This window comes from Esox lucius, chromosome 22 (assembly GCF_011004845.1).
Source record: "Esox lucius isolate fEsoLuc1 chromosome 22, fEsoLuc1.pri, whole genome shotgun sequence".
NCBI classification, from domain to species: Eukaryota; Metazoa; Chordata; class Actinopteri; order Esociformes; family Esocidae; genus Esox; species Esox lucius.
The window spans coordinates 7,225-151,403 of record NC_047590.1 but is presented as its reverse complement, the minus strand read 5'-3'; positions in this window follow the sequence as shown (position 1 = coordinate 151,403).

Below are 144,179 nucleotides of genomic sequence, written 5' to 3'. Positions count from 1 at the left end.
CCAGCATCCTTGACCGGCACCAGTGGATTAGATGGTTACTTGTAAATCTGTATAACCCTTTAGTGTCTCTGTTGATTATCCAGACATTGTGTCTCCTCAGGAGTTCTGATCGATAAAATTACCATCACACTGCTTTCTTAACTTAGCTCACCAAGAGAGTTCAGTTGACTCAACAATGTCCAATTGGCTACAACATTGCCAGAAATCTACTTTGAGACATTCTCTCTGACTGATAGGATCCATCCATGTCCAATTGTATTTTCACTCTCAAAAGTGTTTTTTTAGAACATGGCCGGTACTAGTTTTTAAGATTTTTAGAAGCTTGCTAGCTAGGGTTTTTGAGATTGCTTCTGATTGTCGAAAATCATGATGAAATTGCTATTTAATTCTAAATAGTGTGATTTGCTTACGACCAGGAAATGTACATGACCGATTTCTATCAGAAATGCTCATATGTGTCATGCAAGGAAATTCAGCATTTTGATGTCACATGTTCCTACCATAATATATAGAGGTAAATGAAATTTAGCAGTGAAATTTACCTTGGCCGTTGTTGTCCTTTGCTCTGGCCGTGATGCCCTGAAAATCATTGTACACCCTATGGCCACCATGACCTTTGTGCCCCTGCTACTGTCAAAATCATGCAGTCAGCAGTTTGTTTGTAAGTTTGTTTGTAGTTTGAAACTGAGAACAACCACAAGAACGGACTACATGCAGAGGAAAAAAAAAAAGGTGAGTCTGGAGGTATGTGACCCAATCTTCCAGTAGGGTCAACTAGACAGCAGCAGTGTGAACAGACCATAGCCTGGGTGGTATGATATTCTGTGCTTTACTCTGGCATCATATTGTAGATGCCTTGCATGGAGGGAAGATGGCAGCCAATGACACATTTCGCAGACTTCAACACCCTCTGGAGTGACTTGCGGTCCGCAGCAAAGCAGCTGCCATAATGCAGGCAATAATGCAGCCTGAGAGGATGCTTTCAATAGTGCACCTGTAGAAGTTGGTGAGAGTTCTTTCAGACATGCCAAACTTACCAGTCACCTCAGAAGGTAAAGTCATTTTTGGTCAGTTTCCACTTCCTAGTCTGCTTGCCTGGACCAAGTCTTTGATGAACACACCAATTAACTTGAATTTGGAGACTCTCCACTTCAGCTCCATCGATATGTATGGGGGCATGACCCCCCCCCCCCCCCGCCACTTCCTGAAGGCCACAATCATCTCCTTAGTCATGCAGACATTGAGAGAGAAGTTGTTGTCCTGGCACCATGTAGCCAAGTTCTTTACCAAATAGTATTTGTTGGAGATGAAACCCAGGATGGTTGTGTTCTCTAAAAATGTAAGGATGATACTGGAGCTGTGTGTGGTCACGCAGTCATGCATAAAGAAGGAGTACAGGAGGGGACTGAGTACGCAGCCCTGTGGGAACTCCAGTGCTCAAGGTCAGTGCAGAGGAGGTGAGGTTGCACAGTCTCACCACCTGGGGTCTGCCCGTCAAGAAGTCCTGCATCCAGTTGCAGAAGGAGTCCCAGGGTCCTGAGCTTAGAAACAAGTTTAGCAGGCACAATGGTTTTGAATGCAGAGCTGTAGTCCATTAACAGCATGGTCGTACGTTTTTCCAGGTGGGAGAGTGTGTCGTCAGGGCGATGGCATTGTCCGTAAATCTGTTGGCGGTTATGCAAATTGAAAGGGGTCTAAAGGGTCAGGAAGGGTGGAGCAGAAGTGGGTTCTGACCAGCCACTCAAAGCACTTTATGATGGTGGAGGTCAGTGCTACAGGGCGGTAGTCATTCACTTCATGATGGTGGAGGTCAGTGCTACAGGGTGGTAGTCATTCACTTCATGATGGTGGAGGTCAGTGCTACAGGGTGGTAGTCATTCACTTCATGATGGTGGAGGTCAGTGCTACAGGGTGGTAGTCATTCACTTCATGATGGTGGAGGTCAGTGTTACAGGGCGGTAGTCATTCACTTCATGATGGTGGAGGTCAGTGTTACAGGGTGGTAGTCATTCACTTCATGATGGTGGAGGTCAGTGCTACAGGGTGGTAGTCATTCACTACATGATGGTGGAGGTCAGTGCTACAGGGTGGTAGTCATTCACTTCATGATGGTGGAGGTCAGTGCTACAGGGTGGTAGTCATTCACTACATGATGGTGGAGGTCAGTGCTACAGGGTGGTAGTCATTCACTTCATGATGGTGGAGGTCAGTGCTACAGGGTGGAAGTCATTCACTTCATGATGGTGGAGGTCAGTGCTACAGGGTGGTAGTCATTCACTTCATGATGGTGGAGGTCAGTGCTACAGGGTGGTAGTCATTCACTTCATGATGGTGGAGGTCAGTGCTAGAGGGTGGTAGTCATTCACTTCATGATGGTGGAGGTCAGTGCTACAGGGTGGTAGTCATTCACTTCATGATGGTGGAGGTCAGTGTTACAGGGCGGTAGTCATTCAGGCAGGTGATGGATTCAGAGTAACGTGACCAGGTGTGTAGGGTGTTTTTGTTATGTGTTTCTGGATCTGTCTGTAGCACATGCTGTGTGTGTGTGTGTATTTATTAACAATTGCTTATGATTGATGGGTAAAGTGCGTGCATATATTCAATACTGGAGGTATAGTGCAAAAAGTCACATTGTTAATCCACTCATTTGACAGCCTTCTTTTGAAAGTCTTATGGTCTGAGTGTAGAAGTTTTAAAATGTTATAATAGTTGCAGTATAGAGAAAAGTCTATGGTTTGGGTAAGATGGGATCTGTTTACAAAGATCCACTAACCCTAACTCTCACTGTTAGTGCCAACGGGAACTTATGAATTATGTTGACAGTTATGTCATTATCCCCTGTAGAGATTTTAAGATGAACATTGCTAGCCAAACTGATATTTACAGTATGTTAGGGAAAATATTATCTGACTGAATAAAAAGTATTTCCATAAAGTCCCTAAACGATACTTTGGAGAACCTTTGTTGGCGGTCGTCCCTAACCCTGATGATGAAATAAAACTCCTGGAGGGAACTCTTCTACTTGATTTAGAGACTGGTTATGTCTCCCCAAAAGACATTTAATCTCTTCTTGTGTGTCCTAAATAAAACCCTATTTTCTATATACTATAGTGCACTATCAGGCCTATACAGCTGCCATTTATCCATCTTCTGTGTCTACTCCTCTTCCCTATGGAGTTATCTACAGATCTAGTGACATCCCAGGTTTTATCAAAGGGTTTACTGAACATTTATGTACTGTTGTCAACTGAGACTCTGAGGAAACAGCAGCCATCCCTCCTGAAGGACCATATCAAAGCCAGTCATCATTGGGTTCTAGACTGAGACCCAAATAACACCCTCTGGTTGTAGTGCACTAAATGTAGGATGCCATTTGGGTCTGCATTACAAACTTCAGGCTGAATCAGAAGGGAACACTTCAACAAGCTGATGGTGAAATGTCAAATTGATTTAAAGTGTTTTCCATCAATATTGAAAGAACATTCAGCAGCACATTTTATATGTTCCAATATCACGGGATTGTTACTATGATGATGATGATGATGATGAATGTTATTATTGTCAATATTTTATTTTTATTTTTTATTCAGCTATCTATCCTTGTGATCCCAATGAAAGCAGTCAGCTATTTATCCCTGTGATCTCAATGATATTACTCTGGTGTCTATCCCTGTGATCTCAATGATATTACTCTGGTGTCTATTTATCCCTGTGATCTCAATGATATTACTCTGGTGTCTATCCCTGTGATCTCAATGATATTACTCTGGTGTCTATCCCTGTGATCTCAGTGGTATTACTCTGGTGTCTATCCCTGTGATCGCAATGATATTACTCTGGTGTCTATCCCTGTGACCCCAAAGAAAGCAGTCAGCTTTCTATCCCTATGATCCTGAATGTAAGATGTCAGCTATCTATCCCTGTGATCCTGAATGTAAGATGTCAGCTATCTATCCCTGTGATCCTGAATGTAAGATGTCAGCTATCTATCCCTGTGATCCTGAATGTAAGATGTCAGCTATCTATCCCTGTGATCCTGAATGTAAGATGTCAGCTATCTATCCCTGTGATCCTGAATGTAAGATGTCAGCTATCTATCCCTGTGATCCTGAATGTAAGATGTCAGCTATCTATCCCTGTGATCCTGAATGTAAGATGTCAGCTATCTATCCCTGTGATCCCAATGAAAAAGGTTTCAGTTATCTATCCCTGTGATTACTGTCATTCCTGTCCCTCCCTCTCCCTCCCTCCCCCACCCCCCCTTCATTCCTCTCCCTCCCTCCCTCCATCCCTCCCTCCCCCACTCCTCCCTCCCTCCTTCCTCTCTCTATTCTTCTACCTCCCCCACTCCTCCCTCCACCCCCATTCATTCCTTTCCCTCCCCCACTCCAGTCTACATTCCTCTACCTCCTTTCCTTTCTCTCTCTCTCATCCACTCCTCTCTCCCATCTTCTGCCTCCCTCCATTACTGTGCCTCCCACACTCCTGCATTCCTTCCTCTGCCTCCCTCCTTCAATCCTTCCGCCCCCCACTCCTCTCTCCCTTCCTTTGCCTCCATCCTGACTCCTCTCTTCCTTTCTCTGGCTCCTTCCCTAAATTCTCCCTCCTTCCTCCCCCTCTTTCCTACTTCCTCCCTCCCTTCCTCTCCCTTCACCACCTTTCTACCTCCCCCACTCCAACATTCTTTCTCTCCCTACATTGAAAAATAGAAATCAATGGTTTCTTCTTTTCCCAAGGGTTTCCACAGTTACACTTCACTGACCTCAAAGCCCCGTAGTGACAATCATTCTATTGAAATGGACTTGACAAACATTTGAACATAATTTTTATTCTAACATAACTGTTAGCCATACAGGCTTTTTACAGCCTTACAGCAGCAAGAACCTACCCATCATGTCAACATCATGACAATCTTATGGCATTGCTTAAGTATCTGTGGAGCATCTATGTAGGCCTTATAAAGCCTTTATGAAGGCTGACTCAAGCAACCTGCCAAGCATGACAGGAGATGTATTTCACAGTGGACCTAACTGCCTGGTCAAATCTTTGGCTACAGTCCTGTTTAGTGTCATCTTGCATAAAAGTTGTCACTATAAGGGATAGAGATTCAGGGGACATTTGGAACTTTTATTTGCTATTCAATACCCTGGAAAAGCAGGCCATTGCAGAGCTGTTCCTTCAGATAGTAGTTTAGACTGAAGCAAGAGCCATAACAAATACAGAGATATGCATCTCAAATGTTCCCCTATTTACTTGGCAGTGCACTACCTTTGACCAGATTTCTATTAGCTATGTGATCACAGTGGAACAGGTGTCAGTTCTCTCTCCCTTTGAATACAATGAAACAGGTGTCAGTTATCTCTCCCTGTGATCACAATGGAACAGGTGTCTGTTATCTCTCCCTGTGATCACAATGGAACAGATGTCAGTTCTCTCTCCCTTTGATCACAATGGAACAGGTGTCAGTTACATTTCTAAAGTATGATCACTTGGTAGGATTCATATGTGATCCTACAGCTCAGTGCTCTGACCAATGGCAGTTTGTTTCACGTTCATAGACAAAAATAGATCAAGTTGCAACAGCATTAATAATACATGGTAATATTAGCTAATAATTGGATGTTGGAATAAGGAATGTTGTTAGTCGATTATTGACAGTGATGTTATGCATAGATTGATTCACTCAAAACACATTTGCTTAAGTTAAATTAAATTAAATTGTTTGTTTGAACTATGGTGGCTTGGGCATCTGTTCCGGATGCCTCCTGAACGCCTTCCCGGGAAGGTGTTCCGGGCCGTCCCACCGGGAGGAGACCCCAGGGAAGACCTAGGACACGCTGGAGGGACTATGTCTCCCGGCTGGCCTGGGAACGCCTCAGTGTCCCCCTGGAAGAGCTGGAGGAACTGTCTAGGGAGAGGGAAGTCTGGGCATCTCTGCTTATACTGCCGGCCCCGGATAAGCGGAAGAAGATGGATGGATGGATGGATGGATGTTTGAACTATATTCATTGTTTGCAGATAAGGGTCTGGCATGCTCTGGATGTTAGTGAAACACATTAATGAAATGACAAAGTTATTTTTACTAAATGAATAGAGAGGGGACAGATGGACTGAAGCAAGAGAACAAATTCATTGTAGGGAAATGCATAGTTGAACAAGCATCTGATGCACTGATGACAGGCCCATTGCATGCTAACTATGCACAAGGAAGTATTAGCAGCACTTGGTGAGATGTGATGGTCTCAACTTCAGTTTTCTTTTGGTACTTGGGATTCTTCAGATATTGTTAAAGAGATAACAGCTAGCCAGGCCGTGGTTGACTTTAAACATAAAAAAAAAATCTAGTGAGGCTGTGCGACTACGAAAGAAACATCTAGGCAGTTAGAAAAATTCATTCATTTTTACCTAGGCCATTTATATATGGAAATAGCCACTAGCCAGGCATTTAAAAAAAGAGAGTAACATCTAACTAGACAGTTTGAAAACGACATAACCCCTAGCCAGGCCACCTGAAAATTGGTTGTTTGAATCTGAGAAACACCAATAGCTAGTCGGAAAATAGAATAAACTTTAACTTTTTTTTCCAAGGCAAGAACAGAGACACACCAACAACAATTTAAATGAATTATATTGTTCATCAATTTCAAATAATGCAGATTTATTGAATGTCCCCCTTAAATGTTAATTTAAATATGCATGATACACATAATTAGTATGCATACTTGCTCACATAGTTAGGGAATTCATACATTTTAACAAAAGTTTTGTCTGTTAGGCTGCAGCTCCACCTTATGATTCAATTAAAACTGAATCAAATAAACTGAAATCCACTTTACATTTAATTCTGCCTCCTAGTTTTTTTCCCAAATGCTAAAACTGTATCTATGAACAATAAACTGAGAACCAGACTTTGTCCATGAACAATACACTGAGAACGAGACTGTACCTAACACTAACCCTAAACTATACATGATATCTAAGGCCCAAAAGCTAGCCTTTGTAAACATGGCTGCCGAAAACAAACTTACATGTTTAAAGAAATGTCCGGTCATGAAGAACAATAGAGATGTTTTATATACTAACCCTAACCCCAACCCCCCCAGCCCTAACCCTAACCCCCCAGCTCTAACCCTAAACCTGGTGGGGAAAAATATATTTCTTAAATAGCAAGTATTGCTGAATTGGTTTTAAATCCCCCATAAAAACATAAATTATGTTTTTTTCTATTGTCTGGAAACAATTTACATCTGAAATTAAATTTGTGAGAAACATTTTGCTGTTAAATATATTGTTTCATTGTGTGAGAAGTCGAGGTGCTAAAACAATCTGGTGTTTTTTTTAGATTCAAGAAAATGTAGCACACATTCAGGAAATGTGTTAGCAGTTAAAAAACTTTAAGAACCTGGATTCAACAGTTATTTGACCATGTTCCTGCCTCAGCCTTCTAACCACAGCTGTGTGTTTTGTTAAGGTTTATTGGTCGTGCATCAGGAGCAGAGTAGCAGAGGACAGCAGAGAATATCTTCCAGCAAGAAGGCATCAAGCGTGAAAAAAATAATTGGCTTTTTATACATGCATCTCACTGCTGTAGCAGAGCAGGGCAGCTTCACAAACAACCCGAGATGTGCCCTAAATGTTCTCAGGCCTCTCACGGTTTTTCATTGTCTGAGTTGTGCACTTAAATATTTCCTGTCTTGTGTATTTATTAGTCATTTCAGCAATTGTCACCATTAGGCTTCATAAGGTATTACAAAAAACATTTAGATACAACCAACATAGCTTTCTACAGTACCTGTCTGTATGTGTACATGCTTGTGTGTCTTCCTACTTGGTTGTCTTTTCTACTTTTTCATACCTTTTGACTATAGGCCTTTTTGAATAAATATTTTTAATTGGTGAGGTAGAGATATCCAAGCCTGTGATGGAGCATGACTGTGCTGTACAGGCTACAGCTTAAAACCACTTCACCTCGTCACACCTTGTGAGAATCTTCTAGATGTCAACAAATATACCCCAGTGACAGTCTGGTTGGAGTATGCAGCTATTTTCCTTCTCATCCTTCCATTCCCTTCTGTGTCCAATCGCAGCACCATCTGGCTCTGAACTACGGCCTTATCCCAGAGCTCCAGTCTTGCCTTCTCTTAATGTCTCTGTCCTAAAAATGGTTGACACAAAGGGCTTTTGATGAATAAAAGGATCCTTTGGTCAACTCCCTTGGATTCCACAGCCTCTGTCTGTAAAGCCAGATACGAATGCAGAGCAATTCTGAGCTGAATGTAATGCCTGCCAGTGCTGCTGGTTGTCACTTTGCAACAACATCCTAATATGCGATAAATTCATGACATTTATTTTTATTTTTTGTTTATTTGGTCAACAAATAAGAACAGAGGTCAAGAATCCTTAATTCAATCAATCAAATGTATTTATAAAGCCCTTTTTACAACAGCAGTTGTCACAAAGTGCTTTACAGAGACACCTGGCCTTAAACCCCAAGGAGCAAACAACAGTAGTGATGGATTTCATTGGCTAGGAAAAACTCCCTAAGAAGGTCGAATTTTAGGAAGAAACCTAGAGAGGACCCAGGCTCCTGTCCTAGCGTCCTTACACTGGCTGCCTGTTAGGGTTAGGGCTGATTTTAAGGTTTTACTCTTAACCTATGAATCAATACATGGACTTGCTCCTACTTACCTTGCTGAAATGATCCAGCCATACATACCTACACGTATGTATGGCTGGATCTCACCCGGCACAGCCAGAAGAGGACTGGTCACCCCGCTGAGCCTGGGTCCTCTCTAGGTTTCTTCCTAAAATTCGACCTTCTTAGGGAGTTTTTCCTAGCCACTGAAATTCAACACTACTGTTGTTTGCTCCTTGGGGTTTAAGGCCTGGTGTCTCTGTAAAGCACTTTGTGACAACTGCTGTTGTAAAAAGGGCTTTATAAATACATTTGATTGATTGATTTCTAAATATGACTCAAAGCAAAATGCCCTAACCTTACTTGGTAAGATGTAGGCTATACCCACCTGTAGAAAATGTCATTAAATAATATTAATCCATTGTTGTTATGATTGGTAGTTGGGAATAAATCAGCTGTTCAATTACCTTAATGCTAAACTCCTTTCTATTAAAGATAACGCGTGGAAAGTAGAATAAAATTTGGTAATTTTATTTTAAGGGCTGAGTTGTTGTTGGTTACAGTATAGTGATGGCACTGTGTGAATTCAGTACTATATACCAGAGGTGGGGGACTCGAGTCACAATTTTCAGGACTTGTGACTTGCTTGATTAAAGTATGGAAATGACTTGACTTTGACTTGAGAACAAGTTACTTGAGACTTGACTTGAAGTGTAAGACTCGACAATGACTTGAACTTAAAATAAACAAACAGCAATAAAATTATTTTATATGTTGTGACATCAGCACCACTAATCAGTGTTTAACGCTGCACAATTCAAACCGCGCCAAGTATGGCAGACAGTAACGTTAGTCGAGCTCCACAAATAGTATCGTTTGGATACAAGGACTTTGAACTGGACCGTGTGAATAAAAAAAGATTTGCCAGATGCAAAATATGCAACAACCTCAAATTTCATTCGTCATTTTAAGAACCACAAGGAAAGGTAAGAAAGTAATCCCTTTATATTCAGTTTCACTAAGATCTATAACGATTAAGTTACTAATGTAATGAATTAATCTTTTCTGTTTGTCATAATTTGGCCTTGGTTGCATATTATGTTTTTTTTTTTTTTCTTGTTAGAAATGTGACCATTATCATTACTGAATACGTCTGGTAAATAGATGTAAGGGAATTTGACTATAACAGTGGCATAGCCTGAATTTTAATGTTGATGGGCATTTTAAAATGAGCGGGCATGTATATTATTACACGTAGGCTATAATGTCTGTATTAAATGTGCGCATTTTCAAGTGTTTGTGGACTGCGTGTGGAAACTAAAAAGCATTGTGCTTACACCATAACAGTTAACTTTACTGCAAGAAAGGCTAACATGGAGGCGCCGATGTGATTACTAGCACCTAAACATTTCGAAGAGGTTTTTTTTTTTACTCATACAGACAAGAATAATTACAGCGTAATTACATATTAGGCAGTTTTTCAGTCACAATCATTTGTTTATAAGGTTGTTATTATTAGCCCTTATTACATGGATTGGCTGAATTCCAGTGCAGAATGCGTGTTATTTCTTGATAACAGACCGATGCCATGAAAAACAGCGCGTTGCTATAGACGCAGCAGGATTCTAACCAGAGACGGAACAGACTATTTTCTTTAGAGGAAGCAATACAATAGTTTTTAAATCAATAAATTCCTTATGAAATCAATATTTTGTGTCAAATTATTGATTTATTTGGTAAGTAGCCATGTAATAAGCGGGATAAGGTTTAGCAAGGCAGTTGTTATAGCGAATACAACCCCTTCAGGCTGATTCAAGATCCCTCCGCTTCGTCCCCCCAAATTGTCCCGCGGAGGGACAATTTGTCCCCCCCAAATTGTCGAGCTTTGCACCGAGTGCACATCAGAAACAGAGGAAAGTGTGTGTGTGTGACTTGAAACTTATAAGGACTCGACTTGACTTGCTTAGGGTGAACCCTTGACTTGACTTGCTTGATTTATCTGAACTGTGACTTCAGACTTGACTCGAGACTTGATGGTTAAGACTTGAGACTTGCTTGGACTTGACCATGTGTGACTTGTCCCCATCTCTGCTATATACTAATGCCCTTCTATTAATATATTATGTTGAATGAAAACCTTGCAAAAATACCTTTGGCTAATACACTTCTATAAATTCATTAATGGAAAGGATTTATGTTTCTCTTTAACCTACCAAACACAATCTGAAGCAGTCGTGTATTGAATTATTATAATAGTATAGTGAACTCCAAAAGCATTTGGACAGGGACGTTTTGTTGTTTTGGGATTTTTTTCCAGACTCCTATCTTTAATTTGAAGGTATTTACATCCATTTTGGATTAACCGTTCAGATATTCCAGCATGTTTTAACTATAGTCTCTGCTTCTTATGTTTTTCACATGAAAGATGAAGGCAGGTGACGACAACTGGTCACTCAGTAGTAGGTTATTGTCACTACAAACTAATTTAAGGTGAAAATAAATGTCCATACCAGTGGTGGCCAACCGAACTCCCCTGACCCCTGAACTACTGGGAACTTCAGTTCTAGACCAGCAATAATGAACTCATTAGGTTTGTTAAGTTAAATCAAATGTGTTATTCCAGGGCTGAAACCCTGAACACCATGCAGACCTACAGCATGTAGGCCTGCTCCTGTATTAATAGGTTTATAAATTCTGATGTTTACAAGTATTTCATAGACAAGACCTGCTGTCATTTGCACTCATAGTTCATGGCATATGCAGTTGTGCTCAAAAGTTGGATACCCTTGGAAAATTGGTAATATTTGTACCATTTGTAAAGAGAACATGAGTGAGCAGGCAAACATATTTTTTTTTATTTCTTCTGGGATTCATATTCATCTGTAGGTTATAATAGAATGGCACAATCATAAAACAAAACATGGCAACAAAGAAAAACAATAAACTGACCCCTGTGCAAAAGTCTGCAAACCCATAGTTCTTAATACTGTTGATTGCCCCTTTTAGCATCAATGACAGCATGCAGTCTTTTGTAATAGTTGTCTATTAGGCCCAAAATTCTTGCAGGTGGTGTAGCTGCCCATTCGACTTGACAAAATGCCTCCAGGTCATGCAATGTCTTTGGTCGTCTTGCATGAACCGCATGTTTGAGATCTCTCTAGAGTGGTCAGCACTGCCAATGCACTTCAGGCCCTTGACTTTCTGGCCCAGACCAGCTACTACCAATGGTATCATGCCTTGTGACGTCAATATGCCCTGAGTCACTGAGATCCTCAAGAAACAAACACTTGACCCCTCTGATGTCAAAAAACGACAGACTGCTAACACTTCTTTCCTTTCCAATACTCTCCAGTGTGATTTCTCTAACAAATGGTCCTGTTTTCCTCATGTAGAACAATCTTCTCAATCCTAAATAAAAACAGTTTTACTGGGGCTGTTCAGACTGCTTAATTCCCTCTGTTCTCATCCACCTTGACCTGAACCATCAGATCATACAATCCAACATCTCAGATTTCCACTTCCAGGGGACATGGAGAGAATGTTCCTAAAATCTTCACCATCTCCTCTTCAAGATCAGTTTACAAGACAGTCTCAGTTCAAAAGACGGACAACATCTTTCAAGGTTCGGCACAGGTTACCACAAAGCAGAACAGGTTCTCAGGTAGCTCTAGGTTTGATCTAAACCGGTGAAGCTAAATTCTGACCTCTTATACATTAATCCAAGGAGTCGACAAATGAATGCTACAGAATAATTTAATACATAAAGAGAATATACAATTGCATTAAATATGTCAAAGATAGCAGTTAGGAGGCACGAAGAGAGACCTGTAAAAACCGAAAGTGCCCTTTCTATGACTAGATAACTATAATTACCAACGTGATTTGGGGGATGTTTTATGTTTGAGAGCGATTTTAATGACCCACTATATACAATCTCTGCCTACCTTGGCACCACCTGGTGGTATCTGTTTATATCTACCAATCCTGTACAACTAATGAATTACATTGGTCTAGGACACAGAAACAGTGTGACGTGTGTAAATAAAAGCAGTAACATAGTGTTCACATGACGTAACATTGTATAAGGCGCATACATAATTAGAAATCATTAAATGTGAATTGTGAAAATTTCTCAGTGGCTTGAAATAAAACAACACAACAGGCCCAGTACCTTGCACTGGAGTACACTCAATAAAATCAGAGGGTTTTTAAAAGCTGTCCAAAAATGCTAAAACATTAAATAGAAATAACTAAAACCCAGGATAAAACTCTGGAGTAAGCAGGAACCACTTCAAGTAACTTGAATACCAAGGGCATCCACTTCACCGTAGAGTACATTTGAAAGCAAGACTACATGGCAGTTTAAAGCTTGTACCTTTTGATGATCCATTACATAAGAGGGATTGGACAAGTCAAGGTCCTCAATGAGAAAGCACAGTGATTAAATGGGGGCCTTTGTTTTTAACCCCTGGATTTCTAAACCTTTTTATTAAATGTTCGGATTGTAATAACTAGCATTTCAAGGGCAATAATGAATAAATATGGGGATAGTGGAAATTATTTTTTACACAACCCTAACCCTATAGAGTTTAAACTGCCTGAGAAATGGCAAGTATTGACAACTTATTCCTGGGGAGTAAGTATTTCCTAATTGCTTATGCCTCAAAAGTATACAAATTGGCTATTATTCCCAACTAACTTTGCTTTTGTGACCAGAACAGTGATATTTAGAAATATACCTTCAGTTTTCTAAATTAATTGGATGTTTATATTTCCCACATGGGTCCTGTTTTAGTAATAGGGAGGTTAAATCTTGATACATTTCAGAAAATCTACCTTTTTCATCAGAGTAATTAAAACAAGCTAATAAAGTCTCCTTCAATATGTTCAAATTCAGTTGTTATGTATATTGGTTGCTTTTGTAAGCTTTTGCATACAGACCTTCTCCAGATCCTTCAGGTTTCGGGCTGTCGCTGGGCAATACAGACTTTCAGCTCCCTCCAAAGATTTTCTATTGGGTTTGCCCCAAAGAATGATGTTTCCACCTCCATGCTTCACGGTTGGGATAGTGTTCTTGGGGTTGTACTCATGATTCTTCTTCCTCCAAACATGGGGAGTGGAGTTTTGACCAAAAAGCTATATTTTTGTCTCATCAGACCACATGACCTTCTCCCATTCCTCCTCTGGATCATCCAGATTGTCATTGGCAAACTTCAGACGGGCCTGGACATGCGCTGGTTTGAGCAGGGGGACCTTGCATGCGCTGCAGGATTTTAATCCATGACGGCATAGTGTGTTTTATGAATGGTTTTCTTTGAGACTGTGGTCCCAGCTCTCTTCAGGTCATTGACCGGGTCCTGCCGTGTAGTTCTGGGCTGATCCCTCACCTTCCTCATGATCATTGATGCCCCACGAGGTGAGATCTTGCATGGAGCCCCAGACTGAGGGAAATTGACCGTCATCTTGAACTTCTTCCATTTCCGAATAATTGCACGAACAGTTGTTGCCTTCTCACCAAGCTGCTTGCCTATTGTCCTGTAACCCATCCCAGCCTTGTGCAGGTCTACAGTTTTATCCCTGATGTCCTTACACAGCTCTCTGGTCTTGGCCATTATGGAGAGGTTGGAGTATGTTTGATTGAGTGTGTGGACAGGTGTCTTATATAAAGGTAACGAGTTCAAACAGGTGCAGTGAATACAGGTAATGAGGGGAGAACTGGAGGGCTTCTTAAAGAAAAACTAACAGGTCTGTGAGAGCCGGAATTCTTACTGGTTGGTAGGTGATCAAATACTTATGTCATGCAATAAAATGCTAATTAATTATGTAAAAATCATATAATGTGATTTTCTGGATTTTGGTTTTAGATTCCGTCTCTCACATTTGAAGTGTACCTGTGATAAAACAACAAAGTTGCTGGAACCAAGGATGTAGATTTGGTTTCATCATTGGGGGGGTTTAAAGTTGTGTGCTGCCTGTTTTTTTTTTCATGTGTATTGTTATTGGATCATCTTTCTTTCTTTCTATATGCTTTAACTGATTACAAAATCAACATATACAAATATGAAAGAGACAAAATTTAGACATTTATTTTAAGATTTTTACATTCCATTTTAATGCATTTAATTTTTTTAAAGGGAAACACATGGGCTCTTGAACAACTGTAAACATTAAATGTAGATACACCACTTGCTCAAAGGCACAGAACAGTGATTATGATTACACAGTTTAAATGAAAGCTCCAAATATCTGCTTGCGTCTCTCACAACCAACAACAAATTCTTGGCACACCAACTTGTTGTCTAAGAGGTCCAACTTGTCTTGGTGGACATGACAAACTGCCACATGATTCTGTCTCTTTTGTGACATACTTGAGCGTAGCCAAGTTTTTAACCTTCTTAGGGCGCTAAAGCTCCTTTCTGCTTCAGAAGATGACTCTGGTACAACCAAAAGCATTACTGACATTAAGACAAATATTTTTTGTATTACAAGTTTTTAGAAAATATATGTTTAAATATGCTAATTGGGTATTATTTCATTAAATATGTGCAAATGTGCATACATTTCCAGAAGAGAAATCTGAACATTGGATAAAGCCAGATTCAAAATTCTTGTTTCATTTTGTTGACATATTACAGAGGGTTTTTACAGAGGGAATTTTGGATCTCTCTTTTTATCACTACATTAATTCGAAAAAACTGCCAACAGCCATAAAAAATCTATTTTTGCCCCTCTTTTAGGTACAAAATGTTGTATAAATCAGAATGTGAATGATATATAAACAAACCCCTGTGTAAAAACCTTGAGAATAAGGATAGGAATACACATGGAAAATTTGGTGAATGTAAGTGCTGCTGAAGTGGAGATTTCTGGCTCAGAGTATGAGAAAAAACCCATTTTGAGAAAACAGCCTTTAAAGATTTGTATTGTAAAAATGCATACTTTTTTGTGGAAAAAACTATTTACAAACATAATATCTTATAAAATCATTAGCAATCAACAATACAAACCATCTAAAAAAACTTCAACACTTATAACACAGCATTTATAGCCTTTAACTGAACAGAATAGCGAAAAGAAAAGGCAAAAACACACTCCGAGCATGTCACGTGATGCGTCTGAACGAATCACGTTGTCAGAAATTGACATCAGCCAATGAGAGCCGCTTTTAGAGTAAAATGCCCAATTTTAATTTGACGATTGCTTGCTGATAAAAAGGAAATTAGCATATTTAGACCCGACAGCACTCACCATGAGAGAGAGACCTTTCCAGTGATATATGATATGACAGGGTACAAACAGCGATCGCGCGGAGCAGCAAGTTGATTTAGAACGACAACTTTTGATGAATTTAGGCGAAATCAAGAGACTCAAATAGACTAGAAATGTAGTAAAATAAAGACCTAATGTGTATTTTTGACTTTTTTTACACCACAAGTCTGAAAGAAGTCATGTTATTGAAGACAAATAGCCCCCATAGAGCCCCAAATCTCAACATTGACCAGTGAAAAAAACAATGTTTTTGCCTGCCGTGTCTCGCCTTAAGTACAGAAACCGCCAGTAAATCGTTCATTCATCCAATTCGTTAAAAAGTCAGATTAATTTAGGAAGAAAACAAACACCGATGTGAATACTTTTGTCATTGATAATTACAGACACTATTGAAAAATGAACTAGCAAAACAGACGGCTGATTTGATAACTTGTTATACTGATAAGTGAGCTATAAGTTAAATACATTGAAATGGAGATTAGCTAGCTAAAATATATCTGGTTTCACTGGTGTGTACTTAGCTATTACACAATATTCTCATACCTCATTCTCAGTACATGGTTGTTGTTTTTTTACATCCCTCTCTGACCAGCAATAAATAAAGTCCGCTGTGCAGCGCTTCTCTTCATTTTTTAACGTTACCCGTCGTCGTGACTCGTGTGCTCTCCACTCGCGTTGTTTTGGAAAAAGTGCGCATTGGGCGTTACCAATCGGTTCAATGGAGGGGAGTATTTTAATTTTTTTTTTTCCTATTTGATTATGACAAACTCATATTTGAGTAGGAACAATTATTGTTACAAAATATATGAATTCTTCATACTTTTCATTTGATCTACTGTAATTCTCATGTCGAAATATTGGGGGGTTTGTAACTGATGGATTTGAATATTGAGGGGGTTACCTCCCCCCCATCCCCCCCATCCCCCCCATAAACTACGCCCCTGGCTGGAACCCTTTTATGTTTGTACATTTTATTATTATTATTATTATTATTCTCCAGGGCCATTTTCAGAGGTCCATAGCTCGATCCCCTCTGGTTCAAAACGCTCCAAACTTTGCCTGATTGTAGACCATACTCCTCATGGTGGTGCTGTAGCACTCAGTCAAAAATTGAAAAAGTGAAGCTCAGATCTCATGATCCGAATGTCGTAGAGACATGCAATCAAGTTCCAGATATACCCCTTCTTATGCTGACCAAAAAAGTATCTTGGGTCTTTCAAATTCGCCCCTTGGATTTTCGTTCATTTTAAATTTGGTGAAAAACACGTTAACGACATCTCCTCCGTGACCGCTGAACGGATTTGCATGCTGTTTGGTGTGAAGGACCTTTGAACCATTATCTTTAAAAGTTATATAAAGAAAATTTATATCTCAAATAGTACGGCCGAAATCTGCGAATGAAATTGAGCTGGGCGGGTCTATGACTTTAGACGTCCATTAATCCCAAATGGAACATCAAACAGCTATGAAACGAAACATACTAGTACATGTGAAGGTTTCACAGAAAAGGTCCCATACAGAAATACCTCTTGGGGGCGCTATAAACATAACCGATGTTTCTCACGATTTTGCCGTTGATAAAAACACACTTAAATGAAATTTTCTCCGAAACAGCTGAATGGATTTGGATAACAATTGGTGTAAAGGACGACAGGACCATTGTCTTTATGTTATATTATTGTAAATGTTTCTGGTGTTTTTTCAAAATATGCATCTGTGTGCTATTTCGGGTATTATAGATCACAGCCCGATGAGACTATTCAGTGTGCCAGCCGGCCCTGTGGTGTAGTGGGGACATCCCGGTCCTTCAATATTGTGCCCCCAGTTCGATTCCCTTCTCAGACATTCTCCCAACTATATATATCCCCTCTGTAATACCATGATTCTCATATGTTTAGGAAAGTAATTCTTTTACGTGACCCTTATTTACTGTTATTGTTTTCCAAAGACACAAATCAGCCATGAAGTGATTGGAGTCATTGTTTTCGTTATACCTAAAGGATTATTAGGAACACCATACTAATACTGTGTTTGACCCCCTTTTGCCTTCAGAACTGCCTTAATTCTACGTGGCATTGATTCAACAAGGTGCTGAAAGCTTTCTTTAGAAATATTGGCCCATATTGATAGGATAGCATCTTGCAGTTGATGGAGATTTGTGGGATGCACATCCAGGGCACGAAGCTCCCGTTCCACCACATCCCAAAGATGCTCTATTGCAGAGGTGTCAAACCGGTTCCACGGAGGGCCGAGTGTCTGCAGGTTTTTGCTCTCTCCTTGTACTTGATTGGTTAATTAGGTCACTGATTGGTTAGTTTCTACCCTCACCTGGTTGTGTAGGTATGAACTAGGAACCAATTTATAGGAAAAACCAAAAACCTGCAGACACTCGGCCCTTTGTGGAACCGGTTTGACACCTGTGCTCTATTGGGTTGAGATCTGGTGACTGTGGGGGCCATTTCAGTACAGTGAACTCATTGTCATGTTCAAGAAACCAATTTGAAATTATTCGAGCTTTGTGACAAGGTGCATTATCCTGCTGGAAGTAGTCATCAGAGGATGGGTACATGGTGGTCATAAAGGGATGGACATGGTCAGAAACAATGCTCAGGTAGGGCGTGGCATTTAAACCATTCCCAATTGGCACTAAGGGGACTAAAGTGTGCCAAGAAAACATCCCCCACACCATTACACCACCACCACCAGCCTGCACAGTGGTAACACAGCATGATGGATCCATGTTGTCATTCTTTTTACGCCAAATTCTGACTCTACCATCTGAATGTCTCAACAGAAATCGAGACAGGCAACATTCTTCCAGTCTTCAACTGTCCTATTTTGGTGAGCTCGTGCAAATTCTAGCCTCTTTTCCTATTTGTAGAGGAGATGAGTGGTACCCGGTGGGGTCTTCTGCTGTTGTAGCCCATCCGCCTCAAGGTTGTGCATGTTGTGGCTTCACAAATGCTTCGCTGCATACCTCGGTTGTAACGAGTGGTTATTTCAGTCAAAGTTGCTCTTCTATCAGCTTGAATCAGTCGGCCCATTCTCCTCTTACCTCTAGCATCAACAAGGCATTTTCGCCCACAGGACTGCCGCATACTGGATATTTTTCCCTTTTCACACCATTCGTTGTAAACCCTAGAAACGGTTGTGCGTGACAATCCCAGTAACTGAGCAGATTGTGAAATACTCAGACCGGCCCGTCTGGCACCAACAACCATGCCACGCTCAAAATTGCTTAAATCACCTTTCTTTCCCATTCTGACATTCAGTTTGGAGTTCAGGAGATTGTCTTGACCAGGACCACACCCCTAAATGCATTGAAGCAACTGCCATGTGATTGGTTGATTAGATAATTGCATTAATGAGAAATTGAACAGGTGTTCCTAATAATCCTTTAGGTGAGTGTATAGCTATTAGCTATATAGTCTTTGTGCAAGACTACTCTTAAGTTCCGTTAAGAAATGTTATTTTGCCCACATCATTTCAGCAACATTTTTATGGCTGAAGTAAAAGTTGCATTCTGCTGTTTCAATAGTGTAATGATTAAAGACAGTCTGCCCATTGGAAAACCAGGGATTGAAACCTGCCAGTGACAACAATATTCATCCCTCCTAATCGGCTGAACTAGGATTGCCTGGTTCCTTTTCTGGTTTCAAGGTCTTTTTGTTTTGTTTTGATTTCCTCTCCATTGATTGGACACCCTGACTACTAGCGGCATTGGGCATTTTTAAATAGCAAAACATTTCTCTTGTGAGAGCATGCAGTGAGATGCTTCCTATGCCCCGCTTGGCCCCCTGAAACACTGCTCGCAGCTTTAATTGTTATCTATCTCTGCTATAAGTTCCTTTATCTAATTTATTTTAGTGTCCTTTGCCAGATATACTTTTGTTCTTCATAGCCAAGTATTTTATTGTGTACATCTAAAGTGCATTTGCCAGTGTCCCATACCATTTAAGGATCAGCTTTACACATGTTATCAAGAAAGTTGGTTATAAATTCTCTTGTTTAGGTAATAAACTTGTCATGTACAGGCTTTGATTAAATTCCAGTATCCCGTCCCCTTGGAAATTCAGTGGGATTAACATGGATACCAATCAAATTAATAGGTGGCTAGTTAGCTATATGATGGTAGAAATATTTCGCTGTTTTTAGGATTTTTAAATGGTAATCATGTGTAAATCTTGGTCTAGCTAGCTAGGTAAATGTTTGATGGATCAGAATCAGAACTAAGAAACATTAATATTTTTAAGGTTAGCTGCATGACCATTCCGTTTGCTTGTGTCTTTCAAGGAGAAATTTTTGCTTTAGCAAAAGCTGTTTTTGCCAGAATGAGTAAGCGGAACCGGCCAAGAAGAGTGAATGTCGCTCACTCACTCACTGTCTGCCAGTCTGATGAAACCAGAATTTTTCTAAACGTTGACAATTTAGAGATACTACCAAAGACATACAGTCACCTCCCATAGGGTCCCAAACTTTAGGGATAAAGAGAGAAACTCTGCAGCACAGATCAACCAAGCCTGGATCATGTTAGTCAGCCTGTGTACTTTCCAGTGTCCGTATCTGTCAAGGAATCAAGGACCTCATTTCGTCCGTATCTGTCAAGGAATCAAGGACCTCATTTCGTCAGTATCTGTCAAGGAATCATGGACCGTTTTCAATATACCCTTGGCTCTTAACATCAGACTGTTCCTGCATAATTTTGTGTATTCAATTTTCATTTGAGGCATTTGTAGATTTTTCCAGAAGGATTGCCTGCTTCAATTAATTGTCATTTAGAGGCATCAATATTTGCATTTGGATCAACAATTATTAGACTCACAATCTGTTGTAGCAATGCACTGTTAGAAATGTTCTTCTGGGTTTTTTCTGTTGTTCAGAATTTGGCAAAATTCTTATTACAGTTACTTAATGTATTCACATAGTACCTTTCCTTTCCTAACATGTTTTTGCATGCATTTCATGTAAGTCCAAGATATAATCTGTTTTTCTAGCCCTTTTGCATGTCACATTTATTTAATGAATAACATCAGATATTTGACAATAAAACAAGGGGTTTGATCTATTCTTCCATAGTGTGTTCATATGAATATATAGGGCATCTGCTACAGTTGTACCTGTTCCACCTCTGAATGGCAGAAATGCAGTCAAGGTCACTTTGGTAAAGATCTGGTAAAAAAGCTTGTTTACCAAAATATGTAAAAGTTATAGGCTGATAACCAAATGCATCCTTTTAGCTATTGCCTATTCCCTAAACCCTATTATCTACACCCTGTTCCCAACACCTTATTCCCTATGCCCTACACAAAGCATTACATTTTAAAAGGGGCCATAGGGAATAGTACTGCCATATACAGTAGGATGCAGAAATTATACAATGCACCTGCCTTGAAAGTAGTATTGGAGCTGAAATTAATACAGTCTTTACCTACGAAAGGTTAAATTCTTCAAAAATGTCCAACTGACTTTTTAACGCTAGAACCACCAAGTACCTATGCCAACTGGCTTTGGAGTTTGTAATAAATTTTAAAAAAGCCGCTTTGAAAGCTACACATGCTTCCTTTCATGACTTTTCTTAAATAGGCATATATTATATTGTTAATTCTAAACTCATACCATGAAAAATATTTAGAGAATATTTAGCTTTTCTTTACTGCATTTTACAATTTAATCCAGCAAAAGCACACGCCACTTGATACCCAGGCAGCCGCTAATGGTACCTAGGCACTAATCAGCCCTTACTGAATGCATGACGTCAGTGAATGAATTGGCGATACTCCCAGATAAATTATCAGGGCCCAGTTTCCCAATACCGTGGAATTTATGAAGGTTTAACGATGCACGTAGCCTTAAGATAGACTTTGTTACCTATGCCTGCTCCCTAAAGTATCATAAGTCTTACATTACGGCAATTTGGGATGAAATTAGGCAATCTTTGGGGTTTGGAATGGAATTAGGCCATGAATACCTTTTGAAATATAGCCTATTGCATGTTGATAGAGCTTGATTACTAATCTGTGGCATCAATAGGAAAATGTAAAACTCGAAGAAGTACTGACATTTTGGGTGGACAAAACTGTGATATCCAACCAATGGGGTGGACTTCAGGCAATCATATCTACAGAAATTGATCACATGACATCCAATTGTCAGTTCCTCGGGGAGCTATATACACTGAACAAAATTATAAATGCAACACTTTGGTTTTTGCCCCCATTTATCATGAGCTAAACCCAAAGATCTAAGACTTTCTCTCATCTCATCCAGCAGGGGACACCAAACTTCCCTTTCCCGAGCCACATTTGCCAGCTCTGACTGGGGGATCCTGAGGCGTTCCCAGGCCAGTGTCGAAATATAATCTCTCCACCTAGTCCTGGGCCTACCCCGAGGTCTCCTCCCAGCTGGACGTGCCTGGAACATCCTTACCAGATGCCCGAACCACCTCAACTGGCTCCTTTCGATGCAAAGGAGCAGCGGCTAAGGGAGAAGCCAGCCACCCTTCTGAGGAAAACCCATTTCAGCCGCTTGTACTCGCGATTTTGTTCTTTCGATCATGACCCAGCCTTCATGACCATAGGTGAGGGTAGGAACGAAAATTGACCGGTATATCGAGAGCTTTGCCTTCCGGCTCAACTCCCTTTTCATCACAACGGTGCGGTAAAGCAAATGCAATACCGCCCCCGCTGCTCCGATTCTCCGCTGCAACCCATCCCCACCCCGACTACGCCTCGATATCCTGTCCATAAAAGTTACAAACAGGATTGGTGACAAAGCGCAGCCATGGCGGAGGCCAACCCCCACCTGGAACGAGTTTGACTTACTACCGAGAACCCGAACACAGCTCTCACTTTGGACAGACAGGGATTGGATAGCCCTCTTATTGTGGCCAGCCTAAGGCACACCTGTGCAATAATCATGCTGTCTAATCAGCATCTTGATATGCCACACCTGTGAGGTGAAAGGATTATCTCAGCAAAGGAGAAGTGCTCACTAACACAGATTTAGACAGATTTGTGAACAATATTTGAGAGAAATGGGCCTTTTGTGTACATAAAGTCTTAGATCTTTGAGTTCAGCTCATGATAAATGGGGGCTAAAACAAAAGTGTTGCGTTTATAATTTTGTTCAGTGTAGAATATTTATTACTTAAGTCACATAGCAATCAACACCTAATTGGTTAACTGGGAGTATAAAGCATAGTGGGGAAAAATCCATTCTAAAAATGTAACGCAAGAGAAAACAAGCATTCAGAGCTGAAGAAATAAATGTTTAAAGTGCACCAGCACCTATCCATCAAAGACAGTACCAGTATGATGCAGGTTTCAGACTCGTGAACGGTTAATTTTGATCACTTTTTTGTAATTGTTTCTTTTTATACGTTCTATTGCCTTAATAATAACTGTGATCACTCCTTGCATGTTGAGAGAGGTGCTATTTCACAAAAAACGTGAAGTGACTGCTACGATGGACTAATTAGTGGTCCAGAACACCCGCTAATTAACAAGTGACGTTACATGCCACTTAAGTAACAATGCTTTCAGGAAACGCACCAATAAGATAACCAGGCACTTACATGCATCTTACGGTGATTATAGTGCTTTGGGAAACCAGGCCCTGAGGCTTGGTTGAATTTGAATGAACTTACAAATGAAATACTAATGATTTCTTTGACCATTCAACAAATTAGTTTGGCTATTATTTGTATTGTATTGTATACTACAAACAATATAGCCTACTTGAAAATTCAACAAATCCATCACACTTTACTGTTTTTCAGTAGGAGAGATACAAAATATCAAACATCCTATAATGTGTATGAATTTGTGTTGATTATTTTACCAAAGATTCAGCGTCTTATGTGATTCATCAAACGTATTACTCAAACTAATTATTAGCGATATGAAATACACACGATAGTCTTGACTATTCAACAAATTAATTATTATTGGAACACAATACAAATAATATTCTCAACAATTCAACAAATGTTTTGGTTATTAGGAAATTAACAAAATATCAAACATGGCCTAATGTCTCTCTATGAATTTGTTTGATTATTTTAATGCTTTTTCTTCAACTTTTTACATAATTCATCAAATGTATTACACTGAATAATTATTTATAAAAAACTAATTATAAACGATTTCCTTTACAATTCAAGAAATGAATTGCTGTTGAAACATAATACAAATGATATTCTCAACAATACAACAAACATATTTGTCTAGGCAGGACACAACGTGCCGAGCTAATGAACATCCTTTTAATTGTAAAAACAGAAAACAACAAACGGCGCAGTACAGACAATAAACTGACGCTCAGCAAAACATACCACTAACTCAAACAATGACCAACAACCAAGGCACCAACAGGGCAACTTAAATAGGATCCCCAATCAGAACCAATACAGAGCAGCTGTCTTTGATTGGGGATAATTGAACAGTAGTGCACATGGATATGCCCAGAGGCATATCTGCAGTCAGACCCTGACTATGGATTCCAGGCACATAGAGATGCCTAGAGGTACCCCAGCCAGGACCTGACAGTATTACACATTATTTTTCATTAGGGGAGAAACAAAATATCAAACAACCCATCATCTGTCTAGAAATGATATGGATTAGTCTGGTCTGGTTAATATAAATGTGGTGTAGGCTACTTTTTATTTAGAAAATTCTGTAGCCTGAGTTTAAATAATAGCTTTTCATATTTTAATGATTAGAACTTGAATGAACAACCACATTCTTGTATTCTTCAAATATATTTTTTAAATAAAAAACAATTTCTGTAATTAATTATTTTTATATATTGTTTACAATATTTACTCTATTGTTTGATTATGACACAGTAGATGAACTGATGCTGTGGCTTTCTCTTGACGCTGCGAAGGAAAATGTGTATGCTAATAGGGACGATTTGTATGCTAATGACGCCAAAAAGCGTTCGGCGCTGGTGGATACTGGGGGTCTGAAAGGCTTGGCGGTATTAATGTTAAATACCTGGTTTCGTATAAACATAGCTTCCTTGGCATTTAGGAGTAGTTAAACATATCATAACTTGAAACATCTAACATCTCCCTACGTCCTCTGTCTTCAGTGAGCTGCTACACATAACAAGCTGTGTAGAGCTGCATGCTCTTTTTGCCCAACAGTTTACATCTGGAGTGCATCTTCTGCTGATAAATAATCAATATCACAGACTTAGGATGTATTTGCTTAAAATAGATTAACCCTATAATTAGCATAATTACTACATTTTTCAAATTGTACTAAGGTTTTAAAGTTTTAAGGCAAAATAACAACATGTTGTTAGGGAAATGTACACAAAACCAAACTCATACTGTCAGCTAACAGAGGGCTAAATATGGAGAGTCTGCTGATGGGGTCCAGAAGTTTTTCTGATAACAAGATACTGTATCTTGCACAACGTATGGGTATAAGGAGCAAAGGAAAAGGTATAACTTGAAATCTTAGAAGGTGCATGGGTTTTATGAGATTACATTTCTAGAAACAGGTTGTTAGAAAATGTAATCTCAACCCTAACCCTTGGCCTCAACCCTGGAACCCTGGAATCTACCCTGGAATATTGACCTTGACCTTTTGCCTTGGATCCTGGCCTTGGCCATGGGTCTTTAGCCTGTACTCAAAATGCAAACCATTTGGTTCTAACTACAATATACAGTACTGTGCAAAAGTCTTAGGCACCTGAATGTCAAACACAGGGCATTTATTTTGGTAGTAAGTATATTACTAAAAAAAACATTAATATATATTTTCTTTTTACAAATAAAAACCCTTTTTATCCAAATTAATGACTTTAGTTCGACTTTCAGGTGCCTGAGACTTTTGCACAGTACTGTATGTTCCATTGAAGTTCTGTGTTGTGAGCTGGTTTGCGTGTGTGTGCATAAAACCCCAGCAAATGCAGATCTTTATTCATATTATTACAGCATTGGAAACCCTTTCTCACCCTCACGTACACCCAGCAGGTCACAGCGCCACCACTATGCAAATGTTCTGTGCTCTCTCAGAATATCTAATTAATGAACATCCAATTAAAATCAGAGACTTAGAAACCTGTTAAGACTCACAGTGCATGTTAATATTGTGATTGTTGACTAGAATAAAATGTAATGATATGAGAACCAAGTTGTTGCAAGATTTTGATGATGGTGTATAGTAGATTGTGATGCATGCTACTACTAGGTACGGTAGCAAAAAAAAAATGTATGAATGAAAGAGAAGTGAAAGTGTGGACAGTCAGTTTTTTTAATTGGCTATTTACATCGATAATCTTTTAAATGTGTAGGAATTACTGCCCTTTTTATTCATTGTCTTCCCATTTTACGGGACCAAAGGTTTATGGAATGAGTTTAAATATAGCTAAAATTGTTATACTGCAAAAGTCTGATACTATAAGGGCAATAAAATACCTTAAGCACCAAACAATATAACAAGGTATTTAGTTGAATTTCTCTGAACGTAACAAATGTGGCCTAATTGTATGGTAAATATAATTGAATGGAAATTTCTCAAAGCCTTCCCTAGTGCCGAATAAATTGATTAATTCACCATTTGCTTATTGTAAAATAATGATGGGGCAGAAGAGATAATCATTATTAGTATTTTCAGAGTTGTGTTAACTTGTTTAATTTTGCTGACCAACAGACTATTACAGAAAGCAACATGATAACCACTACCCTTCCAGATTTGGATTTATTTGGAAAATACCCTCCCTATTAATACTGTAAAAATATGTTGACTTTGGTAGGGTATGGGCATACAGCCTACCCCTTTGTTGTTGTTAAATGACCACTTAAAATTACAGACGTAATTTCAGTTTAACTCATGGCTACAATTTAAAGGCATCTCTTTTAAGCATCTTCAGCCTCTTCTTAAAAAAACAAATCTTGACAACTCTGTTTTTAATAACTAAAGGCCAATTTTCAAGCTGCCCTTCTCATACAACATTTTAGAGAAAGTTGTACCAAAGCATCTTTTACAGGTGGTGGAACACAATCTTATTTTTGAGAAATTCCAGTCAGGCTTTCGTCAGAAACACTGAAACTGCTCTTATTAAGTTACAAATGAGTTGTTGAATGCTGACTCTGGAGAATGTTCAACTTGTTGTTACTGGATCTTAGTGCAGCTTTCGACACTATACACCCCAACATTTTAAATGACAGACTTAGAAATTGGGTCGGGATCTCTGGGATTGCACTTGATTGGTTCAATTCATATCTGTCAAATACAGCATTTGTAGTGTCCATTAACAATTATGTCTTCCTCTGTACCTGTCATATGTGGTGTTCCACAGGGTTCCATTTAAGGGCCAATCCTGTTTTCTCTGTATATGTGACAGAATTTGGGAAACTGGTTGTCACAAAATTTGAGTTTTGCTTTTTATTGCATTTTATAAAGGACTAGATTCAGAGCTTTGAAATTGTATAAAAAACAATACTATTTGATAAAGTTGATAATCTGCTATACTTTGTTCTGAGAAAATAGGCTTGAATGATTCACACTTTCCAGAGAGCTGGTCTTTGTTTACGCCCATTCAGCGTAGTTCACACCCTCTTAGGCCTTAACCCCACCCAGCTATTTAAGTATTCAAATGGGGACACTCTGACCTTGTGCTAAACTGGTCTGGTTCTCAGATAGCAATGAGTCAGCGGACCAGCGGCGGTCCTCCAGAGGCAGTAGAAGCGTCAGAATGTCTCAATCGCATTTGCTGGCTTTTTAAAAGCGGCAGCCGCCTTCCTACTGCCTTTGTTCCGCGGCCGGCCCGCGGCCCACCGCAGTTATACCGAAGGCGGACGTTCCGCGGACCGTCGGAGGCAAACGCTATTTTCAAGCGATCTGCCGCTTGTATATATACATATAATTTAATATTTATAGCATGCAGTTTATCAAGAATAATGACTGATCAAACCAGACCAATTTCCATTTGGCGTTTTAATTCCACATTTCAAAGTACAGTAACTGTCATTGAAACAACATGTCAGATCACTGAAATATAAATAACAGAAAGAAAAAAAATATATACACACACACACTACAGAACATGCAGGTTTCCAATAAAAATGTTGTTAAACAAAACTGCCTTACAAGCAAATTATAACACTATAACACAATAATTGTTAATAATATAAAGAGGTCAGCTCTGGGATGAAAATAATTACCAGTAAACAAGTAGTGAGGATAGTTGGTACCAAAGAATGTGCAGGATACCAAATAAATAGAGGTATAACATCACATTTTCAAGCCATTTCTAACAATAGGATAAGTGTTAATAATTTAGAGTAAAGCTCTGGAGTAGAATAGACCATTATCATGGCATTGCTGACCTGGGGCACAAGATTTACACCGTGCTGCAATAAGATCTGTGTCTCTTGTATCTGTGATTAACAAAACTTGACACACACATATATATATATAAATACTGAGGTAAAAACAGTAGTAGAACAGACCATTATAACTGCAATGCTGACCTGTGGCACAAAGATTTACAAGCTATATTTAACAATAGAATAACCGTTAAGCACTGTGACAGAATGAAAAAAGCAGTAAGTAGAATATTTGGTACCAGGTAATGTGCAATATCAAGTATCAGAGGTATGAAATAGGATTTCCAAGCTATTTTTAATAGAACAGTTAAGCACACTGATGGAATGAAAGTATAATTTTAGTACAAGTAAAGCACACTGATGGAATATTTGGTACAAGTAAAATGTGCAATATCAAGTAACAGGTATGAAATAGGATTTACAAACTATAATAAAATTGTTAAGCACTGACGGAATGAGGTAAGCCAATACTCAAGTTAAAATACAAAAAAAAATAAAAATTCCACAGTGAACAGTGTGGGTTGGGTGAGTGTAGTCTGCCACTTCTGGCTTCTTGATGTTACTGACTGCAGGATAAAGAAAGTGTTCCAGTTGTCAGTGATGCTGGGGTGTCAGTAGTCAGCCTAGGTTTAAGGGGTCGGCTGTGGGTCCCTGTCAGCTGTGCAACGCCCTTTTCCGCCTTCACAACTAAAGGCACTATTTTCAATATTGTTAAAACACTGGATATTAAGACATAGGCATAGAATATACCTTCATAGCTGAAAACTTCATGCTGTACACGAGATGCCAGGGGAGTCCAAGGGCCAATAACAAAGCAATGACTTTCTCCAATTGATAATCATTGAAGTAAAAATATGTTTGAAGTTATTGCATACATTTAATGAATTGGACTTAAATGTAACACTTAGTTTAACGCAAGGTATTACATACCTCCAGCGTTTTCACCCATATGCGGCCAGGGCAAATTGGCTGCTGCGGGTGTAAAGCTTAGTACTTGACGAGCTGGGGGAACAAATATAACAGTTTTAATTTCACTGCAGAGATTGCATATTCAGTAATGAAACAATAATTGAACTGTGCAAAGCTAATGGAATGTACAACACACCTTGACACCTTTCATCCAGAAAGTAAAATGCCCTAATGAAAAACAGATTATGGATAAATGGATTCCTAATCTTAAATAGAAGCAATAGTTTCCAAGACAAAAAACATCACAAATAACATCACTTACATGTACTCAAACTCTTGGCTCTGTGAAGTGGAGTCTGGATTACTGGGGAGAAACCTGTTTCTGAGAAAGAGGGAACAGAAATTTGAAAATCTAACAAAGGGTATAGTTTAGTGGCAGGATCACAAATTAAGCATCACAGCAATAAATTCTACATACCAGCTCTGAAGTCTACAGATGGCTCAACTTTTTCCTGGTTTTCTGGAATCGATGCAACTTCTGGAGCATGGGGCAGCACTGAAACCTCGTTACCGGGAACAATGTTTTCAAATCTCAAAAGAGGTTGTCGAAACGACAGCACTGCTGGTGCATCTGGAAGACTAGACTCCATGTCATCAGAAGAGGCCTGGGATCTGTACTTGGAATTTGAGATTCTCTTTCGCTTTCCCTTCTTGTCAACGTCCGTCGTTTAAATGCTGGAACCTGTTTGGAAGCATACCAAATATCTCATCGCCTCTTGCCAAGATTCTAGATCAAGGAATAATTAATGAAAGAGTCAGTTATGCACCATAAACAGAACGCCATTCCATGTTGATGTTCATTAACATGAGGATTTACTTGGTCAAAGTCAGGAATAACAGCAAGTAGAGCATTGTTTGCAGCTGCAATGTTCTGTTTGTCCCTCTCAACTTCTTTCAATATTATTTTCCTTTTGGCCCAGTAACTAGACATTGTGACTAACAATGCATTTACCTTTAAAGACAAAACGATTGTCCAACAGTAGGTCTCTTGGGTGAAGATAACCGGTTATGCTCTGGTCAAGGTATCTGCAAAAAAACAGTGAAATTTTTACAAATAAAATATATTCATTGAGTGTAGTGATTCAAGTGAACACAATTGTCCTCAAACATAAAAAGTACAGCAGTTCAGAGAATTAGAAATCACAATCGCCTTAAATCCAGTACAGTAGCAACACAGCACAAAACTTGCTAGCCACAATGTGTACTGTAACAAAGGCAAAACAGCATGTGCTAGCTAACACTTGATAGCCACTCTAGCTACTGGACAAGCAGCAAACTTGTTCAGGCAACAAAATCATTTAAACAACCTAAATACATCGTTATTTTTGTAAGAAAACACCTAAAGTTAAACTTAGTCTTTCTAGAGACTAGCTAGAAAAGCTTTGGCTACCTACTGTAGCTAGTTACATTTCTACATGTACTAGCAACATTGCGTAAACAAGGCTACTTTAGCTTGACTAGTTAGGCAAGAACAAAGATTACTACAGAGTTTTAATATATAAAGTAAAAACAATGTAAACATAACATTGCGTTACACAAAAAGGAAACATGTACTTTCTTAAATGATGGTAGTCTATTACTTTGCTAGCTAGCAAACTGCAGGCTGTAGTAACTCGCGATTGAGCGACAAACTGATTCGAATGTGTGTCCAAACCAACATGGCTGGTCGATTTTGAGAGTAGCCTTATATTTCAAAGCGGCTTGCCGCCAGACGGTCCTTTAGACCGAAGCAATCACCAGAGAAAATGAAGCGATTTTGCTGATCGCCGGGGGCATCTCGCAAGAAATGGGAGTGACGTATTCGGCGGCAAACGTTTCATCCCTGCCAGCCGGATGCACCTATAGCCGACAGCTTAGGGCCGGCGGCAAAAAGAAGCTGTGCGGATATTTTTTGCTATCTGGGTTGATCTTTAATTCAATTAAATAAAATTAAAGTTTAAAGTTCTTCACATGGACTTGATACATCACGTATAAACGATACAGTGAACGGTAGAGTAGCTTAGCAGCAGGAATTCATTAAATACAGTAGCAGCAATATAAGTGTAGATAGTTTGATCACAGGTGGACAGGCACTGAGCCATTATTGGGTTATAGATTAGGAATAATCACACACACCTGAATGAATGACCGGTCAATCAGATAGTTTATTATCATGCTAAGTGACTTGTTCACATTTGTGAAGACTATGCAAACTTAATAGCTAAGCATAATCACACACAAGCTAGAAATCAGGAAATGTTAGCCAGCTGGTAAGTTAATGTTGTTACATAGCTAGCTAACGTTAACAGTAACGTCAGTAGCTATAGCTAGATAACTAGCAATACAAATAATTTGGACAACTTTTTGAAAGGGAATCATCTGTAGCTATATAGCAAATGTTACACTTACCAATATACATGTAGGAATGTTTCACAGCAGACTGAAACAATTATATATCCTCTGATTACATACAAAGTCCTTTGTTGTTTGCGTTTAGTCTGTTGAGATTGTTTACAACGCGTCTTTTTCTACTGTTCACACTCAAGGCGTTCTATACTCCAATAAACTATGCATCTTTCATAGTCGCTATCATAACTGCCATGATGGTCCTTTTCCTTTAAATGTATTCTGTAGACAGTTGTTTTATACAAGAGGAGCTAACATATTCTCTCCACCATTGGCACTGTAATTAAATGCCTCAATGTTGCCTGAATGTTTTGAACAGTATCAAAGTCTGGGATTTCCTCATCATCGTCTGATTCATCTTCTGAGTCATGGCATCATTGTACTCCAGAAAGGACTACCTCACAATTTCATTGATAACACCAGCAAAATTCAGGGCAGCAATGTGATTCACAGCTGTAGCAATGGGATCACAGTTGTCCATTTTTGATCCCGGGATCACAAAGATTTATTGACCAAGCAGTCATATTATGACAAAAGCTGTTTACATGATAGACCAATCAGAACTCAGCATGTCCAGCCACTTCATTATCTCAGCCAATGGAAGGAAAAGTCCGGTATTTTCCGCAGGTTAAATGAGGGTTTTAGTTTTAGATTTTATTCACATTTACACTTCGCTTACTAGTTTAAGTCAAGTCACATTAAAGTTCACATCTCCAAGAAGGCATTTCTGCAAAAAAGACAAAATGTCCCAGAACATGTTTTTCTTTTTATAAACGGCTCTCCTGAAAAGTAGTTACATGCGACATAAGCCCAGTTTCCCAAATTGTGTCACATATGCTTCCATTAGGTAGTATAATTTGACAGCATGACATGTCTTTTCATTGTTATGCAGATGATACTCAATTGTATTTGTCAGTTAAGCTACATTATTTGAGCAAGTTGTGCATAATTGCCTTGAAGACATTACAAACTGGATGTCCAAATATTTTCTTCTGATCAAACCAAAGTTTTAATTATTGTATTTCAATAGAAATTTGTTTTGCTCTATGATTTCTAGCAAAACATATTGTGCCTGCGGCCAGATATCTGGGAGTTTTATTTGATCCAGACATACAATTTGAAAATATCACCAAAAACGGGTGCAATCATGCTTATACCAACTTATAAACATTGCCAAAATAAGATTGGTTTTATCTTTTGAGGACACATAACATTTTACCTGCTTTAATTTCATCTCACCTAAACTACTGTAATTCTTTGATTACATGCCTCAACAAAAAGTTCCTAAGTAAATTCCAAGATGTACGGAATTCAGCTGCCAGACTTCTTACTAAATCAAGGTGTAGTGTTGGCAGCTTTACATTGGTTACCAGTTCGGTTCAGCGTAGATTTAAAAATTCACTTTTAAGGTCTGGCACCTGATTACATTAGTGACATGCTCAACCCATACTGCATTGTTATGCCTCTCAGATCAGCTGAAAAAGAACTTCTGGCTGTTCCAAAGTGTAGACTGAAAACTAAAGGAAACCAGGAATTTGCTATACGGGCCCCAAGACTCAGGAACAGCTTACCAAAGAATGTCAGAGATGCTACATCTGACATAAAAACTAATTATTATAACATGGCTATTATGAATATTTTATCATTGCGATTTTATATTTTGTTTATTATTTTTACTTCCTTTACTTTTTTCCTTTACTTTTTTACTTCCACACCCTTTTATAGACAGACACTTTGTTCATTCACACATCACTTAGTCCAGCACATGTCTCATTTAGTCCTGTTTCATGTGAGTGTGTATTGTGGGGGTGTTTTGTTTGGTGTTGTCTAGTCAATTGTTTGCTCTTTGCTATTTAGTCCATGTTTAACCTGTGTGGTTTGTTTGTCCCGGTGTTCCTGGGTAAAGTTTATTTATTTGTATTTTATTTTTTTATTTTTTGCAAGTCGCCCTTGAACAATTATTCTTTTATTTTTCTAATTTAGATTTTTAGATGTATCTAATTTTTGGTCATCCACTTCAGCGGCCTTGCTCAGTCTAGTAGGGCTTTCTTTATTGTTCTTAATGTACCAGATAGTTCATTTTGAAGTGTTTTGGCTGTTTCTTATTCAGATTATTCAGATTCATCTGCACTAACACTTTTGTCCTTGTGTTGTCAGAAGCGTAGAATCAAGATGAACTATTGACTGCTCTCTTGATCATAGAATCAAGACAAACCATTGACAGCTCTCTTGATCATGCACTAATAATGCAAATGTTCTACATAACCCTAAGTACCATGGATGACCGATGTTGTAGCTCTCATATCACTAAGCAGTTGGGTATGTGGAAGTTATAGTTCCACATTGTGATCGATTGACCACACTTGAGCTGCAAGCACCTGACCTGCCACAATGTCTGCCATCCTTGCCTGTCCTTACTCATCCTCACCCAAGCCAAACTGCACCACACTCCTTTGGCCTCCTGAGTGTGGTCTGTATGTTGCAATGAGGAAAATCATATCTTGACAGCACTCACCTTTTAGGAAAATCATTTTTTTTATTTCCACATTGTTTAAAGAGAAGATAAATGAAACCATGTAATATTCAGATTGATTCAGGGAGAAACTATTTTCAATTTTGTTTATTTTGTCACCTCTGTCTGGTTGGTGTTTGTCTGGATGCACATAATGGTGAAAACACATCCTACCCCACCTGCTCATTAATCAGAAAAGTGGTGCAGATGGCTGTCTTTGACAGAAAAAAACAGCAAGCTATCAACTCTATGCTGCTAATTAATCCTCCTAGTCTTTGAATAACACTGCAAACACATAAATTAACCTCCCATTAAAGGAGAAAGAGTCAAATAACTTTGCACAGTATCGAAATAATTGCATTATGCACTGAATAATAATGTCTACAAGGGTCGAAGATGCAAAATGCTTATGAGTCAGAAGACAGCCAGTAGCCGGCCATCTGATGATCTTTTGTTTCATACGTTATGTTGTTTAATTTGTTGGTCGTTTTTCTGATGTTTCCTGAGATGTTATGTATAAGGGTATATTTAAATTGCTTCAGATGCAAGTAATGAAACATCAAATACCTATTCACATTCAATGAAGGGTAGCAAAGAAGGCAGGGGGACTGATTGAGCTGTGAGCGCAGAGTGGAAAGCACAGGAATTGGTCAAATACTTTTTGGAAAGATGGGAGACTAGACCAGAAGTCTTTATTTAGCAACTGTGTGAAATAATGACAAACTGAATGTTTGGTTGTCTGTCCTGGCTGGAGCACTATCACTGCTTCTTGAATCTGACTCTTCAAAGCTTCATGTAAATTCCAGGCAATACTCGCCAGGCATTGGCAATCATCAGGTGTTTAGGGTATCCTACTACAATGCACATTATGTTGTAAAATCAATAAATGTTTATCCAATAGTTATTAGTATCGAAGAACTGATGATGCTGGGTAGCTGAGGTTTTTCCTAGCTCTGTGATGTGACACGAAGATGTGATGTGACACATTTTCAAATTCATTTTCAATTCATAATGGTTATAAAGGAGATATTGAATTAACTCACAATTTAGCAGGTGTGACACATGAGCCTGGGTCAGTCTCCTGCTACCGCTAGGGGGTGTATGGAGGAATTAGGACCTTGGATAGTGCACACTGTGGAGCAAGGGTGGCCTGTGGAGCAAGGGTGGCCTGTGGAGTGAGGGTGGCCTGTGGTGTGAGGGTGGCCTGTGGAATGAGGGTGGCCTGTGGAGGGAGTGTGGCCAGTGGAGTGAGGGTGGCCAGTGGAGTGAGAGTGGCCTGTGGAATGAGGGTGGCCTGTGGAATGAGGGTGGCCTGTGGAGGGAGTGTGGCCAGTGGAGTGAGGGTGGCCAGTGGAGTGAAGGTTACCTGTGGAGTGAGGGTGGCCAGTGGAGTGAAAGTGGCCTGTGGTGTGAGGGTGGTCAGTGGAGTGAGAGTGGCCTGTGGAGTGAGGGTGGCCAGTGGAGTGAGGGTGGCCTGTGGAGTGAGGGTGGCCAGTGGAGTGAGGGTGGCCAGTGGAGTGAAGGTTACTTGTGGAGTGAGGGTGGCCAGTGGAGTGAAAGTGGCCTGTGGTGTGAGGGTGGCCTGTGGAGTGAGGGAGGTCAGTGGAAGTGCGGTGTAGGACATTCCAGAGGCAGCCCGTCTGGGCAGTGCTGCCCTCACACACCTACCTCTCATGAGGGATGATTCGAAAGAAATGAATGAATGTCTGTCTGTTCTTTTTCCTGTGTTTCTCTTCCAATCAATCAAGCAGTTGTCACAAAATGCTTTTACAAAACAACCAGTCTAAAATCCCAAAGATCAAACAACAACAAGTTTGATGCACAGTGGCTTGGAAAAGCTCCCTAAAAACCTTCAGAAGAACCAGGCTCTAAGGGGTGGCCAGTGTGCTTCTGACTGGAATGGCAGCCGAAATGGTCAGGAATTGTCAGCTACTTGATCTGCAACACAACCGGGGGGACTTTGGACAGGGAGTCAATACAGCCTGGTAGTCCTGGGGTGTGGTCTAGGGGCTCATGTCTTCCCAAGTGTTAAATAGAGAGGACACAAGGAACATTTAGAAAGAACATTCCTTAGATTTCTCATAAGGATTTGCAAAGGAGGAGAACTGACCCTACTCCCAGCACAATAATATAGCAGCCTAAAACCTTGGGGCTGAGACAGGGGGGTCCAGTGACGCTGTGGCACTATTTAAGAGTAAACCTGGACAGGGCCCAACAGGCAGGAAGTCAATCAATCAAATGTATTTATAAAGCCCTTTTTACATCAGCAGTTGTCACAAAGTGCTTTTACAAAACATGTGGCCTTAAACCCCAAGGAGCAAACAACAGAAGTGTTGAATTTCAGTGGCTAGGAAAAACTCCCTAAGAAGGCTGAAATTTAAGAAGGAACCTAGAGAGGACCCAGGCTCAGAGGAGTGACCAGTCCTCTTCCGCGGGTGAACATATTAAGAGTACAAATTGTAATAATTAATGAATGCATTGTGGGCTGAGTCCAGAGTCTATTTAAACTTAGTCCAGGTCGGAAGTATGACCAGATGGACAAAGACAGGGTCAAAAAACAGGGGAGGGGGAGGTGTCAGCTATTTGATCTGCAACACAACCAGGAGGACTTTGGACGGGGACAGCAACGGGTCTTTCAAGCCAGGTACTCCTCAGGTGTGGGCCAGGACTTCATGTCCTCCTAATTTTAAAACGGCGGGAGACAGGGGAAATTTGGAAAACGCATTCCTTATATCTACAAGGATTTATAGTGGAGAAGGAGAACTGACACTTCTGCCCCAGCACAATAATATAGCAGCATAAGACTTTGGGGCTGAGACAGGGGGGTCCGGTGACACTGTGGTCCTATCTGGGGAAGGCCCCGGACAGGGCCCAACAGGCAGGAAATCAATCCACCCACATTGCCAAGCATCCACCAAAGGGACACCTACCAACCGCAACCACCCTGAATGAGGGCAGAGTATTACCAGGAGAGTACAGCCCAATTGCACAAGTGCGCAACAGAGAGACGACAACGACAACAACAACAACAACAACAACAACAACAAGCCAGTGACTCCACCCCCGAATGGCATTGGATGGAGGGCATCCCAATGGCGATGAGACGATGAGTGATGAGCCAGGGTGGACAGTTTCAAGCCTTTCTGGTCACCTTCACCCCCATGGGCCAGGCTACTCCTAATTATAGACCATGCTGTAGAGATGAGTCTTTAATAGACACTTAAAAGTTTGCACTGAGTTTGCATTTCTAACTTTAATTGGCAAATCATTACACAGAAGTGTAGCTTTATGAGAGAAGGCCCTGCCTCCGGCTGTTTGTTTAGAAATTCTAGGTACAATTAAAAGGCCTACATCTTGCGATCTAAGGTTACGTGTAGGTATGTATGGCTGGATCATTTCAGGGAGGTAAGTAGGAGCAAGTCTATGTATTGATTTATTTTAAAAATCAGCCCTAACCCTAACTGGCAGCCAGTGTAAAGAGGCTAGTACTGGAGTAATGTGTACTTTTTTTGTTGTAGTTAGGATTCTAGCAGCCATGTGCAGCACTAATTGAAGTTTATTTATTGATTTGTCAGGGTAACCGGAAAGAAGAGCATTGCAGTAATCTAATTTAGAAGTAACAAAAGCATGGATTAGTTTTTCTGCATCAGTTCTTGATAGAAAGTTTCAGATTTTTGCAATGTTTATATAAGCAACTCTTGAGACATTTTATATGTTCATCAAAGGAAGAGGTCAGGGTCAAGGGGTAACGTTGAGGTTTCTTACTGTTTTTTGAAATACGACCATACAGATATCGAGGTTCACAGTGAGATCTGCTAACAAAGCTCTTTGTTTCTTGGGTGCTAAAACGAGCATTTCTGTTTTTCTTGAGTTTAAAAGCAAGAAGTTCTCTGTCATCCACTTCCTAATATCCGAAACGCATGCTTGCAAAGTAGCTAATTTAGGGGCTTCTCCATGCTTCATTGAAATTGTGATGGCAATTTCTAAAGTCCAAACGATTTACTAAAATGGTGGGTAAAACAGAGGAAAACTCAAATGCACAATAAACAGTTTATTCTTGCAAGGAGAGAATACACAGGTTACAAAGTAACAATGAATAATCTCTAAAGTAACACAGGACAAGCATCATCATTTAAAGGAGGAAAAAGGAGTGTGGTAAGATGTGTGTCAATAAAACACATTCACATGGTTAACCTTTTCAACCTTTTAGGAGCCACAATGTCTGGACACCCAAGGATAGACCCAAAAAGTGTTATACAGATTTACTAATTTACGAGTATCTAATCCACTGGTGCCGGTCTAGGATGCCCCCTTAGACAAATACCAGATCCCCCTTTAACTACATTACTTATCTAAACATGGGGACTCAGTCCTTCAATCACTAAGTATACATCAGTTTAAGAAATTTCCCTGACAATCCGCCCTATATCATGAAATGTCATGTAATACTAACATGCAACGTTTAACCAATCAGACCATTTACATCTATTCATTAAGCTTCAGACTACTTCAAACAATGCTCTTGAACAACATGATCTTTTATGATATCATCATCCCAGTAATTTGGGAACTGGAACATCTCTGAAACATTGGAATCTTCATTTACATGCTTCTGGACCATTACCTGTGTTGCAAACTTAGAAACACATATTTTTATTAAACAAGACAAAAATATACCACAAACAAACAAAAAGGCAATAGCGGCTAAGGCAGTAGTCAATAACTTGTATATTGTCATCCCCCAGGGACCAAGTATAGAGGAAAGTCCTGAGAATGGTCCTGAGAATGGGTCCCACCCATGAACTGTATGAAGCTCTTCTATTCCTTTATTAGTTTCTTGGACTAAATTAATTACCTTTTGTGATGCATCTGAAATGTATGTACAACATTTGGATCCCACCACCTTACAGACACCGCCCTGGGAAGCCAAAATCATATCTAGGGCCATTCTATTCTGCAGAGCAACTGAACGGGTTTCACTCAGCTCCGTGCCTATTGCCGCAATTGTGTCAGTTGTCAAATTCATGTGTTTCTCCAACACTGCGGACAGGGCCGTTATCTCTGTGAGGTGTATGTGCCATATCCTGGGATCAGTACACTGAATATATGTTGAGTTCTAGTAAGTGTTCGCTTATGGCAAAATTGGGACTGATATAAGGCTGCCATTTCCCTGTGATCTGCTCGCCTAATCAAAGGGACCAAGTACGCCATATAGCATACTCCACCCACGTCTCTAGGAATGCAACTGTATGCTTTCCCTCCACAGACTATTTAGACCTGCTCCAGCAAAGCCCCTAGAGTCGTGAAGTTGGTTTGAGTTGTGGTGGAGCAATCACTTTGTCCTAAACTCTGTGTGGCTCCTGAAGCACCTTTAATACAGAGTGAGACATTATGCAATTCATAAACAGGTATTGGTGACCAAATCTGGGCACAATCAAGCAACCTGAGATTCTCAGTATAGCTGGAGCAGAACAATTATGTAAATTGATGGTCATTGAATCTAAATTCATGTATCTCTCCCATGGGATATAGTTAACCACCGCATCAATACGAATAGAGAAACCCGAGGGTAAGGGATTACAGGTCATACCTGATCTGACTTCATCCTCCTCAGTGCGACAGTCTGTCTGCACCAGGATCATTTGCATCCTTACAATGAAGCCACGTGCTCCTACTCGCTCGGTGTAGGTTAGCCTAAATAATTTGGTTATATTCACCCCCACAGGACGACGGTGATTGTTAAATTCTACTATCACCATATCGACCAAATCTAAGTTAGCCCCACCCAGCTGGTCAGGAATGGTTGTCGGGGTATAACAGTCCTTATCTGGCGGCGTCATTTGTGCTGCCACCTCGGTCCAACCATGTGCCTGCCAGTCTGCTACTGAAAATGGGATAGGGGTTAACATAGGTGAACGTGAAGATGTAGGTATGTGTTGACAGATCCAGCAATCAGTCATGTTCTTGTGCTTTGCATAGTCAACCATTATCCTAAGGGCTATGTTGTCTGGCTCTAACAGTGCTCTCCTTACTCTACTTGGTTCGGGACGACGTGGTGCAGGAGTAGGAACTAGAGTAGTATGTGCAACTGTTAAGGGACATATCATAGCGGGTCTACCTTTAGGGTAGTCAGGTGATCTGCAAGGGGTGTCATCCTCATCGGTACTGAAACACCAGTAATCCTGGATTACTCCTAGAGGTTTGGAAATGTTAACAGTACAATAATCATCATCATAACATCTCCACCTATTCACATGGTTGGGCAAATAGTATGAGGAGAACATAGTGTTCCCTCCTGTATTCAGGTGAATCCAATACACCTTATTATCCTATAACACTGGGCTTGTCAGTACATAGCAATCCCCATCCGGGGGGCAGTTCATCATGTCACAAGAGAATAACCTAGTCCGTTGAAAATCAGGCCCTATCTGTCGTTCTGACCTTTTCTTATGGTGTACAAATGTCTCTTTCCTTGCTTCATTAGGTGTCATATTTACAATATGTCCATGATCATCACAGTGCGGTTTGGAAATCCACATTATCGGTATGATGATGATAATACTCAAAATCAGCAGGCACCTGATGGTGCATCTCATTCCCCCAGACCTCCTGAAGGGGTTCCATGGTCCTGGTCTCTCTGGCTCCATGGTCGCATGACGTGTTGGAGTTGTTAGTTACTAGCACCACAACCCACGCCGCCCTTAGGTAACTTCAATTTACCTATTCTTTCGCCGTATCTTCAGCAACCTTGACAGCAGACTGAGTGACCAGTTGAACTGGGTATGGGCCCAACCAGCGTGGCTTGCTCCAGTGCTTTCTCTTGCAGTCCTTGATGACTACCCAATCCCCAGGCTCGATGTCATGCAGCGGGCCGTCAATGGGAGTTGGTAGAGCAGCTTTCACACTCCTGTGGATGTTGTTCAGAACCTTTGACAGATTAGTGCAGTAAGTTAACATTGTATCATTCACATGTTCTGTGGTGAGGTCTGTGTGAGTAGGGGCACCTAGGCCTGTGTTCATTGGTCTTCCGGTGATGACCTCATGAGGGGAGAGGCCTGTTTTCACCCTGGGCCTTCCTCTCATGTATGTAAGCACAAGGGGGAGTACTTTAACCCAGTTCAACCCTGTCTCTTCACCCAACTTTGAGAGTTTCATTTTAATGGTTCCCTTTTCTCTTTCCACTGCCCTTCCACTCTGCGGGTGGTAGGCACAGTGAGTCTTTAGATCAACTCCTAGGTACTCAGACATCTTCTGAATAGCTCCGTTCACAAAATGTGATCCATTGTCACTTGACAGTTTCTTAGGAATACCCCATCTGGGTATGATTTCAGTCAATAATGCCTTAGCAACCACTGTTGCATCAGCCTTCCCAGCCGGGAAAGCCTCAACCCATTTAGAAAACATATCAACAAACACAACACAGTATTTCTTTCCCTCGCAGGGGTTCAACTCAATGAAATCCATCATTACATGGTCAAAAGGGCCATCAGGGGTAGGGTGGCTGGACTGGGGAACTGCTTGTTCCCGCCCTATATTAAACCTCAAACACACTAGGCATTTTGAACAAAAATGTTGAGCATAATTTGTAAAGCCCTGTGTGTACCAATACTTATTTACAATATTCACCATCCCCCCTTTTGAAGCGTGATCTTTTCCATGAGAGAGCACCGCATAGAAATGAAACAGACATTTTGGTAAGCAGGGGTTACCATTAGGACTGATCCAAACAGTATCCACATAGGATGCCCCTGCTTTCTTCCAAGTGGTCCTCTCTTTAGGCGAAGCCTGAGATTGCGCTTCAGCAAGATCAGAGAGGGAAACTGTGTGGGTCAGATGGGTCATCTGCAAAGCAGAATAAGGGGGGGCCTGAGCAGCAGGTTTAGCAGCTGCATCTGCCCTGCGATTTCCAAGAGAAACAACATCTCTGCCTGTAGTATGGGCCTCACATTTACAAATGGCCACTTCCTTAGGTAACAAAACAGCTTCCAAAAGGTTACGAATGAGGTGGCCATGTTGAATCCGTGCACCAGAAGAAGTAATAACCCCCTCATTTTCCACAATGTACCAAAGTCATGTACAACACCAAAAGCATATCTACTGTCAGTGTAAATGGTAACACTGTGACCCTCAGCAAGGATGGACTAGTCTTGTGTTCCAACAAAATAGAGGCAACAGAGTGAGGAACTTGTAGCTCAAGTGGGTGATAACACACCAGAGGCCGAGACCGCAAAACAGCATCTGCTGCCGCTGCCACAGCCTTCAGACAGTAGGGAAGGCCTTGTGCTACAGCATCCAGTTTAGAACAAAAGTATGCAATTGGCCTCAATTTATCACCATGTTTCTGCATTAAGACTGAGGACATATAACCATTCTTTTCACAAACTGCTTGAATAAACTTCTTCTTAGGATCAGGGAGCCCTAAAGTGGGAGAGGTAGCCAAGGCCTGTTTTAAGGACCTAAAAGAAGCATCTCCCTCGGGATCCACACTACCCTATCATGTGACGCGAGCTTCTGGCCGTGGGCCATGTCCTGTAAGGGCTGTACCAAACGAGCATATTCAGGAACCCATTGTCTACAGAAACCTGTCATGCCCAGAAAAGACAGAAGTTGAGTTTTAGTGAGAGGTTTTGGGATGCCAACAATGGCTTCTATTCTGTCTGCACTGAGACTTTTACCCTCTGGTGTCAGTTTATGGCCCAGAAAAATAATGTCCTTCTGGACTAGCTGTAGCTTATTCAAACTGGCTTCATGACCTTGCGAGGCCAAGTACTGTAACAACAGCACAGTGTCCTTTTCACAGGTGTCCTTATCTGGGGAACAGACAAGAAGATCATCAACGTATTGAATAAGGGTGCTGCACAAAAACTCTCTGAAGACCAGTATACATATTCACCCGTCAAAAAATCACTTTTACCATCTCCAAACCACACCTTCTCTTTCATCATTACCATTTCTACTTCAACTATATTTGGTTTATATTGGTCAAGCATCTGGAGGAAATCACGATTAAATTCCTCTCCACCTTCTTTTTCCGGGTTGGGCAGCGAACCGGCTACGTCTTTCAGGTCGGCAGGAGACCATGGGCGGTAGAGGAAAATAGTTGGGGGCGTGTTGCCTTCACCTCCTGCGGCCGGAATCGCAAGTTCTACCATCGAGAAATGACCTTCAGGCTTCCCGGATGTCGTGACCCTCCTGGTCCTCCCAGCAATTGGGGATGTCGCACCAAGGTCGGCCACGAGCGAAGGATAAAACTTCCGGGCAGGAGGGGGACTATTTTGAGACAGCTTCGGTGGCATTTCCGGCTGTGATTCAGGAACAGCTGCAGACTTTCGCACAGTGTTATAAGGAGGAGGTCGGCGAGGGCAGTCCAGGTCCACATCCACTGTAGTAGGAGAAGCCAGAACACATTGATCAGTAGTCCCTACACTACTCTGCCTAAATCTTTTATCAGTCTCTTCTTTCCATATACCATAAGTTTTCCAATCTACTTTTCGTTTACCTTTCTGTATTTTTTAACTTTGCAACTTTATCAAATAGACATCTTTAATTGTTTTGTTCACCTGAATCAGGTTGGAGAAATAAGCTGATCAAGCAGATGTGAGTTAATTTTCGGTATTGTACTGTACTGTCTATCCAGGCTAGTCTGAATACTTCCAACTTGGTGGAGCGCCACATTCGCTCCAATTTTCTGGAGGTTTGCTTGAGTGCTTTAGTATTGTCTGTGTACCACGGAGCAAATTTACTGTTGCGTATTTCTTTAGTTTTTATTGTTGCAATCATTTCTATTTTGCAGTGTTGAATTTAGATCCTCGATTTGATCGTTTGCGGATTTATTTACTCTGTCGTTAATGAGCGAACTTGTAAGAATACCAAGAAATCTATTTGTTGTCCGAGAATTTATATTACGGCTTTTGAAAGTCATTGTTTACGGAGCAAGTGGATTTCTTGTTTTAATGGATAATGTAATAAGACAGTGATCCGATATTCCAGGATTTTGGGGGGAAATTATTAGATTTACAATATCTATTTCTCGTGACAGGACTAAATCTAAGGTGTGATTGTGGCAATGTGTTGGACCTGAGACATTGGATAAAACCCATTGCGTCAATTATGTCTTCAAAGGCTTTTTGAAGAGGATGATTGGACTTTTCCATATGTATATTGTAATCGCCAAAAATGTGAATATTATCTGCCATGACTACAAGGTTAGACAAGAATTCTGGAAACTCATTGAGGAACATTGTGTATGGCCCGGGGGGCCTGTGAATAGTAGCTATGTAAAACAATTTATCAACCTGGTTAACTTTCATGAGTAAAACATCAAAAGAATGAAAACCAGTGATGAGTTTGAGAGTAAATGTATATTTACTGTCATAAATATTAGCAACACCCCCTCCTTTTCGGGATGCAAGGGGGATATGATCACTAGTATAGCCAGGAGGAGAGGCCTCATTTAGGGCACTGAATTCATCAGGCTTTAGCCATGTTTCACACAAGCTAATAACATCTACTTTATGATCAGAGATTAATTAATTTACTGCAACTGCCTTTGGAGCAAGGAATCTATCATTTAGGAGTCCCATTTTGAGATCCGAGGTGATACAGTCATTTCTCAGCCTGGAACGAGTCACAGTGGCAATAGGTAAAACTATCATCTGGCTATGATATCGACAGACTGACTCCACTATGCTAGCAAGCTGGCTAACAGCCTGCAGCCTGACCTGCACCCTATCTCATGGTGAGGCTACTGTCAATGTTCCTAGATAAAATAAGAGCACCATTCCAGCTAGGATGGAGTCCGTCGCTCCTCAGCAGATCAGGCCTGGTCCTATTTCTGGAAGAGTCCCAAAAAGAGAGCCAGTTATCTACAACCTCTACCTCCTGTGATGGGCAGAACTCTGTTTTCAGCCAGCGATTGAGCTCGTCACTACCCCTAGCTGGGAGGGGGCCAAAGATGCAGACACATCTTTCTAGCTAATTTACATGCTGATGCTATGTTTTGCTTCATAATCTCTGACTGTTTCAGCATAATGTCGTTGGAGCCAACGTGAATACCAATATCTCTATACTTGCCAATTTTAGACTTTGCTAGCACCAACCCCAGATTTGCGGCTACGTCCGTGGCTCTGCCCCCCCGGTAAACAGTGTACGATCGTCGGCTGATTCTTTAGTCGAATACTGTGGGTAATGGAATCGCCGATGACTTAAGTTTGCAAGCTGAAAACCTTAGTTTAGAAAATGCCTGCCGATCATTCCCCTCTGAAGACGGCTCGGGCCTGGACTCCGACTCCAATGGGGAAAACCTGTTTGTAAATCTCAGTCGGCTCTAGCAGCGACACAGGTTTAACTGATCAACAGCATTGATTCCCAGTGACCAAGAGAAAGTTCTTGCCCGGCTGCAGGAGCTGTGCCGGGGAGCTAACAACACTTGTTTCTTCCTGGTGGCACAGACGCAGTATTTTCCATTTCTACACTTACGTAATCCTTGCCTGACATTTGCATCTGAAGCCGAGCCTCTAACTCTGCTATCTTTAACTGAAGACGAACATTCTCCTCCGTGTTATAGCTACAACAATTACAAAGATAAGGCATAGTAATGGTACTTAGCTTTGGGTGTTCAGGGGTGAGTAGTTCCGTTAATTATGTCCAAATAGAGTACCCAACTTTTCTTTTACCCAATAGAAAAGTTGGGTAAAAGTTCAACATATAAAAATATTGCTTTTGTAAACTCTTAAAGTAGAATTTAACCAATTACTTTATATAGAGTAAATTCGAAAGAAGTTTGGCAGGTTGGCAGGTAGCCAGGTAGGTAACAGCAAGCAGCGTACAGCACGTCAACAATCCCACAATGCACCAGCAATAGGTGTGAAGCTTGGCTTCTAAACAGAGCACCTAAAGTCCCTCCACCCACACAGCCCGCAAGAAACAGAAATCCCAACACTGGTAGTTATAGTAGTGCAATGTAGTTACGGTAGTGTCCGCTAGTTCAATTGTCAAATAGATGGTATCACCCTATTTCCAAGGATAAAGGGGACTGAAGTTTTAATAGTCAAGACTATTTAATTCCTTATCATCCACTTTGTTGGTTATACACTAATGAAGCTGCAAGTTGATATGCGTTGGTGTATTTTAATGACTTAGCCCACACAATAAATGCCTTTTAAATTTCTAACTCACGCATCCTCGGTCTTGGAGTTTTGTATGCTGTTCAGTACCCTCTTGTGCTTAAATTGTTTCCTTTCTTTTCAGTTAAAGTATTAATTCAGTTTGGAGCAGATGTGATCCCATGTGTTTACTCAGTGGGTGGTCCTACTGAAACCACAACTCTGTGGGTTCAATTCAAACACATTACAAGAGTCACACAATAGCTCTTCTTTTCCAATGGACAAATTGACTCCCAGACTGGTATGTAAAACCTAAAACTAATATGAGACTAACGGGACAGTAAAACCCTACAACTCTTTTTTGCAGAATATCTTACTAAAGTTAAAACAATTATTTTTAACTAAATAACACATGACTGGTACACTGCATACACAAAAGATAGCCTATGAACTAAGTACAACAACCTTTTCCTATGCTGCCCCATTTACAAGTGGAATAAGCAAAAAATAATATATATAATAATAATATAAATAATAAGCTCAGACTTCAATGCCTTGTACCCATCCTTCACTATATGACAAATGTGTATGCTTGGTGTAAATGTTTGTGTTGTTTGCATTGTGAAATCTGTACTTATTTCTTGGAGTAATGATAGGATTTGTATATTCATTATGCATTGTACTTTTCTGATTTCTCTTATCATGTATTTAAAGTACAGATTGTTATTGGTATTATTATTTGTTCTTAGTCAGCCGGATAATATAAAGACAACTACTACCAGACTAGTCTTGTGTTCTGTAACTACTACCAGACTAGTCTTGGGTTCTGTAACTACTACCACACTAGTCTTGGATTCTGTAACTACTACCAGACTAGTTGTAGCATTCCCGGCTGAACAGATGCAATTCACTCTCAGGAACTGATGTTTCTAAAACTTCAGACATACTTATTGCATGTAAATACTCATAAACATACAAACCACAGAATGCACCTGTGCAATCTAATTAGCCTACACAATAAATAGTGTGATAATAAAATCACATTATAATATACAGGCTAATATAACCACATTGTTTTACTGTTCTGTACAAAGCCTGAATAATATTAATTGTTTAATTACAACAATCTCCCTAGAGTGCAATTTGAACTAAATTAATTACACGCACTATGCATAACAACATTAGTAAAATGAATTGTCATCGCTGATATTAAAAACCTATGCTAACGACACACTAAACGCTAGCTAACAGCTTTTTAGTAAATTGATAAACAAACTCTTAAAAATGTTACCACACCAAATAAAGTCAAAACTGTACCTTGTGCCCTTCATCAGCCAGGAGCTAAGAGTTAGAAATAAACCTTTTCTACATTTGCACAGTGTGTAACAGAACATTAACTGTGACCTGTTTCTCACAAGACAGACATACTAAATATTTCTCTCCCCGGCAACCGCTTGAACAGGGTTTCCTATTCTCCTACTTGCTCCTTCAGTTTCAGCTCATATTACAAACAATTAATATTTTGTTTCATTGGTTACAACAGTTCACTAACTTATACAATAAATACATCTACATTGGTTACAACAGCTTACAACAGTTCACTAACTCATACAATCAATACATCTACACCACATTAATTATTCACTGAAAATTATTAGTCAACCAAAATATAAACAAATAAAAGGTTATTTGGTAACATTTGGTTCAAATTCAGTTTAATGGCCATTTACACTAGTCTTGGGTTCTGCAACTACTACCAGACTAGTCTTGGGTTCTGTAACTACTACCAGACTAGGCATGGGTTCTGTAACTACTACCAGACTAGTCTTGTGTTCTGTAACTACTACCAGACTAGTCTTGGGTTCTGTAACTACTATCAGACTAGTCTTGGGTACTGTAACTACTAACAAACTGGTCTAGGGTTCTGTATAAAATCCAACAGCAAGCTCCTAGCAGACTGTTCTTAGTCACAATATAAAAATGGTAAGTAATACCACAGTGGTCCTGGGTATTGCATAAAATATTCCAACGCTTACAGGGTTACTCCACTTACTTTAACCCCTCAAACGCCAACCCTCTAATCCTAACCCTCTAACTCAAACCCCTAGCCATTTAACCCTAATCCCTCACCATCTAACCCTAAACCTGAACCAATTACCCCCTAACCCTAACCACCATCTAACCCTTAACCTGAACCATTTATCCCCTAACCATCTAACCCTAACCCTAACCACCATCTAACCCTTAACCTGAACCATTTATCCCCTAACCATCTAACCCTAACCCTAACCACCATCTAACCCTTAACCTGAACCATTTATCCCCTAACCATCTAACCCTAACCCTAACCACCATCTAACCCTTAACCTGAACCATTTATCCCCTAACCATCTAACCCTAACTCCTCACCATCTAACCCTTAACCTGAACTATTTATCCCCTAACCATCTAACCCTAAACCCTCACCATCATGACAAGGCCTAATCTACATGGCTTATTATAAATCCCAACTGGACCTCTCTTACCACCCCTCCACCCCCTACTTGCACATTCACATGCACCTCCGCCATTTACAAAAATGTCCCAAAACGGAGGGAGTGGAAATGCTCAAGGGTGTAGGGGCTAATAAGACCCTCCATTAGCCTGTACCATACAGAGAGCAGAATGGAATCCCATAGGGCAACATGAAATCCATGTTGCAATATCGAATGGATTCCAGATTCATCCCTATTACCAATTATCTTTTTTATGTCCGTCCTGTAATGACGGCCAGTGCGGGTTCACGGTGGCACCTCCTGTGGCCGTATTTGTCATTACTCTACCGTTATTCATGGTGTCATATTCCATTAACTTAATGAAGTGAAAGCAGGGGGGATGTATGATATGATAAATGATTGGAAAGAGTTGAGCTTAGGGCTCAAACCATATCAATTACACTGTGCCAAATACCCCTGTTTCATAGTCCTAGTTATCTTGACACCTCTTATGAATGTAGCCAATTCTAGGCCAGTCGTGAGAACTACCGTCTTTAATTACTCAACACTCCAAATCCGGATAATGTTGCAACTTCTCACAAAGAGGAACTGCAAAGGAACTATCAACAGTTAAGGACAGTTAGAATCCTAACTGAGACATTCTTGTTCTCTTCCCTACTTTTAAGGAAACCCCAGCACTGGACATTGGGACATATCGTGACACACAATCCTCACCATTGTTACAACCCCACCCCCTGCAGTGAGGTATTAACATATCAATGGAAGATTCCAGACCATGGCTTTTAACGAGTGTCCACCAGTAAAGACATTAGGATATTTCGTGACTTTTCCCCCGTAACCACCCCTTTCAACCCCCCCTTTTTTTCCCCTACCCCCCATGTTTATTCAGCCACAGCATATAACAGAAAAATGCTTAGATTTTTGAAATGCAAAAAATACAGTATTTCACAATGACTATGTACAAATAAACAGATGAACAATTGTTTAAGTAGTGTAAACAAGTTTCACAAGAAAATGCTTGTATGTTCCCTCACAGTGATGCAGCAATACAACATTCTTTAAAGTATACAAACAATTGAACAGGGTTACAAGGTAACATGAAAATATGTTATGTATATTAATTCAAATCAAAGAACTATTGGGACACATTACTAATAACTGTTTTTAGTAATGTATTTTTTTTGCAAATATTTAGGTTTAGGGTGGAAAAGCTTGCTTGCAGGTTCCCACACAGCAATACAAGAATAGAAAGTTCTCAAAAGGACACTGGTGGCCAAAAGTGTGGAATAATGTACAGATTTTGAGGAGTAACAATAGAAAATAAATTGTCAATGTGAATAAAACCTTTATGCAATACTGACCTCACAGAAATGCTCCAATAGAAAGGCTTAAAACAAATAGCAAAATAACTACACCCTAATAAAGATACTAAAAACTATATAAAGTACCAATTCATGGCAGCAGCAATTGAGACTTGAGTGTGTGTTTGTAAATCAGTCCAGTTCAAGGGAACTTTGCTGGTCAGCTAATTTGATCAGGAAACCAAAAATCCAGTCTCCACACCAGACTCTTCAGTTGCCCGGTATACCACAGCTTCTCTTCTCTTTGAATGTCCTGAGCAATCAGGTGTCCAGTAGGGCGAGTGGAACGGTTTTTGTTTTGGCGATGCCTCTTCTCCCCATAAGAATGGTTGGATCTCCTTCATTCATCATCAGGTACTCAAACTCAGCAGAGCCCCACCTAGGAGAGGAAACCAAAAATCAACCAGGGTCAGTCTTCATATCGGACATGTCCTCAGTTCTCGGCGAACTGCAACTTCTCTTCAGTCAAGACTTTTTCAGGCAACTAGTCTACTCATTAATAACACTTAAAAATAATAACACTTAAAAACATGGATGCACAGTTTTGTAACTAAACTCTTGCTAGAACTGTGACAAAATTATTTATACACAGTCTGCGGTAGTAGGTTTCACAGCGTTTGCAAGTGGATATACCCATGATGACTTTGATTGGCAGGCCATAGCTTTTTCTGACCAATGAACTGAATGCATTGTGAACATAACACTTTTTCACCTTTTAACCAATCTGAGTAGATTCTGAAACACGCAGTCCCTGAGTTTCAACTGGTTTCAGATCATAGTGATGCAGAGGAAGGGAAACATGGCTAAGCAAGGTCCCCTTCTCGTACCTCAGTTTTTGATGGGATAACAAGCCTTTTGGATGATCTTTCCACTTAGCTAGATCAATGCACAAAGTTTTACTGAAATCTACAACCAAAATTACTAAAACAGATCTAGCAGCTAGCTAGGAATTTTCATGGGTACTTAACATTTTGCCTTTGACATGGATGTGTTTACCACGAGAATAATAGAAATTCACTTTGCACGATTCATATTTTGTATTAGACTAGTTTGGGCGTATACATACCAGTTGAATATGGTTCACATCATAACATGTAGTTTTTGTTAATTACTTAATGCTTTTGCATTTGTTCTACAGATTTTCTTTTATCTGCTAGGGCTGTCATCACTGTTTGCCAGGCTAGGCCTAATCATAGACCGTGCTGTAGAGATGAGTCTTTAGTAGACAATTTGCACTGTTTGCACTGAGTTTGCATTTCTAACCTTAATTGGCAAATCATTCCACAGTAGTGGAGCTCTGAGAGAAAATGCCCTGCCTCCGGCTGTTTGTTTAGAAATTCTATAATTAAAAGGCCTGCATCTTGCGATCATAGGATATGTGTAGGTATGTATGGCTGGATAATTTCAGTGAGGTAATTAGGAGCAAGTCCATGTATTGATTTATAGGTTAACAATAAAACCTTAAAATTAGCCCTAACCCTAACAGGTAGCCAGTGTAAAGAGGATAGTACAGGAGGAATGCGTTCACATTTTTTTGTTCTAGTTTGGATTCTAGCAGCCATGTGAATAGATTTGTTACACCTATTCTAGAAGTAACAAAAGCATGGATTTGTTTTTCTGCATCAGTTTCGAAGATGAAAATAAGCAACAGTAGTGTTGAATTTCAGTGGCTAGGAAAAACTCCCTAAGAAGGTCGAATTTTAGGAAGAAACCTAGAGAGGACCCAGGCTCAGAGGGGTGACCAGTCCTCTTCTGGCTGTGCCGGGTGAGATATTAAGAGTCCAATTGGAATACTAAAAATAAATTTCTCTTGGCTAAATCCAGAGTATATTTGATTTTAGACTAGGTCAGAAGTATGACCAGGTGGACAAGGACAGGAACAGCAACGGTCCCCCCAAACCAGGTAATCCGCAGGTGTGGACCAGGACCTCATCTCCTTCTAAAATTTAAAATTGGAGGAAACTGAGAAAAGTTAGTAGTACATCCCTCATGTCCCCCAGCACAACAATATAGCAGCGTAACACCTTGGAAACTGAGACGGGGGGGTCCGGTGACACTGTGGCCCTACCCGGGGGAGGCCCCGGACAGGGCCCAACAGGCAGGAAATCAATCCAACCACATTGCCGTCGAGGTTCACAGTGAGATTAGCTAACAAAGCTCTTTGTTTCTTGGGTCCTAAAACAAGCATTTCTTTTTTTCTTGAGTTTAAAAGCAAGAAGTTATCTTTCATCCACTTCCTAATATCTGAAATGCATGCTTCCAAAGTAGCTAATTTTGGGGCTTCTCCATGCTTCATTGAAATATATAACTGTGTTTCACCAGCATAACTGTGAAAGTTGACATTGTGATTCCAGATTACATCACCCAGAGGGAGCATATATAGTGAGAACAATAATGGGCCCAGAACCGAGCCTGGAGGAACACCAAAGCATACATTTGACTTGTCAGAAGATATGTCATCCACACTAACTCACTGATATATCTTTTAGATAAATAAGATTTATACCAGGCTAGAACATGTCCGCATAGCCAAATATGGGTTTCCAGTCTCTCTAAGAGAAGGGAGTGATCAATAGTGTCAAAAGCAGCACTAAGATCAAGAAGCAACAGAACGGATGCAGAACCTTTGTCTGAGGCCATTAGAAGGTCATTTGTTACCTTCACGAGTGCAGTCTCAGTACTATGATGTGGTCTGAAACCAGACTGGAGCATTTCATAAATGTTATTTGTCTTCAAGAAGGAAGGAAGCATAGGGGGCCCCCTTCATGACCTGGGGACAGCTGGAGACTTTGAGTAAGGGCATTCTGCCCCTAGAATCCATCCTGGCGAGTTCCAAATACCAGGCAGTTTTGGCACAAAATCTAAAGCACACATCTAACCCTAATCCCTAACCCAAAGCATGGCTTCACCAGAAGAAGAGCCCAGAGCCCAGACCTGAATCCAATTGAACATTTTGTGAGGTGATCTGAAGAGGGCTGTGCACAGGAGATGTCCTTGCAATCTGACAGATTTGGAGCAATTTTGCAAAGAAGAGAGGGCAAATACTGCCACGTTAAGATGTGCCATGCTAATAAAAAGACTGAGTGCTGTAATAAAATCAAAAGGTGCTTCAACTAAGTATTAGTTTAAGGGTGTGCACACTTATGCAACCAGGTCATTGTCAGTTTTTTTGCTTTCCCCCTCAAAGATTTTCAGATTTTTCACGTTATGGGTCACATTAAATAGCATGGCGCGGATAGGATACCATCAAGAACGAAAAGGAACATTACAAGATGTATTCCGAGGAAGTTATATATGGACAGATGGAGAGTGTGGTACATACGAAGACAGATGACAAAGTAAAGTTAAGATGACCGATAACAACCGTCAAAATGTGGGAAAGGAGTTTTGTTGTGCTTTGTCATGTGTACTTATGTAATTTTTAGTTGTTGATGATAAGGTTTAAAAACGTAAGGCCTCAAGGGGGATCTCACGATAATGTAGGTAGGCCTTGGTTAAGATCCCCCTTGAGGTGGTACCAGGTGGTACCTGTCTGTTGCGTGCTGAGCTGCTCGCTAGCACGAGAGGGTACGTCTAAAACCTATTGATGAATTGGAAATTGGTACAATGATTTTCTAATCTTTTTAAGAAGGGGGACCGGAGGGTGTGTTCCAACTATAGGGGGATCACACTTCTCAGCCTCCCCGGGAAAGTTCTGATGTATCGGTCTGGATAAGCGGAAGAAGATGGTATTGTATGGTATGGATTTTCTAATCTGGTAAAATAGTCTCATGGTTTTCTTTCATTCATTCATCTTCTTCCGCTACATCCGTGGCCGGTTCGCGGGGGCAGCAATCTAAGCAGAGATGCCCAGACTTCCCTCTCCCCAGACACTTCCTCCAGCTCTTCCGGGGGGACACCGAGGCATTCCCAGGCCAGCCGGGAGACATAGTCCCTCCAGCGTGTCCTAGGTCTTCCCCGGGGTCTCCTCCCGGTGGGACGGGACCGGAACACCTTCCCAGGAAGGCGTTCCGGAGGCATCCGAAACAGATGCCCAAGCCACCTCAGCTGACCCCTCTCGATGTGGAGGAGCAGCGGCTCTACTCTGAGCTCCTCCCGGGTGACCGAGCTTCTCACCCTATCTCTAAGGGATCGCCCAGCCACCCTGCAGAGAAAGCTCATTTCGGCCGCCTGTATCCGGGATCTTGTCCTTTCGGTCATGACCCAAAGCTCATGACCATAGGTGAGAGTAGGAACGTAGATTGACCGGTAAATCGAGAGCTTCGCCTTGAGGCTCAGCTCTTTCTTCACCACGACAGACCGATACATCGACCGCATTACTGCAGAAGCTGCACCGATCCGTCTGTCAATCTCCCGTTCCATCCTTCCCTCACTCGTGAACAAGATCCCTAGATACTTAAACTCCTCCACTTGAGGCAAGCACTCTCCACCAACCTGAAGTGGGCAAGCCACCCTTTTCCGACTGAGGACCATGGCCTCGGATTTGGAGGTACTGATTCTCATCCCCACCGCTTCACACTCGGCTGCAAACCGTCCCAGCGCATGCTGAAGGTCCTGGTTAGAAGGGGCCAACACGACAACATCATCCGCAAAGAGCAAAGACGAAATCGTGTGGTCCCCAAACCTGACACCCTCCGGCCCCTGGCTGCACCTAGAAATTCTGTCCATGAAAATTATGAACAGAACCGGTGACAAAGGGCAGCCCTGCCGGAGTCCAACATGCACTGGGAACAAGTCTGACTCACTGCCGGCAATGCGGACCAAGCTCCTGCTTCGGTCATATAGGGACCTGACAGCCCTTAGCAAAGGACCCAGGACCCCATATTCCCGAAGCACCCTCCACAGGACGCCGCGAGGGACACAGTCGAATGCCTTCTCCAAATCCACAAAACACATGTGGACTGGTTGGGCAAACTCCCATGAACCCTCCAACACCCCGTAGAGGGTATAGAGCAGGGTTAGACAGCCAAAGCGAGTGTATTCCCCACAAAATTAGATTACCTATTTTTTTAAATGCTAAATTGAGTTTGGTTAAATAATATTGTCTCATATTTATAGATACCAATGGGATAATACTTGTTTTAAAACCAACGCCTGATACTCGTTAATGGAGTTTAAATTCTAAAATGGTAAATTGACTAATGAACAAATAGGGTATTGATGTAACAGTGTTTAAGGCCTACTTTGAGTTTCCTTGGGATGACTTCTTGTACCTCGATTTTAGTGATGTCATATGTCTGTCTACATTGCCATTCTTAAGAGTTTTCTTAATTTCCACCCTAATGTTGAGTTGTTATGTAGATAATGATAAGCACATTTTTACAAACTGCTAAAATATTTGATGAGTGGGACACTAAATCTAAATCTTCAGTTAACGATGACCATGTCAGATTTTTTTATGTGGGAATTTAAATCTCATATACTTTAAACAAATATTTGGCCTTTTTAATGGCTCACCATATATGGGTGGAGCTCAGAGCTTCAGGAAGGGGGGCAAACCAAATGGGATGGCCCCAACCAACCTTTTCCATTAAATCAAAGTAGCCTGTTACTAAGGGTTAAATTTGAGTGTTCAGTCTGGTCATCTATGGTAATTTTACCAACACAAGCATATTCAGTTTTGGGATAATCAAACATTAAGTGAAAGCTAAATATATTTTCCTCACAATAGCTTCAATGTCGAAATTTATGATTTTGAAACCAACTGAAGTGAGGGTAGAGACCTAAAGTCACCCCCCATTGTTGATGATAGAACAAAGCATAAAGTTGTGATTTAGGGTTTGGCTGACTATTTGGAATAAAAATTAATCTAACTTTGTGAATTCTCTAGATTTATGAGGTTAATCAAGACAATGTTTGTGTTTGCCATGAGGTATTTTGGCCATTGCCTGTAAAACATTTCAATTTGTATGCTGTAGCTGTGCTAATACAATTGCCCTGGTGGTTGCAACAGGTAAACCACTCCGCATGGGCTGGGGTTTTTTCACTCCTACAATTTAGTTGTGCAGTTTATCCCCTCGGGGGCCAAACAATTTAGTCAGGCATGTGCCAAGAAACTACAGGATATTATAAATGCATGATAGCCAATTTCAAAGACCTGTGTGATGGTACTGTGGTAAAGTCAAATTTAAGAGCTGTTTAGCTATGTTGTAAAATTTGTTAATAGATTATATGGTTCATAATTTCTTTGATGGTGTCTAAAGTCTTTGATGGTGTTAGTGAATGTTCGTGTTTTTAACATGTTCACTTTGTTTTGATGAATATACAGGATTCAACTCCTTATTGAATGGATTATACTGTACATCAATCACTGACTGGACACAGACAACTGAATGTGTGAGTACCAGCAACATGTTCAAGAAGGATTTCTACAACTACACTGGTTGAATCTGATTCAAATCTTCCTGACCACTCACGTGGCAGAACGATGCCAGGGTCAGATCACTTAGTGTCATACTACATTTCTAGATGAATCATCAACATCGAGATTAGAGTAGAATCCACCTGAGTCCTAAAGGGCTCCACATTCTACAGGTCAGTGTACCACAGGCCAGTTGACTGGAAAGGTCACATTGTCCCAACACAGTGCAAGACACTGTTGTGGTGTTAATCTTGAATTAGTGAAGTGTTGGAAATTCACTATTCCATGATCCACCTACACTGACTTGTTAGGACAACCTGGCAATTTGCTGGGTCCACATCACACTGTCTGCAATAACTGATATTGGAACATTCATCACAGATGCAAGACAAGAACTGAAAGACACTTGATTGGAAACTAACTACATTCCTTACAGTCAAATATGTTCCTAAATGAACTGATATGGGGATTTCATATGTATGAAGGTTTGTTTCTTGCAAGACAGGTGGGAAACTCTGTACAATGACAATCTCAATATTGGACTTCAACTTATTTGTGATGATGCTCAATGATCGAGATTATGACGGCTGTCATGGTATGTTTGAATGGTGAATCCTTCCCTATTTTAAAGGTAGAATCTTTCACAGGTACAAGAGGATATCCATGTCTTTTGTATGATATTTTCATTAACAATAGACTATCAAATGCAATGCAATAAATAATTTAATTACTCTCTCCCTTGACGACCGGGTAAGCAATCATTATTTCAACCAGTATATGAAATGGCTGATTTCTAACAAAAGTAATGATGCTAGTTAGGCTCTTTAGCAACAGCTGATACATTCATGTGGAGGAGCTGTTCCTTCTTCATTTCCTCATTGCTTCATATATGATTATCTATCTCACATCTCACAGAAATAATGATTTTCTTTACATTTCTCACACGCAAAATAAACCTCTGAACTGCAAGCCAACCCATGGGTTCAAATAATTTTTAATAGTTTTTATTTCATCCACTGAATGATTGATTTGTGGTTCACCTGCAGGGAAGCAGGACTCAGACCACATGTGCAAAACCAGGCACAGAATGTACATTTCTCCACCCAGAACAATATCATCGGGATTTGTTTTGTAGGTGATCTGTACTTGAGCTCAGTACCGTGATCTTGTAACCATAGCAAAGTATGTGAAGAACAACACTGTCATCCCACCCTCCCTTCCTGTTAAAATGAACATTTCTATCAATACAGGGAATCGGTAAAGCTTTGAGAAAACACAAAATTCTCCTCTAATCCATGGGGATTATGTAGATGATTCTAACAATAAACATCTCTGTAATGAAGTAATGAGCTTTGAGCATAACTGTGGAGATGCCTTACCAACCAAAGCCAAAGGCATTTCATAATGAGATTCAACATGGTGATTTCCCCCTAATACAGAATGTATCTGTTTGATTTGGAGTTTGTTAGTCAAAACAAATTGAATCCTTTAGAAGTGTTGAAAGGTAACATTATTTACTCAGCTGTGGTGGGATTAACGGCCACTGCCTTGGCTAGCGGTGCAGAGCACTTTCATCTCAGGCAGGGGAAGTACACCCTGGCGGTACATGACTCATGTGTTTGCCTTTGCTAGTTATTAAGCTTTGTGGCACCAAATATCATCTGGCAAGAAAATACCTAATCAACAAGGGATTTAGGAATTACTTTGCCAAATTCGTTAATTTAAAAAACGGATCCTCAGGAGAAGGATGAATTGGGCCCTGATTCCAGGTTTGTTTCATATACTTGTCAGTTCTTACAGTGATACAACAACAAGTTGTTATTATTATTATTATTACAAGTTTTCAGAAGTAAAACAGAAATGAGAAAGGATAAGAAAAGAGAGAATAGAGATGTCCCTTCCACCAAATGACCAGGAGTAAAACAGGGAAACTCAGGAAATATATATATATACTAAAATGGTACAGATTATAATCTGACCAACAGCATTTTAAATACAGTCTGGAGGAAATAAAGAAATTACCCCAACAGTTAAAACATCCTGAGTTCCTCTACAGTATAGTACACCTATAGAGTCTGTGGTAGAAATTCACCTATATAACCCTTTCTAATGTAGGCAAGACAGAGATCAAAATACTCTTTAACACAACAATTTATTATATTTGCAAATAAAGGCACAAAGACAAAGAGGAAACATCTCACAAAATAACTGATATTTCATCAATAAATGTTTGTCTGGTCTAACCCAGTTAGGCTTATTCCGTTTCCGTTTAATATCAATTTCACTACCCACCCAAATGCAAATTGCTCACCTGCATTTTACAAATATCTCATGTCCCTCTCCTAATTAGAACACCATGAACATTTCTTGCATTCATCCTACTTGTCTAAGAACAGGCTCAATACCTTTCCAATCAGCCCAATACTAAACTAGTAATTCTCTGCTCCCCTATACAATAGTAGAATTCATTAATACCTCAACTCAATACATTTCTACAACAAGTCCCAATACTTTAAAACAGGCCAATATGTCTTCATTTAAATGCGTTCATTGTGCAAACATTATGTTGATGTAGTGGCTATGCTATTGATGGGACATTGCAATTAGTTTTGCAGTAGCTGGGGAATTAGCTTTTCATTTTATATGACGTGGTTGGTTCAGGCTTATCAAGATATTTTTTTGTGTGCATAATCAAAAGAAACAACTGCTTCTTCAAGCACTAAATGAGTCTCAGATTTCTGGATTTACATTGCCTTAGTAAATTCAGACAATGTCGTTTTTATCATGTTGTTGCTAGGTGACACACTGACAGTCACTGGATGACGTTTCTGCTAAGGGTGCCAGATGTGCATATAATGCTAGCTTGGAACCCTCCACAACTAGTATTTCAGATGAACTTGACTGATATGTGCTACTACTACACTCTCCAGAAGTTCTAACTATGTTTTGTCTTGGTCTATTGTTGTCTAGAACTGTCTTTTAATAACAGCCATCTACTTTAATCCCAGTTAACTACTTAATCTGTTAACTGTAACTTGCAGCTAGATGATTTTTGACTGATGAACTAATATCAAGAGGCAGTGCAGTTTGTCATAGTTTAGGTAATTGTTTTGCTAATCAGACAATTATTATTTGAAGATAATACTAAAGCATCCCCTTTTTCCAGCAGCAACCATAAGCAGGAGTTATGCATGGTTAGTGGTCTTGTTGCAAAAAATGAAGAATATTGCCAAAACACCACCTGTTCTCTCTGGTTATTTGGCAGAAAGCCACACAACTCATTCACTTCAGTGTCATGCAAATTTGTTTTTGACATCCCATTTTGAGCTTTAGTGGTATTGTCATATGTATTTTTCCTTGGTGTTCATTCCTCTTCCTGTAGCCCACCCTGCTACTGCAGCTCTTCATAAATCCAGTGCCCTTGCCTGTCCTAACCCTAACCCATCAGGAATCCCTGACCTGATCTGCTTTTGGATCTCTTGACTTGCTGTCAAGAAGGCAGAGTGCATCGCGGCTTTCCTACCCTTCATTTATGTAACTTTTATTTAGGTTCTAAGTAGTTTAGCAGACTCCAGAGTGAATTTATGTGCATACATTTACATACTTTTATATACTGGATCCCATTGGAAAATGAATTCAGAATGGTAACTTTGCAAGCACAATGCTTTTTCCGAGAGGATCCTAGTATTTAGCTCTCTATTTCTCCCGTTTGGTTAGATTTTTTTACTGAAAATACCCATGGGAATATTCACTCCCTTCCTCCTGTCCACTTCTAGAGAGCAAAGAACCATGTTGTGACACCGAACAACAACCTGTCCACCCCAAACATAAAAGCATCGAGTCTCAACATTAAACGAGTAATCCCTTATCTTCCACAGGAAGTGGTCCAGACCCTTATACAGGCACTTGTCATTTCACGTCTGGGTTTCTGCAACCCACTGCTGGCAGGGATCCTGCTTGTTACAACAGAGCCCTGTAACTTACCCAGAATGGCACAAATGTCTTAATTTCGAATTTCAACCATGCCTTCATAAAAAGGTTCTGACTAAAAAGGTGTCATTTATGAAATTACCCTATAACTGTTTCATGCACACCAGTAGATCACCTTTAAAACATACTGTTTTTAGCCTTAGTACTTGTGCACAACACTAGTTTATATGCATTTATACATAATCACCCATATTACACGTGTTTATAATATAATAACAAGTGACTATAATTTGTATTATCATGATTATTTATACACATTAATGGACAGTGTCAAATTACATGTTATTCCGTAGAATGTTTTTTTTACGGAATATCTACATAGGCATACAGAGGCCCATTATCACCAACCATCACTCCTGTGTTGGCATGTTGTGTTTGCTGATCCAAGTTTATCCATTTTAAAAGCGGAATTGATCATTAGAAAACCCTTTTACAATTACGTTAGCACAGCTAAAAACTGTTGTGCTACATCTGTGTTCTGGGATTACAGCTTCTCAAGAATTTAAGTATATTTTTCTTTATCCTAAGTTGTTACTGGTATTGTTTTGCTTGACCTATGGAAATGTAACACCAGGGGCGCAGCCTTAACTGCCTCCTAGGCTATACCTCTTGCAAATCTCTGGGGAGAACAAGTATTTGATACACTGCCAATTTTGTAGGTTTTCCCACTTACAAAGCATGCCATTTTAATCATAGGTACTCTTCAACTGTGAGTGACGGAATCTAAAACAAAAATCCAGAAAATCACATTGTATGATTAAATAATTAATTAGCATTTTATTGCATGACTTAAGTATTTGTGTTTGTTGCAGTAACGTAAAGTTGCTGAAACCAAGACCTGCTGAGTTGTTCTGTGGGTGGTTGTTGAGGAAGGATAGAGAAGGCCTCACCCTCTCATTCAAGTATCATTGTTGTTAATATCTGGTTTTGTAAGCTTTTCTCTACAGTTCTGATATTGCTTCTAGAGAGGACCCAGGCAGGGTAATATTTCTGGGTAATATTTCACCCAGCATAGCCAGAAGAGGACTGGTCACCCCTCTGAGCCTGGGTCCTCTCTAGGTTTCTTCCTAAATTTCGGCCTTATTGGGGAGTTTTTCCTAGCCACTGAAATTTAACACTACGGTCTCTAAAATTGGTGGACATCTAGCCCAACAAGATCTGTGAGGGCCCCTGAGAGTAACAAGTGGTCGTGCCCTACCACACAGATGTGTAACGGTTAACCTCACAGGTTGCCTCCCCCAATGTCGCCGGAATTCTCACTGCTAACCCTAACCCAAATCTCCCCTACTTACAATACAGGTCGTACGAGGAGACATAGATGCTCAATTCCCCTACTGTTGAAAAACAAACAAGACATCTTTCTCGCATTTCTCACAGACAGTTGCACAGAAACCAATTCAACCAACAGAGAGCTGCTTAAAATCCTGCACGAATTGCCCCGCAAAGACAGCATGGGAGTGTTACCAGTGCTAACAGGACACGGAACAACAACTGCCTTTTCTTCACTACAGTTACTATAACTGAAATACTATAAAAAAATTACTCCTACCTCCTATCTACTTCCACAAATCCATCAAACCTGACATACTGAACCCAACCACATAGTTAACTAAATCCTAAGGAAAGGTATAAATCCTGTATTCTCTAAATATGTCAGAGGAAAAATCTGGGTTGTGTTAAGGAAAGATCTCACCAGTTGATGCGCTCTGGTCCGTCTCCTCTGACCATCAGCACCACATCCTCAGGGGGTTTAGCGTTCCTGTGTGTTCCCGTTGGGTCGCTCGCGGCAAGGCCAAAGAGGCAGCTGGAACTGTCTATTCTTGTGGGACCACTACATTTAAAACAGTCGTCGTCTTGATTTCCACAGGTATCTTCCCAAATCCAAAGTCCAGTCGAATGTCTATCGGTAGCTTCATGAATTGAAGCGTAGAAGTTAGCATAGTCTCTTCCTCAACCCCGGGTCTGTAGTCTTCATTGGACTTAGCTGCTGGACACATGCTCCACCCCAGTGCCATCGATGAGGACTGGGGTGTGACTGCTGTCTTTAGATTTCCTGTAATCCACAATCCTTGGTTTTCTTTGCACTGAGGGCCAGGTTGTTATCAGTGCAACAAGCCGCCAGGCGCTTGAACTCCCTATATGACTCGTCATTGTCACTGATCAGGCCTACCACTGGTGTTGTCTACAAACTTGTTTTAATGAGGTGTAAATACTTGGGAAGTAGGAACAATCAGAGTTGGTCAGACTGACCCATGTTGGGGAGGGGAACAGCTTTGTAGGCCTCTGGAATGTTTCTGTACACCTGGTCTAGTGTATTGTCCCTTTGGTGGGGCATAAGTCATTTTGATGGAATTTGGAATATACTGTTTTCAGATTTGAGTTACTGAAATCACCTGCTACAATAAAGGCACCATCTGGCTGGGCAGTTTGCTGCTTGCTAATAGCAGCCTGCTGCTCTTCCATTGTCAGTTTAGCATAAGCATCCGGTGGTATGTAGGTTGCAGTGCAACAATAAATGTAAACTCCAAAGGCTAGTAAAAGGGCCATCCAGCTTGATTAGGTTGTCCGGTATGTTGTTGTGTAGCCACCTTTCGGAGAAAATCATGACGCTGCAATCCAGGTGTTTCTTGGTTGTATTTAGTCCTTTTTGTTTGCCAGTGACCATACGCTAGCGAGGAAAAGGCTAGATAGTGAGGGCAGATGGGGGGCTAGCATTAGCTTAGCCTGGAGGCGCCCTGCTTCCTCATCTTTGTTTACGGTCTTGGCTCCGCCTACATGCACTTCCTGTCGGCAGAATATTTGGCATCTCCCGGAGTGTCTTCACAAACTCAGATAGTAGTTGGAGGTTGTCAAAAACTCAATCTGTTCAATGTGTTCCAATATCCAGGAGCTCTTGTCGGTTGTATATGCTGTATGCTAGCCTGTACCGAGTGAATAAACTACCCAGTGAGCAATCGATGGCGGCCAGCTGGGATTTTTGCTGCTGGTGGGCTGCAGCTTTTGCCGCTTTTCTCCTGATATCAATTTGCATAAGCTAATATGCATCTCAGACAGCTTTCCACCAGCGGCCCGACTGCTTTACGCTGGCGGCTGGCCACCGAAGAGAGGGCGTGCGCTGTGATCTGCTGTATCTGCTTATGTTGCCATTTTCTTCCAGAAGAGATTCTATTGTACCCCTTTTATTCTTGTACTGATTATTTGTATTAACTTTATTTTAATATTGTTGAATCTTAGTGTACAGAATTTTGGTCAACATTGGTAGTTTATAAATAAAATAGACTTTGACTTTTGCACTATTGCTTGTGTAAAGGACCTTTGTGTAGACATGTACAGTAAACACATAGAAACAGCCGTGTCTCGCCATTGCTTACTTGCTCAACTACTCGCCTATAGCCTCAAATTTAATCGCTTCATGGGGGACAGTTCTTTACTGTGTTTAAACACTGCTGTATCCGTAGATGGCACTGTAGCGAATGTGAATTGCATGTAAAGCAAGACAATCGCCATTTTGCATGCTAGGAATCCCACATTCTAGTCATGTGAAAACTGGATATTTTGAGTGACTTGATTCTCATTCAGTCTCATTCAGGAAAAGGAACAACTCTTTTTCAAAGGGTGTAAGGTATAAGCTATATGCTCTGAATTGGACAATACAACATGTGGATTATGACATTGTTTTACTACAAATTGATGAAATCCCGAAACAAACGAAGATCAAGATTTTTTTGGACGTCGGACTGAGAATTATTGAATGCTGAGTAACCTACATAGCTATGGTGAGTTCTGTTCTGCGTTATTATAAATAACGAAGTGTTGTTAGGTTACTGAGTAAGAACGTAATGACCTTTTTGTATTAAACAATGACTGCAATATTCTATTAACATTCAAATTCTTTAGTCAAAGTCACTTGTAGCTGAACGGAAGTTCTGAACCATTGGCGTGAAAACAAATTATAGAAGAAAAACAGCATTGGCCTGAGATGAAATACCTACAGTAACTTTTGTGTTTCTTCGTGTGTCCACAAGTTTGTTTGCTTACTATTCGGATGTTTTGTGCTTTTTCGCATATCAACAGTTGAATAGGTATGATAACATTGTTAGCTAACTTGTCTAAATCATGTTTCTTAGTGTATCAACAAGTTATAATGTTATAATATATGTGCTTATTCCTTGTAACTTTCATCAACTGATACGTAACGTTAGCTGAATCGTGTTTCTTTGTGTAACGTTATCCACATCATGAGGATAACGTTACTCTTGGCAGTGACATTAAGCTAGACTAGCTAAACCTGCACTTGTTACAATTCCGTTACTGAGGTGTTTTGTGTGTCTTTGTGTATCCACATTGTTCTTAGCTAGCCTGTGTGTGTCTTATGCTGCTGCTTTTTAAACCTCTTTTCTAAATATTGTTTTCAGGTCATGACGTTTTCTGTAGTTTTGTTCCCAGAGGAGCATGACTGTGTAGCTCAAAGGGGGAGTTTGCTACTGGCCACCACACAGCATCATCAGCAGGAAGTCCTTCTGCCACGACGTTTGCCAGAACTTGTTCACCACCTGAAGACACTTGGGAGGCTGTCGCTTAAAAGCTCATCAAGCATGCAAGTGAATTCGAACATGTAATAATTGGAAACTTGGAATAAAAATATGTTTTACAGGGTAAATGCCCACAAAACCTTAACTTTTCCTACACACGTGAGAGAACGGATGTGTGTAACGCCAGAGGAGCGAAAATCATTCCAGCATGGTCCCCTACCACCCCAAGGACACACACCTACACCACAACGCCCTGTGGATTGCAGCCCTGGAGGTTTGTGAATTACATGTTGATCTCGTAATTGCTCCAATGTTTACTTGGTTTCACCACATTTACCTGTTCACCAACTTTTATGTTTATTTTTAGGATGGAGCAAGCACAGTACTCCAAGGCACCAGAGAGGTACTCCACACCACCATGTGGAGGACTGCTACATAGATAGTGTGGGTTCATTCACTTAACCCAGATGCTTAACTTAGTAAAGCATGTTGCTTCCAATTTTATTTGTCAATTTAATTTTAAGGGCAAGAAGGCAGAGGTTGGGGGAAGTTTTAGCTCTGCACATGAAGGTAAGAATGAACATTTTGGCAGACACTGCGATTTGAGTTCTGATTGTAAAATAACCAGATATTAAGGACTGAATAATTAACATTTGGAGAAGATCAAGCGGCTGACTGAAGTGAAGGTCGAGCTGTGGGCACAGCTGGCTCTACAATCAGGTAAAAACAAGACTATAGTTACGCTAGCATCTTGTCTTCATGAAACTGCATTTGTCTGAACGTGTGGCCTTTACTAAAATGCAATACAGTACAGCCTTTCTGAAATTACATGTATTTGGCAGTTTTATTTACTTCACTATTAAGCTATTGACATTTCATTGTGCTTTTTAGCTTCTGATAAATGTCTGACTGAAGAGAATTTCAAGCAGAGGGCACAGCTGGCTCTACAATCAGGTAAAAACAAGACTATAGTTGCGCAAGCATGAAACGTTTCTTCATGAAACATTTCATTTGTCTTGAATGTCATGCAATTCTCAAAATCATGTCAGACCATTTAAGTACAATATCTGATTACTGTATTACAGGAGCCATAAGGAAGAATCCTTCCAACCGGGATGCCACTGATGAGGCTGTCCAGAACCAGGTTCCCAGGTACCAGAAAAAGGGGCAGGTGACTGTGCAGGTGGGAGAAGACATTGCGGCTGTACAAGGGACCTGCCATGAATATGAATGACAAGTATTTGATACACTGCCAATTTTTAAGGTTTTCCTACTTACAAAGCACAAAATGTATCATCGGTACACTTCAACTGTGAGACACTAAATCTAAAACAAAAATCCAGAAAATCACATTGTATGATTTTTAAATAATTAATTTGCATTTTATTGCTTGACATAAGTATTTGATCACCTACCAACCAGTAAGAATTCCGGCTCTCAAAGACCTGTTAGTTTTTCTTTAAGAAGCCCTCCTGTTCTCCACTCATTACCTGTATTAATTGCACCTGTTTGAACCCGTTACCTGTATAAAAGACACCTGTCCACACACTCAATCAGACTCCAACCTCTCCATAATGGCGAAGACCAGAGAGCTGTGTAAGGACATCAGGGATAAAATTGTAGACCTGCACAGGGCTGGGGAATGGCTACAAGACAATAGGCAAGCAGCTTGGTGAGAAGGCAACAACTGTTGGCGCAATTATTTGAAAATGGGAGAAGTTCAAGATGATGGTCAATCTCCCTCGGTCTGGGGCTCCATACAAGATCTCACCTTGTAGGGCATCAATGATCATGAGGAAGGTGAGGGATCAGCCCAGAACTACATGGCAGGACCTGGTCAATGACCTGCAGAGAACTGGGACCACCGTCTCAAAGAAAGCCATTAGTAACACACTACGCCATCATGGATGCCAATGACTATCTGGATGATCTAGAGGAGGAATGGGAGAAGGTCATGTGGTCTGATGAGACATGTTAGATTCTGTCCAAGTTTGATCCATGAACAAATTAAATGCACCCGGAAGTCAGGGGAGAGCCATATTTATTCAGCATGAGGCTACGATGTTAACCTTCCATCTCTCTCATTTTTCTCTCCAATGATTACAAAGTGTCAGGGGAGGTATGGACAAGGTGTGTGGAAACCATCAGAAATGGGGCATCACATTCCCAACCGAGTGTCCTTTGTACAGAGATCATTAATACTCTCATACATTGTGTAATTCAGCTACTTTTCATGCCCAATATCTTTTAGAAAAAAATAGAGCTTTTTGGTCTAAACTCCACTAGTCGTGTTTGGAGGAAGAAGGATGATTACAACCCCAAGAACACCATCCCAACCGTGATGCATGGAGGTGGAAACATCATTCTTTGGAGATGCTTTTCTGCAAAGGGGACAGGACGACTGCACCATATTGAGGGAAAGATAGATGGGGCCATGTATCGCGAGATCTTGGCCAATAACCTCCTTCCCTCAGTAAGAGCATTGAAGATGGGTCATGGCTGGGTCTTCCAGCATGACAACAACCCGAAACACACAGCCAGGGCAACTAAGGAGTGGCCCCGTAAGAAGCATCTCAAGGTCCTGGAGTGGCCTAGCCAGTCTCCAGACCTGAACCCAATAGAAAATCTTTGGAGCGAGCTGAAAGTCTGTATTGCCCAGCAACAGCCCCGAAACCACTGCTGCAGTGTGTGCAAACCTGGTCAACAAATACAGGAAACGTATGATCTCTGTAATTGCAAACAAAGGTTTCTGTACCAAATATTAAGTTCTGCTTTTCTGATGTATCAAATACTTATGTCATGCAATAAAATGCAAATGAATTACTTAAAAATCATACAATGATTTTTAAGTAATTCACAGTTGAAGTGTACCTATGATAAAAATTACAGACCTGCAAAATCAGCAGTGGATCAAATACTTGTTCTCCCCACTGTATGTACAGTGTTATGTATATGATTGCATTATCCTCTTAATATATTTAAAGCTGTGTGTGAATGTTCTATATTATGTATATTCTGTGCTTTTTCACATTCAAATACTGTAATTTTACAATATCTGTTGCTGGACACGTTGCGATATTAGATTTTTTTTTAATTTCAATCCATTAGCACATGTTTATATTGTCTTGTTCTGGACTTGAGTTCAGTATTAGGTAATTCCCCTCCCGACCACTAGATGTCACTGCTCTGAGCAATGGTAAGGGGGTAAGTTTCGTTATACTGAAAAAGAAGAGTATGTTAGCATGGAGAAAATGTCAGATTTTGCAGAACTGAGAGTTACTAGCAAGATCCATCCTGTTTGTAACTGATCTGTAGAAGCATCGTCTGTGAGTAAACTATTAACAAAATTTTTATCTTTCAATTCATGCTGAAATTGATATGGATGATTACTTTTATAATTTATTGAGGCATATTTTATAGTCACATGGAAATATGTATCTGCTCTATGCTATACATATTTCAATGTAGAGATGTCGTGGATTTGTTTACATACTGCTAAGTTAAGACATTGTTATTCTGTATGTGATACTCAGTAATGTGCATTTAGGTAAGCTAAACAGCACATTTATTATAAGTGGATTTCTCTATTACAGTTTTACTCATTCTGGTGCTGTGAAGAAAAGTTGAAGGCAATAAATCTTCCAAAAAAACGACAGTTTCTGGAACGAGTTGATCTCGTAATCTGCCAAGCTCAAGAAAGGAGACTCTTATGCAAGGGCAGAACATGTATGCTTGATGTATAATGCATGTTTTTTTGTATGCATCTTGCACTATTTGAAATAAATTATTTAGATTTTATTCAGTTCATTGTCATTTGTGATATGACCAAAATTATTGTTACGGATTATTATAAATAAAATCTAATATCGGGGCGTGAGGCATCCCGCTGGGTTTAGTGCATAAAAGCGGGTAGAAAAAAACTACTGGTGAGCCGCTGATCAGGGTGTTGTTGGAAGACATTGTAATGAAAGTAGCCCACCAGTGGCCCGACTGCAACGCACACTATAAAAAAATGTTGGCCAGATGCTTTGCAAAAACGCTTGGCGGCCGCAGCAGCAGAAAGCTAGTTGGCCGCCGGTGTGCCACTGGCGTGTTGCCTGCTGGGTAGAAATTATTCATAATTTGCAAAAACTGGGTAGCTGCTGGGGCTTGTGATGTACATTCGGTGCCATCTTGGTCAGAAATGTCCTGAAATTCTTAAGAAATGTCCCATGAAGCTGAGAATAATGGCCCTGCGAACATTGGTAACACATTCAGCATTTTAGATGCAGCAATAATCATTATAATGTTCTGAGAATTGCCCAGAGTATAGTTTTGGATGTTTTACAGATGTCTTATGACATGTATTCATATTCAAGTTTAACCACTGTCTCTCTATGGGCTCAGTCACTATCTCACTACTCTCTGGGACACTGTCTTCCAACTCCTGCTAGTACTCCTCCAGCACCTCTACCCTAGCTTCAGTTACTGGCCCACTACTAAAATCCATTTTCCAAAACTAAAAACTGAATTATATAAAGCAGTTGTGTGGGGTAGTTGAAATTAATTATATATTATGTTTTGTCAGTGAAATGTTTAGGCTTTGTGGTCACTTTGCCTCTAACTCTGAGAGGTGAAGAATTATAGTATTAAACTTTCTTCCATGGTTTTACAGGCAAAATATGAACCCATTGTCTAGCTACCTGTCTAATTATGCACAAATACCATTGCCATGGCATTACTAACTTTTAAACATAAAACATAGATAAAGTAGCTTATCAACATGGTAGAGTCTTCAGTCTGGGAGATTTCTCTCGATTCAAATATCTTTACTTTACTGTCGGTACAGAAAGGATCATACTATGGAACCAGCTAGTAGCTACCAGACAATTCTGCCCAAGATCCGAAGAACTCGTTTGTTAAGACGGATTGGCCATCGGACCGCGAACATCACTCCTTAGTAATGCACTAATATTGTCTTAGCGAAGTCAAAGGTAGATTTCAATGTAATGTAAAAATTTGTAATTTCTTCCGAGCCATCATGACAGATTTTATTACATCACTATTTTAGTACAAACACTCCTCCGTCCGTGTGGCGGTCATCTTTCTGAGATTTACTCGACAAACAGAAAATCTACTAGATTTTGCAAGAAACATCACATATGAACATATAGTTTGAACACCAAACAGTTGTGTGAATATTTATATTTTATAGCACATCTATCACATTGGGTGCATTAAAAGACATTAGGTCTTTTTCATTGGCTTGGTTAGCAAAGTACTGCCATATTTCACTCCTGGCACCATCTTTGTCAACATGTTTCGGTTGACTTGCTGCAGCGAGTTCTCCTACTGTGGCCGTTGCTAATCGTCGCCTCTCATCTGCTTTTGCTTCTTGGCTGCCTCTGTCTCACACACACTCGCAGCATGTAGCAGAGCCCGGGCGTGACGTCACACACAAGCCCACTTGTCTTAAGAACACAGACCAGCTTTTATCACTGCTTTCCCACAGCCTGTTTCAGGGCATAATAATATAGTTTTTTTTCTAAATGCCATGTAGTATCGCTGCTTAAGTATCGCAGTGTATCGGTATGATACAAAAACCGGTTTCTGCTGCAACACTACTCTGGAGTACGTCCTCTTATCTCCTGCCAGTCAGTAGGAAGTGGCAGCAGGTGGGCCATGTTGAGCTGCTGCAGCTTCCTCAGGCCACCAGAAGGTGGTGCCCCCGAACATCGTGGCCGTCCACCAACAAGCCCCTTAGGCCACTATACTTCATAGGAAACAAAATGTTCCAGGGCACTTAAAGTATACTCCTAATGTTTTTCCAAAATTGGGATGTGGTGTCGGATATCCTACTGTTTTGATGAGTCTGTGGTCAAGTTGGTGCCACTATAGGGAAATCTTCATAGGTAAAGCATGGAGCATATGATGAAAGGGGTCTCTGCACTTGAGTGAGGTTGTGAGACTTTGATGCTCTTGTTTGATCAAAGAAATGTCACACCTCCGAATTCATACCTCACTGCTAATTGGAGATACAGATGGGTCTGTTCTGTAGTAGGTGTCTTGGTGTCTTTGAGTTTAGTGTTCAGACTCCAAGCTATTTTTTTTTACTGCCTATTCTTAATTCAGGTTACTGCCTGTTGTTTGTGTCTGAGTTCAGGATGATGTAGTGGCATTCAGCTGTCATGTGGAATAGTACAGGATTATCAAACCCCAAAATATATTTTTGAAACAAAGATGCAGAAACTTTCAGTGCATGGTTGTCTGGTCTCTGGGCTATGGGTTCAAATACCGGCCAGACCTGGTAGTCCTTATTAGTCATTAAACTGAGCACACACACGGGATATTATATTTTCTTCATTCTTTCTGCTAAATTATGTCAGTAAAATTTAAGTATTTCCTCACTTCTACTTTCAAATGAATTAATATGAGAAAATGAGGCCTTACTACTTGTCTTTGTGATGTTATCGTAGGCAACCAGGCCAGTAACAGTCTTCAGGTTCATCAAGGTGCTGAATGATGACCTCATTAGCTCTTTTGAACGAAAGGGAGAAATTGTCAGAGTAATAAATCCTGCTGTTCTTGTATTGGCCTTCCCTTGCTTCCTCTAAGAAATAATGTTTTATGTGTGTGAATGTGCTGTATATGTTTGTGTTTGAATGTGTATGGCTATGTATGTGTTTCTGTGTCATACATTTATGTTTAAGAATCAGTTTCAGATCTTCCTCTATCTACTTCCTATGCTTTCTTGTTTTCTTGATTTTTTTGTTTTTGCTATTTTGGGTAAGTTGAGTTAGTTGTTTGGGATAAAGCCATTTGCACATCATTAGTTATCAACACCCTAAACATTTTTAAATAGTCTTGACGCAAAGATCCTAATATAGTGTTAACTCCAGGCCCTTAATATGTCAACTCCAAGCCCTTAATATAATGTCAACTCCAGCCCCCTAATATAGCATTAACTCCAGGCCCCAAATATAGTGTTGAAAGAAGAGGATTCGTGGGCGGTGCTTGTTGAGAAGGAAGGAATGGAGGGCGAGTGGTTTGTTGAGAAGGAAGGAATGGAGGGCGAGTGGTTTGTTGAGAAGGAAGGAATGGAGGGCGAGTGGTTTGTTGAGTAGTGGGATGCTCCTCACACGCTAAAACGGTGATCTGAGAACGATTCCCATTGGCACTCTAATATACTCACTCTAATATACTCACTCTAATATACTCTATCTATTTATTTATCTTTCTATCTCCCTCTCTGTCTCTTTCTGTCTCTCTTTTCTCTCTAGTCAGTTCCTCCTGGAAATTAACGACACTCTTAGTCCTAATTAAAAGCTCTTAGCTTTTCCCACACAAGGTCCCGGCAGCTGCTTCAGTGTGTCTACCTCTTGCTGTGTAGACCAGGAGACATAATTTGTGCGACAGTATCGAAGGCAGCACCTGGTGAGGCCCACACCTGTCTCCACGGGACCATATCTCATCCTGTCACTGAATTAACAGCTTCCTGGGCTGAAACTAGGCTGATTTGTCATCTTCTAAATCGACTCCATTGCCAGATCCCAACTGGCACCTCAATCCCTATGTAACACAGTGACCAGGATGCTGGGGAATTAAAGTTAGGGTTAGAAGTGAACTACACAGGGAGTCACAGGGTGTAATTTGAGACGCAAACCCAACGTAGCTCCCCAGGTATCCTAGAGGAATGGTAGTTTGTATCCATTTTGGATAGTAAATATATCATATTGTTATTTGGTTCAGTCTTGCAAATACCTGCCTCCTACAGTAAAATGGATGGGCGCTGCATTACCAGATCTAGAGATTTCCCCTGAGGTCCACACTAGTGTATTGGCTTGTAACTTTCGCTTAATATCATGTCAAGATCTCCTCTGGTTGATACTGCTGCTAGTCAAAAACACACACCCTGCATGATCCCACCTTGTCAACTGCTGCACCATTAAACTGAGTTGAAGAAAAAGAAGGAAGGAAATAATGGAAAGAGGCAAGAGAGGAGGGAGGAACACAGAGGGAGAGATGTTAGAGTAAATGTTGAGAGAGAGTGAGAAAGAGGGATGTCCGGTAAAGATAGGGAGCAAAGGGCACATTTCAGGGTAAGAAAAGAGAGAGAGAGGAAGAGAAATAAGATCTAGTGAGAAAGAAGGAGCAATACTGGGATGAGAATTGAAAGATAGTGAGAGTAAGATTTAGGAGTAAAGACAGATAAAAAGGGAGTAATGTCAGGATGAAGATACTGAGAGTGAGTGAAAGGAGAGATGTTGGGATATGGAGAGAGAGACTTCTGGGAAAATAGGATGCTGAAAGTCCCACAAGTTGGATTGGCTTGATGGGGAAAGTATATGGGACCTCGTGTCGCTATGATTAATTGATTTTGCCTTTGACCTTTGGTGCCTGTGACCGTGGTGAAAGGTCAAAAGGATAATGAAAAATGCTTATATGGATAGAAATATATGACCGGTGGGGTTTATTTCCGGTGAGGGGGGGTTGTTTATGGTTAATAAAAGTGTTTTATGGATATGTTTAATAAGGCATCTAAGTAAGTCTTGAGATGAAAGATGGAGAGGAGAAGAGCAAGAGGAGGGGCGTGTTGAGCAGGTGGTACCGGGGCTTCATTCTCTGGGAGGAGAGGGTGAGTAGGATAAGGGAGAGGTTGAGGGGGTGGTACCGGGGCTTCATTCTCTGGGAGGAGAGGGTGAGTAGGATAAGGGAGAGGTTGAGGGGGTGGTACCGGGGCTTCATTCTCTGGGAGGAGAGGGTGAGTAGGATAAGGGAGAGGTTGAGGGGGTGGTACCGGGGCTTCATTCTCTGGCAGGAGAGGGTGAGTAGGATAAGGGAGAGGTTGAGGGGGTGGTACCGGGGCTTCATTCTCTGGGAGGAGAGGGTGAGTAGGATAAGGGAGAGGTTGAGGGGGTGGTACCGGGGCTTCATTCTCTGGCAGGAGAGGGTGAGTAGGATAAGGGAGAGGTTGAGGGGGTGGTACCGGGGCTTCATTCTCTGGCAGGAGAGGGTGAGTTGGATAAGGGAGAGGTTGAGGGGGTGGTACCGGGGCTTCATTCTCTGGCAGGAGAGGGTGAGTTGGATAAGGGAGAGGTTGAGGGGGTGGTACCGGGGCTTCATTCTCTGGCAGGAGAGAGTCAGCAGAGTTAGAGGGGTGTTCAATCAATCAATCACATTTATTTATAAAGCCCTTTTTACAACAGCAGTTGTCACAAAGTGCTTTACAGAGACACCCGGCCTTAAACCCCAAGGAGCAAACAACAGTAGTGTTGAATTTCAGTGGCTAGGAAAAACTCCCTAAGGTCGAATTTTAGGAAGAAACCTAGAGAGGACCCAGGCTCAGAGGGGTGACCAGTCCTCTTCTGGCTGTGCCGGGTGAGATATTAAGAGTCCAATTGGAATAATAAATACATTTCTCTGGGCTAAATCCAGAGTCTATTTGATTTTAGACTAGGTCAGAGGTATGACCAGGTAAAACAAGGACAGGGACAGCAACGGGCCCCCCAAACCAGGTAATCCGCAGGTGTGGACCAGGACCTCATCTCCTTCTAAAATGTAAAACTGGAGGAAACTGAGAAAAGTTAGTAGTACATCCCTCATATCCCCCAGCAAAATAATATAGCAGCGTAACACCTTGGAACTGAGACGGGGGGGTCCGGTGACACTGTGGCCCTACCCGGGGGAGGCCCCGGACAGGGCCCAGCAGGCAGGAAATCAATCCAACCACATTGCCAGGCATCAACCAAAGGGACACCCACCAACCGCAACCCCCCTGAATGAGGGCCGAGTATTGCTAGCGGCGTACAGCCCAATTGCACAAGTGCGCAACAGAGAGTCAACAACAAGCCAGTGACTCTTCCCCCGAAAGGCATTGGAGGGAGGGCATCCCAGTGGCGACGAGAGCCCACCTGGCAAGACAGCAAGGGTGGACAGTATCAAGCCTACTGGTCACCTTCACGCCCCCGGGCCAGGCTACACCTAATTATAATCCGTGCTGTAGAGATGAGTTTTTAGTAGACACTTGAAAGTTTGCACTGAGTTTGCATTTCTAACCTTAATTGGCAGATCATTCCACAGGAGTGGAGCTCTATGAGAAAAGGCCCTGCCGCCAACTGTTTGTTTAGAAATTCTAGGTACAATTAAAAGGCCTGCATTTTGCGATCTAAGGTTACGTGTAGGTATGTATGGCTGGATCATTTCAGCCAGGTAAGTAGGAGCAAGTCCATGTATTGATTTATAGGTTAAGAGTAAAACCTTAAAATCAGCCCTAACCCTAACAGGCAGCCAATGTAAGGATGCCAGCCAATGTAAGGATGCCAGGACAGGAGTAATGTGTTAAATTTTTTTTGTTCTAGTTAGGATTCTAGCAGCCGGGTGCAGCACTAATTGAAGTTTATTTATTCATTTGTCTGGATAACCAGAGGGAAGAGCATTGCAGTAATCTAATCTAGAAGTAACGAAAGCATGGATTAATTTTTCTGCATCAGTTTTTGATAGAAAGTTTCTAATTTTTGCGATGTTTCGAAGATGAAAATAAGCAACTCTTGAGACATATTTTATATGTTCTTCAAAGGAGAGGTCAGGGTCAAGGGTAACGCCAAGGTTTTTTACAATTTTTTGGGATACGACCATGCAGCCGTCGAGGTTCACAGTGAGATCTGCTAGCAACGCTCTTTGTTTTTTGGGTCCTAAAAGGAGCATTTCTGTTTTATATGAGTTTAAGAGCAAGAAATTCTCTGTCATCCACTTCCTAATATCTGAAACGCATGCTTCCAAAATAGCTAATTTAGGGGCTTCGCCATGCTTCATTGAAATATATAACTGTGTGTCATCAGCATAACAGTGAAAGTTAATATTGTGATTTCGGATTACATCGCCCAGAGGGAGCATATATAGTGAGAACAATAATGGGCCCAGAACCGAGCCTTGAGGAACTCCAAAGCATACCTTTGACTTGTCTGAGGATATGCCACACTAACGAACTGATATCTTTCAGATAAATAAGATTTAAACCAGGCTAGAACATGTCCACGTAGCCCAATATTGGTTTCCAGTCTCTCTAAGAGAAGGGAGTGATCAATAGTGTCAAAAGCAGCACTAAGATCAAGAAGCAACAGGACGGATGCGGAACCTTTGTCTGAGGCCATTAGAAGGTCATTTGTTACCTTCACGAGTGCAGTCTCAGTACTATGATGGGATCTAAAACCGGACTGGAATATTTCATAAATGTTTTTTGTCTTTAGGAAGGCATTCAGTTGTTGGGAAACACATTTTTCTAAGATTTTTGAGAGGAACGGGAGGTTCGATATTGGCCTATAATTGTTTAATATGTCGGGATCTAGATTAGATTTTTTTAGAAGAGGCTTAATTTACGCAATTTTTAGTGAGTTTGGTACGCATCCGGAGGAAAGGGAGCAATTTATTATGTTCAGCATTGGCTGACCTAGCACAGGAAATAACTCCTTAAGTAATTTTGTAGGAATCGGGTCTAGCTGAGAGTTTGGGTGTTTAGAACTCATTACAAATTTTGTAAATGTGTCGAGCGATACGGTATCAAAAAATTCAAGTGTCCCCATTGACACCTGGTCAGGGAGGTTCAGGAAATTTTTTGGACAACGGAGATTTTGAGGACCATAACTATTTAAGGAGTCAGTTATTTGTTTTCTAATGGTGACGATCTTTTCATCAAAGTAGTTCATGTATTCATTACAACTAAAGTGAAGACCCACTTCACTTGCTAAGCTTTGCTTTTTTGTTAACTTTGCAACTGTATCCAAGTGAAATTTTGGATTGTTTTTGTTCGCCTCAATCAGGTTGGAGAAATAAGCTGATTGAGCAAACGTGAGTGATTTTCGGTATTGTACTGTACTGATATTGTACTGTGTTGTACTGTGTTGTACTGTGTTGAGTTTCATGGGATGTTAGCTTGGGGAGAGGAGCTGTTTTTCACATAGTCACAAATAAATAACAGGTAGGCTCTCCCCTAGGAGGAGCTATGCCTCCTGTCAATCTATTAGCTCACAGTCTGTGTAAAGGGCTCTTGCTCTGTCTTGGGGCAGCTAAGTAATTAACAAGCCAGAAGGCTAGGTCCACCCACCCTGAGGAAAGGGTCCATCTCTAGACGTCCTAGTCAACACCTATACACACACCCCATTTTAAACATATGCATCATGAGACCATTTTAATATCATGGGCAACGTTAAGCTACATCCATCATGGGCACGCATGTATCACTCAATATCCAAGCCATTATTATTCCTTAGGCGATTACTTTCTTGAAACAAAGATCTTAAAACCTAAGAGGTTCAACTCAGCTTTGACCAAGAGGAAAACTACCTCTTCTTTATGACTCACATCATCACTGCACCTCCCTTCCTTCCCTGAGTTCCAGAGAAGAAATCCAGGTCCCTCACCATCCGTTGAGAAAAACATATTTACAATAAGATGATTTCAATACATATTTCCCTTAGGCATCTGTAAGAAGGTCAAAAAGACATCAAACCTAAAATCCAATGTAGGTCTCTTCCCTAACCCTAAGGTGAGAGGATGCTTGTTCCTATAAACTAAACTATACAGCTTCAGTCAAACTCAACACCCACCTAACTCTGCTGACTCTCTCCTGCCAGAGAATGAAGCCCCGGTACCACCCCCTCAACCTCTCCCTTATCCAACTCACCCTCTCCTCCCAGAGAATGAAGCCCCGGTACCACCCCCTCAACCTCTCCCTTATCCTACTCACCCTCTCCTCCCAGAGGATGAAGCCCCGGTACCACCCCCTCAACCTCTCCCTTATCCTACTCACCCTCTCCTCCCAGAGAATGAAGCCCCAGTACCACCTGCTCAACACGCCCCTCCCCTTGCTCTTCTCCTCTCCATCTTTCATCTCAAGAATTACTTAGAAGCCATAAAACACTTTTATTAACCATAAACAACCCCCCCTCACCGGAAATAAACCCCACCGGTCATATATTTCTATCCATAAAAAAATAAAAAATAAACCAAAGGTCAAAGGCAAAAGCAATTAATAATAGGGACATGAGGCACCATATACTTTATCTCTCTGATGGGCACTTCTTACATACCCTACAGACAAGCTGCTCCCAAAACCGCTCTACTGTATTACTGTATCTCTGATTGGCTATATATCGCACAGGTCTGTGTAGGGTTCCAGACTGATATATTGGAGAGAGAGACTTCTGGAGAAAAAAGGGAGAAAAGAGGTACTGGAAATGGATTCAAACTGTCCTGTGTTATTTACAGGATATACTAAATAATAAATGGGATATCAAGTAATTTATAAAGACAATAAGAACTTGTTTTTGTATTTACCATGAAAGCCTAATGTGAGTTCAGTGGTTTAGGGTAACAATGGGTTAGAGCATAGATGGGTTAAGGTGATGATGGGTTACAGTGATGATGGGTTAGGGCGAAGATGGGTTAGGGTGATGATGATTTGAGTTAGGTTGATGATATTTAGGTTTAGGGCGCTGATGGGTTAAGGTGATGATGGGTTAAGGTGATGATGGGTTACAGTGATGATGGGTTACAGTGATGATGGGTTAGGGCGCTGATGGGTTATGGCGATAATGGGTTAGGGTGACGATGGGTTAGGGTTACAGGGATGATGGGTTAGGGCATTGATGGGTTAGAGTTACTGCAATAAAGGGTTAGGTTAAAGCGATGATGGGTTAGGTTGATGATGGGTTAGGGTTAGGGCGATGACATCTCTCTGACCTGCTCAAGATCTGATGGTACAGTGAAAAGACAGTCAAGAGGGAGTGGAAGGCCAGCACTATCTCTCTTTGTAATCAGCATAATTGCAGTAGCAAGATAAAAGATTTTGCTAACTAAAACAGTGAGATTTAACTTATTTGTGTAAGCTTCATACACTTATACAGGTATGCAGGTTAAAAGTGATAGGTTTGAACACTTACACGTGCCTAAATTGGAACAGAGTGACTGTACAGAAACTTATTTTACATGAACACAGAGTGACTATACAGAAACTTATTTTACATGAACACAGAGTGACTATACAGAAACTTTATTTTTCATGAACACTACTGGTGTTGTGCTTCACAGGGTTGTGTTGGTTTTGACTGACAGACATTCTGAAAAATACGTAATTACTAAAATCACTGCATTGATTTCATACAAGCAAGCCAAACACCCATGAGTCCAAATAAACATTTCACAACTCATAAAACATGACAGGTTGTGTTTATGTTTATGATGACTATGTAACAAATAAAAAAAATATTTGGTTAGAGTTAACACAAAAAATATATAAAGTATCGTTCAAAAATTTGTGGTCACTTAGTATAGGAAATATAGCAAAATTAATAGGAAATAAAGTCATTGACAAGGTTACATGTAAGGATTTTTTATTGAAATCACAATTGTGTCCTTCAACCTTTGCTTTTAACAAAAACAAATCCTCCATTTACCGCACTTGTAGCGTTGCAGACCTTTGGCATTCTAGTTGTCAATTTGTTGAGGTAATTTGAACAGATTTCACCCCATGCTTCCTGAAGCACCTCCAACAAGTTGGATTGGCTTGATGGGTACTTCTTAAATACCATATGGTCAAGTTGCTCCCACAACAGCCCTACTGTAGCTCTGCTTGGCTATATCCCACAGGTCTGTGAAGGGATCAAGACTTAAATGTTTATGTGTATTTATTTATTACATTTGTATTCCTACAGAGAATCAGCTTGAGACCAAGGGCTCTTTTATAGCTCAGCCTTATGTTGTAGCAAATAAAAACATGAATATTCATGTAAAACATTAATGACTTACTTGTTTAAGGTACACAGCAGAGAAAATACGTTTTTACTAATGTTCTCTGAATAAACCCATGGTTCCTCAAGCACTAACCATTCTTGAAAATGTATTTGATAACTGCAGATTTTCCATTTTATTTTGGTGTAAAGGTAGTTTGGATTTTTTTAAATTAAAGCCTTGTGTTAAAAGAGCAGAAAATGATTGACCCTTCAGGAAGCCAGAAAGTCTGTGAATTGTGAAGGTAGCAACTGCATATAATGGTGAGGCAAAAGGAACTACAAATGATTAAAAAAAACAACAGAAGGCAGTTATGATTTAGCTAGTTCTTTATACATATTGTGAGAAAGGTACAGCACCTCACGGTTAACTAGATAGCCAGACAATACTCCATGAGGTGCAGGTGAAACAGAGACAAACTTATAGGAAACATAATTAGTGATGGGGAGCAGGTGTGTCCATGGGGTGCGCTGCTGCCATCAGTCTCCTGCCGGGGTATAGTATGGAGAGGGAGAAGGAGCACAGCGCATCGCAGGGCTTCCGTTACAAAGTCCTAGCCAACTGATGGTAGTGAAAAGATGTGTGCGATAGTTCATGCTACAAATAAAACATTAAACTGCATGATAAACTCCATCTAAAGGTGTTAGTATTGAGACTGAGTCATTCATATACAACACCACAATCCAAGACTAACATAAAAGGAGCTTGTACAATTTCCATTCTTCGCTGATTATACAGATGCATTTTGTTTCTATAAAAGAAACCATTTGTAATCCTAAGCTTTACCAACTTTGTAATGTGTGTTTTGACAGGTTTCCACAGCCCAGTGAGGTGAATGGAATGATCATCTGATTCAAAAGCCTTAGAAAGGTCAATAAACAGAATTAAACAATTACATTTTTAATCCACTGCTTATAACCAAGACTCCTGGATTTTAGCTGGGCAACTTGTCAGATGTTTCGGCACCCTTATGCAGTGACAGCATATACAAGATATACAAGCTATAGCTAGAATGCTATAACAATTATATCTGGAATAATAAAATCAGTATATCTGAAATCAAATAACCCAGCTGTTTCATTGTTAATTTATGAATTCAAAAATAAGCAGGGTATTCTGAGATTGCATCCCAAATGGCACACTATTCCCCAAGTAGTGCACTTGATCTCTATGGGGCTTGGTCAAAAGTAGTGCATTAAATGGGGAATTGGGTTCCATTTAGGATGCCATACTAGCATTCAGTGAAAAGGTGTCTCTTATAGACTCTGTCTGGATCTGGTAGTAAGATAATTAATTGTTGGGGGAGATCTAACTGCAGGCGAAATGTCTACCGAGACCCATTGCAGAAATTATGCAGCTGTTAACTTTTGAGTTAATTCAATAAATGTATTGAATTTTCCAGAGTTCCTTCCACTCACAGAGCATCTGGGTCTTTCCATCTATGTGGTGCCTTTTGAAAAGTGTTTTAGATTTCAAATATTTTTACCATGAAGACAAATTTAATTAAGTCACCGTTTGAAGTAAGGGACAAACTTTAAGTGAATCATTAATTACAATAATTAAAATAAGAATCTTTAAAACTGTCAAATCAATAAATTCCTTTTCCATTTCTAGAAATGATCAACATTTTTAATTTAGCAGACACTGTAATTCTCAGCAACGTAATTGTTATTACATTTAAGTAGTAGTGTCATGTGTGAGACCCAATGCCCTCTCTCCCTCACTTGGAGCATGGACACCTGTTCATTTGGTGGATAGCTCCCCAAAAACATTTTCTTCAGAGGGGCTTTAGCACATGGTGCAGCAACCAGCATGTTTGTTGATTATGGGGAGAGCCCACAGGGTTGGGATGCAATGGCTTTCCAGTTCCAGCCGGGATTCGATCACTGGAGGAAGAGATCAGCTGCTGTTTGGAGGGAAGAGTGTCCAGGGTGGAGAAGGGCCTTTGAGGAGCACAAGTGTTTGATCCTCTTCATGGGGTCCCTCTCCCTGCCAAGAAGGTCTTGTCCTGCACCATCACCAAGTGGTCAATTCCGTGGCTGCATTTCTATCTGGGTTCATCTGTCCCATAAATCCTTTGTCCTTCTGTCTACTGTCATGTCCTAGCGCAGCAAGCCTGCAGTGCAAGTGAGATCTAATTTCCTCTTTCCCTCCCTTGGAGCATGGACAGCTCCTCATTGTTATCCTAACCTGTGTTCCTTTTCACTTCCACTATTTAAATGGATTTAGTTGCCAGAGTAACGTCTGTTTGAGTCCAGGTTTGTCAACTTTCAGTTCCCTGCAACAGTGTCCATGTAAACCCTGATATACCAAGTATATGTCCAGCAGGCTACCTTCATTTTCATCCACTAACATAGCCAAAACCCCAACATTAACACGTTTACCAGTACAAATAAAAACATGTTTTTTTTCAATAATAATTTCATGTTTTGTGCATTCATGTTTTCTAAACTTTCCATCAAAATTTCACTTGTTGTAATAAATGTCATAAATATTACTTGTTTTAATAAATGTTCAGTAGTCAGAATAAAAGTAGCTGTGTTTAATTTGTTTAAAGAATGATGATTTGCAATTGTACAATGTACATTAGATAAGCAGACAGATCTCTATTGATCAAGCAGGATCAGAAAGTAAATGTAAACTTGCCATTTAAACAGTACAGTAGCCATATCTATAGAGTAAGATTGCTCTTCATTAAATTAGTGAGATTGCTAAGGTCTTAATAGTTAATTCCCCCAGGTACTGTTTTCAAAAAGCAGGGCTGAAATCAATTGCTGCTTTGTCAGTTAATCTATATTCAAAAACATCACGGGATGATTTCGCAGATACTGATTAAGCCTTGTAATCAACAAGAACGTCAAGCTCAACGGATATCTCCAATCATTAGAAGGAACTTATTTGCCGTTTTGGTTACAGTATGATTTGTAAATGCAGTCATTAATCTGTATGTGTTTCACTATGAAATGGGCAGGGAGAACATAATTTTATTTAAAAAATATATAGTTACAATTGAGTTACAATATCCCAATATCCAGCTTCCACTGTATCTCTAAACATACAGTTGGTTTAAACAGAACCTTTGAAGAAGTTCACTTACAAAAATGAATCCTTTAGATCGCAAGCCATTGTCTTGTGTAATGTAAAGTCAGCTAGCAAGCTAGCAGTACCTTGTTCACTGAGGCGATGTGGGAAACCCCACCTTTGGAGGAGGAATGTCAGAGCAGAAGGTACCGCCCACCAGAGTTGTAGTCTTTTTTAGAATTTAGAATCATTTAGACACCTTGTTTATGTATTAATACATCTGATAGAAACACCTATATGATATATGAGCCAGCACTATGGAAATTACAAATAAATATTGAAACAATAAAAGAAAACTTGAAAAGGCAGGCAACGTTTTTACAAACAGCTAAGCTAGAAGCAATGGTAAATAATGGCTAGATGCTTTTTGACTAAATGTATTAATGATGGCTATGCTGATTAGCCGAGGCTGTTGGATCATAGAATTACCTGTAGTAAACATGTTTTTTTATCATGGCTTAGTAACGTAAACCTTTTGAGTCTCTATCTTGTTTTAGTTCAGCAGTTAAAATAATGCGTTTCGTGTCCATAATGTGACAAAAGTGTGCCAGTTTTTACATGGTTGAAGTAGAATTCATAGTTGGTAATCAAAATTCTTAGTTGGTAGAAATAACTACTTACAGAACTCAACAAAACAGTTGTAGCATAGCTTAGTCAGAGGCTGGAACTACCTCAGGGGGATGAATGCATCCTATGTTTCATTCTAACTGCTAATTGATTGGTTAAAATAATGAAGACCACAAGTCAAATCTGCTCTCACTAACCCTAATCCAAATAATTGTGCTCCTAAATGTATTAATGTGCACCTAGATTTTTACCAAGTTACCACATGTTCTCCTTGTAGAAAATTGCATTGTGCATGCTATAATACCTGACTATGATGAGATTGGAGGTGCTTTAGACATAATTTTGTACAACAGCTGTATTTTTGTGATTTCTTGCTGGGAAAGGGTTGGCAATCGTATTTCAAGACCCATACTTTATCTCTGAAACAGTAGGAGCATTCTCTATAAACACTATGATTTACTTTTTTAAAGCCAAATTACATTTACATTTAATCTTGAAAAGTATGTATTTCGACCTGGTAATTATTTGAACATTTTGAACATCTTGATGAATTATCTACTTTAATGAGGATGTACTCGTATAATATCTTCTTGGTACAGACAGAAGAGGACTGGTAATCCCTTTGAGCCTTACTCCTCTCTAGGAGTCTTCCAAGGTTCCTTATTTTTTAGGGAGATTTTCCTTGCCACTGTTTCCTTGCCACTTAATCTAGATTGATTGCTCTTCAGGGTTTATGCTTGGTGTCTGTAAAGGCACTCAGTGACAACTGCTGATGTTTTATAAAAGTGAGTATTTAATTGTCATGTGATGCATATGAAAAGGAGGATATTACAAAAGGTTTCAAAAAGTCAATTATGTTGCAAAATAAATATTAAGAAGGCAAAAGCCACTTTTTTCATGGATACCTGTTTCTCGCTTACCTGTTTCTCTGAGTGTTTAAGTGTCCTCTGTAGACCTGCAAGCAGAGTGGGCCAGATGTTAGACCACCGTGCGATCCAACATATCAAGAAAAAGACTCAGCGCTAAGGATCTAAAAGGTATGAGAGCTAGGAGACCAATTCACAATCACACAAGTACATCAGTTGTAAATATTTATAAGTTACACTTTTATGGAGTTCAGAAGACCACAAGAAAGTAAGGTTTATCCATTTTAAATGTTGGCCTGCAATATGCTAGATGTTTTATTGCTTATATAGTTCATTATACTATGTTTATGGTGCACATGTAGTCTACATAAAGACACTGTTTCAACTTTTTGTACTGCTATGTAGTCTACATAAAGACATTATTTAAACGTTTTATACTGCCATGAAGTCTATATAAACAGTGTGATGGCAATTTCATCGATCAGAAATTTTAAAGGAGTAAGGACAGAGACAAAATTCTCTTGGCACAATTTAATAGTTTATTTGCAAATAGAGAGATGCATCAAATGCTTACAAAATAATAATCCGAGGAGTCTCTGACTTAATACATGACAATCATCAGTACTTATAGTAGAAAAAGGGGTGTGGTAAGATGCTGCCCATCTGTCTTGTGTCCCATAGGTTTTACCCAAAGGGCGGGCTGTCCCCCCACCTTAGTTCAAAATGTCCATAACAATACACAGTTTCAATATTTGCTACAGCTATGTAATCTACATAAAAAGACACTGTTTCAATGTTTCGTACTGCTATGTAGTTTACATAAAGACACTATTTCAACGTTTTGTACTGCTATGTGCTCTACATAGAGACACTATTTCAACATTTCATACTGCCATGAAGTCTACATAAATACTCTGTTTCAACATTTACTATGGCTATGTAGTCTACACTGTTTCACTGTTTCGTACTGCTATGTAGCCTACATTGGACTACAAATAGATCCTTTAGACTAGGGGTCTGCAAGCAAGTTATGGCTTCTGGACAATTTTTTAAAGCCACAAGATGGCGGGCAAGAACATAGTCAAAGGATAATTTAAGAAATTAATATATGGAAAATGCAACTAGAATTGCCTGTTACTGACTGTTACAGTGTATTTTGTCAGCTGTGGTTACAGGAGAATCCTGAGTCCTGAAGGGTTAGGGTTATTACAAGTCAGAGTACCATGGGCCAGTTGACTGGAAAGGTCACATGTTCCCAACACAGTGGAAGACACTATTGTCGTGTTAATCTTGAATTAGTGAAGTGTTGAAAACTCACTACTCCACTACACACCTACACTGACTTCTTAGGACAACCAGGCAATTTGCTGGGTCCACATCACACTGACTGCAATAACTGATATTGGAACTATACATCACTGATACAAAACAAAGAAACCTAAAGACAAGAACTAAAGGACACTTGATTGGAAAGTGTTCATTACTATCAGTCTAAGATTTTCCTAAATTAACTGATATGGTGATTTCATATGTATAAAGGTTTGTTTCTTCCAAGATGGGTGGGAAACTGTACGATGACAATCCCAATATTGGGCTTGAACTTGATTGACCGTTCATTCATCTGATTCTGATGCGTAATGTGGGCAACCAAGTCCATCAGTACAGTAAGAGTGCTAAACGGCTTGGTGGCTGTCCACCTGCACTCAAACTATCTGCACTTACATTGCTGCTACAATTATGAATCCTGCTGCTATGTTACTTTACCTTTCACTGTAGTGTAGCCTTTTTTCTCAGAACTTGGTAGGGCAGATTATCAACCTTTAAAGCACCATATCTTTCCCATAACTTCATCAAACAGTATTGAATCTGGACCTTTATGAAATATAAAAAAACCAAGACTCCAATTTAGCGATTGGACCGAGCATTAATACATTTCTAAAGAATATGTAAGGTGCAAGGTTGGTCCAGTTGAAGTTTGTGTGTATATGTGGGGAGGGGGTTATAGGTTTGTCCAGTTAAGGGTTGTGTGTGCATGTGGGGAGTGGGTTATAGTCACTTTTCATGTTCATGAGGCGCAATGCTATCTCCTTTACTGTCTGTCTTTTATTTGACCAAGGTAAGGTCCTCCATCATGTTTGTCTGACTGTCTGTCTGACCCAAACAGATCTTCCATCATGTCTGTCAGTCTGACCCATACAGATCCTCCATCATGTCTTTCTATCTGTGTGTCTATTTTATATCTGTTTGTCTCACTCAGTGACTAACTGACTAGATCTGTTCTGAGATGTATTGTTCACTTACCTTGGTATCCCTCTGTTCACAGCAACCACAACAAGATGACAGTGTAACTAGTTTAGAAGAAGAAACCAGTCTGTGTTCCCTGGAGATAAAAGGGACCACATAACACTGGAGATACAGCTAGATGTGTTATTCTTTCCAACTCATATTTCCCCTCTGGCTAGTGAGGAAGCGGACTCATTTATTCAGGACAGCTCACTAGCAGCCCAGCGGCATTCAGTGTAACCTGCCTGCAACCTCTGCTGGACACGCTGGCCACTCCACGGCCAAATAAAGGACACACAGGACTAGAACAGATTTGTCTTATGATCTTAATGAGGAGGTAGAATAGTTGTACAGATGTCTAACAGTATCCCAAATAGCACTTATGGCCCTATTGGTTCTGGTCAAAATCAGCGCACTTAGTAGGGAATAGGGGTCCATTTGTGTCCCTTAGTCCCTGAATAAATGATAACAGACCTCGTCGTAAAGATCTGCCGTACTCATCTAACCCTACCCACATCTGATCAGACAGACACACAGATGGAGAAAGATAGAAAAACAGATTTTGTGGGGGGAGTTAGGGCACTAATGCATTTTCCACATGTGGAAAACCAGATACCACAAACAAACCTATATTTTTGTCTGAAGGTTTTCATGGAAGAAATTAACAAAACCTGAATCCCCGAAGCTCTGCAGGGGGTATCCTGGAATCTACTATCACGCAGCCATTTCCCAGTTTTAAGTTTGCGTCTGTACGCCACCACACTACATTTAAAATGAAACAACCAAGATGCAATTGCAGTGGAGACTTTCAGCTTTGATTCAAGGGGTTGAACAAAAATACTGTATGAAAAGTTTAGGAATTGCAGCCATTTTCATACACAGTGCCCTTATATCAGGGGCTCAAATGTACTTAGATAAATTAATACAATTATAAATATAATGTTCATTTTTTATATTTTGTTGAGAATCCTTTGCAGGCAACGACTACTTGAAGTCTTGAATGCATTGACATCAAATGACCCAAAACGTACTGCAAAAGAAACCCAGGACTTTTTTTAAGGCTATGAAGTGGAATATTCTGCAATGGCCGAATCAGTAATATGTTCTCAAGCCGATCAAGCATGCATTTCACTTGCTGAAGACAAATCTTAAGGCAGAAAGATCCACGAACAAACAACAACTGAAGAAAGCTGCAGTGAAGGCCTGGCAAAGCATCACAAGGGAGGAAACCCAGCGTTTGGTAATGTCCATGCACTCCATCCTGTGATCCAGCAGACGCACAGTCACTGCTCCACTGGCACTACCTCATCACAACAAACAACATGTTTACCCCGCCTGCCTACAAACCTTGGTCAAAGCAAACCAGCCCACTCAAAAACAACCACATCTCAAATGTGCACTTTTCAACACCCAATCCCTAAATAACAAGGGCCTCATCCTCAGTGAATTTATTTGGACAATAAACTTGACTTTGTCTGTCCAAAACCTGGCAAAAACCCTTGGAATATTTCTCTCTTAACCAGACTTAACCAGACAGGACAGGCATGGTTGTGGATTAGCAACATTGCATTGACAAACCATCAAAATCTCTGTGCCATAACTTTCTGGAACACCAAGTCCATCAACCCCTCCTCTTTCCACCATCTTGGGTGACACCATCTCTGACTCTGCCCTCACTCCAAATGTCTTCCCAATTGATCTGGTCAACATCTATAATGATGTACTCTCCTCCTGCCTGGCTCCCATAAAAACTAAACTGGTCTCCTTCACACACACTACCCCTTGGTACACCAATTAACTTCACCACCTGAAAGCTAGCAGCCGTCAACTAGAACAACTTTTCAAAAGAACCGGTTTCACTGTCCACTTGGATGCTTGCAAAACTCACCAACAGCAATACAAAGACACTCTGAACAATGCACACTCCTCTTACTACTCCTCTGTCATCCAATCTGGCCATTACAACGCCAAAACCCTTTTTCTATCATTAACAAACTCCTCAAACCCATAGATACCATCACTAAACTCCATCATGAGCAAATGCAGTTAATTTCTATAATTTTTCCAAACCAATATTGACACAATACACAATCAGCTGGCTGCTTCCACCAACCTCACTGGCCCTCAACTTCCCACTACTTCCAAGCCACTAATTTCCATCCCTCAGTGAAATCACTAAAATTGAACTGTCCCCCATAGTCACCAGCATGAAGTTCTCAACCTGTGCCCTCCTTTCTGGTCAAGACCTGCCTCCTCACACTTTCCACTCTCATTACCAATATAATTAACTTCTCCCTGTCCACTGGCCTCACCCCCCACCCGCCCTAATGCTCGCTGCTGTCACCCCGATACAAAAAAAACCCGGACTTGACCCTGACACCCCTAACAACTACCGGCCCATCTCAAACCTCCCATTTCTGTCCAAAAGTTGTCACTGCTCAATTCAAATCCCACCTTGACTCTAATAACCTCTATGAACCTTTCCAATCCGGCTTCCACTCCAATCACAGCACATATAACGCCATACTGAAAATCAACCAATGAAATACTTCTCTCTCCTGACTCTGGCTTCCTCACAATCCTCATCCTCCTCAACCTCAGCGCCGCCTTTGACATCATCTACCACTCCATCCTCCTCACACACATTTGATACCATCAATCACTCCATCCTTCTAACACTCCTTCAGTACTCCCTTGGCATAACTGGCACCACCCTCCCCTGGCTCAACTCTTATCTCTCTGAAAGACATCAATACATTTCCATAAACAACCACCACCCTAGTCACCCATGGTGTCGCCCAGGGCTCAGTGCTCGGTCCCCTGCTCTTCATCCTCTACATTCTTCCCCTTGGACAGATCCTCTGCCCTCATCGCCAATGACATTCAACTCATTAAATCATGGATGCAACTGAACTTTCTCAAACTCAACTGCAATAAATCTGAAATCCTCATCATTGGCCCAAGCTCCCTCATCTGCTCCACCCAGACCTTCTCACTCAACATTGATGGTTCCATCTTCACCCCCTCCTCCCACATGTGCAATCTTGGAATCATCCTTGACCCCACCCTCTCGTTCCTACCTCATGTCAATCAAGTTACTAAAACGACCTTCTTCCACCATGGACATGGATAATTACATTATGTGGCAAATTTGGTTGTTTTGCTCTTATTTTTGGATGTTTGTGCACACACTTTTTTTTGGAGTACCCAAAGTCTGAGCCATTTTAGCGTGATTGGTCAACTTCAGCACTAATAGCAATGGCGTAAATGTCTTACTCTCAGTAAAGCCATACATGGCTACTACCAGCTCAATGCCTTTTACTTTCCCTTTGTAATAATGTAAACTTTCCCCAATTTAGTTTTTTCAAGTGAACCTCATTTGAGTGAGTATGTGTGAGTACTTTCTTACACATTTAAAACCAGATTAGCAACCAAAACGAAGATGCATGGAACTCACCTTTGTCACGTCAATACTAGTTGAATTGGGTTAGGGCTAATGTTAATCTGATCTTTGTGTTTTAATAGTCACATCCAAACCACTAAAATTATTATAATTTGTTAATTATAAATAATAATAATACATAAAATGTATATAGCGCATTTGTAGGATCCAATTATGCTTTACACTGGGTACAAAACAAACAGCAAAGAAATTATTCCCTGACAAAGATGTGCAAAGAAACAAAAACACACCTATATAGAGAACTCTACTCCAGTTTGACATGTTTTTCTTTGTGGCTGGATGGATTTCTGGCTTCACAGCAGAGGAGATTTTTAGTTTGCTTCAGTATCATGATTGTTTTGTAAAGCGGTGCCAAGTGAACTGTTGGACCACATATTTATCAGTGATATAGGCATCTCTTGGGAGGGACTGAGAAATACATCAGGAGGAGAACCATACCAGAAGGAGAAATGAGGGGGAGAGAAGTTTAGGGGGAAAGGGGGATCCTGTGGGATCCGGAAAGGAGAAATATGGAAAAATGAACTAGTTAAACAGCCTGGCCTTGGCAGGCGATCTGCCTCAACTCACACACATTCCTCTCTCCAAATCTCTCCTAAACTCATGCACACTCCTTCTCTCTTCAAATCACTCCTTGTCTTACTCTCTTTTCTTTCTCATATCAAACATTTGACTTCAGCAGCAACACTAAAAACCTATTTTTTTAACCTGTTACTCAACATATACTCTCTCTCCCCATCAAGAGAAGACACTTCCTGAGAAAATGCAAAGCTGCAGATTGCAGAATTAAAAGCCTGTGAATGTATAAAAGCATGTCCCTATATTATGTAGCAGTTTTGAAAAGAAAAATTGTCTGTGTACATATGCTATGTGAATATAATATAACAATCAATTTAAATGGGAATGTGTGTAACTGTTATGTCTAACACACGTAAGTAGTAAATGTAAGGTATAATGCATTAGAATGGTGATTTATGGCCCTGGAGGGCGGGACTTCCATATTGATGTGACAGGTGGGCTGGGACATCCGGTTTGTTGGGTGGGTCTTCCGTTATGACGTGTGTTAGGGTGGGACTTCCTGTATGATGTGTGTTTGGGCGGGACTTCTAGTGTGACGTATGCATGTCCGTTGACTTTGTAATTTATGATTACATTTATGTGTCCGTGTTTGATGTTTTACAACGGCCAATGAGCAAACCAAACTACTGTTATAACAGGTGGGTTATGTTTGATGATTAACAAATGGGGCTTAAGGTTCCGGAATACCCTAGCAATAAATAAGTGTTGTGTCACCAGTAAGGTGTTTGATGTTTAACAAATGGTGTTCAGTAATTCTATAAACACCCCCCGGGATTTCATCTACTGACAAGTGGTGCAACAGATGGGCTACAACCGGTGGTTGTCAACCTTTCATGTTTTATGGGATGATTGGCATGGTCTGCATGGTTTAAATACACAGACATCTGTGATGGTCATTCAGTCTTGCCTGAATGAACTTACCTACACAATACAAAACATCGAGGATTGTGCGGCGATCAATGTTTTGGTTGAAACACTGTTGAAAACTAACAACTTTAACGCAGCTCAGCGATTTTGTAAGAAATTACAAATGGACCCCAGAGATGCAATCAAGATGCTAGCCCCAAGGAAACCAATGCTGAGTTTAACCCAAATCCATCAACTACACCAGGATATGTTGGCATGGGAATGGAAATTGGACGAGGGTCGGATCGGTGGATACATCTTCAACCCAGAGCTACCGGAGGTGACATTTTATGAATTAGCCAAAGGCCATGAGTTTAAGGCTGGTGTAACTGATCAAATGGTTTTTAATGCCAGATTATGGGGCACCTTTCGAAAAGTGTTTTATCTGGGGCCAAAACAAGGCCCACATAATACGGTAGATGTTTAAAGTTGTCGAAGGGCTGCAAGAGTATGACTCTGTTAGATTGGAACTATATCCGGAAAATGTCAGGATGTGTAATTTCGAAAAACTCAAATAAAACAATGTTAAATATGTATTACTTCTCATTATTGCGTGAATGCTCTACGATGTCTGAACAGGTTAGGAAAAAGATTTACTACGACCCAGCAAACCCTGGTGCTTATGTGGGTAGAGAAGGTTTGAAAAGAGCGTACTTGGAGAAAACCGGGGAGATCCTCAAAAATGGCGTGGCCGATGACTGGCTGCTCGTCCAGGATACATACACGCAACACAGGCCTGTAGCTATAAATTTTCAAAGAAATAGAGTTATTGTTCATGATATACATTTGGTTGACATGAGTGCTTACAGAGTGGAAAACGATAACATTAAATGTATGTTAACATGCATAGATGTATTAAGCAAATACCCATGGATTCGCGTGCTTAGAAATAAAAGCGCTATCGAGGTAAATAAAAACGCTATCGAGGTAAAGCAAGCATTTGAAGACATATTGAAAGAAGGAAGAACACCACAAAAAGTCCAAATGGACAAGGGGAAGGAGTTTTTTTATTCACATTTTGAAATGTTAATGAAGATGTTGGGTCCTCGCAACGCCCCAGCACCACTGCGCCCCAGCAGTACTGTCGCTATCGTGGACTGATCACCCGGTATCGTACCTGACTGCCTGCCCCTGGATTCTCCTACTTGCCTGCTCCTGCCTGTTGTCTTCGTGGTTTGATCATCCGGTTACCGAGCCTGCCCGCCTGTCTCTCTCGTTCTGCTTGTGCCTTATCCCTTGTGCTTTCGCAAAATAAATCGACAGTTGAGTTCCGCAACTGGAACCACAAACCCCTGGTCCCAGTGTTCATTACACAAGAAGTACAACATCAAACATTTTGCTACAGGAAAGGCTTTGAAAAAGGGTACACAGATGAATATTTTAAAATAACAATGTATTCCGCGGGTACCTCCTGTTTACAGAATAAACGATTAAGAAGGTGATGTGATAGCTGGGACATTTTATGAAGCAGTTTTGGATGAGAAAGTACAGAAAGGGAAGAAAAAGAGTCTTGTGAAATGGCTTGGTTGGCCTGAGAAATTCAACAGCTGGATACCATTGGAACAAGTATTTGACCTAGAAACTGGATAAAACTCATTTACATTTACTGCAATTAGCATGGGTGATGGCGGCTTCTACATAATGCTGCCCAGTAACTAATCGAGACATGTCTATCCAAGCAATACGAGTTCAAGCTATACCACAACATTTGCCAAAGGTATAGATTTGAAAGGTGATTGGGAAGTATCTTTGATAGAATTCCAATACCCACATACATGGAATATTTTTACATGGGGTGAAAACGCATTTGAACTACATGACTCGAATAACGACAAAACTTGGAAATATGAACTCAACAATGGTTATTACAAAGGAATAGTAAAACTAGTGACAGACCTCAACAGTTATATAAAACCACATGGTGTATGGGCGGGGTATGATGAATTTAAAAATAGAATGTTTCTAAAGGGTGAGCCCCATTTTAGTTTGAAATTGAGTACAAAACTGGAACAGATATTGGGCTTAAAACCAGGTGAGCAGTGGTACGCCCCATGGTACGGCCCCTCTGGAGTTTTTTATTGCTGGGAAGGGCGAAGACTCCGTTGATCTAAACAATACTTTGTTGTACCTACATGTAAAAGTCACTAAACCGGACGGAACTAATATTGATGCTGGAGCACGTGTTGGGGTTATCAACTATCCGATAGCCACCCTATTTTCACAAGTGGATGTCTCCTTGGGTGATCGTTTAATTAGTCAGAGTAGCAACACATACCCCTACAGAGCCGTTATAGAGAGCATTCTGAATTATGGATGTGATAAATTAAAAACAGTTTTCACCTGGTTTGTTTTACAAGGACGCCGCAGGTCACATGGATGTTACGCACACTGCAGGCGAGAATAATGGACTCACGTAAAGGGCTGCCATCGAAGTGTCAAACTGGCGACAAGTCATGGTTGACTATTATTAAGAAAACGGTGTGGAAATGAATACCGCAGAGTTGACCAGTGTGGTGAACCAATTTTCATCTAGGACCCATTTCTATGGTGTGCTGGCAAATGACTAACTACCTAGGGGACCAGTCTGAGATGTTGCATTAATGATGATTGTTAATACACCCCCAAGCAATCACCCCGGGGAGCACTGGCTGGCTATTTACACAACAGACGATGGCATTGGAAGGTTTTATGACAGGTTTGGAAACCCCCTGGACCAATGCAATGGTGTCCTTGGTGAGGAATCTGCTGCAAAAGACTTTCATGCAAGCCGAAGCAATCGTAATTGACCGGAATGGGTTAACACCCAGGAACTCGAGTATGTAGCGCATACAACCCTCTCTCAAGACGACCACATCATTCATGCAGTAAGCCTTTCTTTCATCCTGCATGACAAAGGGGTATGCGGAAACAGTTGCATACCATTGCAAAAACTCATGTTTTTCTTTAGTCATCATGGTATTCACACCGTAGTAATGCGGTTCCGGATGGGGGCCAACATAGTTCTCATTCTCCTTGATGTTAAACTTCAACGAGAATGGAAAGTAGCCTTTTTTCGAATCCTTAAAACCCATAGCACGTGGCAAGGCCGACAGCTTCATCGGTAGGAAGCAATGACTATCAATGTATCTCTGATTGAATGTGCTGTCTGTAAAAATCATGAGCTTGTTACCATTAGCAATAAGTGTCGTGCCAATACCATTGATAGTAAGGTACTGCATGAAGATGTAACCATCGAAACCTTTAGAGTTGTGTGCTATACATTTGTAGTCATTTAATTTCGGTTGCCTAAACTTTTGGAAAAAAGCAGCGACACGACCATCTCCAGCTTACCACCAGCTCTAGTGATTCATCAACCATAATCTCAGCATTACTCTGCATAACACTTTCAAGTAAATTACCAAACGTGTGTTCATTATATTCATCTGCTCTCATGGTCACATGTACGGGGTCTATCAGAGATTCACCAATCCACTCAATCTGCAGATAATCACCAGGCCCGTGTACAAAGTCTGGGGCTCTAACAATCAAAATATCCAAGCCCAGCATAATACTTGCATAGAATGTGCCAAAATCACCAACTTCACCCGTATTTTGTACATTTATCAACTGTCGTAATTCAACATTGTCAAACGCATTACGTTGTATAACTCTAAAATCGCCATCACTGCACTGAGTTTGCATCAGGTTGCATCAGATTAAAATATTCTAACTCAAACATACATTTACATACATCACAGTTTTGATGAGTTGACGGTATTACCTTCAGCTTTCAAGCATGAAAGAAAACAATGAAACAAAAATCCCCTCACGCTGTGCTGCCACAAGTTAGGGTGTCCGTAACTGAATCCATTATGGTAATGTACTCTGTATCATCACCGGCCTGTCCTCAATCTGTTGGTTGGTAAATTGAGTACAAAGGTTCAGCTGTATGCATATTGTTGTAATTGTTAATAACACTTTAGTACAAGACTAAAAATGGCTGTAAATAATTAAACTTACACAAAAATTATCTGCTCAGGTTGTGTAAGATCACAACCGCCCAGTCCAACTGACAGAGATGCTGGTCACTTGGTCTAAATACAAAGAGGATTAACAAGCGTATACAGGTAATTAAAGCTGATTAACAATAATGTCGAAAGTCTACTTACCAAGATTTGAAGGCCCAAAAATGTGTTTACCAAACACGGCTGGTGTTTAATTCCACTCAACCTAAACCGGAGATTTAAACAGGTAATTTGAAAGACAGCTAAAAATGCATGGATCGTAAAATTGATTTACACATTCTTAAAAAGTTCAAATGTATCGTTTGTTAGTGTTTTTAATTGCGACACAATTCAAATCCATTACTTCAAATAAAATAACTTGTACTTACAACAGAAACGATATACTCCGCGCTTGAAACAACAGCTGACTTCTGTGGATGTTGCGGGGTTAAATACTGTCTTTACATCGCAGCCGGGGCACCTCCAGCAGGTCATGCCTCCTAACTTTGTCATTGGTTACATGTAATTGTTCTTTACGTCATATTAAAATTGTGTTCGAATTATACAGGCTGCAATTATTAGAATTCTGGATAAAACATAGCTATTTAGTTCTGATGATTGTTGACGTTTGACATCCAAATATATTGATACTTCCTGTCTGGTAGAAACACTGTTCTCGTTAGTTATCGCGGCTCAGCCGTGACATCACGTCATATAATTTTATATATTAACGATAAACTCATCTGCTTACATATAAATGCTGGCTATTGTCACCATATCGCCATTAATCTGTTCAACATTTAACAAACACAAGACCATAATACAGAAATAAATAATCAGATTTCACAAGTTGGTCATTACGAGAATGCAGCACATCTTACCCGAAAGTGACAGCATACGCCCATACTAACACAAACCGGTAACCGCAAATACCTCCGTTTTTTTTAACCAACGTTGCCTATTATTAAACATTTCTACCAATGTGTGGAAAACAATCTCATGTTGATCCCTGTTGTACAGGTTCCAAAGACGCCTTTACGAATGTTTTAATTACCTGAAATAACATATCCTGACCTGTCAACGATTCGCTGTTACGTTTTGCCATATAATGCAAATAAAATTTAATGCTGACTTAAAACAATCAATTTTATTACAAAACTCACCATTGCTCATGTACCAAAATCCTTGTTTTTATTTTTAACAATATTTTTAAACCCAAACCGCGACACAATCCACCTATGCGTAGTGTGTGGTTGGCCCAGGCCATGACTGTTCCTTCAAAATAATAGCATTGCTCATGCAATGTTTGTTTGCTGTAGTACTGTGTTGGACTACAAATCGTGAAACATGGGATGATTTTCAACATGCATATACTACAGTTAATAATAGTGGTTATCAAGGAACCATTACTATAGAGCAGATCTGATCTTAAGGCCCATCTCTTGTTAAAATGGAAAATGGGCTGAAACTCTCCAAATATTAAGTCCGTAACCCCTTCTTTATATCTTACACACCTCTTCTATTCAAGAAATGCACAAGTAGATGAGGTTAGTCAGCTTTTGTTTGGGGCAAAGGCAGTTGTTGATAAGCCTGTTTATCAACAACCCTAACTATCTATTTATGATCTATATGGCATTTATAAGTTATTTTCATAAGATGAGGGTTTCCTTCAATAGAACAATATGTTACCATAGTTATATGAATTACCAAATTATTGCTTTGGAAATTTACTGCAATCACTGGTTACTATTTTCAGGCATATTTTATTTAAATAGCTTCCGTTTACTTGTCAAAGAAATCTTAATTTTACATGTCAGTTTTGACACCCAAAACCCAAATGACATTTCATAAGATGACAATCTCATAGCAAGGCATTTTATTAGATTGAAGAAAGGAATCACTTTTTAACACTGGTTTCCCGCCATTTTTCAACATCTTATTTCAACATGCATTTGTAAGGCATAGTTTAGCATGGCCTGTCAAGGAGGCTGCCCTTACCCCCTAACCATAATTCTAACTATAATTATTTGTTTGGTATTTGATTATGCTAATGAACGGACAGTAGGACAGAGATAATTAGTAGACAGGTATGCAGAGGGAGACAAGATGAAGAGCCCAGACAGTCTCTTGGGTCTCAAACACAATCTCAATGATGTGTGGTTCAGGGTTGAATGTGTACACCACTACAACTCCGGAACACCCTTATTTTAATTTGTAAACGAGGATTAGCCATTTCTCTATACTTGGGAGGCCACTCAGTCACAGAGACAAAAAAACAACTACACACCACTCAAAGTCATGAGGGTGACACACTGAACACCTCCCTCCCATCCTCTGTATCCTTCTCTACTCAGATGGTAAATCACTGCCAGTGGGCACACTGCTTTTCTTGTCACGTTTGTTGACAGTGTCTTGGCTCAGCTTCTGGCATGCTGGCAGGCCATGGCAGGGTATCAGCCAATGAAAATGCTTAATTTGCCTCTCTTAGTGTCAACACATCTCCAGAGGCTAAAATATTTAACATCCCATTAGCTGGCTGGTGCTAAACATTACGTAATAACAGACATATTTTTGTCAATGTAATGCGGTCTGTAATTGGGCCATTAACTTATGCAGGTGTCTGTGGACGGCATATGAGGTTCTGCTTGTGTGCATTTTTGATAAATAGACCCATCCACAAAGCTAGATGTGGTCAGAGGTAGGTGTACCCCCCCTTTTACATATCCAATCAACTCAGCAAAGTGTGTTTGTGTAAGACGCACAAAAAGCATCACCTATACCTTTTACGCTCCCACTCTATTCCGGCCAATCCGTTTGACCATTGTTACACAATCAATCAATCAAATGTATTTATAAAGCCCTTTTTACAACAGAAGTTCCATGAAGTGGTCTTACAGAGCTCGAAACCCCAAGGAGCAAGCAACAACAATGTTGAAGCACAGTGGCTAAGAAAAACTCCTTAAAAGAGGCCGATATTTCATCAGGTATTGTCTTGATCTGCAACACAGCCAGGAGGACTCTGGACAGTGGCAGCAATGGGTCTTTAGAGCTTAGGTTTACAAGGTTTTACAGTGGAGAAGGAGAACTGACCCTACTCCCCCAGCACAATAATATAGCAGTGTAAAATCTTGGGGCTGAGACAGGGGGGTCTCCCCTGTCCATACACAAACATGGATGGATTGTCTACACAGCAAGGAATTACACAAAAACAGTTATGTGTCTGGGTGTGATTATGGCCATCTATTTTCATTCATGTGTACATGGTTAGATAATGGAGACCATGTAGCTTTCTAGCTATAAAATGATGGAGACCCAGTTATACTGCACATTAATGTCTCAATCACTCACCCCCCATACAATGTTCCTGTTCTATGTTTGCTAATCAGTTTAACCCCAGTTGCTGTACTTATGACTACTATAATGGATATCCACATTGCTAAGCCTGTGATTTACTATGTAATTGACCATATTTGCTTTGACCATAATTATCATTCATCATATTTACAATTTTTGGAGTACCCATGATCATGTATTTTACTTTTCCAAAAACTGATATTTGGAAGTTCTTCTTTTTTTCCTTTTCTTTCTTTTGTGGCTACATTCACCTTCAGAACTGCCTTAATTCTACGTGGCATTGATTCATCAAGGTGCTGAAAGCATTCTTTAGAAATGTTGGCCCATATTGATAGGATAGCATCTTGCAGTTGATGGAGATTTGTGGGATGCACATCCAGGGCACGAAGCTCCTGTTCCACCACATCCCAAAGATGCTCTATTGGGTTGAGATCTGGTGACTGTGGGGGCCATTTCAGTACAGTGAACTCATTGTCATGTTCAAGAAACCAATTTGAAATTATTTGAGCTTTGTGACATGGTGCATTATCCTGCTGGAAGTAGAGAATCAGAGGATGGGTACATGGTGGTCATAAAGGGATGGACATGGTCAGAAACAATGCTCAGGTAGTCTGTGGCATTTAAACAATGCCCAATTGGCACTAAGGGGACTAAAGTGTGCCAAGAAAACATCCCCCACACCATTACACCACCACCACCAGCCTGCAAAGCGGTAACAAGGCATGATGGATCCATGTTCTCATTCTGTTTACGCCAAATTCTGACTCTACCATCTGAATGTCTAAACAGAAATCGAGACTCATCAGACCAGGCAACATTCTTCCAGTTTTCAACTGTCCAATTTTGGTGAGCTAGTGCAAATTGTAGCCTCTTTTTCCTATTTGTGGAGATGAGTGGTACCCGGTAGGGTCTTCTGCTGTTGAAGCCCATCCGCCTCAAAGTTGTGCGTGTTGTGGCTTCACAAATTCTTTGCTGCATTCCTCGGTTGTAACGAGTGGTTATTTCAGTCAAAGTTGCTCTTCTATCAGCTTGAATCAGTCCGCCCATTCTCCTCTGACCTCTAGCATCAACAATGCATTTTCGCCCACAGGACTGCCGCATACTGGATGTTTTTCCCTTTTCACACCATTCTTTGTAAACACTAGAAATGGTTGTGCGTGAAAATCCCAGTAACAGTAACTCAGACCGGCCCGTCTGGCACCAACAACCATGCCACGCTCAAAATTGCTTAAATCACCTTTCTTTCCCATTCTGACATTCAGTTTGGAGTTCAGGAGATTGTCTTGACAAGGACCACACCCCTAAATGCATTGAAGCAACTGCCATGTGATTGGTTGATTAGATAATTGCATTAATGAGAAATTGAACAGGTGTTCCTAATAATCCTTTAGGTGAGTGTAAATGTCATAGATTAGTATTTGAGGGACCAGGACTGACTACTTTATTCTTTAATTCTGGGAACCCCTTTAAGTGTGTAACGCGTTACCTGAAAGGAGCATCTGACCGTGAAGGCAGGAAAAGGCGCAGCACAGCTGAGAGGGACCCACAGCCGACCCCTTAAACCTAGGCTGACTACTGACACCCCAGCATCCCTGACAACTGGAACACTTTCTTTATCCTGCAGTCAGTAACATCAAGAAGCCAAAAGTGCCCGATAACACTCACCAAATACACCCTGTTCACTGTGGAAATTACTTTTTTTTGTGGATTTTAACTTTTGTATTGGCTTATTTCATTCCGTCAGTGCTTAACGATTCTATTATAGTTTGTAAATCCTATTTCATACCTGTTACTTGATATTGCACATTAACTACTACCAAAATTATACTTTCATTCCATCAGTGTGCTTAACTGTTATTCTAGAAATAATAGCTTGGAAATCCTATTTCATACCTCTGATACTTGATATTGCACATTACCTGGTACCAAATATTCTACTTACACTGTTTTTTCATTCTGTCACAGTGCTTAACTGTTATTCTATTGTTAAATATAGCTTGTAAATCCTTGTGCCACAGGTCAGCATTGCAGTTATAATGGTCTGTTCTACTACTGTTTTTACCTCCGTATTTTTATGTAAATATATATGTCAAGTTTTGTTAATCACAGATACAAGAGACACAGATCTTATTGCAGCACGGTGTAAATCTTTTGCTCCAGGTCAGTAATGCCATTATAATGGTCTTTTCTACTCTAGAGCTTTACTCTAAATTATTACCACTTTTCCTATTGTTAGAAATGGCTTGAAAATGTGATGTTATACCTCGATTTATTTGGTATCCTGCACATTCTTTGGTACCAAATATCCTCATTACTTGTTATGATTACTGGTAATTATTTTCATCCCAGAGCTGACCTCTTTATATTATTAACAATTATTGTGTTTGTGTTATAATTTGCTTGTATGGCTGTTTTTTCTTTACCAAAATTTCATTGGAAACCTGCGTGTTCTTTATTGTGTATTTATATGTATATTTTTTTCTGCCTGTTATTTATTTCAGTGATCTGACACATCTTGTTTGAATGACAGTTACTGTACTTTGAAATGTGGAATTAAATGGAAATTTGTCTGGTTTGATATATAATTATTCTCAATAAACTGCATGCTATAATTATTAAATATATATATTTTATATATATAAAAGCGGCAGATCTCTCGAAAATAGCGTTTGCCGCTGAAGGTCCGCCTTCTGTATAACGGCGGTTGGCCCACGGGGCGGCCGCAGAACAAAGGCGTTAGGAAGGCGGCTGCCACTTTTAAAAAGCGGCTGCCGCTGGCGGTGAGCCAGCAAACGTGTTTGTGATTAAGACATTCTGACGCCACTACTGTCTCTGGAAGACCGCCGCTGGTCCGCCAACTCATTGCTATCTGGGTTATAAAATTTTATAAAGGTCCAGATTCAGAGCTTTGTAATGGTATATAACAAAATACTGTTTGATGAAGATATGGGAAAGACATGCTGCTTTAAAAGTTGATAATCTGCTCTACTTAGTTCTGAGAAAAAAACCTTGAAAGATTCACACTTTCCAGAGAGCTGGTCTTTGTTACGCCCATTCAGCGTAGTTCACACCTTTGACGCCACCCAGCTATTTAAGTATTCAAATCGGGACACTCAGGACTTGTGCTAAACTGGTCTGTTTGGTCTCCAATAAACACATACTATATCAAAACAAATAAAATAAAATGTTACGGTATAGACGTTAAAGTAGCTTAGCAGCAGGCTTCATAACAAATAGTAGCACCAGTATGAGTGCAGATTGAGTGCAGGTGGACAGCCACTAAGCCATTATAGGGTTATAGATTAGGCATAATCACACACACCTGGATGAATGACCGGTCAATCAGGTAGCTTATCAAACTAAGTGACATTCTCAGTTTTGTGAAGACTATGCAAACAACAGCTAACCATAATCACACCCAAGCTAAAAACCAGGAAATATTAGCTAACTGGTAAATTAATGCTGTTACCTTGCTAGCTAACATTAACAGTAACAGTAGATATAGCTAGATAACTAGCAAAACAAACGACTTCGACAACTTTTTGAAAAGGAATTATCTGCAGCTAGTTAGCAAACGTAACACTTACCCGTATACATGTAGGAATGTTTCACAGCAGACTGAAACAGTTCTATATCCTCTGATTACATACAAAGTCCTTTGTTGTTTGCGTTTAGTCTGTTGACCTTGTTTACAACGTCTTTTTGCTACCTTTCACACTCAAGGTGTTCAGTACTTTATGCATCTTTCATTGTCGCTATCATAACTGTCATAGTTGCCCTTTTCTTTTAAATGGAATCCGTGGACAGTTGTTTTATACAAGAGGAGTAAACATTTTCTTTCTACCATTGGTACTGCAGTGAAATGCCTCAATTTTGCCTTGAACGTTTTGAGTAGTCTCAAAGTCTGGTACTTCCTCATGTTGACCGATTCACCTTCTGAGTCATGAGTCATCATTGTACGCCAGAAAGTAGTATCTCACTTCAGATTTGTTGATAACACCAGCAAAATTCAGGGCAGCGATTTATTCACAGCTGTAGCAATGCGATCGCAGTTGTCCATTTTCAAAAGTTCCGGGATCACAATGATTTACTGACCAAGCAGTCGCATTGTTGACAAAAGCTGGTTACTTTATTGACCAATCAGAGCTCAGTATGTAAACATGTCCAACCCCTTTATTATTTCAGCCAATGGAAGGAAAAGTCCTGTATTTTCCGCTGGTTAATCAAGGGTTTTAGGGTTACATAATATTTACACTTTGCATACTAGTTTGTTGTTAAGTCACAAGAAAGTTCACATCTTCAAGAATGCATTTCTGCAAAAAAGACAATGTCCCAAAACATGTTTTCTTCTTAAAAATGGCTCTCCTGAAAAGTAGTAACATGCGACCTTCGCCCCCGTTCAAGAATTCTGTCACAAATGCGTTATCATTTCTGCTTTCAATCTCAACTAAATGACATGCATTAAATCTTATGTCAGCATGTGAATCATGTGTGTACTTAAGTAAGACACAGTATTGTAGCCTACATTAAAACGGTTGCAAATTGCAGTTGATTAAGGCTAATTAGTCAATGCCCAGACACGCTTTTCCTACATTAACCACAAGCAGGCAAGCTCCCAAACATTCTAATCCAACCAAAAATGTTTCCCCTAATCAATTAGATCAATTCATTTTATGTATCTCTGTTATCTGTGTAAAGAAGAATGTATTCATTTGATCAGAATTAATATGTCCCATTGGCTTACTTTGCTTTGTCATTTCTGTTATTTTCTCACTTTGTCACACCTAATAGTTTACCGGTCTGTAGGTCCATGCAGAGCTTAATATTCCTACATTTTATGTTGACTTACAATTCTTTATCTATTGACTAATCTGCCTGCTTTTTGTTAAACACCCTTTGAAAAAAGATTATCACCCTTTGAAAGGAGACCAACCATTTCCCAGGATACATTGTGATTTAAACCAATGTCTTCGGTCAGTGTGCCATAACCCTAACCCTAACTCAATGGTCTTGAACCCTTCATAGAAACATAAATTGGTACTGAGTGAATTAAGGGACATTTAGTTTTGTGTCAAATTACCTTTTGGCGGCCCATTCTTTCAGGATTCATTGACAAACAAACATCTGAAATAATGTTGCAAAAAACTATTGTGAGGATATTAATTCCATTGTTGAAAACGTATGTTTTAGTCATTACCTTATCAGTCATTACATTATATTAATAGTCTAACAAAGCCATCCCAATAGCATCCATTCACGTAAAGAAATAATGATCATCACATTTGGAATTAAGAGTTTTGCCACTGTGCATGCAGGCAAATCTGTATTGGTTTTAAATTGAGTATTATCTGACAAACCTGCAGAAAGCCCATTTCCCCAGAGGACCCGACTTGGAGTCAGCTGACCACTGCATTGCCTGTCAGCAGGACTAAAAGCTATACGAGCTGTCCTTACTAATGCCTGCCACAATCTGCCTTGGACCTGGAGATACGTTTTTGAGGGGATTAATTCTGCTTCTGCTTCAACTCTCCCTAGCTGTATGTAATTCCCAAGATACTGTTTAGCTTTAACTAGCACTGGTGTATTTGTTGATTCGTTTTTTCAACTAGCTCTTTAGCATCCTTACATTGTTTGACCTTATCAAATTATTTCAGTTACACAGGAGGGTACATGTTTTTAAGGACTAAGTAAGAAAACCTCAAGCTCAATGTATTTACAGTGTGCAGTGGACTTTTTGTTAGCCACAATTTTGAATAGATTTGTAATTTTGAAACCCACAACAGACCATTGAGATTAATTTCTTAATCTCCAATAGTTTAAAAGATGACAGGTGGAAGATTTAGTGCTGAAATACACATTAAGTTGGACAACGGTACTAATCTCTCTTCATATTAATATCTGTCTCTCTTGCATGCTATTGCTAACATTATTATTTCACACTATCAGTGACCAAATAAATGATCAGTCAATAAGAATAAATCCCTACTAATCACAGCTGATTAGCCTGGAATATCATTACCAAAACAGTTGTCATGTCCCAAATGGCACCCTAGAGGCCATGGTATAAAATAGTACATTGGAGCACGCAGGGAATAGGGGTCAATTTGGAATGCAATCTTAGAGGACAATACTGCGTGATTTTCTACATCTAATTTACCATCTAACCTTCACTTGTTCTTTCTTTTCCTATCTGTACTAATATTACTGATTAAGCAAGCTAATCATGACTCATCCCAATTAAAATGAGGTCTAATTGAATCATATAAAGTGTGGAAGACCCATTCAACTGGTTGGTTTGTAGAAAAACACTGCATACAAAGAGCAACTAGTTTGTGGACAAAACAATGTCTACAAAAAGCAACTAATATTCAAATGTTGCAGCATCATTAGCTCAAGAAGGCCAAATTGATTTTAGTGTTGCCAGTATTAAAGCAGTTAAAGGTGGTATCACAAGTCAATGCTACTTTCCCTATGTTCTGCAGTTTTCACAGGCATTGTGCTAATGATTATAAGGAACTGAGGTAATGATACGAAGTTGATTAATGTCTTCCAACAACCACACAATGTTATTACACTCTGATTTTCATTCACTCATATGGAATGCCTAATAGTCAAATTAGCATTGGCTGTGTATTCAAGTTTTTTCAAGTTTATTTTTATTTCCGGTCCTTAGCAAAGGAAGTTAATCAGTTATCAGGTTTGCTGAAACTGAGAAGAAGCCCTGTGCAAACCTTGGTTAGCTTTTCAACACACTTCTAAGTCTATACAAATGAATTACAGGGAGCCTAATGAGAAGCATTGGCTTTAACTTTTCATAGCGCCTGGACAGAAGACCGGTGTCTATGTGTTCCCTAATTAATAGGAAGGTTATATTTTATTAAACATTGCCTGCGGTTAGCCCTGTCACACAGCCTGTTTCTAGCAATACAAATCCATTCAAGGTTAAAGTGCGTGTAGGTAATGAGGACCCATGAATGTTAATGTGTGTCCCAAATAATGTGCCTACATTGAATACTATGGACCCTCATCAAAGCAGTGATCAGATTAAGGAATGGGGTGCTATTTGGGATGAATGTAAATGTATTAATCCCACATTATTACAAGAAACGTGCTCAACAATGTCCATCTATACAAAGAACTGTAGTTATTCTGTTCATCTACCCTAGTCTTAAATAGTTTATATACATTGAGTTCATATTCTGTTACCTTGTCACTTTGATTGTGTTTTGGAACCATCCTAAAATATTTTTACTTTGTGTTGAACTCCCAGAAGTCTTTAGGAATCTAATAGGACTGGTAATAAAAAAATAAAAACTTTTAAAGTAACTATTATTGAAGTTGCCCTAAAGTAATGTAATATTTTTTTGTATTGCCTGCATGTGCTATTGCATGTCTATGTCTTCCATAGCTCATACAACAGTATCTCGTCTCCCATAATATACATACAGAAGTCTATCTTATCTCTTTTGACGTCAGTTTAGTGATTAACCCCTGTCACGGTGCATAGAGCAGATAGTTGTTGCCAAATGAATGAAGTTTAGCTTTGTTGTTTTGGGATGAAATAGAGTGAAGTCCGATAGGAATTAATAGGAGTGATTCTGGCAGTGAAAACAACACATGCAACAAAGGATCCAGCACATTTAAACAGACTATCTGCACACATCAGAACACATCAGTTGCCTCCCTGGAATCTTATCCATACATCAGTGATAATGATGCAAGCAGCCCCTTGATCCAGCTATTTGATCCAGCTATTTGTGTGTGTGTGTGTCCTAGCTCCTTGTGTGTGTCTGTGTGTGTGTTGTTGATCTAGCTCTTTGTGTGTTTGTGTGTCGATGATATAATGCTGTGTGTGTGTGTGCGCGTGTGTTGTAGATCTAGCTCCTTGTGTGTGTGTGTGTTAAGCACTTTGGAGTCATTCAGAACTTCACTATGTTAAACAAGCAGACAAGGATAACATTGTCTCAAAGTCTATGATTGCCCGAAAAACGAATCTAACTACAAACCACCAATGCCTGTGGTAACCATAGTAAAAGATATATGCCAGTTTTGTTTAATTCTGTCATTTTATGAAAACACAAACAAATCTATCAAATGTATTTGATGAAGCCCTTTTATATATAGACATGAGATAGATATACATACATGAGATATATATTTATGCAGATATATAAGCTACATGAGATATACACTCACCTAAAGGATTATTAGGAACACTTGTTCAATTTCTCATTACCCCTTGGTAGCCTATGGGGATTTCGGCCGGATTTCACTACTTGGACATTTTGGGTCCTAGATTCATTTCTGTAACAGATACAACCTATTATGATGTATCATGGTAATAACAACACCTATGGCTACAATAAAAACACATAAAAACAGACTTCTGGGTCAATATTTATAAAACTCATCTGTTTGAAAGGCAAAAAAGTTGTTTTTGGAAAACATTTCTGCCATTCAGCATCAATATTTTTTTTTGAAAGCATTATGAGGTTTTGTGTCAATGGTATTTCCTCATACTTTCATGCCTTTACTATCAAATTACACTGTAATTGGGTTGAAAATAATGAAATAATTGAATAATAGAAGGTAAAAAATATAGGCACCCCCCAAAAAAAATTGTTCTACTACCTAGAAATAAAACCCAATAAAACACCTTAACGCGGTGGAGGGGTTTGAGTACCCGAATGACCCTAGCAGCTATGTTGTCTGGGGCTATATGCCCCTGGTAGGGTCTCCCAAGGCAAACAGGTCTTAGGCGACGGGTCAGACTAAGAGCGGTTCAAAACCCCCTTAATGATGATAAAGACTTTGAGTTCCGTGACGTCGCCCGGTATGGCGCAGCCGGGGCCCCACCCTGGAGCCAGGCCCGGGTTGGGGCTCGTAAGCGAGCGCCTGGTGGCCGGGCCTTTCCCCATGGGGCCCGAACGTGAGCCCATGGGAGGGACCATAAGGGGCCGGTGCGAAGAGGATCGGGCGGCAGTCGAAGGCAGGGGCCTAGACAACCCGATCTCTGGACACGGAAACTAGCTCTAGGGACGTGGAATGTCACCTCGCTGGCGGGGAAGGAGCCTGAGATCGTGCGTGAGGTTGAGAGGTTCCGATTAGAGGTAGTCGGGATCACCTCTACGCACGGCTTGGGCTCTGGAACCACACTCCTTGAGAGAGGATGGACTCTTCACCACTCTGGAGTTGCCCATGGTGAGAGGCGGCGGGCTGGTGTGGGTTTGCTTATAGTTCCCCAGCTCTGCCGCCATGTTTTGGAGTTTACCCCGGTGAACGAGAGGGTCGTTTCCCTGCGCCTAAGGGTCAGGGATAGGTCACTCACTGTTGTTTGTGCCTACGGGCCGAACGGCAGTGCAGAGTACCCGACCTTCTTGGAGTCTCTGGGAGGGGTGCTGGAAAGTGCTCCGACTGGGGACTCTATCGTTCTACTGGGGGACTTCAACGCCCACGTGGGCAACGACAGTGACACCTGGAGGGGCGTGATTGGGAGGAACGGCCCCCCTGATCTGAACCCGAGTGGTGTTCAGTTATTGGACTTCTGTGCTAGTCACAGTTTGTCCATAACGAACACCATGTTCATGCATAAGGGTGTCCATCAGTGCACGTGGCACCAGGACACCCTAGGCCGCAGGTCGATGATCGACTTTGTTGTCGTTTCATCTGACCTGCGGCCGTATGTCTTGGACACTCGGGTGAAGAGAGGGGCGGAGCTGTCAACTGATCACCACCTGGTGGTGAGTTGGATCCGATGACGGGGGAGGAAGCTGGACAGACTCGGCAGGCCCAAGCGTACTGTAAGGGTCTGCTGGGAACATCTGGCCGAGTCTCCTGTCAGAGAGATCTTTAACTCCCACCTCCGGCAGAGCTTCGACTGGATCCCGAGGGAGGCTGGAGATATTGAGTCCGAGTGGACCATGTTCTCCACCGCCATTGTCGAAGCGGCCGCTCGGAGCTGTGGCCATAAGTGCCTGTCAAGGCGGCAATCCCCGAACCCGGTGGTGGACACCAGAAGTAAGGGATGCCGTCAAGCTGAAGAAGGAGTCCTATCAGGCCTGGTTGGCTTGTGGGACTCCTGAGGCAGCTGACGGGTACCGACAGGCCAAGCGGGCTGCAGCCCGGGTGGTTGTGGCAGCAAAAACTCGGGCCTGGGAGGAGTTCGTTGAGTCCATGGAGAAGGACTATCGGCTGGCCTCGAAGAGATTCTGGCAAACCATCCGGCGCCTCAGGAGAGGGAAACAGTGCCCTACCAACGCTGTTTACAGTAGAGGTGGGCAGCTGTTGTCCTCAACTGAGGATGTCGTCGGGCGGTGGAAGGAGTACTTCGAGGATCTCCTCAATCCCGCTGTCACGTCTTCCATTGAGGAAGCAGAGGATGAATGCTGAGAGGTGGACTTGTCCATCACCCGGGCTGAAGTCACAGAGGTGGTCAAGAAACTCCTCTGTGGCAAGGCACCGGGGGTGGATGAGATCCGCCCTGAGTACCTCAAGTCTCTGGATGTTGTGGGGCTGTCTTGGTTGACACGCCTGTGCAACATCGCATGGCGGTCGGGGACAGTGCCTCTGGGATGGCAGACCGGGGTGGTGGTCCCTCTTTTTAAGAAGGGGGACCGGAGGGTGTGTTCCAACTATAGGGGGATCACACTTCTCAGCCTCCCCGGGAAAGTCTATGCCAGGGTTCTGGAGAGGAGAATACGGCCGATAGTAGAACCTCAGATTCAGGAGGAACAGTGTGGTTTTCGTCCGGGCCGTGGAACACTGGACCAGCTCTATACCCTCTACGGGGTGTTGGAGGGTTCATGGGAGTTTGCCCAACCAATTCACATGTGTTTTGTGGATTTGGAGAAGGCATTCGACTGTGTCCCTCGCGGCATCTTGTGGAGGGTGCTTCGGGAATATGGGGTCCTGGGTCCTTTGCTAAGGGCTGTCAGGTCCCTGTACAACCGAAGCAGGAGCTTGGTCCGCATTGCCGGCAGTAAGTCAGACTTGTTCCCCGTGCATGTTGGACTCCGGCAGGGCTGCCCTTTGTCGCCGGTTCTGTTCGTAATTTTTATGGACAGAATTTCTAGGCGCAGCCAGGGGCCGGAGGGTGTCAGGTTTGGGGACCACACAATTTCATCTCTGCTCTTTGCAGATGATGTTGTTGTGTTGGCCCCTTCTAACCAGGACCTTCAGCATGCACTGGGACTGTTTGCAGCCGAGTGTGAAGCGGTGGGGATGAGAATCAGCACCTCCAAATCCGAGGCCATGGTCCTCAGTCGGAAAAGGATGGCTTGCCCACTTCAGGTTGGTGGAGAGTGCCTGCCTCAAGTGGAGGAGTTTAAGTATCTAGGGGTCTTGTTCACGAGTGAGGGAAGGATGGAACGGGAGATTGACAGACGGATCGGTGCAGCTTCTGCAGTAATGCAGTCGATGTATCGGTCTGTCGTGGTGAAGAAAGAGCTGAGCCGCAAGGCGAAGCTCTCGATTTACCAGTCAATCTACGTTCCTACTCTCACCTATGGTCATGAGCTTTGGGTCATGACGGAAAGGACAAGATCCCGGATACAGGCGGCCAAAATGAGCTTTCTCCGCAGGGTGGCTGGGCGATCCCTTAGAGATAGGGTGAGATGCTCGGTCACCCGGGAGGAGCTCAGAGAAGAGCCGCTGCTCCTCCACATCGAGAGGGGTCAGCTGAGGTGGCTTGGGCATCTGTTTCGGATGCCTCCGGAACGCCTTCCTGGGAAGACCTAGGTCACGCTGGAGGGACTATGTCTCCCGGCTGGCCTGGGAACGCCTCGGTGTCCCCCCGGAAGAGCTAGAGGAAGTGTCTGGGGAGAGGGAAGTCTGGACATCCCTGCTTAGACTGTTGCCCCCGCGACCCGGCCCCGGATAAGCGGAAGAAGATGGATGGATGGATAACCCAATATAACGTTTTTTTTAGGTGTAATGACACAAAACGCTAGATCGCTAGCACTAGATCGCTAGTTACGTTTGGACTTATATATTTTATAAACTCCGAAAAATTACCAACTTTTTCCCAAAAACTCAAGAACATCCCCATACTATTTTGACTAAATATTTATTTTTATATCTTATATATAATACAAACGATGTTTTATTGTTCAAAACATCATATATAGTGATGTACACACTTGTAATATTTATTCTAGTGTACACGAGCCTTTCTAAGATGCATGGGCAATGTCGTTGCCTGGTGAAAAGTTCTCATAGCAACCCAGACTATACAACTATACAACCCATATTACACACGGACAACCCCATTTATACACGGAACGCTTCACGAAAGTGGCTAAAAATAATAAACCATTGGAATCGGACGATTATGGCGAATCTATTTTTCGAAATATTTATGCAAATGAGCATTGTCCGCGGTATCGCGGATGTCAACTTAGATTAATGCAATTATCTAATCAACCAATCACATGGCAGTTGCTTCAATGCATTTAGGGGTGTGGTGCTGGTCAAGACAATCTCCTGAACTCCAAACTGAATTTCAAGATGGGAAAGAAAGGTGATTTAAGCAATTTTGAGCGTGGCATGGTTGTTGGTGCCAGACGGGCCGGTCTGAGTATTTCACAATCTGCTCAGTTACTGGGATTTTCACGCACAACCATTTCTAGGGTTTACAAAGAACGGTGTGAAAAGGGAAAAACATCCAGTATGCAGCAGTCCTGTGGGCGAAAGTATCTCCAAATCTGCCATGGTCATAGTATCTCCAAATCTGCCATGGTCAGTACCTATCAAAAGTGGTCCAAGGAAGGAAAAGCGGTGAACCGGTGATAGGGTCATGGGCATCCAAGGCTTATTGATGCACGTGTGGAGCAAAGGCTAGCCCGTGTGGTCCGATCCAATAGACAAGCTACTGTAGCTCAAATTTCTGAAAAAGTGAATGCTGGTACTAATATAAAGTATCAGAAAACACAATGCATCGCAGTTTGTTGTGTATGGTGCTGCATAGCTGCAGAACAGTAAGGGTGCCCATGCTGACCCCTGTCCACTTCCAAAAGAGCCTACAATGGGCACATGAGCATCAGAACTGGACCATGGAACAATGGAAGAAGGTGGCCTGGTCTGATGAATCACATTTCCTTTTACATTACGTGGATGGCCGGGTGCGTGTGCATCACTTACCTGGAAAACACATGACACCAGGATACACTATGGGAAGGAGGCAAGACGGAGCAGGCGCTATGATGCTTTGGCCAATGTTTTTCTGGGAAAACTTGGGTCCTGCCATTCTTGTGGATGTTACTTTCACACATACCACCTACCTAAGCATTGTTGCAGACCATGTAATGGTCCATTGGCCTCTTTCAGCAGGATAATGCACCCTGCCACAAAACAAAAATTGTTCAGGAATGGTTTGAGGAACACCACAACAAGTTCAAGGTGTTGACTTGGCCTCCAAATTCCCTAGATTTCAATCCAATTGAGCATCTGTGGGATGTGCTGGACAAACAGGTCCGATCCATGGAGACCCCACCTCGCTACTTACAGGACTTATAGGATCTGCTGCTAACATCTTGGTGCCAGATACCACAACACACCTACAGAGGTTGTTGTGGAAATTTCTTTATACAATGTATTCTCACTGAGTAAAGGACTGAGTCCCACTGTTAAGATAGGTAGTGGAATGTGGGGGATCTGGTATTTGCATAGGGGGCATCTATTGTCTGTCCAGATGCAGATCAATGGGTTCTAGGACAAGATAGGAGAAGATACAACAGGGGGCAGTAAGGTCAGTTGGCCCTTTGGGTAAACACTACAGTAAACATTATGGCAGGAAGGATAAGGTGGGGGAAGATAGCATTTGACTTGTGTGATAGAACAAAGGGAAAGGTGTTTGATTGACATGAGACAGATGGCAGCATCTTACCACACCCCTTTTCCTATGTAATAAATACTGTCGAAATGATGTTTTTATTTAGAAACTATTCACTGTTACTTTGTAACCTGTATACTTTCTCCTTGCAAGTTTCATTAAAAACGTTTATTGCGCAATTGATTTCTCCTGTCTTACCCACCATTTTCATAGAACTATTTGGATTTTAGAAATTTCCATCACAAGGTCTAGTGGAGTCCATGCCTCGACGGGTCAGGGCTGTTTTGACAGCAAAAGGGGGACCTACAGAATATTAGGCAGGTGGTCATAATATTGATTATTCTCAGTAACTTTGTTTTTTCAACCCCACTTTCTTTTGAACATCCATTCCCCTTGGCCTGTTAAGTCAGAACCACATATATTCAAAAGGCCACTTTTGACAAATCTTACACAGACATCACAAGCCCTTAACACCTCCAGGTGTCTCTAGTTTGTTGTTAGGCATAACCTGTTAGTGTATTTGCATCATATTGACACAATTACACAATACACACCTCATTACAACCATTTGATACAGACATTGTTTTGAGGGAGTATGTACTAGCAAGCAGCACTGATAGATAATGAAACAAAACCTGAGTTCTTTCCTATCCCCTTCAAGCTTTAGTTTGCGGATACAGTATCTAACTGGCTAGGATTAGTATATTCACTTAAAATGACTGGTGACAAACATAAGTTTGTTTGGGACACATAGTGGTGCACAAATAAAATATTGTGAAAATACATAAAATAAATATAATTACTTGGCTATAAAGAAAAGTTGCAGTATCATTCATTAACTATCTAGGTAGGTAGTTAGAACAGGTTAATATAGCATCTTTCAAGGTAAATTTAGCGAACTTCAACTTTCAGTGCTGAAAGTACATTTCTTAATAAAATAAAGTAATATTTCATGTGTTATTATTAGTAAAACGTGGTGATAACAATTATACAACTTTCTTAACTCTGATGAAAAAAAATTATTTTTTTATATATATTGTGACGTCAGCACCACTAATCAGCGTATGTGCCTTTAACGCTGCACAATTCCAACCGCGCCAAACATGGCAGACAGTAACATTAGTCGAGCTCCACAAATAGTATCGTTTGGATACAAGGACTTTGAACTGGACCGTGTGGATAAAAAAAGATTTGCCAGATGCAAAATATGCAACACAAGATGTCATTTTAAGAACCACAAGTAAAGGTAAGAAAGTAATGTCTTTAAATTCAGTTTCACTAAAATCTATAACGATTAAGTTACTAATGTAATGAATTAATCTTTTCTGTTTGTCATAATTTGGCCTTGGTTGCATATTATGTTTTTTTTTGTAAACAACACAATTTAATTTTATGTTCAGATATTAATGTAGCACGGATATGCATATGATTCATATATAGCAAATGTAGTTCATCTTTTCTGTGCAAAAATAAATATGTATCGAAACAATGTACCTCTATTTATTTTAGTACTGTGACTTGACTTGAAACTTATAAGGACTCGACTTGACTTGCTTAGGGTAAACCTTGACTTGACTTGCTTGATTTATCTGAACTGTGACTTGAGACTTGACTCAAGACTTGATGGTTAAGACTTGAGACTTGCTTGGACTTGACCATGAGTGACTTGTCCCCATCTCTGTTAAAATGTGATACATTATGAGCAATGTATTGTTGACAAGCCAAATATGTTTCAGCTTGTAGCTAGCAATAGTATGGGAGTAAAGGTTGGGATTCTTAATGTGAAGGACATTTCACAAGCTCATGCCAGACAAAACCAAGAAGACATGTACGGATTGCCAATGAAGATTGATGGGATTGACAGTGGATGATGTTCACAGTTCTAGTTAGTTCCATAGGTAGTTAATATTGTGTGACCACATCCGGTGTGGTTCATTTTGGTTCTGTGTTACTACTGGATACCCTACGTCACTGGTCGCTGCTTTTGTTTTGGCTTCCTTTTTAAATATGGATTATTTCCATCATTTTGACTCTGCGCCTGCGTCCTACCACAAACGTAGGACACAGACTTTGCACCTTTTTAAAACGTAATTGTAATTTATAGCTATTAGTTAGTTCTAGAAATGATTCACACTAAACACAACAAATAATTGGGAATGTAGGTTCCCTAGTCTGGTGTGCTCTACTTATTCTTTCATTTGTCTCTCCTCTCCCTCCCCATCTCACTATTCTTCCTCCTCTTTCTCCTACTCAGCCTCTGCAAGCGCAGCACACATTTGTCACCATACAACTTTTTCAAGGTAGCCTGACACTGAACTAGATAGCTAGCTACAGCAAGCAGCTCTGTTCATCTCAAATTGAATGATATTATTAGAAACAAGAACAAATCAAGTTTGACTACCTAAAAAGTCAGCAATCATTTGAGATCCACTGCTGATGTAATCATAACAAAGTAACCATAAGGCCCACAAATCTCAAGACATGATGGCTAGCTTGTGAAAGTGACAGCGTGTCTCATTGCGAGTGAAGCATACACTTGCCATATTACTGTTCTAACTGGCCTGAAAGACGATACATTTGTTTGGCTAGTTAGAAACATTTTGTATTTCAAAAAGTGAGTTATTTTAATAAAAACACATCATCCATTATTTCTGATAATGTATTCAGCACTGTATGGCTTAAAAGTACCTATATTGAAATGTATATTTATTATCATTATGTTTGAAAGGAATTCAATAGTTTTTGTGCATTTCATAAATCCATGCAGTAACCATAGTTGCACATAGAGAATAGTTTGCTGTCATCATACTGTGTTGCTGAATGGTTAGGGGTCTTTCTCAAAAATCAGACAACCCAAATTTGCTAACAAGCTGGGGCATAATGTACGTTTTCCAAAAGATGTGACTACTCATTCAAAACAAGAAAGCAAGATAATGCAACATAAGTGTTTTACATTGCATTATATTATTGCATGGTCTTTCTAAGAACAATTAACATAGTTGTGGTTGGTAAACTATATCAAAGAGTTACAAAACAGAGTAGAGGATAATTCGTTTTTTTTCCAGCAGATTGTATTTTTGTTTCACAAATAATTAATATTTTGAATAGCGCCAGGGAAATACGATTAGATGTTAGCGTTAAAAACACTAAGTCATTTTTGCGGTTCAGGTAGGAAAATGTGTTGAAGTGGAGAATGTGTTGGGGGTAGGATGGGTGTAGTCAAAAAGTTAGAATATGGCATAAGTACCTTGGGCTATACAGCAGATCAAGCATTATTCCTAGCTTTGATTATTTCTAAACACATTAGGCCTACTATTTTCACCATCACCTTAGGGTGATGAGTTGAATCAGATTATGATTAAGGCTTGGAGTCAGAAATGGAGATCTACACCAAATTATTTCCAAAATACTGATGACAAGGGAATTATTGTCACAGACCACGGCCAAAAGACCTGTCACAGTTGCAGACATTTCTAGGGTTTGTCAACTACTACAACAGATTCTAACCCAAAACCTAGCCCAGTACTCCATCCACTTATTGAGCTGTTGTGAGCAGGAAGAAAATAGACCTGGATAAAACAATGCGAGCAAGCATTCCAAGAAGCAAAGAAGTTGGTGGTGTCAGACAAAATGTTAACTCATTTCAATCCATAGAAACCTGTGAGGCTAGCATGTGATGCATCTCCTTATGGCATTGGCGCAATCATGTATCATGTCATAAGAGATGGCAATGAGTGTCAAATAGCTTTTACATCCCACTCTCTCTCTGTTGCAGAAAATAACTACGCTCAGATCGATCAGGAGGCATTGAGTCTGGTCTGGAGAGTAAAATGTCTCAATGAGTATCTATAGGGGATGGAGTTTACCCTCATCACTGATCATCAGCTATTGGTTTCTGTGACAACTATGTCATCTACCACCTCTGTCACATTGCTGATAGATGACTTTATGCCACTCCTGGCACAAAAAATCAAGTAGCTCGGCTTTGTTTGATGGCTTGTAACCATACATCTTCCTCTTGATCTATATAGAGGTTTTCAATGGGGTTCAGGTCTGGAGATTGGGCCGGCCATAACAGGGTCTTGATTTGGTGGTCCTCCATCCACACCTTGATTGACCTGGCTGTGTGGCATGGAGCATTGTCCTGCTGGAAAAAACAATTCTCAGAGTTGGGGTGACATTGTCAGAGCAGAAGGAAGCAGGTGTTCTTCCAGGATACCCTTGTACTTGTATTCATGCATCCTTCACAAAGACAAATCTGCCCAATTCCAGCCTTGCTGAAGCATCCCCAGATCATCACCGATCCTCCACCAAATTTCACAGTGGGTGTGAGACACTGTGGCTTCTATGCCTCTTCAGGTCTCGGTCTAACCATCAGACAGCAAGGTGTTGGGCAAAGCTGAACATTTGACTCGTCAGAGAAGGTGACCTTATTCCATTCCTCTATGGTCCAATCCTTATGGTCTTTTGTAAACTTCAGCCTGGCTTTTCTTAACTTCTCAGTGATGAAGGGCTTTTTTCCAGCTGTGCATGACTTCAGTCCTGCCCCTAGGAGCCTGTTTCGAACTGTCCACGCCCTGCACTTCACCCCAGCTGCTGTTTGCCATTCTTTTTGTAGGTCAGTTGATGTCATCCCACGGTTGTTCAGTGACATTCAAATGAGTTGAATGTCATATCTCTGCCAGTAAAGTCAGAATTTAACCCTTCTTTTCCTCACTCAAAGCTTTTCTTTTCAACTCTTTTGTCATGCTGAATAGTTATTTTTTATTCAAATTAAATTTGAGGTACCACTTGCACAGTTTTTGCCATCCAGCTGGTCCTATTGCAAGAGGATAGTGATGACAACAACAGTGGTTTTTATACTTTTCTTCATTAAATTAGATTTGGTTCAGGTAATCAGTTGCAGTTGGTGGGTGTCCCTTTGATTGATGCTTGGCAATGTGAGTGGATTGATTTCCTGCCTGTTGGGCCTTGTCCGGGGCCTCCCCTGGATAGGGCCACAGTGTCACTGGACCCCCCTGTCTCAGCCCCAAGGTCTTACGCTGCTATATTATTGTGCTGGGTGAGTAGGGTCAGTTCTCCTTCTCCACTACAAATCCTTGTAGATCTAAGGAATGCATTTTCTAAATGATCCCTGTCTCCTGCCATTTTAAAGTTAGGAGGACATGAGTTTGTGGCCAACACCTGCGGAGTACCAGGCTTTTTGCTGTCCCTGTCCAAAGTCCTCCTGGTTGTGTTGCAGATCAAGACAATACCTGATGACTTCAGCTGCTACTCTCCTGACCACCCCCACATGTTGTCCCTGTCCTTGTCCATCTGGTCATGCTTCCAACCTGGACTAGATTTACATAGACTCTGGACTTAGCCCACATGCATTTATTAATTATTACAATTTGTACTCTTAATAGGAGGACTGGTCACCCTTCTGAGCCTGGTTCCTCTCTAGGTTTCTTCCTAAATTTTGGCCTTTTTATGGAGTTTTTCCTAGCCACTAAAATTCAACACTACTGTTGTTTGCTACTTTGGGTATAAGGCCGGGTGTTTAGCAAAATCACTTTGTGACAACTGGTGATGTAAAAAGGGCTTTATAAATACATTTGATTGATCACCAATTCAGTACCTCATTAAGTAAATTGAGGTGCGCCTGTTTTGGAATTTAACAGACGCTGGAATGGAATCGCTACCATATATATATAGCTGATTTAAGAAAAATTAGGAGTGGTCTCTTTTCAAGACCTGTATGTCCTGTCTGCTCCCCTGGTCTTTCTGTGTGATTGTTTCCTGTCAGAGCTACGTGTGCTTCATTAATACATTGACCAATTAGTTATTTTCCTTGCGATCAATACTGTTTCATCAGGTTATTTACCACATACCTGTGAGGCTAAATAAACTCTCCTCTGCTGAACTGCTTCATTCAAAGCATTACAGTTTCAATCTTTAATCCACAGAAGGGGACTCCTGTAACAGCAGCTGCAAGGATGCAGAGATGGGCTGTGTTCCTAGGAAGACACAGAAAAAGACTGTGTTCAAAAGAACACGCCAACACATGCACAGACAGATTATCACATTTACCGCTGGAGACAGACGAAATGAATGCAGTTAATGATAACACGCTGCTCAATATGTTTACCCTCACAGAGATGTTTTACTACAGAGATGATGCAGAGAGAAATCCGAAGAGACCCTACCCTGTCTCGGGTGTACTCTGCAACCCAAATTGGCTCAGTTCTATCAGCGTCGTGATGAACTGGCACTGGACACTGGCTGTACCATGTGGGGTCTCAGAGTTGTCATATCAGCCAAGTTGAGAACCAGGGTTTTGGAAGAGTTTCATCTGGGACATTCATGAGTTGTGAAGATGAAAATGATTATTATCAAATTATTCCAAAGTACCTCAGCTAATATAAGCATGCATGTTAATGTTCTTATAAGGTAGTGTTTTAGGGAAAAATGCAGAATAAAGTAAATCATTTCATAAGCGACATCAGATTTTTTCTATATATCATTGAATTCTGACCATAACACACCCATACGGAGTGATATGTGACAACTGCGCCCTCTGCTGCTTCACCTCCCCCTGCAACAGACGGGCTCCAGCGTTCAACATCACTGGCCTTCTGACACCAACGTCCATCTCATTATGCATTTCACGTGTGTCTTGTTTAGCGCACCTGGTTCTCATCCTCATCATTCCCCCCAGTATATATGTTCCCTCTGCTTCCCCTGTCTTTGTGTGTTATTGTCTCGCTGTCAAGAAGAGCGTTGTTGCGCTTCGCCAATTGGACACTGTGTTGAAAGCGGTACAGCGCCTAGAGCTGAGCCAGCAGAACCCCGCAGCACCGGCCGTCTTTCCGCCTCCCCAGGTTGCGTCGCCCAACATGGGGGCAGAGGTTGGGGAGGACAGGTGTGGAGTGCCTCCAAGAGGAGACGAGGCCGTACAACCGCACCACATCACACCTCCCTCCCCGAGTCGAGAGGCGACAGGCATGGCACTTCCGCGTCACCCCAGGTAGCACATGCCCACTCACCACTTGCCTCTTCCCTCTCAATGTGCACTGTCCCTGTTACATTCCCCGGTTTTCCATTGCTTTCCCAGTGTAAGGCGCTGGTAGATTCAGGCGCAGCTGGGAATTTCATGGATATGTCCTTTGCTCTACGTTCACGCATACCCCTTCGAGTCCTTATCACCCCCTTACCCATGAGAGCTTTGGACAACCGGCCACTAGGGTCGGGTTTGGTCACCCAACGCACTGTCCCCCTCCTTATGGTTACCGGCGACCGACACAGCGAAACCCTTTCCTTCCATGTGATCGACTCGCCCACGTTCCCTGTCGTTTTGGCTTTCCCCTGGTTGTCCCTACATGACCCCGTCATCTCCTGGTCTAGTCATAGTCTTTTGGGGTGGTCGCGGAAGTGTCAAGGTAGGTGTTTGGGTGTTTCCGTTGGCTCGACCTCGGTGGAAAGTCCAGACAGTGCTCCCGCCGTGCCAATTCCCCCCGAATACAGGGACTTGGCTGTGTTTTTTTCCAAGGCTAAGGCCACTGTGTTACCGCCACACAGGCCGGGGGATTGTGCGATAGACCTCATTGACGGAGCCGCACTCCCTAAGGGTCACGTGTTTCCACTGTCCCGTACCGAAACGGAGGCTATGGCCGCATACGTTAAGGAAGCGCTGGAACAGGGTTACATTAGGCCCTCCAAGTCACAGCTCTCCTCAAGTTTCTTTTTTGTGAAAAAGAAGGACGGTGGTTTGCGCCCGTGCATCGATTACCGGGCGCTGAACAAGATCACCATTCCGTTCCGCTACCCTCTCCCTTTGATCTCTGCGGAGGTGGAGAGGATGCACGGGGCCCGCTTTTTCACCAAATTAGACCTCAGGAGCGCCTATAACCTGGTACGTATCCGGGAAGGGGATGAGTGGAAAACAGCCTTTAGCCCCACATCCGGCCACTATGAGTATTTAGTAATGTTGTACAGTTTGATGAATGCTCCATCAGTCTTTCAATCCTTCGTCAACAATGTGTTCCGAGACATGTTATGCAAGGGCGTGGTGGTGTATATCAATGACATCTTGATATACACTACCACCCGCGCTGAGCATGTCTCGTTGGTACGCAGGGTGCTTGTTAGACTGCTGGAGCATGACCTGTACGTGAAAGCCGAGAAGTGTCTGTTTTTTCAGTCGTCTGTGTCCTTCCTGGGGTATCGTTTTTCCAGCACAGGTGTGGCTATGGAGGAGCATCACATTGACGCTGTGCGTAATTGGCCGACCCCAACCACGGTGAAGGACGTGCAACGATTTTTAGGCTTCTCGAATTACTACAGGAGGTTTATCCGGGGCTTTAGCCAGGTTGCTCCGTCCCTCTGCCTTCTTCTCCCAGAAGCTCAGTGCGGCGGAGCGGAACTATTACATAGGTGATCGTGAGCTGTTGGCCGTGGTTCGAGCCCTATCGACGTGGCGGCACTGGTTAGAGGGGGCTAAACACCCTTTCCTCGTGAGTTTTTTGATACCGTATCGCTCGACACATTTACAAAATTTGTAATGAGTTCTAAACCCACAAACTCTCAGCTAGACCCGATTCCTACAAAATTACTTAAGGAGTTATTTCCTGTGCTAGGTCAGCCAATGCTGAACATAATAAATTGCTCCCTTTCCTCCGGATGCGTACCAAACTCACTAAAAATTGCGGAAATTAAGCCTCTTCTAAAAAAAATCTAATCTAGATCCCGACATATTAAACAATTATAGGCCAATATCGAACCTCCCGTTCCTCTCAAAAATCTTAGAAAAATGTGTTTCCCAACAACTGAATGCCTTCCTAAAGACAAAAAACATTTATGAAATATTCCAGTCTGGTTTTAGATCCCATCATAGTACTGAGACTGCACTCGTGAAGGTAACAAATGACCTTCTAATGGCCTCAGACAAAGGTTCCGCATCCGTCCTGTTGCTTCTTGATCTTAGTGCTGCTTTTGACACTATTGATCACTCCCTTCTCTTAGAGAGACTGGAAACCAATATTGGGCTACGTGGACATGTTCTAGCCTGGTTTAAATCTTATTTATCTGAAAGATATCAGTTCGTTAGTGTGGATGGCATATCCTCTGACAAGTCAAAGGTATGCTTTGGAGTTCCTCAAGGCTCGGTTCTGGGCCCATTACTTTTCTCACTATACATGCTCCCTCTGGGCGATGTAATCCGAAATCACAATATTAACTTTCACTGTTATGCTGATGACACACAGTTATATATTTCAATGAAGCATGGAGAAGCCCCTAAATTAGCTATTTTGGAAGCATGCGTTTCAGATATTAGGAAGTGGATGACAGATAATTTCTTGCTCTTAAACTCAAATAAAACAGAAATGCTCCTTTTAGGACCCAAAAAACAAAGAGCGTTGTTAGCAGATCTCACTGTGAACCTCGACGGCTGCATGGTCGTATCCCAAAAAACTGTAAACAACCTTGGCGTTACCCTTGACCCTGACCTCTCCTTTGAAGAACATATAAAATATGTCTCAAGAGTTGCTTATTTTCATCTTTGAAACATCGCAAAAATTTGAAACTTTCTATCAAAAACTGATGCAGAAAAATTAATTCATGCTTTCGTTACTTCTAGATTAGATTACTGCAATGCTCTTCTCTCTGGTTATCCAGACAAATTAATAAATAAACTTCAATTAGTGCTGCACACAGCTGCTAGAATCCTAACTAGAACAAAAAAATTTGAACACATTACTCCTGTCCTGGCATCCTTACATTGGCTGCCTGTTAGGGTTAGGGCTGATTTTAAGGTTTTACTCTTAACCTATAAATCAATACATGGACTTGCTCCTACTTACCTTGCTGAAATGATCCAGCCATATATACCTACATGTAACCTTAGATCGCAAGACGCAGGCCTTTTAATTGTACCTAGAATTTCTAAACAAACAATTGGCGGCAGGGCCTTTTCTCATAGAGCTCCACTCCTGTGGAATGATCTGCCAATTAAGGTTAGAAATGCAAACTCAGTGCAAACTTTCAAGTGTCTACTAAAAACTCATCTCTACAGCACGGTTTATAATTAGGTGTAGCCTGGCCCGGGGGCGTGAAGGTGACCAGTAGGCTTGATACTGTCCACCCTTGCTGTCTTGCCAGGTGGGCTCTCGTCGCCACTGGGATGCCCTCCCTCCAATGCCCTTCGGGGGAAGAGTCACTGGCTTGTTGTTGATTCTCTATTGCGCACTTGTGCAGTTGGGCTGTACGCTACTAGCAATACTCGGCCCTCATTCAGGGGGGTTGCGGTTGGTGGGTGTCCCTTTGGTTGATGCCTGGCAATGTGGTTGGATTGATTTCCTGCCTGTTGGGCCCTGTCCGGGGCCTCCCCCGGACAGGGCCACAGTGTCACCGGACCCCCCCGTCTCAGTTTCCAAGGTGTTACGCTGCTATATTATTGTGCTGGGGGACATGAGGGATGTACTACTAACTTTTCTCAGTTTCCTCCAATTTTAAATTTTAGAAGGAGATGAGGTCCTGGTCCACACCTGCGGATTACCTGGTTTGGGGGGACCGTTGCTGTTCCTGTCCTTGTCCACCTGGTCATACTTCTGACCTAGTCTAAAATCAAATATACTCTGGATTTAGCCAAGAGAAATTTATTTATTATTCCAATTGGACTCTTAATATCTCACCCGGCACAGCCAGAAGAGGACTGGTCACCCCTCTGAGCCTGGGTCCTCTCTAGGTTTCTTCCTAAAATTCGACCTTCTTAGGGAGTTTTTCCTAGCCACTGAAATTCAACACTACTGTTGTTTGCTCCTTGGGGTTTAAGGCCGGGTGTCTCTGTAAAGCACTTTGTGACAACTGCTGTTGTAAAAAGCGCTTTATAAATAAATTTTGATTGATTGATTGATTGGTCTGGACGGACCACCGAAACCTGGAGTGTATGCGGGCAGCGAGGAGGCTGACCCCTCGCCAGGCAAGGTGGGCTATGTTCTTCACCCGGTTTGTTTTTACTCTTACATACAGGCCGGGGAGTAAGAACGTCAGGGCCGACGCGCTGTCCCGCCAGCATGACACGGAGGCGAGGCCAGTGGATGATGCTCCCGTGCTCCCGGAGTCGTGCATCGTGGCACCGGTGGTATGGGAACTGGACGCGGACATCAGTAGAGCGCAGCGTGACGAGCCCTCTCCGCCCACATGCCCTGAGGGTCGTATGTATGTGCCGGCGTCTGTCCACGACCGCATCATCTACTGAGCGCATACGTTTCCCTCCTCCGGTCATCCTGGTATCGGGCCAACGGTGCGCGCCCTGGCCGGTAAGTACTGGTGGCCCACTTTAGCCAAGGACGTGAGGGTGTACGTCTCTTCCTGCTCGGTGTGCGCCCAGAGTAAGGCACCCCGACACCTACCTATGGATAAGTTGCACCCCTTAACCTTTCCACAACGACCATGGTCCCACCTATCAGTTGATTTCTTAACTGATCTTCCCCCTTCACAGGGCCATACCAACATCCTGGTCGTTGTGGATCGGTTCTCCAAGTCCTGCCGCCTTTTGCGTCTGCCCGGCCTTCCTACTGCCCTACAAACCGCGGAGGCCCTATTCACACATGTTTTCCGGCACTATGGGGTGCCCGAGGATATTGTGTCTGACCGGGGTCCCCAGTTTATGTCAGGTGGAACGGGTAAACCAGGAAGTGGGCAGGTTCCTTCGGTCCTACTGCCAGGAACGGCCGGGGGAGTGGGCAGAGTTTCTGCCTTGGGTGGAATACGCTCTCAACTCTCTGCACCACTCCTCCACGGGCATATCACCCTTTCAGTGTGTGCTGGGTTACCAGCCGGTTCTGGCACCCTGGAAGCCGAGCCAGACCGGTACCCCTGCGGTGGATGACTGGTTCCGGCGGGCAGTGGGCACATGGGAGGCTGTGCAGGCTCGCCTCCGGCTCGCTGTCCGCCACCAAAAGATCTTTGCGGACCGCCACCGCAAGGTGGCCCCAGTGTATCGTCCGGGCAACCGGGTCTGGCTCTCGTCCAAGGACCTGCCCCTCCGACTGCCCTGCCGGAAGCTGGCCCCGCGGTTTGTGGGGCCCTTTAAAGTCCTGAGGAGAGTCAACAAGGTGACATATCGTTTACGCCTTCCCCCCGACTACCGTATTAACCCCTCGTTTTATGTGTCTCTCCTCAGGCCGGTGGTGGCTGGTCCCCTTTAGGGGTGTGAGGTGCGGGAGGTTCCTCCCCCCCTCTGGACATCGAGGGGGCCCCGGCGTACTCTGTCCGCTCCATCATCGACTCGAGGCGCCGGGCGGGGGGCCTCCAGTACATCGTGGAGTGGGAGGGGTACGGCCCGGAGGAACGGAGCTGGGTCCCGGTGAAGGACATCCTGGCTCCCGCCCTCGTCCGTGAGTTCCATCGGCGTCGCCCGGATCGACTGCGCCCTCTGCTGCTTCACCTCCCCTTGCAGCAGCGTTCGACGTCACCGGCCTTCTGACACCACCGTCCATCTCACTACGCATTTCACCTGTGTCTTGTTTAGCGCACCTGGTTCTCATTCTCATCATTCCCCCCAGTATATATGTTCCCTCTGCTTCCCCTGTCTTTGTGTGTTATTGTCTTGCTGTCAAGAAGAGCGTTGTTGCGCTTCGCCAATTGTTCTCACTTTTATTAAAAGAAACCACTAAGTATCGCCTCGTTCTCCTGCTCCTCCTTTCCCATCCGAAGCCGTCACATGATACTCCCAATACAAATGTTCTGTGCAAACACAATGCACATTTGTGTAAGAAAAGGCTTCACAATGAATGTGAACAGAACAATTTAATAATTTGCCTTTTGTCCAACACGTTTATGACACAATTTTTCATTGAAATCAGCCCAAAACCCTTTTGGAACTGTTTTGCCATTACACCAACACTTTTCAAACCCTTTTTCTTGCACTAAAATGCATTGTATCCAAGTTTATAATCGTTAACGAAAACTAACGAAAAAACGAAAACTAGGTGGAAAAAAACATTGTCGTTAACTGAAATAAAAACGAGGCATTACAAAAAACGATAACTAACTTAAACTGTAATGTGTGGTTGACAAAACTAACTAAAATAAAATTATAGAGTAAATGTTCTTAGTTTTCGTCTTTGTCAATGTCTTTCCTTTTTTAACGCTATTTAAAACATGCAGAGTATTCGCTCAGCTGTGTTTCCTTTCCCTGCTCTCCCTCCGTCTCTCTGTCACTCACATACACACACCCCTCCCCTCCGTGCACACCGCGTCTCCATGAGAACGAGTGTTTGACGTTGAAGTTCACGAAAGGTTGATATCTCGTGAACACCTTTACACAATCACACATTAAAAAGTGGTATAAAAATATTTTAAATTCTGAATATAATTTTGTCAGTGTGTTAATGTCTACCCGAGAAGCGGTTGTGCCTTCTTTAGAAAATTAACTAGTCGCAAGTTTGAGGTAAAATGCACTTGGGTTGTCGATTTCAAAACACTATCAGCTGTGATTCAAATATGAAATATTTTTACTTTTACATTGAATGTTTGCTGCTTCAATCCAGATGAGTAGGCAGAAGGCTATTGTATAAATTTAGAATAGGGTGTGAAAATTGTACAGCTGTGGTATTTGTATAGAGTGGGAATTCTGTTTAGAAGATGTGTAGCGTTAGATTTTTGGTACCGCGTGTGGATTTTGTAAGAGTTAAAGTTAAAGGAATTTCCATGGGGTGTGAATTTGGTAGGCCTCTAGGGTGTTAATTGTGTAAAAAATGTGTAAAGAAAATAATAAAAAATGCAAAACTATAATAACCTTGATTTTATCACAATAAATGTGAACAGAATTCAGACCACAAACAGCCTTGTGGAACTGTTCCGCCATTCCAAAAACACTTTTCAAACACTTTTCCTTACACAAATATGCATTGTATCACAATAAATGTGAACAGAACAATGAAATAATCCACCTTATGTGCATACAGTCAAATTTGTTTATGACGCCCATAATTATTTTTCTATTTATGATTAAATTCAGACCACACACAGCCATGTGGAACAGTTGTCCCATTCCAAATACGCAAAGCAGACAATATCTATAATGATCACATTTGTATTACATTATTTCATGATAAATACATTATTAGATGTTACTTACTAGACTGTTCTTGCGTTAGCATTAGCCTGTTATTAGCATTCGTCCTTTGTTGTTGGGTTGCTCTGATAGTGACCTTCAGCTATTCTGCATTGTTGCGTCTGGCGTATCGCATCAGGCGAGTATGCTGGCCAATTAAGAACAGGGATACCATGGTCCTTAAACCAGCTACTGGTAGCTTTGGCACTGTGTGCAGGTGCGAAGTCCTGTTGGAAAATGAAATCTGCATCTCCATATAGTTGATCAGCAGCAGGAAGCATGAAGTACTCTAAAACTTCCTGGTAGACAGCTGCGTTGACCTTGGACCCCAGAAAACACAGTGGACCAACACCAGCAGATGACATGGCACCCCAAATCATCACTGACTGTGGAAACTTTACAATGGACTTCAATCAACATGGATTCTGTGCCTCTCCTCTCTTCCTCCAGACTCTGGGACCTTGATTTCCAAAGGAAATGCAAAATGTACTTTCATCAGAGAACATAACTCAGCAGCAGTCCAGTCCTTTTTGTCTTTAGCCCAGGCGAGACGATTCTGATGCTGTGTCTTGTTCAAGAGTGGCTTGACACAGAATGAAACAGCTGAAACCCCTGTCTTGCATTCGTCTGTGCGTGGTGGTTCTTGAAGCACTGACTCCAGCTGCAGTCCACTCTTTGTGAATCTCCCCCACATTTTTGAATTGGTTTTGTTTCACAATCCTCTCCAGGGTGTGGTTATCCCTATTGCTTGTACACTTTTTCGACCACATCTTTTCCTTCCCTTCGCCTCTCTATTAACCTTTTCACGCGTGAGTTTCAAATATTCCTTACCGACCCCCCAGCGTGAGTTCTTTTGCACGTGACTTCAGTACTCTCCAGCATTTGAACTCACGCCAGCATTTGAACAGTCACCTTGCTAGGTAAGGAACACTACATGCATTGCATTGCAAGCTTCTCTCATTGACTGGAATTCTAAGAGCTGCAAAAGTTGGTTGATTTATAACTGTAGCTAGCTAGAAAACGTCAGCTAACCGCTAGCAAACGTCAGCTGCCCGCTAGCTAACAAATCGTGACCAGTAATTCAGTGCAGTGAAAATGAATAAACTATATAAAATGCATACAACGGGTAACGTAACTTCTAGAAAGTTTTTGCAATGGTTTTGATCGGTAGTAGTCGCTAATATAATTTGTTTTTGTGTATTAGTGTTGGCTGTCTGTTGATACGTAAGTAACAGTTCTTGTCCCGATTTGAATGCTTTCTACCCAGTTAATATCATAGTATGGTCTTGAAACAATTACAATCAGGAAATAAAGTTATAAACACTGTTTGAGCTAAATGTGAGTAAATAAAAGCAAGGTCTAACGTTGTTACGTTACTTGTAGCTAGGCATGCTAATGGTGCGTTCTAAACATGACGTTCTAATCACACCGGTGTGATCGAACGCTTCAGGGACCACTCTAGATTGATCACACCGGTGTGACCGTACGCGTCAAACGGTTAATGTGCTTGGACACAGAGCTCTGTGAACAGCCAGCCTCTTTAGCTATGACCTTTTGTGTCTTGCCCTCCTTGTGCAAGGTGTCAATGGTCGTCTTTAGGACAGCTGTCAAGTCAGCAGTCTTCCCCATGATTGTGTTGCCTACAGAACTAGACTGAGAGACCATTTAAAGGCCTTTGCAGGTGTTTTGGGTTAATTAGCTGATTAGAGTGTGGCACCAGGTCTCTTCAATATTGAACCTTTTCACAATATTCAAATTTTCTGAGATACTGAATATGGGGTTTTCATTAGTTGTCAGTTATAATCATCAAAATTAAAAGAAAGAAACACTTGAAATATATCAGTCTGTGTGGAATGAATGTATACATTATACAAGTTTCACTTTTTGAATGGAATTACTGAAATAAAGAAACTTTTTTATGATATTCTAATTTTATGACGTGTGTTTTATGATGTGTTTGAGCATGTGTATATAGCTGTGTGTTTGCGTGTGTCTATAGCTTTATGTTTGTGTATGTGTGAGTCTGTGTTTAAGCATATGTATATAGCTGTGTGTTTGAGTGTGTGTATATAGCTGTGTGTTTGAGTGTGTGTGTCTGTGTTTGAGCATATGTATATGGCTGTGTGTTTGAGTGTGTGTGTCTGTGTGTGGCGGTGGTTGTGTTTGAGTGTGTGCATTTATCTCTGTGTTTGTCTCTTTATTTGGCTGCTTGTGTGTTTGTGTTTTCATAAGAGGGTGAGCGAATGAGAAGGAGAGCTATTGTGTGAGTTGATTGTATTTCTGTGTGTTTCCTTACACAATACCAACAGTAAAGGGACAGATTCTGTATTATGTTGGATTATATCCTGCCTCTGTTTACTACTTCCACTTCAGTGTAATTTTCCTGCAGTAACCGTAACGATACAGAAAGAACATCCCCTTAGTCCCCAACTTCTGTCTCCCCACTCTCTACCAACTCTACCTTTATGTGAATCTGTGTTTGGGTGTGTGTATCTGTGAGTGTATGTGTTTCTGCATTTGTGTGATTATCTGTGGGTGTGTAAGCATCTGTGTGTGTATTCATTGTGGGTATTAATCTGTGGGTGTGTGTATTGTTTTGGTGAGTGTATTAATGTGTACGTATGTGAGTGGAAGTGCATGTAAAGTGTGTGTTTATTCTAAACTCTCAGTGCTCTCAACAATATCTGAAATGCATGGTTGAAAAGTAGCTAATTTTGGGGCTTCTCCATGTTTCAACGAAATATACAACTGTGTGTTATCAGCATAACAGTGACATTGTGGTTCCAGGTGACATCACCCAGAGGCAGCATATATAGTTAAAACAATATATAGTGAGCCCAAAATCGAGCCTTGAGGAACACCAAAACATACTTTTGATTTGTCAGAGGACATGAAATCCACACATATAAACTGATATGTTTCAGATAGATAACTTTTAAACCAGGTTAGGATGTGTCCACGTAACCCAATATGTGTTTCAAATCTCTCCAAGAGAAGGGAGTGATCAATAGTGCCAAAGCCAGCACTAAAATCAAGAAGCAAAAAGGTGGATGTAGAACCTTTGTCTGAGGCCATTAGAAGATAATTTATAACTTTCACGAGTGCAGGCATTCAGTTGTTGGGAAACATTTTTCTATGATTTTTGAGAAGAACAAGAGGCTTTACTCCCACACTTTTAGTGAGGTTGATACACCTCCAGAGGATAGGGAGCAATTATTATGTTCAACATCCAAGAAAAGGAAGTAGCCCCTTAAGTAGTTTTGTTGGAATCGGGTCTAGTTGACAATTTGTGGGTTTAAAACTCATTACTAATTTAGTGAATATGTCAAATGATACAGGGTAAAAAAAAAGTGGGTAACACTTTATTTGAAGGGGTGTGCATAAGAGTGACATGACACTTTCATGATACTGTCATAACCATGACACATGAAGGAATCATTTTGAGCGTTAATGAACGTTGTCATTAGGTGTCATTCGGTTGATTATGTAATTTTTTTATGCAAGGTTAACATTGTTTGAGATGTCTTTGTTATGAGAACTTGACATTAATTGAGACAACATAACCTGCCAATGTCTTTGTTATGACAACCTGACATTAACTGAGGCAAAATATCCTGTCAATGTCTTTGTTATGACAACTTGACTCTAACTAAGACAGCATAACCTGTCAGTGTCTTTCTTGATGACAACATGACAGTAACCAGGACAACATAACCTGTCGTAAACATGGGCCTGATTATCAAAACATGCAGACATAGCATGGGCCTAATAAACATGGGCCTAATTGTAGAAACTATTTAGCCAGTATTCTGTCTGCCATAAAAGGAACTTTGCTGATCCTGAGACTGGTGCTCATACTCAGCATATTGAGCATGCATGGCAGAAATACAAATGGGAAATATGGAGTCATAAAGGTAATTGCACTCCGGAGACACTGAAGATTCACCTCAAAAGGATAGTGGCACCACTGGTTAGCCATACACCATTATAATGGTGTCTTGGGCAGACTTTTCCATGATGTGAAAAAACAAGTCAAGTTAATATCAATGTTTTTTGCAGGAACATAGTTTGTACTGTAATCCATTCATGTAACTAGTGGTTTGCATGAACAATAGGCTAAGTAATATACATTATTCAAGATATAATATACATAATCCAATTTGTTAATATGATTACAGTGTGGTAATACTTGCGTCTTCAAATAGGTGTGACACAGAAAATGTATGGTCGCATTTGGGGTTGATATAGAATTTTGAAGGAAACTTTTATATTGAAGGACAGTTACCACAGTTGGCCTATAGGGGGCAGTTTGACGTGGTCGTGTGGCGTATGGATTGTTAACGATCAAAACACCTGCGTGTTCTCGTAACTCTTCAAGGAAAAGCCATGTCTTTCTCATCATATATCCTGTTTTCCTGGTCAGTAAAGTACAGAAGCACACTGGATCTTTCGATACAGTTTGATAACTTGCCTGTTAAAGTATATGTAGAGGGTTGGAAAAGCGTGGTAATTGTATTATTATGACAGAGTCCCATGTCTTTGTAAAATGCCATGACAGTGGTGAATTCCTATAGAAAATTTGAATTTTTTACTGTACTGTACTGAATAGTTTTTTTTCACAAACAACACTCCTGACAATATCCCTAGAATTAATATAATTGAATTTTGTAAGTGTATTGTTTAGGAACTTTGCACTTGTTGCACTGTAAATGTTACAGATTAGCTAGTTTCTTGTTCCTTGTTGTTAGCTGGCTTCGGTTGGTTATTAGCTGCCTCAGTTAGCTGCATGCTAGCTCCAGTCAAGTGTTTGACAGTTCCGGCTAGCAATTTGCTAACTTGCTCAACCATGTTCTTTTTGTGTTAACTTGAAGGTAATTTCTTAAACTGTCACTATCTAGCCTACTTTATAAATAATGTTTTCAGTGTGATTATGAATAGTTTATATTACTTAGGCTATTGTTCATGCAAAGAACTAGGTACTGTACATGAATGGATGTCCTGTATCAACCTTAAAAAGTGAAAGTACTAACTGTGTTCTTGCAAAAGAAAAGGCATGAGTTTATGTCCTGTGTCGACATGAAAAAATGACAATACACTCTGTTAATGCATTTGTAACCCATTAATAAAGTAAGGGTTATCATTGTTAACCGTTTGTTCATGTCTTGTTCATCAATGTTCGTTCAAGGTAACTACTGCATTTGTCATTGGTTGTTCATGTACCCTTATCGGAAAGTGTTACCAAAGTAGGATTGTTGAAAGTAATTTTTTTTTTAGGAAACATTTGTTGTGCAAAAACAATAAAGGAAATGTATTGCTTTTGTTAAGGTATTTAAAAGCATTTGACAGACTTAATTAAAAAATGTTGACAGTATTTGAAAACTTAATGACATCTTTATGACAAGTCCAAACTTTACTACTGTACTTGAGGTCAAGAAAGGCATTTTGCCAAGATGAAAACCACTCTCTCCCATATCAACAAGGTAGGAGGGGGGGTATGGTATCATTTTAGTTTTTTTGTTATTATTTTTATAGGGAGGGATTCAATAACCAGAGTAGTTTGAGTGCAGCTCTGCATTACTAATGAGTTGTTGACAGTGTTGTCTCACACACGCATAGATGTCACACACATCAATGCTTTACAAGAAAGACATATGGTTTTGTTGGGTTCAGTTTTGGGTGTGTTTATTCAAATACACAATTAGCTAATCTAATCTGTTACATTCCGTTTGAAGAGGATTTGAGGCAGACAACACAACATTACATTAAATCTTATTACATCACAACAACAACACAATGCATAATAACACAAGACATATCACATCACAAAAAAAAACAAGGAATAAAATAAAACAGATAGCAATAGATCACAACTCATCAGATCACAACTCAAGACATAAAACATCACAATACCTCACCACATAACAACAGTTTGGCATTATTTTATGGGATGTTTTGCGTTTACACACCTGATGTCCCCAAATCTCAATCCCTATATAGTGCCCTCCATTTTTTATGTAATGCCCATTCAGACCATTTTGAAGGCAGACTGACTAATTTCACCAAAACCTTAACTTCCAAATAGAAATTACAAAAAACGAAAAAGAGCTGAAATACAGAAAAGGACTGCAAAGCCTCAACGTCAAAAGTTCAGGACAGCCATTGTGCCTAGTATTCACAGACATTTATTTTGCCATGGGGTTGTGGAGATAAATATTTAATCCGATACACAGGTTTATGAAATGTATTTTTATGCGGGGAATGCACAGAGAGCATATTGCATAGTGCCCCGTCTACATAATCCCTGCAGTATTATTCAGCCGGGTACAGCCAGAGACATAGAGAAAAGAGACAGAGAAAAAGAAGCGGCAACAGAATCTAGTGAGGATTAGAATAAAAAAATCTTCAAAGTAATAGAGTGCCACTCTGCCTCCACCTTTATGTAGTTTACTTTCATGGTACAAATTAGAGAAATTCTGACAGTTGAGTATGGCTGTGTTTTGAAAAGGTGTACTTGTTTTGTCTAGCCTGTATAGCAATTATGAAAGTCAGCTGTCCTTTTGCAACTACAATTCCCAACATAAGGATGTCAAATGGCAAATATGTTTACAGGTATTAGGGTTAGTGTGTGTTATATGTTGGATAATAGTTGTTCGCGTACAAATGGCAATTTCTAAATGTATGTGACTTTTTATGAAAAATAAAAAATATCATTTATAATAATAGTCTGTAATATATGGTTTCTGCTTTTCATGTTGGAGTTTTAATGTGTATTTGTGGATGCAGCGACGTAATGTGTTCACAGACAATGGTTGTCGGAAGTGTTCCTGTGCCAATGCAATGATGTCCACTTCAGAACTGACTGTTTTTAATGCAATGCTGTTCAATATAGATTTTCGGCCTTGAGAGCCGAAGATCACTACCATTCAATACTGATTTTCGGCCTTGTCCCTTGCATACAAATAATCTTTTAATTATATTATATACCCTAGATTGTGGGTCAGCAAAAGACGGCCCGCTGGACAAAACTGGCCTGCCAGCAATAATATCTGGCCTGCGCCATGATTATAGCATCTGATGCTGAAATAGATCTCAGTCATGACAGCAACATTTACTCACAAACTCTTCCTCTTTAGTGATTTTGCCTACATTATTAAAGTATGAGAAGCTTTTTAGCAACAATGCTTTATTTGGAGTTGAATTGAGAGTTTTTACTTTGAAGAGTTCTGAAGTGCATATTGTGGATTGCATGACACACCTCTGAAATACTCTGCAAACAGCGACAACTTCAGTGCAAATAAGACACACCGGCTTTGCATTCAGGAAACTAGGTAGGATGAAGGCATAGTTGTGTTTCCATTCACTTTTGAATGCCCTATTTTTCGCTGTCAACTTTTCTATTTAGACTCTTTGATAGTGCCATTTTGTGTATACAACTCTGTGTTATGGAAATGTTTAACTAAGGTACATTTGAGAAATGTCTGTTTTTCTATTGCCTGGAATGTAAATCTTTATTTTTATTGTGACACACATGTCTGTATAATATCAGAAGATTATTAAGTACTCTGACCATGTTCCTCTGCCTAGACCGAGAAGGGTATCAGCCCTTTACTCCTTAGGAATGTAGGAGAGGGGGATCTGCTATTCTCCTAGGGGGCATCATTGACTGGTATCGGCAGATTATAAGGTTACTCGTTAATTTGCGCATCTGTATAACTCATCAGGGCATCTATTGTCTGTCCGGATGCTGTAACAGCTCTTTAGAGTTCAAGAGGTTACCAATGTGGGGAAGGACAGCTTACCCCTTGTGTGAAGCCTAGGTATTGACAGATCAAAGGGAATGTGTTTTATTGACAAGACAGATGTGCAGCATCTTACCACACCACTTTTCCCACTATAAGTAATGATGATTGTCATGTATTAAGTTAGAGACTCCTGAGATGATTATTCGGTAAGCGTTTGACGCGTCTCTCTATTTGCAAATAAATAATGTAATTGTGCAAGAGAATTTTGTCTCTGTCCTTACTCCTTTAAAAGTTCTGGTCAATGAAATTGCCATCACATAGTTTAAATGTTTAGCTGGGCACACAACGTAATAGCGTAACCGACCTCCAGTACGCAAAAAATAAAAAAATGCAATGTAGTACGTGAGGATGCTAAGGAATAATTCTGAGAGTAAAAGTAGGCTATGTCAAATAATTATTACAATAAATTAGGCACCGATGTGTAACAAAGAAGCAAATTAAAATGATACACATTTATTATTCATAATATGGAAAGAGGAAATAAAACATAGGTTGTTAAAAGCATTACTCAAACAGGCCATTTATGCGTGTCTTAGAAAGGCAGTCTGTGTTGAAGTTGGTGAATGAAGACACTTGCCGGGTTAGGCCCACATTATTATACACAATACAGTCTACATGTGACTTCAGCTTTATGTACATTATTATTCACAGTACATTCTACATGTGACTTCAGCTTTATGTACATTATTATACACAACACAGTCTCCATGTGACTTCAGGTTTACATTATTCTACAGCCTCAAAGTATAAATGTAACTTGGTCTTTACATTATTCTACCCACTACACTCCTTATGTTTGTCCTAAAGCAGGTCATCCAAATTCAATCAACCCTGGAACACAGCAGTCCAGCATCAATACATTTCATATCTAATTGAACAACATTTGACAGCTAGACCTTTCCTTTGAAGTGCTTGTTATCGCTTGGATTTCAGAAGTGAACAAGGAAGTAAGAGGAAGAAAGACAGAGAGAGACAGATGCAGAAAGTGTGAGGACGCAGCAGGACACACACACACACACACACACACACACTCAAGGTCAGCCTACTCGGTTGCCCTGGCAACAGCGTAGCGCACATTTGGCGCAATGTCAGCCTGCTAAATCACTACTTTGGGCCCAATCCTGTCCGGCTGGCAAGCATGGACCTTCCCTTTATCTAAAAACTGCTGAGCCAGAGAGCAATTCTGCCTGTGTGTGTGTGTGTTTATGTATGTGTGTCAATTAGATAGTGAGCTATCCATGAGTTGAGTAAGGTTAAGTGTGTTGAGGCCCGCTGCCCGATCTCTATGTCACGTCACCGAAAGTCCTTCCAAAATGCCTTTGTAGAATATCGATCAGGCACAGCCAGGGTCACCTACTGCATTCACAGACAACCACTGCTAAGGACCCCATTAAACAGGGTTACAAAAAATAAGACAAAAAAGACAGACTTTCAATCCACTTAACCTTCCAATTTCTCCTCTGGATAAGGGATGAGGATAGGGAGAAGGACAGGAGGGATGAGGAAGTGAGAGGACAGGAGGAAAAAGGGGGTTAGGGGAGGGATAAGGAAAGAGACCAGGAGAGGATGGAGAGACAAGGAGAGTAGGAATTAGAAGGGAGAGAATGAGAGGAGGGATGAGGAGGTAGACAAGGAGTGGAGAGACTGGGTAGAAGAAGATGAGAGGAGGGATGAGGAGGTAGACAAGGAGAGGAGAGACTGGGTAGAAGAAGATGAGAGGAGGGATGAGGAGGAAGAGAAGGAGAGGAGAGATGGGGAGGAAGAGAAGGAGAGGGGATGAGGAGGTAGACAAGGAGAGGAGAGATGGGGAGGAAGAGAAGGAGAGGGGATGAGGAAGTAGACAAGGAGAGGAGAGATGGGGAGAATGAGGAGAGGGGATGAGGAGGTAGACAAGGAGAGGAGATAATAATGTTGCATCCCATCTGTTGACAGTGTTGTTAACATTCTGCACCTCCCACTCTGAAGATACACACACACACACATCCACCTGCTTGTCCTCTATTTGGGCTGGTTAATATTACATTACATCTCTCCAGTCCTTCATCCTTCCCTTTCATCCCTCTATTTCTCTATCATTCTTTGACTTCATTCTTCTACCTCTCATCCCTCTATATCATGGAGATGAAAACTATAAGTTACTTGGAATGAAAAACTTCTCAACAGCTAAAATAAGAAGCATCTCTCCATTGTTCAGCCCTGCTGTCTGTTAATTTGGCTTGCTCTTTATTCCAACATCAAACCACCCACCCATCCCTCTCTCCACCCACCCATCCCTCTCTCCACCCACCCATCCCTCTCTCCACCCACCCATCCCTCTCTCCATCCACCCATCCTTCCATCAATCCATCTTTCCATCCTTTTATCCTTTTTGGCTGTAATGAATCATTTCACTGAGACCCCGAACATAAAGTAATAAAGTCTGAAACAAAACACACAACATAACAAGAGAGAAGAAATAATTGGCAACAAATTGTAATAATCTTCCTAGTGAAAATGACAAATACACATTTCTACTGAAATGTACAGGGTTAGGGTTAAATGAAACAATGACCAAAAACAGACAGGGATCTTGGGAGACAAAATAAGGAGGTAATAAGGGGAAAATTATACCAGTGAGATTAATGAACACAAACATCAAAACAGACAAACGTGAACTTATATACTCTGAACATGGAAATGTAGCGGCAAGCCCAGAACACACTGTGCCCGGCGGTTACAATTAAGGGTATTGCTTCATTTCTGTATTTTATTTATACTGTAAAAGGTGTATTGTGCTGTGCTAGGTGCATGTGTGAACCACAATATCTTTCTAATGCAGTTGATCTTCTGAAGACAAGGTGCATGAGGCTAAGCTAACACTAATACTGGTGAAAATGAATCAAATTACACATCAGATAAATCAAGTCATCAGATTCCAATATTTTTAATTTGTAGACACTTTGATATCTATGTTAGCTGTGTGTGTCCATTTAAGAATGCACAGGAGTTATGGGCAGTGTTTCTGAATGGGGGTATCACCGCCCCTCAAGGGGCATTCAGAGGACAACGGGGGACAAGGAAAACAATATTTTGGAAACGGGAGCATTGAAGTGCCCTTGAGGGGTGTTTTTTTATGGCGAGTTTACACTGAAGATTCATAACAATACCAGTTTAAAGTTTCAACGACTTGCAAAAAACTGTAGTCTGGAACATTAAAACCTGCCAGCTTATGCCACTGCGACTGGACGAGATGGTGTATCATAAAGTGAGAATTATTTTTTTGTGATCCCCTGCTGATTTTGAACGTTTGCCCACTGACAAAGAAATGATCAGTCTATCATTTAAATGGTAGGTTTATTTTAACAGTGAAAGGCAGAATAACAACATAAAAATCCTGAAAAACGCATTGTATGAATTGATTTGAATTTTTATTTGTGAAATAAGTATTGACACCTGTCAACAGAAGCAATCAATCAATTAGATTCCAAACTCTCCACAATGGCCAAGACCAAAGAGCTGTCCAAGGCTGGAATGGGCTTCAAGACCATTGAGCAAACAGCTTGGTGAGAAGGTGACAACAGTTGGTGCGATAATTTGCAAATGGAAGAAACACAATAGAACTGTAAATTTCCCTAGGTCTGGTCTCACCATGTAGAGTTGCAATGATCATGAAAAGGGTGAGGAATCAGCCCAGAACTACACAGGAGGATCTTGTCAATAATCTCAAGGCAGCTGGGACCATAGTCACCTATGTGTTGTGCAAACACATAGCTATATACACACACTCAAACACATAGCTATACACACACTCAAACACATAGCTATATACACACACTCAAACACATAGCTATATACACACACTCAAACACATAGCTATATACACACACTCAAACACATAGCTATATACACACACTCAAACACATAGCTATATACACACACTCAAACACATAGCTATATATATACAGTCAAACACATAGCTATATACATACAGTCAAACACATAGCTATATAAACACACTCAAACACATATATATATATATATATAAACACACTCAAACACACCGCTATACACACACTCAAACACACCGCTATACACACACTCAAACACACCGCTATACACACACTCAAACACACCGCTATACACACACTCAAACACATAGCTATATAAACACACTCAAACACATAGCTATATACACACACTCAAACACATAGCTATATACACACACTCAAACACATAGCTATATACACACACTCAAACACATAGCTATATACACACACTCAAACACATAGCTATATACACACACTCAAATACATAGCTATATACACACACTCAAACACATAGCTATATACACACACTCAAATACATAGCTATATACACACACTCAAATACATAGCTATATACACACTAAACAGCCCCGCCACAATACACCTGCACCACCATGTGGCAGAAAAAAGACCAGAGGAGGATAGAGACAGTGAGGAGATCTCATGGACCAGGGGAGGATTGGGAAATCTGTTGCTGTCAAACATGCATACACATTCTCTCTCATACACACATTCTCTCTCATACACACATTCACACATTCTCTCTCATACACACATTCTCTCTGTCATACACACATTCACATATTCTCTCTCAGACACACATTCACACATTCTCTGTCATACACACATTCACACATTCTCTCTCAGACACACATTCACACATTCTCTGTCATACACACATTCACACATTCTCTCTCAGACACACATTCTCTCTCTCATACACACATTCACATATTCTCTCTCAGACACACATTCACACATTCTCTGTCATACACACGTTCACACATTCTCTCTCAGACACACATTCACACATTCTATTTTGCACACATTTTCCCAATCTGTCTCACAGAGACATACAAACATCTCTCTCTGTCTCTCCCTCTCTCTCACGCACACACATACACAATTTCTCTGTCAAAAACACATTTTGTCTCACACTCACACTTATTCTCTCAAACACATTCTCTTTCTCCTTATCCCTCTCTATGTATAACTTGGTCACACACAAATTGTATATTTAATACTTTTAAGAATGATTGAAACATGTTAATGTTTTTAATTGTTAATTTGCATTCAGCGATAAAAATGACCTCTGTCATGGAGCAGTAGCTTATTTGACTAATTTCCTTTTCTTATTCAAAACACCCAGCTTCAAACCCAAAGGAGCAAACAACAGTAGTGTTGAATTCAGTGGCTAGGAAAAACTCCTGAAGAAGGCTGAAATTTAGGAAGAAACCTAGAGGAACCAGGCTCAGAGGGGTGACCAGTTCTCTTCTGGCTGTGCTGGGTGAACATTTTAAGAGGAGAAATTGTAATAATTAATAAATGCATTTGGGCTGAGTCGAGACTCTATTTAAACCTAGTCCAAGTCAGATGCATGAGCAGATGGACAAGGACAGGGACAACACAGGGGGGGGTCAGCAGAGTGGCAGCTGAAATCATCAGGTATCGTCTTGATAAATGCATGCACATAGGCCTACCTTCCCTTTTCTCACTATGCTGTATCTTTCCTTGTCTTTCAGCATGGAGGGCCAGATATACCGGAATCAGACATAATATTCTGTCACTACACAGTCAGAGCTTTCTTGGGGAGACGAGGGGAGGGTAAACGTCAACATTGCTTATTTGTGATCCATAGCACTGTCGCTATCACCATCCTAATCAACATTGGCTTCATTATAATCAAAATTCATGACGTTAGATGAACAAAAAGACGTCATTGAATCAGTGTCTTCTTAAACTCTGTCTGATGGCTGTTCATGACGGTTCAGGTCAGGGATAAGGCTTTCCTATGTTACTGTCACAACGTCATATTCAGTGATATCCGCAATGCTTAACTATTCCCGATTATGACAATTGTCGTAGATGCTGCCACTAAGCAAATACTGTTATGGACACACACGCTAACTTCCTCCTTTAATATTTTTTCTGCCCTGCTCACATATGAGCTTTTCATATTTTAAAAGCTTTGCTGTCCAATCATAATAACCTGCTATGTAGTGTAGCAGGTTCAAACTGACGGAGTAAGCTACCTAATTTATTTCAGGCTGCTGCTGTGAGAAACAATATGGGACAGACAATTTGAGTAAGATAGGGGGTTTCGGTCTCAAACAAAAAGCATATATTTGAAGGTATGATTTTTTTTTGAGCATCATTTTGAGTAATACGATTAGATATTAAGACAAATAGTTAGTATTATATAAGTGTATTTCAGGTTGAATTGGGTCTTTGCAGCCTTCTGGGGCCTTATGGGGCTGCCTACCTTGCCTAATGGTTCCGACCGCCACTGTCTATAGCAATAGTTGGGGCCGCACAGAAACACTTATTTCAGTACATTATACTATTGACATAACTGGCTGTTATATAAATATCTGATTAAATATGACAACTGTATTAGAGACCACACAGCAGTCTAGCACAACTGCATCATAGGCAGTCACTGCCTTAGTTGGGTGTATGTTCTAGTCCATCTGTGCTCCACTCCAGTCTGGTTATAACACAAACATGCATGCACACTAGTACAAACACACACACCCCTCCACAAAACATAAGTGTTTGTCCAAAGCTGTTCTAAACAGTTTTGCAAGGCATAATAAATATAAATAAATGTTTATATCATTAAAGGTGAAAGGTTAAAATTCACTGCCTAAGAAGGAAACAATGAGGATATTCTGAAAAAGTCACCCTTTTTCTAACCATCTCTCTTACAATCTCTTTTTCCTATCGTAACCCTCTAAGATGTAGGATAAATATTTTTATTCCATATGGGATGAAAATGTTTCTTCTGTATTCACCAAAATACTTTGGTACACACACACACAAACACACACACACACACACACACATGAAATTGGATAGTTTGGAGCAGAGGGCAGCCGCAGTGCAGCACCAATTTTAAGTTCTCTTGCCACCTTTCCCTCTCTCCTCCTCTATGTTATTCTCTATGTGGGTCACTGTGGTGGGAAATGTGCTCTCAGATTGTCAATTGCTGCCCTTTTTTCTTTATATTCCTCTGTCACTGTGTAATATCTATTTGCCTCTATCTAGTTGCACTATATCTATCTGGGTACCAACACTGATAATTCAGTATAATAGTAGGATTCTGCATTTCAACAGGATTGCAATCTGAGCTTCGACACTACCATTCAACAAGTCATTGTGTTGCTGCAAGTTCCATGTTGAATTCTTCAGATTAACTTCAGATGGCCTCACATTCACCTCCAGATTTCTCTGGTACAATATGAAATGTATCATTGATAGCAAGTTGCCCAGGTCCTGGGGCAGAAAAACAATCCAGGCAATAATGCCACCACCTCCATCATTTAGATTTGGTGTGATGTTTCTCTGTTCCAATTGAGGCCAAAGAAAAATGAACCCTTGTGTCATCTGTCCAGGGCACAATGCTCCAGTAGTTTTGGCAAATTGTCTTATTTTGATGTTCCTTTTGAGAGCAGATGCATCTTTCTTCTTGTCCTCCCATATAGGCTAAGTTTGCAGTCTTGTTCTTACAGTTGACTAATGCACTTTGACATTGACTATGGCAAGAAAAGCCTTTAGATCCCTTTATGGTACCTTGGATACTTCTATTAAGATATTTAGGGGAGCTCTGGAGCTGAATTAGGTGGGCCGATATGTCCATCTTAAGATGATCACTCAGGCATTTGAATTATGTCATTCTTATTGCTTGGAAATTACTTGTATGAAAGCAGTGTTGGAGCAGACTGTTACAGCACCCAAGTAAGCATTATTTAGAGAGTATGATACTGCATTTTTATACTGCAATCATAATGGTGTGAAAAATGCAATTAACAAAGGAATACACATTATTATAACTCTTAAAGGTTTAGGTCTTTGCTTTAGAGGAATTGTAAAGAAAGCCAATGCGTCATTGATTACAGTTTCGTATACCAGTGATTCTCAATCCTCTCCTGGGACCCCTGAGCCATCTCACAATTGTGTAGCAGCACTAAACCAGATCACCTGAATCAACCAGTCAAGAGCTTAATAAATTGATTCAGGTGGGTAGCTCAGGAATGCATCCAATACATGGAACAGCTGAGGGTCCCCTGGAGAGGTTTGGGAACCACTGTCCTACACAATCAATACCTATGTTGAGCTGGGAGGCAATATCAATATCTATGTTGAGCCTTTCACCTTATTCCTGTCTCTTTCCCTTATGAGGCAACAGGCAGCGACGGAAAAAATAGATTAATTATTGGAATTAGATAAAGACAACACAGACATAAGAGTAGTGCAAGGACATAAAAAGCCCTTGCTCTGTAACAGAAAATACAAGAAAAAAAATCATATAGAAAAAATGATTCTATTTCATTAGGAATGTCTAACAAAAATACAATATTAAACATAACATTGTTTTCTGAAAACCTTGCTGTACTTTAAAACTTTTTATTTTTTAATTTAATGTTCAATGTCTTGTTTAAAGTGTGTTTGTATTTGGATGGAGCATCGCTCTTCAAAAAGGAATCAACATTGTAACATTAATTAAAAACTGTTCAACCCTAGGACCAAAATCTGACAGTGAAAAATTTTATCTGTATAATTGTGAGCTGTATTATGTCTCATTCAGACATAGAGCTTTGCTTTTCTGCTGGGTCTTCTTTAGGAAATCAGTCAATGAAAATGTTTAGATTTCAAGCTTTTTGGATCTTATTCTCCATATGTTCATTTTAAAATCTTTTTTATATTTATTCATAATTTTCTGTAATTCTGATTCTTGATGTTCATTAAAATAATATTTATGTTTCTGGGATGTTTGCATTGCAAATGAGCCTTTGCTCTTGTAACGGTCCCTGCCTGAAGGGACCGTTCCACTTTGTGTTTTCTGTTTGTCCTTGTCTTGTCCTTGTATGGTCTTTTCTGTTCTTGTTTCAGTTGATTGGTATATTCATTTCACCTGTGTTTAGCCCCCACCTGTTTCTGATCTCCTCGTTTGTCTGAGTATTTAGTTCGGCCATTTTCTCCCTGTCAGTGTCGGTCATTGTGCTTGTGTGCCTGTTATGTTTGTGTGCGCCTGTGCTCCTGTGGTCCGTGCTCCTGAACCCTTGAAACCCTGAACCCCTGAGTGCCCAGCACTCCGTTTGGTTTTCTTTGTTTTTGTTAAATTAAAAGGGGAAACACCTCAACCTTCTGCGTCTGCCTCCGTGTCCTACTATACAACGTGACAGCTCTCCGTGGGAAACAAAGTATTCATCAAAATACTTTTTTCCTTATTAAGCAGGAGATGAGGGACAGGAAGGATAGACACCACTAGTGAATGAACGGCCTAGATAGGATAGAATTACATTTGAGGTTACTTAACCTAGCAACAACAGAGTGAGATTTTTAGGAGATGGGGTGAGAGGTTAGTGTCAGGATTAGTCTTAGAGAAAGACGTTGGTTAGGGTTAGGAGACAATATCTCAATCATCCAAATTATGTTTCAGTTTACAGAGGCACAAGTCCCCTTAATATTGGTTGATCTTTGTGTAATTTGTTTTACAGGCCAAAAAAATTGAATAAAGAAAATATTAAATACTAAAGACAGGGAAAAATGGGCTAACTTTGGAGTTTTTTGGAAAAACCCAAAACCTCACGCACAGAAGGGATCCAGCATTGTGAACTTTGC